At 44.1% G+C, this 116,597-nt stretch overlaps 2 protein-coding genes across 2 annotated transcripts; both read left to right on the top strand.

Annotated features, from left to right (window-relative positions):
* Positions 1-29,238: 29,238 nt before the first annotated feature.
* Dync1li1 (dynein cytoplasmic 1 light intermediate chain 1) lies at positions 29,239-73,594 on the top strand. Its single transcript, XM_048423367.3, has 13 exons — positions 29,239-29,472; positions 29,650-29,723; positions 48,347-48,463; positions 49,147-49,377; positions 51,859-52,028; positions 57,198-57,291; positions 65,420-65,555; positions 66,041-66,152; positions 68,337-68,396; positions 69,855-69,899; positions 70,538-70,658; positions 71,884-72,036; positions 73,316-73,594. The coding sequence occupies exons 1-13, from the start codon at positions 29,327-29,329 to the stop codon at positions 73,426-73,428; spliced, it is 1,572 nt and encodes a 523-aa protein (XP_048279324.1). The 5' UTR covers positions 29,239-29,326; the 3' UTR covers positions 73,429-73,594.
* A 10,435-nt stretch (positions 73,595-84,029) lies between these two features.
* Positions 84,030-110,032, top strand: Cmtm6 (CKLF like MARVEL transmembrane domain containing 6). The gene is made up of 4 exons (XM_048423381.3): positions 84,030-84,217; positions 94,659-94,835; positions 97,939-98,037; positions 107,025-110,032. The coding sequence occupies exons 1-4, from the start codon at positions 84,080-84,082 to the stop codon at positions 107,160-107,162; spliced, it is 552 nt and encodes a 183-aa protein (XP_048279338.1). The 5' UTR covers positions 84,030-84,079; the 3' UTR covers positions 107,163-110,032.
* The last annotated feature ends 6,565 nt before the right edge of the window (positions 110,033-116,597 follow it).

Here is a 116,597-nt window from a genome sequence, read left to right as displayed (position 1 = left end):
AAAACATAAAGCAAGCAAACAGAACCAGAGAAATGACTCAGTGAGTAAAAGTACTTGTTGTAAAACCTGCGCTAAACAACTGGATATTGAACAGCTGGATGCTGAGGCCTTTTTGCCTGTGAGGGCCCATTGGGGAAGGTTTGCCTGTGACTCAAGCAAACAGAGATGCAGGGAACTTAGTGCTTATGAAACTGGCATGTGTGTGTGTGTGCGTGTGTGTGTGTGCGCGTGTGTGTGCACGTGTGTGTGCGTGTGTGCGTATGTGTGTGTGCGTGTGTGTGCGTGTGTGTTCTGCATTGCACCCCAGGAACAACTCTTATAGCACCTTTGTCTCTTAGCCATCTTACTGGCCCCATACATCTTACCTTTTTTTTTAAGATTTATTTTATTTTTTAATAAAGTGTGTATGTGTAGCGAAGTGAGGGGTATAGGTATGTGCAAATGTGTACAGGTGCCTGTGGAGGCCAGAGGTGCTGGACCTCCATACATGCAGTTGTGAGCTGCCCAGTGTGGGTGCTAGGAACCAAACTTGGGTCCTCGGCAAAAGCAGTGCACTCTATGTCCAGCCCACCTTATTTATTTTTTCTTTTATTTTTGAGGCTGGTCTTTCAGTGAACAAGGAGCTTCCTGTTTTGACTAGACTGGCTGGCCAGCAAGCCCCAGGGGTCTTTCTAACACTACCCTCTTCAATTCTGGAGTGACAGATGCATGCCAGTGCACTCAGCTTTTAAGTGGGTGCTGGGGATTTGAATTCAGGTCTTCATGCTTGAATAATAACCTCCTTGTCCACTAAACCATCTCCCTAGACCCCAAGTGCTTGAATATTAAAGGAGCAATCAGTTCTATTCATACCTTGCTAGGCTGTAAATTCACCTCCCACCCTCTTTCTCTTTGACAACACACACACATACACACACGCGAGTATATAGTATTTATGTGCACCACATGTGTATAGGTGTCCTTATAAATTCAAGGGAGTTGGATCAGTTAGAGCTGGAGTTACAGGGCGGTTGTGAGTCATTAGCTGTAGTCCTGGGAACTGAACTCGGGTCCTCTGGAAGAATGGTATATGTTCTTTACCTTCCAGCCAGTTCTCAGTCCCTGGAAATCCCCGTTTAAGAAGCAAGGGTCAGGCACGATGGTGTGTGCCTGGAGCCCCAGTTATTCAGGAAGCTGAAGCAGTAGGGCAAGGGGAGGGTCACTTGAGTCAGGAGTTTAAGGACTTCCTGAGCCACAGAGGGAGATCCTGGTTCAAAAATTAACCAACCAACAAACCAAAACGACAACAAAGGCAAACGGCACCGATGGAAGAAGGAAACAGTTTAAATTTCATTTACTTACTAGTGTTTTTGGTAGCAGACATGGTTGGATACATATGTGGAGGTCAGAGGACAACCCGTGAGAGTCTGTGATCTCCAGGATCAAGATCATACTCAAGCTATGGGAGCATGAGGAAGCCTTTGGCAGTAAGGGTCACTTAGATTACTAGCCACCTCCGGTTCTTGTCAGAGCTTGACATGGCCTGGCCCAACTGATAACGCAGATCACCAGACTGTTAATCACCTCCAATTCCCAGCTTTTGGAAGGACAATGATTTGTTCTTAGCATCCCTGGTTTTTCTGGGTATCTGTGGGCACAGGACCTTCATGCTGTGACCCCAACATGTCATCCTGAAGATCCAGCAAGAGAGTTCTTTAAAGGTTTTTGCTGATGAGTATCCAGGCAGCCGCCTCACACCTGGGCAGTGCGCGGTAATGCTAAATATTAACATCTAAGAAGATTAGCACAGACTGTGGGAGGATTCTCACTGGGTTAGAGGCCAGTTGCTTACAAATCTCTTCAGTGCTGGGGAGGCTCTGTCCATGAGGAAGTGGGAGCTACATGAGGCAGGGGGCTAAGAGGAAGAGCTGCTCTTTCTATGAGAACTCTGTTTTCAGCTTCTGTGGCGATCTCTGAGGGCTGAAGCTGATTTCTGAAGTGGTTTCTTCTCTTGGGGGTCAGAATCAAACAAACTTAAAAAAAAAACACAGAATCAAATCTCTAATAGGGATTTAAAAAACCCTTTTATTTATCTTTTGGTGTGTGTGTGTGTGTGTGTGTGTGTGTGTGTGTGTGTGGTATATGTATGTGTGTGAGAAGATCTGTGCCTGTGTGTACATCTGGAGGCCTGAAGAGGATGTCAGGTGCCCTGCTCTATCACACTCTGCGTTGTTCCCAGAGACGGGAACCTGCAGCTGGACCGGCCACCAGAAAGCCCCCGTTGACCCCCGGCTCCAGTCCCCCCACCAGAAAGCCCCCATTGACCCCCGGCTCCAGTCCCCCCACAGAACAGGAGTCACAGGCAAGCACACTGAGCCTTTTCTTTAGGTTTTCCAGTATTTTATTTTATGTATATGGGTCTTTTGCCAGCATGTATATCTTTGTACCAAATGTGTGCTGTGTCCATGGAGGCCAGAAAGGGTGTTGGATCCCCTGAAACTTAAGTTACAGTGGTTGTGGGCCACCATGTCGGTGTTGGGATTGAAATCCGTGCCCTCTGGTGGAATAGTCAGTGCTCTTAACCGCTGAGCCATCTCTCCAGGCCCCGTTATACTGGGCTTTTAATGTGGGTGCTGAGATCCAGACTTGGGTCTTCATGCTTCGGCCACCAGTACTCTTATCAACTGAACTGTCTACCCAGCCCCAGAACTCCTTTTGATGTGGTTGCTATTGCTGTTCCTTTTGAGAAAGGTTTCCTGCGGCCCAGGCTGACCTCGTACTCATCACTACAGAGCTGAAGATGACCTCAAACCTCTGATCCTCCTGCCTCCACTTCTGTTTCCTAAGTGCTGGGATTGTAGGTGTTCACTACCATACCCTGCATGGCCTCTCCCCTAAGTGGGGTGGAGGGGCTGCTGCTTATGTAGGCACGACTTATTTAACCAGCATTTGGTTTATTCAGGAGCGGTTGGTACTTGGTTGTGAACTCCTGCTTCTTTTTCAGTGTGACTATTGCAGCCTGCCTCCTGCCTCCTACACCTGCTAAGTACACAACTTTTGAGAATTGTTTTAGTCAACTGAATGGACCAGGAGAGGTGTCTTTCAAATTCTAGAACCACCTTCTTTTCTTCTTCATCTTCTTCTTCTCCTTCTTCCCCTCTTCTTCTTCTTTGATTTGAGGTATGATTATTTGTTTGTTACTCTTTTTCATTTGTTTTTGAGATAAGGTTTCTCTGTATAACAGTCCTGGCAATCCTGGAACTTGCTCTGTAGACCAGGCTGGCCTGAAACTCACTGAGATCTGCCTGCCTCTGCCTCCCAAGTGCTGGGATTAAAGGCGTGCCCCACCACCACCCAGCTTATTTGATTATTACCCTTAAATGATTTCTTTTGGACTGGACTCAGACTTAGAAGTAGAAGCCCTCAGTGAGGACAGCCTATGCCTTCTGGAGATCTGTTCCTGTAGCTCCCGCCTGCTGGTACACGGAATAGTCCTACCATGAGACAGAAAAGCCTAGGTAGACTGCTGGCTTTAAGGAGTCATGTGGAGTGGCTGCCAGCTAATAGCCAGCTGTAAAACCTAGCCCATCCTGGTTCTGAAGCCAGTGACTCTGTCAGTAGATTGTACTTGCATAAGTAACTCCAAACGAGACTAGTCAGATCACATGGCTGAGTTCAGCTAGTCCATAAGTCCATGAGAAATAATAAGGCAGTGTGTGTGTGTGTGTGCACAAAGCCAGAAGAAGGCATCTAATATCCTCCTTCAGAAGTCTCCATCTGTTCATTTATCTATCTATCTATCTATCTATCTATCTATTTGAGATAGGATTTCTCTGTGTAACAGCTCTGACTGTCCTGGACCTCACTTGTAATCCAGGGTGGTCTCCATCTCTCAGAGATCTGCTTGCCTCTGCCTCTCTAGTGCTGGGGTTAAAAGCATGTGTCATTACCACCCTGCTTCCACTTATTCTTCTGAGACAAGGTCTCTCTCTGAACCTGGAGCTCATGTTTTCTCACTAGGCTAGAAGCGGGCAAGCCCCAGTGATCCTCCTTTCTCTGCCCCCTCAGACAAGTGCTAGAGGCACATGTGGGATGCTGGATTTCCTTCCTGGGTCCTGGGATCTGAACTTAGGGCTCAGAATTACCCAGCGAGCCTCTTCGGGCCCAGCTTTCTCTCCAGCCGGGACAGCACTGTTATTTTAGGCTGTAGCCCTTTGCAATGGCTTGCTGTGCAGTTGTGTGTGAGAGACTCGGCCTTCTCCAGTTTGCTTTTGTCTGGATTGCCGCCGTCCCACATGGGTGAGGGAGGGAGTAGAGACAAAAAGGGTGCGGAATTTTGAAAATAGAAATTCCTCTAACTCACTCGCTATCATCTTTTCAGGCCTCTGCACCAGATGTCTCCGCTGCCTGCATCTCTGGCGAGGCAGACCGCTGGCGACCTGACCCGACATTTTCTTTCCCTACTTAGCATCACCGCTCCGATTTTAGCAATATCCCCGACAAAAGCAGTCTATTTCTGAGCCTCTTTTGTAAGCAGGAGCTGCCGGATGAAAAAGTATAATGGGCTCTAAATGGAAGCAACCTGTGAGATTTGCCACAGAGACTCCCTAAGTGGAGCTAACTTTCAAAAAAGGTTTTGTCTTTGTTCGTCTGTCCTTCCTTCCTCCTGCCTAGAATGCCGATGCCTTGCCCCATGAGGTGACTAAGGATGAGACCAACATGCACCAGGGATAGTGGGTCATGAACGAGAAGACTGAGGGGGTGGAGAGTTGACTCAGTGGTTAAGAGCACTGACTGCTCTCCCAGCAGACCCAGGTTCAATTCCCAGCACCCACTTGGCAGCTCACAACTTTCTGTAATCCAGTTCCAGGGCATCTGACACCTTCATACCAAATGCACAGAAAATAAAGTTAAATAAAAAAAAAATTAAAAAAGAAGTAAATCACAACAAGCATAAAAAAATAAAAAAGAGAGAAGACTGAATCCCTGATGGCTCATTGGAGCAGCCAGTTAACTTTGCATTGCTACTTCCTTATTTCATGAATGGACTAAGACTGTTGAGCTTTGGCCGATGCTGTTGTTGGACTCTAGTGTCCAAACCGAGAAGGAGTCGCCCCCAGAGACCACTTCATACACCACAGCCGATGCAAAAGCATGAGGATTTTATTAATTCTGTCATGACAGGGTCCCCTAGCATTCGGGAAGCTGAGAGACCCCGACTAACTGGTACAGTCTACTTTTAAAGGAGAAGGCCCCATAGAAACAAGAGGGGTTGTTCCTTGACCATTATGATTGGCTTATTCGAAAAGGGCTAATACCAATAATTGACTGGAGAACTATTGTCAGATCAGATGAGGTAAGAGGTCATTTTGACCCCGTTTCCCAGGGGACTGAATCAAAACATACGTGTATGGGTAATTGTTCAGGAACTGAGTACGTGCATGTGTAGCTGTTAGGTCCTTGGTTCCCAGGGGAGGAGGGGAAGCACTGAGGCACAGAGGCCAAGAGGGTTTGGAATTGTCAGAAATGGCTTCAGAATTGTCTAAAATCTTACACTGTAAGCTTTAATGTTTATACCAGTTTGTGTTTCTGACGCTGGTTTCTTAGACAGGAGTAGGGGTTCCACAATTACTCTTCAAAGGCTACTACTGTGGTCTTCCGTGGTCTCCAGTTGGTGTACGGTCGGTTCATAAAATGTAGCCCATAAGCTCCTGGGTGGATCCTCAACGAAGGAAGTGGATCTCTGAGGGACTGGTCTTTAGGTATATGGCCCCGCCCCACTTCCTTTCCATCTCTGCCAGCTAGTCCTGGGGATGGGAACCAGTAGCTTGAGGCTCCCACAGGCACAGACTGGAGTGACTGCCACAGTTACAGATTCTGGTGCAAGGATTTGATGGGGACCAGTGAGGGAGGAGAGGAGTTCTGGGGAGCACTAGACATGAAGTGGGGGGAAGAAAAGAGCAAAGGTAGGATTGCTAAAGATCAGTCTCCTGCTTTAGACTCTTTATTATTTTAAACTATGTGTGTGTGTAGGGGTGGTTATGTGTACATCAGTGCAGGTACCTGGAGAGAGTGTCAGATCTACAGCTGAAGTAACGCATTGTTGTGTGAGTCACCTGATGCAGGTGTTGGCATCCGAACTCGGGTTCTGCCTTTAGAGTAGCACTCTTAACCACTGAGCCATCTCCCCAGTCCCACTTGTTTGGGTATGAGGACCCAGGTTCAATCCCCAGCATCTCCACCTGATGTTTGGGTGGAAGCCTCACCCCAGACCCTGGCATTCTTATACCCAACGAGTCTGGAATGTTTGGGTTCAGGCTTCACCCTAGCCCCTGGCATCCATATATCCAAAGAGTCTGGGATGTTCAGGTGAAAGTTCCATCCAAAGACCCCTTCCCTGAGAGTTGCCTCAGTCTAGACTCCACCCCTGAGATGAGAAAGCCCACCAAACGATGACCCCTCCCCAGAGATACTCAAGACCACTCCCACAGGGTATTTAAATTGTACCCCAGAGAGCAAGCACATGGTTATCTGGTCTTCCTTTCCTGGCTCCTCTTTGGAGGGCTGGGAAGCCATCCGGCAGCATTGATATCCATTAAACCTGAGTTTTTCCTAGTTCGGTTTGATTTGGTCTGATTTGGATGATTGCTCCAGGGAGAGGCTTATTGGGGGGCAGGAACTTTGCACCACTGACCTTTTCTTTGAGATAGGCTCTCTCACTGGCACGCTCAGACTGGCTGGCCAGCAGCTCCCAGGGATCTAGCAGTCTCGCCTCCCTGTGCTGGGATTACACATGTGTGTACTGCCACAGCCATATTTTGCCACATGGGTTTCAGGACTTGAACTTAGGTATTTGTGCTGAAAGCACTTTGCTGATGAAGCCGTCTCTAGCCCTGCTCTAGGTGTTATCACCTCTCCACCCAGCGGACTCTGCTCCTCCTGAACACTAACTTGGGCTCCCAGGCACTCCCTCCAAACCCTCTTGGTTCATCCCAATGTAGGAAGAGACAGTCTGTCTTACCAGGTGGGGTCAGCTGATGAGGAAGGAGGTCACTTTTGGGCTCCCGAGAACCAGAAGAACACTGCTGGTTGGCTGGTCGTCTGGCATGTCCCTTTTCTGTGTTATGATGCCATTGAGTTTCTAAAAACAACCCGAGCCTGGAGTCTGAGAGCCTGGCCAAATCTGGACCAACGACTCTGCTCTCAGAGAGGTTTATCCAGAGCTGACATATGTGTCCAGGACAAGTGGTGGAGAACTGCCAAAAATAACAAGTGACTTAATGCTTTTGCCATTCATTTTCTTTATCTGAAAACAAGGAGCGCATTATAGGGGCTGCCTAGGGCGTTTGCAAACTCAGGTATTCCGGGACTGAATGTTGCTGGCCTGCCCTGTACTCTCCAGCCAAGAAAAGTCATCTCCATGTGGCAGACTTCTTTTTTCTCTTTTTCAATATGTAGCTCAGGTTAGCCTCAAACTTGCTGTGTAGTCCAGGATGACATTGAACTCCTGATCTTCCCACTTCTACCTCCCAAATGCTGGGATTACAGACACATGTTGCTATGCCCAGACCATGTAGTGCTGGGGATCAAACCAAGGACTTTGTGCATGTTAGGTAAGTACTCTATCAGCTGAGCTACATCCCCAGCCCAGAGGTTCCAGATTTCTGGACTCACTCTCTTTTGTGTGTGTGTGTGTGTGTGTGTCTGTTTGTCTGTCTGTCTGTCTGTCTGTCTATATGCATATAGACATGCATGCGTTGCCTATGTGTATAGGGCACATATGCTCTGTGGAGTTGTGCAGAGTGACAAAAAGTCGATGTTGGAATGTGTTCCACAGTGGCTTCTTCACTTTATTTTTTTGGGGACAGAGTCTCTCACTGAATCCAGAGACAGACTAGCGAGTCAGCAAGGCCCCAGAAAACATCTGTCTTCACCTTCATTGTGCTGGGGTTACCGACACATGGGGCCACACCCAGCTCGTCAGTGGATAGTAGAGTGTCATACTCAGGTCTGAATGCTTGCCTAGCAAGCCCTTTGCCCACTGTGCTAGTTTTGTCAACCTGACACAAGCTGGAGTTATTTGCTATTTGCTACTTAATTGAGAGGATGTCACCTTCTGATTGGCCTGTCAGGAGTTTCTGGGTTGTTTTCTTTTCTTTATTAAATTACATTTGAAAGATTTATTTTATTTTTTTAAAATATTTATTTATTTATTTATTATGTATACAATATTCTGTCTGTGTGTATGCCTGCAGGCCAGAAGAGGGCACCAGACCTCATTACAGATGGCTGTGAGCCACCATGTGGTTGCTGGGAATTGAACTCAGGACCTTTGGAAGAGCAGGCAATGCTCTTAACCGCTGAGCCATCTCTCCAGCCCTCTGGGCTGTTTTCTTATAGTAGTTGATGTTAGAGGACCCAGCCTTTGTGGGCAGTTCCACCCCTGTACAGGTGATCCTAGGTTGTATAAGAAAGCTGAGCAAACCATGGGGAGCAAGCCAGTAAGCAGCATTCCTCCATGGTTTCTGCTCCAATGCCTGCCTTGACTTCCCTTCATAATGGACATGTGGTCAAATAAAGCTTTTCCTCCCAGCTTCCTTTTGGCAAATGTTTTATCACAGTAATAGCAACCAACCTGGAAGAGCCATTGAGCCACCCCGCCAGCCTGGATTCATCGTCTTTTGACCCTGTAATCTTAAAAGGGAACACTCAGGTGTCCAGTGACACACACAAAAAGCATTAGCCACAGTCAGACACTCAAAGAGGAGTGGCCAAATGATTTATAGTAAATCAGGTGTAGAACATAACTGCAATTGTAGAAATATTTCAAAGAATGTTTTCTTTGTGGCTCTAGGGACTCAAACCCATGTTAGACAAATACTCTATCACTGCACTTCATCCCCAGCCCAAAGAACTTACAGAGCCCTATAAACTATGTATGATCCATAGAAAACAGGAGATGAGGGGGCTGGAGAGATGGCTCAGTGGTTAAGAGCACTGGCTGCTCTTCCAGAGGACCCAGGTTCAATTCCCAGCACCCACATAGCACGCCACAGATCTCTGTAACTCCTGTTCCAGGGGATTCGATGTCCTCATACAGACACACACACAGGCAAAACACCAATGTAGATAAAATAAAAATAAATAAATTATTAGAAAAAAAGAAAACAGGACATGAAACCATTCATGTAGAAGAATTCTAGCTGGTTCCAATATATGATTATATTACAAAAGATCTGGAGCCAGGCATAGTAATTTTGTCACCCCAGAACTTGGGAGGTGTAGGCAGGAGGGTTAGAAGTTCAAGGTCATCCACAGCTATATACAGGTGACTTGGGTTACATAAGATCCTGTATCAAAAAAGAAAAAATTAAATTTGAAAAAGATTTGAAATTTATTTGTATATTTTATTTATTTATTTATTTATTTATTATGTATACAGTGTTCTGTCTGCATGGATGCTGCAGGCCAGAAGAGGGTGCCGGATTTCATTACAGATGGTTGTGAGCCATGATGTGGTTACAGGGAATTAAACTCAGGACCTCTGGAAGAGCCGCCAGTGCCCTTAACCTCTGAGCCATCTTTCCAGCCCTGTATATTTTATTTATATATTGCAAAAGCAAATGAAAATTTCTCCCTTCTATTTATTTATTTGTTTGTTTGTTTGGTTTTTTTCTTTATTTATTTATTAAAAATTTCCACCTCATCCCCGCCTCCCTTTTTCCTCCCCCTCCCCACCTCCCCCTCCTTGTTTGTTTGTTTTTGAAGCAGAATGTCCATGATATAGTCCTGGATGGTCTGGAACTTACTATGCAGACCAGGCTGACCTCACTCGCAAGAGTCTCACTGCTTCTGCCTACCAAGTGTATGAGCTATTGTGCCTGGCTTTTCATATTTCCTAAGTGTTCTATAGTTGCCAAAAAGACATACTGTTGTTTTCAGTCAAAGAAGGTAAGAAGAGTATTTTTGTCTCTTCAGAGGAGGCATGGAAGCAGTGTTTACTTGGGCCTCTTCTTTGTCTGCAAGAGCTTTGTGTGGGCACCCGGGACTGTACTGTCATCTCCGAGTCACTGGGTTTAATTGGCGTGGCCGGAGGGAGCCCCTTATTGCTTGCTGGGACACTGGAGTCAGAGCTCTTGCAAATGCTACCTTCTCAGTTTTCAGGGGAGTTTCCATGCTGTCGCCTGCCCAGACTTGCAGACTCTATAGAGAAAGAGTGACATCATTTATTCTTACTAGAATGGAGTTGGGGGATGGGAACCCTTAAGGAGAAGGTTACCATTTGTGGAGCTTTGAATAAGAATGGTCCTCAGAGACTTTTACAGTTGAATAGTTGGTGGAACTGTTTGGGAAGGATTAGGAGGTGTGGCCTTGTTGGAGGAGGAGGTTTGTCGCTAGGGGTGGGCTTGGAGGTTTCAAAAGACAGCATTTTTCCCAATTTGTTCTTTTCTGACTGCTGGATGAGTTTCAGGATGTGAGCTGGTTTTTGGTTTGTGTGTTTGTTTTGTTTTGTTTTTTTGAGACAGGGTTTCTCTGTAGCTTTGGAGCCTGTCCTGAAACTCACTTTGCAGACCAGGCTGGCCTCGAACTCATGAAAATCTGTTTGTCTCTGCCTCCTGAGTGCTGGGATTAAAGGCGTGCACTACCACTGCCCACCTAGGATGTGAGTTCTTAGCTATGGCTCAAGTGCCTGCCTGCCTGCCTGCCTGCCGATGGTCATGGACTCTAACCTATGAAACCCTAAACACATCCTTTTATAAGATACCTTAGTCATAGTATCTTATCAAAACAATAGAAAAATAACTAAGACGCCATTTCAAATTGCTTTTTTTCATGACCCACAGTAATAGCTATTTCCACTACTTAAAGTCAAATAGATCTCGCAAGGCAACAGTGGATTTCAAAAGATCCTACCTCAGGGGCTGGGAAGATTGCTCAGTGGTTAAGGGTGTTTGTCTCTGAGCACCTGAACTTATGGGCACACACTCAGAATTAAAAACAAAATATTCAAAAGTCCCTATCATATTATATATATATATATGTATATATATACACATATATACATATATATATATATAATATAAAATATTCAAAAGTATCTATCTATCTATCTATAGTATAAAAAAGGTAAAAAATAAGTCATGTATCCCTCAGTAAAAGTATACAGTATGGAAGCTAGGTGTGGTGGCATATACCTGTAAATAAGCATTTGGCAGGTTGTGGCAGGAGAATTGGCAAGCCTTGGTTACATGAGACTATCTCAGAACACCAAAAAAAAAAAAAAAAAAAAGACAGTGAGGTAACTCGGCAAGAAAAGGCACTTACCGACACACCTGTTGAAATGAGTTTGATTCATTCCTGGAACTGGCTCCCAAAAGTTGTCCTCTGACTACTTTGACATATGTGCTGTCATATTGGCGTGTGCACACATACACATGCATACACACACACACACACAGAGAGAGTTGAGAAGTGGCAGAGTGGGGCACATTTGTAATCTCAGTACTCACAGGGGAAGGCGGGAGGACCAGAAGTTCAAGGCTGCACTTAGTTACCTAGTGAGTGAGCCCAGTCTGGGATTCATAAAATATCCAAACAAAACAGAAAAGCTGTAGTAAAATTAGGGCTAATAATTTTATCTTTGCCAATAAAGGCTGTCAAGCAGGAAAACGCCCTAAACCCCAGTGGTTTAATGCTCTCAACACTTAAGACCATTAAGCACCAGTTAAAACCCGGTTCGAAGGGAGCAGTGAGCTGTCCCCTACTCTTATAGACAGACAACACACTCTGGCTACTAGCTAGAATATAAAAAATCCCTCATTTCTCTGAGGGGCTGAGGACACTCCCCTGCCTCCCTAGGCCAGTCTAGCAAGAGCTCTTTACATTTTTGTGCCTAAAAATAACACCCTCACTCCCAAGTGTCTTCTAAACCTAGATGGTAGGTTCTTCACGCCTGCCTCCGGAGCAGCCGATCAGGAGCCCCGGAGAGAAGGGATTACGCAATGATTTGCTGTCTTGCCTGGGCAAGGCAGGGCGTAGGCTTTCAGCACAGTGGCCCAGGATGGCTGAGGATGATGACGGGGACGAAAGAGAAGGGTGAAGGTGTGTGAGGGCTAAACAAAGGATTAGCAGCAGACGACACAGAATCCCTTGCCGGCCTGGGCTGTGGTGACGACAGGGCTCAAGCAGGGTAACAACAGAGAATGAGAATGGAGGGATGCAGGATGAGCAGATCATCTCATTATACAGTTAATGGGACTGTTGTACTGGCTGTGGTTTTGTTTATTTTATTCATTTATTTGTCAGCCCGACACAAGCTGGGATCATTTAGGAAGAGGGAATGCCAATTGAAAAAATGCCTTCATCAGATTGGTCTGTAGGGAAATTCTTGGGGTATTTTTTTTTTTTTTTTTTTTTTTTTTTTTACTAATGATTGACACAGGAGGGACCTGAACATTGAAGGGAGGGTCAACCCCTGGGCAGGTGGTCCTGAGTAATATACAAAAGCATGCCGAGCCAGCCATGGGGAGCAAGCCAGTAAGCAGTGTTCTTCCAAGATCTCTGCTGTCCCGACATTCCTCAGTGATGGACGGTGACTCAGGACATGGAAGCTAAATCAATCCTTCCCTCCACAGGTCGGTTCTGGTCAGTTATACTGCAGCAGCAGAAAGCAAACTAGAGCAATCATATTGTAAAGTCAGGTGAGATGGCTCAGGGGGTAAAAATGCTTGCTTGCTGCAAAACAGCCTGAGTTTGATCCCCGGAACCTAAGTTTAAGAAAAAGCAAAGCCAGATGCTGGAGGTGGAGCACCTGTAATCCCAGCACTCCTCTGGGGAGATGGGCGGAGGAGAGAGAAGCTCCTAGAAGCTTACGGTCCAGCATAGTTATCTAGGAAGTGACATAATTCTATCCCAGTTCCTTCTGTCATTGCTGGTCTAGTTCACAGAGAGATTATCTGAGTCTGAGGACTTCGAGAGATGATGCATGAAGCATGTCTTCTTCTCTGAGAGGCTTAAGGTACCCAGCATACAGTTGATTCCAAAAATATTCATTTCCTTTTGTTCTAGAGCCCAGGAAAAAAACATCTCTCTCTCTCTCTCTCTCTCTCGCTCTCTCGCTCTCTCGCTCTCTCGCTCTCTCGCTCTCTCGCTCTCTCGCTCTCTCTGTCTTGTTTTGCTTTGTTTTTTGAGACAGTATTTCTCTGTGTAGCTATGGAACCTGTCCCGGAACTCACTCTGTAGCTCAGGCTGGTCTGAACTCACAGAGATCCACCTGCCTCTGCCTCCTGAGTGCTGGGATTAAAGGTGTGCACCACACCGCCCAGTTTGAGTTCATCTCTTGAGTGATCTTGCCTTGAATGCAAACTGACCACTCAAGAGGAGTTATTCGAGGCTGCCACAGGAGGAGAGACTGAATCTACCGTTTGAATGGGGTATATGCGCAGCTCTGTGAAGGTGTTGGGGGAGGTAGGTCTTTAGGCACACTGTCAGGTATACACAATACACAGTCCACATAGGGACATACAAATCAGACCACTGTGCATGCAAACCCAAAGCATCATTTGGGAATTTCCTGTACTTAAAGTTTAGGAGAGACAATTTAACCCCGCTTCCTAAACCTGCACTTCCTCATGCTTGCTTGCCGGTTCGTCCCAGTGACAAGGAGGCTGCTTCAATTCTGTAATTGTCAGAGTCCATCGTTAACGGGACAGACTCCACCTGGGAGAAGGGGCTCTGGGCATGCCTGTGGGGGAGCATCTTGATCGCCTTCACTAAGTGGGAGGACCAACTGTCGGGGCAGTCATTCCCTGCCTGGGGTCCTGGGGATGCTGTCATTCCCTGGCTGGGATCCTGGATCATCTAGATGGAGAACCGAGATGAGCATCAGCATGCAGTCATCCCCCTCTGTTCCTGGCTGTGGACATGATGTGACCAGCTACTTCAAGGTCCTGCTCCTTTGGCCTTCCCACAGTGATGAACTGTGTCCTTGAACTGTGGGAACAAACACTTCTTCCCTTTAGCTGCTTCTGTTGGGTACCTTACCACAGTGACAGGTAACTGAGACAAGTGTTGTGGTTCCCTCAACCGTATGAACCATATTCATTGCAAGCTCCAGACCAGACCGGTAGCCAGGGCGACCCAGCGAGACCCTGTCTCGATAAATAATAATAATAATAATACAATATTGGGCTGGAGAGATGGCTCAGAGGTTAAGAGCATTGCTTGCTCTTCCAAAGGTCCTGAGTTCAATTCCCAGCAACCCCATGGTGGCTCACAACCATCTGTAATGGGATCTGGTGCCCTCTTCTGGCCTGCAGGCATACACACAGACAGAATATTGTATACATAATAAATAAATAAATATTAAAAAAATAATACAATAATAATATCATATAAAAAGAGAAAGAAAATGGTAAACTCAATAACCATACATGATTTCAGTTGGTGTGCAATCCCAGAGTTTCAAGGACTGAGGAGAGTTGCCAGGAGAGTTTAAGGCTACCTGGTAAGATACTGAATTCCCGGTCAGCCTGGGGCTATACAGTGAGATCCTGTAACCAAACCGACGCAAACCAACAAAGCCTGCTTCTTTCTACTGTAGAATGCCGACTTGTGGTCCAGCTATGGCTATCCATCAGAAAGCGTGCTAGAGATGGAAGCCCAATTGCTGTGCTACTGCAGGCCTTGTGAGTCAGAATTTGGGTTTTAAGGAGGTCCTGCGTGGTGTGGGAGAATTGTCTGTATTCTGTCAATCATATTTTAATAAAACGCTGATTGGCCAGGCAGGCAGTATAGGGGGGAAAGTCAGACAGGAAGTAGGGGTGGAGCAAAGAGACTGAGAGTATTCTGGGACACAGGAAGCTCCCTCCATCACTCCTGCGCAGACCACCGAAGAGGCAGCATATAAGCTGTCACACTGAGAAAGGTACCAAGCCATATGGCTAACGTAGATAAGGATAATGGGATAATATGTGTCATAAGAACTAATAAGTAGCCTGACCTAATGGGCCAAGCAGCTTTATAATCTTATGGAGTCCTGTGTGTGATTTTCTTTGGGCTTGCCGACTGTGGGGTACTGGGTGGGACAGAAACCCCAACAAGCCGGCCTGTCATGTTACATATGGCGCCCACGTGGATAACTACATCCACAGAAAGCCTGAGAAAGTTTGGGAAAGAATGAGTAAAGCATGTTTTATTGGTAGCAGCAATTTCTCGGGTCTGCTCTGCTTGCTAGATGCAAGCAAGCACTCTCATCTAAGAGAGGCTTCCTGACTCAGCTTTAGCTGCAAAATCCTGCAGCTCTTTTAAGAGGTCCTGCCATGAAATACTTAAACGTGTTGTATGAAAAGCTGAACGCATGCTTTTCGGTTTTCAGCTGTAGCAGGAAAAAAGCTGTGCTGTTTTAAAATGCCGTCTTTCTGGGCTGCCCTGCCAGGGCAATCTCTGACTGTTCAGGCAGGCAGTCCGACTTTGTGTGGTCTGTGAGCAGAATGCTGCAGCTTGCTTGACTTCAAAACTGAAGTCAAAAGGTATGATACTTTGGAGAAGAGATTTTGCTTTTGTTTCCACAGAAAATGAGAGGCTGTGGATTCATTCTGAGTTAAGAAAAATCAGGAAGGCCACCTGAGAAATCTCCGATAGGAACAGATGGCCCAGAAGACAGAATTCTACATCCAGAACAGATTCAAGACTGCCGCCTGAGATGATCGAGACTCACAGGATACTCCAGTCATGACTTGATTATAACTCTAAGTTTTCTTTAGGTCCCCATAAGACTATCAGCGCCCCCAACCAGCAGGAAGTAGCCTGAAATACTATGCCCACATTCCCAACAAATGGACTATGGGTATTTTCCTTTGTTTAAAAAAAAAAGGGGAAATGGTGTGGGAGAATTGTCTGTATTCTGTCAATCATGTATTTTAAGCAGGAAGTATAGGTGGGTCAACCAGACAGGAAGTGGAGGAAGGGCAATGAGAATAGGAGAAGGCTAGGGAGGAGGAAACTTCCTCAGCCATTCCTGTGCAGACCACCGAAGAGGCAACATGTAACTGCCCAGCTGAAAAAGGTACCAAGCCATATGCCTAATGTAGATAAGGATAATGGGGTAATATATGTTATAAGAGCTAATAAGTAGCCAGAGCTAAGGGCCAATCAGTTTATAATCTTATGGAGTCCTGTGTGTAATTTCCTTTGGGGCTTGCGGGTTGTGGGGTACCGGGTGGGACAGAAGCCCCAACAAGCCGGCCCCTCATGCTACAGATGGCTTACTAGCAAGCTCTTCATACTACACCTGCGGGTATTCATGTGTGTGAATTTGGGTTTTAAGGAGAGGTTCCGTGGGCATTCATGTATCAGAATTTGGGTTTTAAGGGGGTTCTGCGAATATTCATGTGTGTGAATCTGGGTTTTAAAGAAGTTCCACAGGTATTCGTGTGTGTGAATTTGGGTTTCAAGGCGGTCCCATGGGTGTTCAGGTATGTGCTGCTTAGTTTTCATTGTCAAGGTAACAATCTGGGAAGAAGGACCCTCAAGAGAGGAATTTCCCAGATAAGACTGGCTGGTGGCCACGTCTGTGAGGGATTATCTTGATTGCTAATTGACACGGGAGGGACCCAGCCCACTGTGGGCAGCACCATCCCTATGCAGGTGGTCCTGGGCTATACAAGAGATTAGCTGAGCCTGAGCCTGAGTGGTCCGTCGTATGAGCCAGTGAACAGTGTGTCTCTGTCTCCATGGTTCCTGCTTCAGTTCCTGACCCGACACTCTGAAGTGATGGACTGTGATCTGGAAGTGTACATTGAAATAAACCTTGTCCTCTCCTAAACTGCCTTTGGTCAGAATGGTTATCACAGCAACAGAGAAGCAAGCTAGAACAATCTTCCCACTTAAGCTATCCACACATTAAAAAACTGCTCTATGTCTGGCGGGGGTGGTGTATGCCTTTAAATCCCAGCATTTGGGAGGCAGAGGCAGGCAGATCTCTGAGTACAAGGCCAGCCTGGTATATAGAGCAAGTTCTAGGACATCCAGGGCTACACAGAGAAAAAAAATCCTGTCTTGGAAAGCAAAAATATAAAAACAAAAACAAAAAAACAAAACAAAAAAAAGAAAGAAAAAAAGAAAAGAAAAATGAAAATAAGCTGCCCTATAAAATAGTTTTATAAATATATCTCAAATAAGATTAAGAATAACCAGGGGCTGGAGATATAGCCTGTCTAGCCTGCAAGAAGCCCTTAGTTCTAACCCCAGTACAAAACAGTATAAAACAGGCATGTCAGGCTCTTTCTGTAATCTCAGCATTCTGAAAGTAAGAAGAAGAGAATAAGAAGTTCAGGTTTATTCTCTACTACATACTCAGTTTGAGGCTAGCCTGGGTTACATGAGACTCCATACAAAAAGAGTGAAAGACAGGAAGGAAGTCAGGAGGGAAGGAGGGAGTCACGGGAACAGAATAATCACAAGAGTGTTTGCTAACATGGAGTCCTCATAACATTCCAGATGTATTTCTCACAATAACCCTTAATAGGTTTTCTAACCCACCCCCATAATAGGTTTCTCTTCCAATGCAGTAAGCTGGATCAACTCTAAATGAAAAAGTATAACAACAGGTTTATTTGAGTAAAGCAACTCCCAGGAGGGTTCTCCAATCCCAGAGATCAAGGCCAGAGAAGCCACACACCCAGACTAAAGCAGGGAGGTTATATAGATTGTAGACAAGGGGTAACGACGTGTCCGCCATGGCTGGGTTTGTGCCCAAGTATGGTCCAAAGCTGAGGGCTTTAGGCAGGGATTTGGGCAGCTGACACCTTCAGGGCAGGAAGCTGCAGTAGCCGCCAAGAATGCAGAACTGGGCTTCTTGGTGCCTTCCCTTTGTTCAGAGACTCTCTGAGTAGGTGGGATTGAAGAAACAGGAATGGGGATTTCCAGCTCATGTAGGGGCAAGCTGGAGGTGCCAACCTAACAACTCTAGTAAGAGCCGAGGAAGCAGAACTAAGGCTACACTACTAGGAAGTGGCTCAGTTGAACTAAAGTGGGCTGATTTTGGATCTTGTACTGTAAGTCACTGTCTTATGTTCTTTACTATTTAAAAAAAAGATTTATTTTTGGTATTTTTAATTATGTGTATGTTCATGCCTATGTATGGGTGTGTACCCAAGTGCAGGTGCCCTTGGAGGCCAAAGGCATCAGGCCCCCTGGAGCTGGAGTTTCACAGGCAGTTGTGAGCCATCTGATGTGGGTGTTGCAAACCAAACTCAGGTCCTCTGATAGAGCAGTAAGTGTGCCTAATGATCTAGAACTTCGTCTGATGCCCTCTTCTGGCTTCCAGGGGCACTTCATGCATGCCATACACATACATATACATAGGCAAATGCTCATACACATAAAATTAAAAAAAATAAAAAAAAGAAAGATTGTCAGGCAGTGAAAATGCACGTCCTTAATCCCAGAGGCAGAGACAGGCAGATCTCTGTAAGTTTAAGACCAGCGTGGTCTATAGAGTGAGTTCTAGGACAGCCCGGGCTACACTGAGAAACCCTGTCTTGAAGCCCTCCCCGCTGCAAAAATGACTTAAAAAAAGTAAGATCAGAAGGATTAGGAAGAATAATTCTGCTTTATTTCTTGTTTGTTTTTTCCTGTTTTGAGGCAGAGTCTATGTGGTCTTGGTTGGCCTGTACTGCTTTTGACTCCATTTTCATTTTGTGTGCATGTGTAAGTTCATGGATGTGTGTATGTGTCTGTATGTAGGTACACGTGTGTGCAGCTCAGAGGCTTACGTGGGCCATTTTCCTCACTTTGCTCCTTTTGATTGTTCTGACTGTTCATTCAGTCTCTCGCTGAATGTAGCTTTGTAGGTAAGAATTCCCAACAAGGCAAATCTCTTATACTCTTCCCACGTGATGTCTTCATAGGCACGGGATATAACAGGTTATGATTCTAGGCTTGTTTCCTAAGAGTAAAAAGAAATCCTAACTAGCTTCGGACTAAAGTAAATTAGTATGAGTATGACATCACCCATGGCTACAAATGGTAGCACTTTGCTAAAAATAGGCATCTAACAGAACCTCTAAAGTTAAAAAGACATAATTACCTTTGTGTCCAAAGTCAGCTGACCTCCAGCTATAGAACCCTGAACAGAGATCTCTTCCTTTAGGAAGCAGAAATTGTAGCAGACTATTGACACCAGGAATCTAAAAAGTGCCATTAAAACATTGCCAGTAAGTGGGATGTGTCGCTCAGCTGTCAGAATGCTTGCCTAGTGTGCAGAAGGCACTGGGTTTCCAGAACCTAAGACCCAGTGGAATGGTTCTCCTTGAAATCATGGCCCTGGGGGACACTGAGGCGGGAAGACTTTTGTGCCATCTGAGGCCAGCTTGTACTACATAGTGAGTTCTAGGCCAACCAGAGCTACAGAGGGGGCTTCTATCTTAAAATATCACAACTAGTGTAGGTATGTGCTGGTTTCTACTGATTAGCAACCTGATAAAACACATTGTCACCTAGGAAAGGAGTCTTTGGGCTTGCCTCTAAAGTGCTCTCTAAATCAGGCTAGCCTCTGGGCGTAATTATGAAGGATTAGCTTTTTTTTTTCCTCTTGAGAAATAATCCCTTTATGTAATAGTCCTGACTGTCCTGGAAGCTGATATGTAGACCAGGTTGGCCTCAAACTCACAGAGCTCTGCCTGTTCCTGTCTCGTGAGTGGCGGGATTAAAGGTGTTTGTCAGGTCATGAAGAATTATCTTGATTACATTAGCTGAGGTGGAAGACTCACCCTAAAAGTGGACAGCGCTATCCTAGGTGGGGTCTGACTCGATACAAAGGAGGAAGGCTAAAAGGCAACACACGTCTCTCTTTGCTTCCTGATTGTCTCTCTCTGCTTCCTGATTGTCGCTGCAAGGCAACAAGCTGCCGCATGCTCCTGCTACCAGGGCTTTCCCGAGACAAAGGATTGTACCCTGGAGCTCAGAGCCAAAGTAAATCTTTTCTCTCTTAAGTTGTATATGCGAGGCTGTTTTAGCATAGCAGCAGGAGAGGAACTAGGGCAGGGAATTCCACTTTAAATACACTAATAGTGCAACTTCCTTTCTGGTGTTTATCACACACTTACACGTGTAAATGGAGACTGCTTGTTTGTTTCCTGGTCACTCAGACCTCAATAATCACACAAAATCACTATATTAATTACAACACTGCTTGACCTATTAGTTCAGGCTCCTTATTAACTAACTCTTACATCTTAAATTAACCCATTTCTATTAATCTGTGTATCACCATAAGGTTGTGGCCTACTGGTAAGGTTCTGGTGTCTGCTTCTTTCGGCAGCTACATGGCGTCTCCCTGACTCTGCCTACTCTTTCTCTATATCTTTGTTTGGATTTCCCGTCTGGCTTTATTCTGCCCTGCCATAGGCTGAAGCAGCTTCTTTATTAACCAAAGGTAATAAAACATTCACAGAATACAGAGGGGAATCCCACATCTCTCTCTCACAGACACATACAGAGAGAGAGAGAGAGAGAGAGAGAGAGAGAGACTCAGATGGATAGATAGATAGATAGATAGATAGATAGATAGATAGAGTCTCATGTAGCCCAGGCTGGCCTCTATCCTTTGGCACCCTCTGAGTGTTGGGATGTGTAGCACTGTATTTCTACTTTTTGACAGGCATTTCTACACTTCTTGGTACTGAGATTTGAAGTTGAATGATGGTTCACCTGACAAAAATCACTGAGGGGTTGAGGAGTTGAGGAGATGAGGAGATGCCTCAGTGGGTGGGGAAGTGTTTGCTCTGCAAGCATGAGAACCTCAGTTCCAATCACCAGCACTCAAGTAAAAAACTGGGCATAGCTGCATGTGCCTGCAATCTCTTCATTGCTGGGGTAGAGACAGACAGAAACCAACGTTTGCTGGCCAGCCGGTCCAACCCTATTAGTGATCTTCCTGTTTGGTGAGAGACCCCGTCTCAAAGGAGTAAGGCAGAGAGCAACGTCCTCCTCTAACCTCTGCATGGGTGCAGCTATGTGCACAGATACGCACTCATGTGCATTCGCCAGGATACCACGTACACAGACATACTTCTAGGTGAAGAAAGGAGAGGTGCTAGGTCTGTAATTAGAGAGAGCAAGATCAGAAAAATGAAGCAAATGCCCATCGTTTCCCTCATTCTAAAGAGGCACTTATAACAGGATAAGCGAAACAAGCACTTTGGGACTGCTGTCTCCTGGGGTAGCAGGCTGGGTCTTCTGGGGGAGGATTGCCACTCTGGCGTCACTGTATCTTCTCAAACATCAGAGACGTTAGATGTTGGGGGGAAGGATGGAGGGAGGAAGAGATCTCCCGTCTTGTGTAGATGACGAACTATTTAAATTCTAAGGCCCATTCCATATCCTCTTTGCCCACACAGTCAAACCGTAAGAGCCCTTTGCTTTCTTCTGTTTTTGGCTTTGTGACGCTTTAACATCGACTGTGACTTGCCAGCATTTGGCACAGTGGATGAGGCAAGCCTTATCTGGCAGCCTGTGAGAGCTGGTACAGCTTGAGCAGGGATGCTCTTGTCCCAGTTTCCAAACCCAGAGGGGGGAACCTCCTGCAGGGAGAGGACGTGGCTCTCTGTTCCCCTCCCAGGCGAATCAAATTTTGGCAGAGTCCTTGTGTCAAAACCCCCAACTGTGTCCTCAGGGAAGCCGGTGAGTAGGCAGAGGATGCTGACATAGATAGAAGGAAAGCAAGCAGAGGAGACTCCAGGCTCCTGGGAGACAGCTGAGAGAGGGCGTGCTCCAGCTGGAGGGAGCAGGCTCTGTCTCTCCTCTGGAGAGCATTCCACTTTCCTGGGCTTCAACTGAATTAGAAACCAAACCAAACCAAAAGAGCAGAGCCATCTGGGGTACATCTGAGATGATCCAGTAGAACCTGACTCTGATGAGCCTCAGGGAGCCCAGAGCTTTCCAAAGCAAATCTACATTTATATAACCCAGAATAGTAAGTGTGTAATGCATTCTTCAAGGATTTATAGTTTTAAGCTATTATCTTCTTTTTTTGAGACAGGGTCTCATTATGTAGCCCTGGCTGTCTTAGAACTTGCTATGTAGACCAGACTGGCCTTGAACTCCCAGAGATGTGGCTTTATCTTCTTCCCTAGTGGAAGAGCTTAGAACAAAAGCCTCAAAGCACAGAGACACATTTTCAAGGAACAGCAGCAGCGTTGACAAGGTTCAATAGGGGAAATCTAGGCAGTGAATGGCCAGGCAGAGGAGGTCAGATCCTGCATGGCCTTATAGATCATTAGAAGGTCTTTGACTTGTCCTCTGATTAAAATTAGGAGTTAAAGGGTAAGAAGATGACGCAGTCAGTACAGCGCTTGTCAAGCAAGCATGAAGACCTAAATTTGGATTCCCAGCACCCACAGTTAAAGTATGGCAGACAGTGAACACGTAATCTCAGCACTGGTACGTGGAGACTTGCTGACCGCTCACCCTAGTCAACTGGGAGGCTCGAGGTTCACTAAGAAGCCCATCTCAACAAATAGAGAACAGCTGAGCAAAAGACCAAACTTTGCTTTCTGGTTTCTATACATAGGTGCACACATGTGCACCACACATGCATACATCTGTGAACATGTCTGCATACATGCACACAAAATAAAAAATAAAAAGGAGTCATTGTAGTGTTTGGGACAAAAAAGTGATAATGTCTGTATAATGTCTGTATAATGTCTGTATAATGTCAAAAGATCACTTTACTGTGCTACTTTGAGCAAGGTCTCTGGTGCAGGCTGTCCTTGATCTTCTTATGTAACCGAGGATTATCTTGACCTTCTAATCATCCTGTATCCACCTATAGAGTGCAGGAATTACAGGTGAACAAGACCATGCCTGGCTGATGCAATGATGTGGGTCAAACCCAGGGCCTCCTGCATACTAGGCAAGCATTTTAACCAACTAAGCTACATCCCCATCCAAAGATACTTTAGATGCCAGAGAAGGCTGGTTATAGGAATTGAGACAAGAGATTAGAAGTGGTGGTCCATGCTTGTTACACAAATACCTGAGATGTAGAGTCAGATGACAGCAGGTCAAGGGTAGCCTTGGCTACCTTGTAAATGTACATAGTAAATGTAAAGCTAGCCTGTGCTACATGAGACCCTGTCTCAAAAACCATTGGCAATAAAACACCCCTCCACTCGTGCTCAATCAAGCAACTGTAAGTAAACTCAGAACTAGGAAACAAAACCAAGACAGGGAAGTGGGGTAGCAACTTGATGGGAAGAACATTTCAGCAGGAGAGTGAGTAAGGAGAATAAACAGGAGAAAGGTGAAAATGATGAAATCTCATTATATACATGTATGAGATCAAAGAGCTAAAAAGGGGATTACTGCTCACCCAAAGGGGTTCTCAGTAACGAGTGAGCAGAAGTTGTCTTGTGAGCCCAGCGGTAGTGACCCCCACCACTTTTATACCACTACTCAGGAGGAAGAGGCAGGCAGATCTCTGAGTCTGAGGCCAGCCTGGTCTACAAAGTGAGTTCCAAGACAGCCTAAGCTACACAGAGAAACCCTGTCTTGAAGAAACAAAACAAACAAGTTGCATTGTGGGACTGTTGAAAGGCTCAGGGATAAAAGTGCTTGCCGTACCAGCTCGTGGAAAAGTGGAAGGAAAAGACCAACTCCATTCACAAAGCACACACATGTGCACACACACATGCACACACACACACATGCGCAGGCACACAAAAGAAGTTGCATTGTGGGTATATGTTGAAGGTAGGTAGGCAGAGCAAGATTTCTAATAGTTTCAAGTTTCAGTTTGAGGTTTGAGAGAAATAGAGAAGTTACAAATGACTCAGGTTTTGGGCCCAGGCCACAAAGACTTGCTCTGTAATGGAGAAGTGGGGGTAATGAAGCTTTTATGGGAGAAGGCTCGTTTAGTTTGGGGTATGTTGAGTTTGAAATGCCTATTAAATATCTGAGTGGAGATATGAATTTGGCAGGTGGATATATTTATCTGAACTCCAGAGGAATCTCTAGGCTGGAGAAATGAATGTAGACTCCTGTATCATATGTAGGCATCTTTTGGTATCTGTATGGTGTGAGTGGGGATTTGTTCCAGCAGCCACTGTGAATGCCACCATCTGATGACGCCAAAGTCCCTGATATAGTGTCATATTTGCATCTAATCTCTGCATATGCTCTCATATACTTTTTTTTTTCTTTTAGACAGAGCCTTGTTTATGCTGGCCTTGGACTTTCAATTAGCCTGTTTTAGCCTTCCTAGGGCTCAGATTACAGAATGTGCCACTATATCCAGTCCATGTTTTTTAAAATCTCAGCTTCTTGTGGATTGTGATTCTACATAGGGTCTCATAACTGAATTGGGGTTATGAAAAATTTGGCAACATTAAAAGGGTTCTAACCAGGCAGTGATGGTGCATACCTTTAATCCCAGCACTTGGGAGGCAGAGGCAGGCAGATGTCTATGAGTTCAAGGCCAGCCTGGTCTACAAAGCGAGTTCCAGAACAGGTAGGACTGTTACATAGAGAAACCCTGTCCTGAAAAAAAAAATCAAAAAACAAAACAACAAAAAAAGGGTTCTGAACAGACAACTCCAAACTAATAAAGATCAAATGCACAATGAATCCAAGGTTGTTTCTAGCCCCATTCACCTGTGTTGCATCAAAGGATTGCACCACAGTCATGGTTCTGAGCACACATGGGGATTTTGCGTAGTGCACATTGTTACACTATGTAAAGTTAATGGAAGCTGCCTGAAACACCTCAACTTCAATTTAACACTATTTTATGTAACGAACGAAATTTTCTGCTTTATAGAAACATAATAATTACAGGAAAAAAAAACACTTTTTTTTTTTCTAGACAGGGTTTCTCTGTGTAGCCCTGGCTGTCCTGGAACTCCTTCTATAGACCAGACTGACCTTGAACTCACAGAGATCCACCTGCCTCTGCCTCCTGAGTGCTGGGATCAAAGGCGCGCGCCACCACCACCCAGTGAAAAAAAGACTATTTCCCTGCCATCATTCCTCAGCACAAAAGTACCAAATTACTTTACCTTTGGACAGTGCTGTGTTAGACTGTTTGATTTTTTTTTAAGTTGCTATATAAGTTACTAACTTAAGTTTCATTTAAAAAATCATTAACGCCAGGCAGTGATGGTACATGATTTAATCCCAGCACTCAGGAGGCAGAGGCAGGTGGATCTCTGTGAGTTCAAGACTAGCCTGGTCTATAGAGCAAGTTCCAGGGCAGCTAAAGCAACATAGATAAATCTTGTGTCAAGAAAAACAAAAACAAACAAATCATTAAATGGAAGCTGGAAAGATGGTTCAGTGGTTAAGAGCATAAACTGCTCTTGCAGAGAACCAACGTTTGGTTGCCAGTGCCCCTATGGCTACTCAAAGAGCCTGTGACTCCAGTTCCAGTGAACTGATGAAATCTTCTGGCCTCTAAATGCACACACACACACACACACACACACACACACACACACACACACTTTTAAAAAAACATTAAATGAAGGGCTGGAGAGATGACTCATCAGTTCATAACACTGGCTGCTCTTTCTTGGGAAGCCATGTTTAATTCCCAGCACCCATATGGTGGCTTATAACCATGTAACTCCAGTCTGAGGTGATCAAACGGCTTCTGGCTTCAGAGGCACCAGGTACTCATGTGGTACAGATACAAACATGTAGCCAACATTTATACACATAAAATTTAAAAAAATAAAATCTTAAAAACAAAGACAGAAAATCACATTACAAAGAATGCAGCCTGGTACATTATAGGTATTTATAAGCAATCATTTTAATCAGGCATCTTAATAGAAAAATGCTACATATCAATACTACAAAATCACAGGAATACAACTTCCCTTTTGTCTTTTTTCTTTTCTTTGTGAAAGTGGGGTCACATGCAGCTCAGGGTGCCCTTGAGTTGCCTGTGTATCTGAGGATGACCTTGAACTTACCATCTTCCTGCCTCCACCTCCCAAATGCTGGGATTATAGGCCTATACCACTACTCCTGGTGTATTCTGTGCTGGCGATAGAACTCAGGGCTTCATGCATGGGAGACTGGCAGTCTATCAACATCAACTGATCTACATCCGCAGCCCCATAGGAATACAACTTTGACCTCAGTTTAAGTCTTTAATTAGCCTTCTGCCATTGTTGTGAAAGTAAACACTTCTCAGACTAAGCAAATCTGGTAGGGAAACCATAATGCTGGGCATAAACACAATTGAGAAAATGCTCCAAGGAAAGATGACTGAAGCAACAAAGTAGAGCAGAATGCGAACCATCTCTCAGAGGGACCACAGCTCTATAGAGCTTTCCTTCGTGCCTGTGACTTGGGAGCCTCCAGGTTGTTTGGCATCATGGGAAACCTAGGATCCAACAGAGGGCTCTTCTAGTAGGAAGTTTCTGTCCTGTTCAGTCCCTCAGTCATTTAGTCATAACAAAACACACAGAGGCTCATATTAATTATAAACTTGTTGGCCTATTAGATCAGGCTTATTACTAACTAGCTCTTACAACTTAAACTAACCCATAATTCAGGTCTATGTTTAGCTACGTGACTTGGTGCCTTTTCTCAGTAAGGAATTCTCATCTTGCTTCCTCTGCATCTACCATTCCGCCTTTCCTCTTCCCAGAATTCTCCTAGTCTGGTTGCCCTGCCTTTACTTCCTGCCTGGCTACTGGCCAATCAACCTTTTACTAAACCAATATGAGTGACAAATCTTCACAGTGTACAAGAGCATCATCCCACAGCAGGCTCTGGTTCTTTCCCTAATCACAATGGCATGAATTTTAGCTCTAGGAATTCATTCAAGCCACCTTTATCAGGGCTTGGCAAGATATGATTTGAAAGGTTAAGAAAAGACAATAAGAATAATTAACTAGGTGAGGTGGTTTTCACCTGTAGTTCCAGCACTTGAGAGGTTGGAGGCAGGAAGATCAGTGGCTCATGGCCATCATCATTGACACAGGAGAGTCAAAGCCGGCAATAGCTAGGGAATACTGTCTCACACATCAGTAAAATGGGCTGCAGAGATGGCTCTCTGGGTGAAGTGCTTGCAGCTTGAGGGCTCAGTGAAGATGCCTAGAATTCACATAAAGTCAGATGAGCAGTGTTTCTACATCAAGTGGGAGGCAAAGGCAGATGAACGAATCTTTGGACGCTTTAGGGTCAACTAACTGGCAGATAGCACTGACAAACTACAAATAAACAAACCATGAGAAACCCTGTCTCAAGCAAGATGGAGGGTGGAGACTGACACTCAACTCACACACAGAGATTATTCAATAGGGTTGGAGAGATGGCTCAGCAGGTAAGAGCACTGGCTTATAAACGGACCCTGCTCGTTTGTTTCCTGGCCTCCCTGACCCAAATAATCACATAGAAACTACATTAATCACAACACTGTTTGGCCTATTAGCTCAGGCTTCTTATTAACTAACTCTTACATTTTAAATTAACCCATTTATATTAATTTATATTTTACCACGAGGCTCGTGGTTTGTTACCTTCTTGTGCAGCTACATCGCGTCTTTCTGACTCTGCCTTCTTTCTCTCTGTATCTCTTCCAGCCTGGCTATATTCTGCCCTGCCATAGGCCGAAGTAGCTTCTTTATTCATTAGCCAATTAAAACCAACACATATACAGAAGGATATCCCCTCACTGGCTCCTCATCCAGAGGACCGAGATTTGATTCCCAGCACGCACATGGCAGTTCACAACAGTCTGTAACTCCAATTCCAGGACATCCAATGTTCTCCTCTGGCCTCCACTGGCATCAGGCACAGGCATGTATGTGGTACAGAGAAATATATTCAGCATCCAGGCAAAATACACATAAAATAAAAATAAATACATCTTTTTTGATTTTTTGAGATAGGGTTTCTCTGTGTAGCCCTCCTGTCCTGGAACTCTGTAGATCAGGCTGGCATCAAACTCAGAGATCTGCCTGTCTCTGTCTCTCGAGTACTGGGATTAAAGGCATGCACCACCACTGCTCGGCCAAAAATAAATACATCTTTACAAAAAGGTTTAAAAATAAAAACAAAACAATAATTAACAAATATTGAGCACTTAGGATTTTCTAGGAAATATTTTAGCCCTTTACACGAACCATCTTATTTAGCCTTCCTTTTATCTCCACCTTACAGTAAAAGCCTGAGACTCAGAGAGGGTAAGTTGTGAGGTTACAAAGCCAATAAGCTGAACTCAGGTTAGTCTGCCCAGAGTCTAGTAAGTGCAAAGAGACCTGTAGCAAACAGTGCTTGGTGGTGGACTTTCTTGCTAGCCTAACAGCATTGTTCAAGTCACGTGAGCAAGCCCTCTTCAAATATGTAAAAACTGTACTATTTTCAGCAATTGTTCTTACAGGGTGCATGACAGAACCTTAAAGGGATGGCTCCCAGACGTTCCAATCTACTTAGCCAATAAAATTCTAACTGAGAATTATCTGGGTGCTAGCTTAGGGTCTCTGGGTTTGCTGTATTAACTACAGTGATGGAAAGACTTGTGTCGGGGCCAGAGGGTAGGGTGGGGTCTTCACAATCTCACGGGGGACATTTCAGACATCAAGATCAGAAGCAGGCATGGTGACGTTCACCCGAAAACCTCAGCACTTGGGACAAGCAGGAAGATCAGTTAAGAGTCCAGTTTGGATGACATGAGATTCCCCACCTGAAGTAAACAAACAAAACCAAAACACAAACCCATCAAGACCACTAATTTTACAAGTGCTGCCAACATTCATCTGTCATCAGTTGCATAGAAACTGGAAGAACCGGCTCCAGATGTGGGTCCAGTTTGAAGTACTCATCGCCCCTTGAAAATGCAGAGAGAAATCCAAAAATCCAGGACGATAGGACGACTCCAACCCCGGCGACGGGGACAGGGACAGCCGGTTTGTACCTGGGTTCAGTGAGGGCTGTCGACCCCGCTTGGACCGACTGAATGGTGGGCAGCGCAGGCTCCACGTCGGTCCTAGGTTTCCACCTGACACATCCTGCCCGCTCTACCGCTGCAGCCCGGGTGGCCGGTGATGCTCGCCGGGCAGTGTTTCAGGTTGGAAAAGCAGCATGACCACAGAGTAAGCAACTCATCAGACTGCGCATGCGCAGTCCCCCGGACTTGGTCTTCCGCGCAGGCGCAGCAGCGTTTCCCTACAGCTCCGCCCCAGACCCCGCCTTCAGGCTTGGTCCCCGCCCCCGCAGGCGCGGTCAGCTCCAGAGCCCCGAACGCCCATATCCGGGTTCCCTCCGCCGCCGCTGCCGCCGCCGCCTCGTTCTCTCAGCCCTGTCAGGAGTGGTGTGATTCCCGATCAAGATGGCGGCCGTGGGGCGAGTCGGCTCGTTCGGTTCATCTCCGCCCGGGCTAGCCTCGGCTTACGCCAGTGGGCCCCTAGCCAACGAGCTGGCGTCGGGCAGCGGCGGCCCCGCGGCGGGCGACGATGAGGACGGACAGAACCTCTGGTAACGACCGCACCCCTCTCTGGTTCCCCGCGGGTTATCTCCTCTCCGGGGCGGACGCCTTCGGGATCCCAGAGCCCCGCGGGAGCAGGGAGCCGGGCGGGGCCTCCCGGGAGCTGGGGCCGGCGGTTCCCGTCCTCGGCCGGGCCCGGCCTCAGCCTACGCCTTGCTCCCTGTTAGGTCCTGCATCCTCAGCGAGGTCTCCACACGCTCGCGCTCCAAGCTCCCGACCGGGAAGAACGTGCTGCTGCTGGGTAAGTGTTCTCTGCCGGGATCGGGGCTGCAGGCTCACCCCTCCGCTCGCCCACTCCCTTTGTGCGGACAGCGGAGCCCAGCCGCGCCCCGCCTCCCGGCCTGCGGCTGACAGCTGGGGGACAAGGCACCCGGGGTCCTCCCGGCTTGGTCCCTCCCGTCCTTTCTCCTCCCCGGGATGTGGGGTGGCTCTGTCATCTCCCTTGGGAGAGGCAGAATGAACGAACGTAACACCCAAGGGAATCCTAGTGGTCTGAGGTTCCACCTAGACGAACGGGGACAGTTTTCCCTTTCATAACAGAGATTGGTAGCAAGCAGGAGGGCTCCAGCGCAAATGCATGCCGTTAATATTTAATAGCTGACTCTTTTGTGTAATTGACAGGAGCCAGAGACTGGGTCGTGATGAGTGTTATTTGAATCAGCGTTCTCCCGTTTTCCTGGCGCTGTGATCAGGTTGCAGCTGCCTTTTTGACTGTCACCTAATAACTCTGAAATTTGTAAAGGGCAGTAGAACAGCGATCTCATTTAGTTCCTTCAGCCGAATGGCTAGAATAAGGAAGACATGTCTTTCCCCCTTCTCATAGGTATTTTTTTTTTTTTTTTTATCTCTACCGGCTGTGAAGTGGGGATAAAGGGTCGAAGGACAGCACACAATCCTAGCCTCGCATTTTTGCAAGTTTTTCCAGCTCCAGGAGAATCTCACTTTTTTTATTTTTTATTTTCTTTACATGCAAGATATTGGAGTGTGTAATAAGATGACAGTTATATTTTAAAACTTTGATGTGGGTGTCTCAAGACTTTAGACTCTTGAATTTTAGCCAAAAGGCTGGGAAGCTGTGCCTGAAGAGTTTTTGTCATGTGTGCCTAGGAATTGCTCCCTAAGAGGCTCCACAGTGACTGTCAATGGGTAGGTAGGAAGAGATGACTCATTTTCTGTGACCTCCTGTCGCTGCATGCAGGCGTCTTTGTGTTGTAGAAAGCTGTGGTCAAGCTAGATGGAAGATGAGCTTTGCATCACGTGTAGCCTGGATTAAATAAACAGAGTCCATAGGTGTCTGTAATCCTGGGGTCCTTCGTCTTTCTAATGCTAGCTGTGGGAATAACTGTGCCTGCCTGCTAGAATTGTGGGAGGATCAGATGGAACACCAGAAAGCCAGGACAGCAGACTATGTGATGGGCTGGACTGAATGGGAACCCATTCTGAGAAGTTTTTAACCAGTGACTTAGAGCCGCTGATGTGTCTGCTGCTCCCATTGCAGTGTTCCCAGTGTCTTCTTCCTTACAAACAAGACAGGGTCACTGCCTACATCAGTGATGTTGATAGGGCAGAGATAAAGTAGGGTTCCAAAGCAACACAACCAAACCAGTTCCAGAGAATGCTTTTAATTGCTAATGTGGACAGGTTACTAACTGCTACTGAGGACTTAAGACTATATGTCCCCCTCGAAATGGATTCTGTTTTACTTTGTTAAATAGATTCTTTTTGAGTCTCACCAATAAAGAGCAGCAGTCTTGTTCCTGTCTGGTGTTTTCTAGATCCTTCAGACACTGGGTCAGTCTATAAGCCTTGGTGTACTCGGAGCCCCACACTCCCTCAACTCCCCTCTACCTAAGCTAGTTTTCTTTCTTATGAACTTAATAGTCCAGAAAGCTCCATCTGGTGTCAAGTTGTATAAGCCTGAAATGTCATGTTTTTCTTTCATTACTATTAGGGTTTCCCTGAGAGCCCTTTTCAGCTAATCATTGATTTTAAAATACTGTTTGTGCAAAAATACAGACTTTTCCAAAATTCCTCCAAAGAGTTTTTAGAGGCATTTAATTATTAGGTATTATAGCAGTGTTCGGTCTGTGTTGGTAGAGAAAGGAAACACACAGGTGTCCTGTTGTCTTTGTTATTGAGTTTGAGGCTGTCAGGCCAGGCGGATAGGTGCTTGGCTCTAATATGTCACTCATGAGTGAGGATGCTGTTTTGGCATCTATGCTCAAAGAAACGAAGTCTGAGCCCATTAACAAGGCTTTGTATTTCAGAAATAGCCTGGTAAGGGGGATGATATAGGCCTTTGTCTGAATCCCTTGCATAGCTACACTGCATAGCCACACACCCCAGTTTAACCCATAACTTGCTACTTCACCTTTCCTTCAGTAGGATAAAGGAGCTGGAATTATGTGTCAAGGATTAATTATTATTTCAGTTGTGTGCAGTGGGTGAATGGGGGCTATATACGCATGAATGCAAGTGCCCTTAGAGGCCATAAGTATCAGATTCCCCTGGAGCTACCTGATGTGGATGCTGTGATTCGAACTCAGGTCCTCAGTAAGAGCAGTATGTGCTCTTAACCACTGAGCTATCTCTCAAAAACATTTTCATATATATCTCATACTGTTGTTAAGAGTCCTGTGTGGTGTGGTCCTGGTATAGCTTTCCAACTCTATTGAAGTCCCTTCAAGGAAGACAGTGCCATAACAAAACTTTTACTACTCAATGGTTATTTTTGATCCAAAATACCGGTAATTATTTAAAAGAAAAAAATCTGATCTTAATCCAGGAGGCTAAAGCATGAGAAACACAAATTCAGGGACTGTATACGGATGGACGTCTTATCTTTAAAAATAAGCTGAGTGATATGATGAGTTCCTGTTGTCCCAGTGTTTGGAGTTACAGACAGGAAGATCAGGAATATAAAGCCATTCCCAGTTACTTAGTAAGACAACAGCCAACAGCAGCAACAATAAACCAAAAACAAAACAAAACAAAAAAACAAAAAACAAACAAACAAAAAAAACCCAAGGGCAAGGGGCTGGAGAAATGGCTCAGCAATTAAGAACACTTGCTGATCTTGCAGAGGGCCCAGGACCACATGGTGACTCATAGTCATCTGTAATTCCAGGTCCAGGGACCTGACACCCTCTTCTGGCCTCCTTACCAGGCACACAAGTGGGGCACATGTAGAGACTAAATGCTCATAAACCTAAAACAAAATCTCAAAAGCCCAAATAAAAAATAACTCCTAAAAACAAAACAAGAGTAGATGAAAAATGATATTGCTGGATCTTGAGGTAGATTGAGTCCAAATTTTCCGAGAAATTGCCATACTGATATCCAAAGTGGCTGTACCAGTTTGCACCCCCACCAGCAATGCAGGAGTATTCCCCTTACTCCACATCCCCTCCAGCATAAGTTGTCATCAGTGTTTTTGATCTTGGCCATTCTTACAGTTGTATCTCAGAATTGTTTTGATTTGCATTTCTCTGATGGCTAAGGGTGTTGAACATTTCCTAAGTATCTTTTGGCTATTTGAGATTCCTCTGTTGAGAGTTCTCTGTTTAGGTCTGTACCCCATTTTTTTTTTATTGGATTATTTTTTTGATGTCTAGTTTCCTGAGTTCTTTGTATATTTTGGAAATCAGTCCTCTGTCAGATGTAGGATTGGTGAAGCTCCTTTCCCGTACTGTAGGCTGTCAGTACCACTTTTAGGCATATACCAAAGGGATGCTCAATCATACCACAAGGACATTTGTTCAACCATGTTCATAGGAACATTATTTGTGATAATCAAAACTTGGAAACAACCTAGATGCTCCTCAACTGAAGAATGGATAAGGAAAATGTGGTACATTTACATAGTGGAGTACTACTCAGCAGTAAAAAAATAATGACATCTTGAAATTTGCAGGCAAATGGACAGAACTAGGAGAAAACCATACTGATTGAGGTAACCCAGACCCAGAAAGACAAATATAATATGTACTTACTCATAAGTTGATTTTAGACATAAAGCAAAGAATAACCAGCCTACAGTCTGCCCCAGAGAGCCTAGACAACAAATAAGACCCTAAGGGAGAAATATATGGATCTGCCTAGGAAGGAGAAAAAGACAAGATCTTCTGAATAAATTGGGAGCATGGGGAGCAAGGGGAGGGGAGGAAGGAAGAGGAATGGGGAAAAAGTATAGCTCAATTAAAAACAATAAAGTATAAAATAAAAAAAAGAATAAGGGGAGACTATTATATAACAACAACAACAAAAAAAGATGAAGAAAATCCAAGTACTTATTGAGCTTAGGGATGTGACTTATTGATAGATATAACTGGCCATGACACTTATGAATAAGCAGCCATTTAATCTACCTGGACCTGACTCATAGTGAAGTCCAGAAAGGCTATGACAGTACTTAATCATTCTACCTATATCTGCATATTTCTCCTTTTTTAGTGGGGGGGGTCAGGTGGGTAGTAGGGCTTGAACCCTCAACCTCACATAACAGGCAGAAGATATTCTTACCACTGAGGTGATCCTAAGCCCCTAAACTCTTGTGGAGCAGGTATTAAAGATCACCAGAGTTCTGTAACTGTAGGAAACAGGTTTTTGTTAGTTATGTCGATGCTGTTTTCTGGTTTAGTAATTATGAGACTATGATGCCAGTGATAGATGATACAAAGAAAAGCGTCTCTCATATCCTGAGTTGAGGATTAGCATAAAATTATGTTGTTTAATATATGTTATTACTACAAATATACCAAATACAAAATGTTATGAGGATCAGATGGCATATTGTTATCTTAAAATAGTTAGGGCTGCTGGTTGGTGGTGGCGAATGCCTTTAATCCCAACACTCTAGATGCAGTGGCAGGTGGATCACTGAGTTCGAGGCCAGCCTGGTCTACAGGGTGAATTTCAGGACAACCAGGCTACACAGAGAAACTCTTTCTTGAGAAAAAAAAGCAAACACAAAGTCAGGACCAGCACAGTTTTTTGTAGAGAATCAGAATCTAAGTGATGTGCGCTTTGTAAGCTGTAAAGTCTCTTGCAGACTCCTCGGTTGTGCTCGTTAGTCCCCAAACAACCACAGATAGTAGATGAAAGAATGAAAAATAGCAGTGTTTCATAAAACTTTTATTTATAGAAACAAGCAACAGGCTAGTTTTGGTCTGTGGCCTGAAATTGATGAATTATGCCTTCCCGTAACCCCTTTGTTGTCATAAGTTTTATCCCTAAGCTAAGATGACAGTTAATGGAGGTTTTGTTGAATGAGTTACGGTATCTGGCATAGTAGATGCTCAGGGAGTATGTGTTGCATGAATGATGAATTAACTCTCAGTTTGATTGAGTAGAGATTTAAGAATTAAGAAGAGTAGAGCTATTTCCCCCAGTGCCACTGTCAAAAACAGAAAACAGAGCTGCAGGAGTGATAGATACCGACTGGTAGGATGGTTCTTCAGCTGGAGTGAAATCCACCAAAAGAGAATGCCAACCAAAGCACTTTGAATGTTCAGGAGAGTAGCAGAACGTGGGGGCACACACTCCCACTACTTAGGAGGTGGAGGCAAGAAAGAGGATTGGGAAGTCAGAGTCATCCTCATTACATATTGAGTTACAGTTCAGCTTGGACTACTTGAGACTCTTGTCTCAAAAAAATAAAAATAAAAATAAAAGCCAAACAGAAGAGCCCTGCATTGATGGGAAAGCCTGTCTTCTCTGGCTTAATAGATGCATTTCTTCAGCAGTTTTAGAATTACACTGTGCAGCATCATCTAAGGAAAACATGGCCTGAGACTCCCTTCTGCTCTCCAGAAGCCTTTAAAGTCCTACAAGGAGATGACAGAGTAGCAGGAGTCAGATGAAATGTCAGTGTGAAGCAGCTATGAGAAACTGGCTGGAAGTGCCCTGGGGAGGAGACTCTGGGTGAGGGACAGTGGGAAGGTGCGAATACTTGCTGAGAAAGGCTGAAGTACCTCAGGTGTGGTGGAAGGAGCCCACCTGGAGGCCAGGCAGCTGGGAGTAGACTGTTCTGTCTTTGGAAGCTGGAGCATTGTGGACATCTCCTCCTGAGGTATAAATTGAGATAATTTTATACTTCATGGTATTAAAAGAACCAAAAGACATTATTGTCTAAAAACCTTTAAAGTTGAAAGTCACTAATTTAAAAGTTGTGCATGTTTCATGCTAGAGAAAGAAAAATAAAGTGTTAAAAAGATGAAGTCAACTGCCAGGCACGGTGGCACACACCTTTAAATCCTAGCACTTGGGAGGTAGAGGCAGGCAGATCTCTGTGAGGTCGAGGCCAGCCTGGTCTACAGAGTGAGTTTCAGGGCAACATAGTGAGTTTTTTTTTAAAATATTTATTTACTTGTTTATTATGTATACAATATTCTGTTTACAGGCCAGAAGAGGGCACCAGGCCTTATTACAGATGGTTGTGAGCCACCATGTGGTTGCTGGGAATTGAACTCAGGACCTTTGGAAAAGCAGGCAATGCTCTTAACCGCTGAGCCATCTCTCCAGCCCTATAGTGAGGTTTTATTGGAAACAAAACAATTCCAAACAAACAAACAAAAAATCCAAAAGACCAGCTATATTTATGTCATACACATTATTTATATAAATGTATATTTAAATATGTGTTATGTATGCGGTGTGGAATGAGAACAACTTTGTTGAGCTACTTTTCTCTTCCACTTTTTTTTAGTTTGAAAATTGACCTTTTTATTATTAATTGTTAAAAGACAACCAAGTTTTGTGTTAACATATTTGTAATCTGAGCATTCTGTAGACTGAAGAATTTAGTTTGAGACCAGCCTATGCTATAAGAGAGTTCTGTGCCAGTTGGGCTACTTAATGACAAGACTTCCTCCTACAACAGCAGAAAGCAATGAGTAAAGAACTTAAAACAGTAAGAACAACAACGTAAGAAACAGATTATGGTATTTTAGGTTTTTTCTACAAAATATTTCCTAAACCAAATGGAAAGAGATATTTTTTCCAAATACTAGTCATTAAACAAAGCCTTCAAGTTGGTGTCTGCTAACTTTATTTGCACATCTTTATGACAGACAAAAAAAAGGTCTAGCAGAGTAATAGTGCACGAGCGTGTAAAATCAGTGTTAATAATAAAGCTGAAACTCCCAGAAATTCTGCAGAAGCCTACACATGGGAAACCCTTCCACCTTTATGTGGGATCCAGAGATCAAACTCAGGTTGTTGGCTTGCTTGGCAAGCATTTTATGTGCTGAGCCACCTCACCAGCCCAGCTTTATCTGTCCTTATTGAATAATAGTATACTTGGTTGTATTGTAATTATGGTTGATTATAGGTCATTATTGTCACATCTTATTTTCCATGTACCCAGTATTATCTTTGGGATAAATTCCTACTAGCGACATTGTTAAGTAATGCATATCGGCTACAAAGCTGCTGATAAAGAGCCTTTAGTTCAATGAGACTTTGACCTCTGGAGCAGAGGAGCTGGTGATAGCCATTGGGATCAACATTTACTGGCTTTAGTGCTTATTGAATTAAACTGGTTTTGATTCCCTTTTAATCAGTCTGTGAGAGTCAGAAAAAATAACTGATAATAAGTTCTGATGTTTTCATGTAATAGGAACTATCCTGTTATGCCAGTTACTCGTGCTGAGGTTTTCCCAAGTGAAGTGTTGTGAGTGTTTCTGCTATTTTACAGACAAGGGCTTTGTGTCTCAGGCTTCACAGTTTCACTAATATTCAAGGTCAGCTTTGTCTTTTTGCTTTGCATATACTCTTTGATGCTTCTGAACATTTAGTCTGAACAGCTGTGTGTACAAGTTTACTCATGGCAGCAAGTCCTGTAGCAGGCTAGCAGCCTAGTCCCACTCTACCCCACCAAAGAGGGAGATGCCCACTGAGAGATGAGAGTAGGTCAAAAGCCCCCCCCTCATCTCTCTGGAGCCTCCACATGACCTTAGGATGACTAAGTGGAAGATCTGAGCCAAAGGTAGTTGAATGAAGGTCCCTTGTGAGGCTGTGTGTGGTGGTCCCTTGTGAGGCTGTGAGTTCAAGGTCAGCCTAGTTATGTAGGCAATTCTAGGACAGTCAGGGCTCCATAGAGAGAGATGCTGTCTCAAAAAATAAAACAAAACAAAAAGAATGATCCCTCATAGCTTTTGTCACTAGAACTTTCAGATGAAACATGTTGCTTTATGTTTTGTCATGCAAGGTCAAATAAAGTTGCATCTTGTTTTTATAAGACAGGTTGGGGATTCCTTCTTGATGTGCACCTGATGTATCTATCTATCGGGTGTGGAGATGCCAGCCAAAGCTCTGCAGAGAAGGTGTGTGGCACCAAGCCTATGCTAAGCAGGAAGTAGTGTCTCAGCAGAAGAGAGGACAGAGAAAAGAATGCAGAGTGCTATTTGAGTGATGGGGACGGGGCTGATCTAGGCGCAATGTGGCAATGTGGCTTTGTGTTCATGAGCGCTGGGCGGGCTTAAGTTGCTTTGCAGTTTAGACAGTAGCACCCACTTTCTAGCCTTGTAGACATGATGTGCAGTAACTTCTGTGAAACCCTGGGAACAGTTGTGTGTGCCTTCTCACTTGCACCTGCTTCGTGCTTTCATGATGTTCTTTTTGTTTGTTTGTTTGTTTTGTTTGTTTTTGTTTTTTGGTGTGGGATGTTTCAAGATGGTTTCTCTGTGTAACCCTGGCTGTCCTGGATCTCACTCTGTATACCAGGCTGGCCTTGAGCTCAGAGATCTGCCTGCCTCTGCCTCCTAAGTGCTGGGATTAAAGGTGTGCACCACCACCGCCCAGCTCATGATACACTTTTTAAAGTACTGCTGGTGGACCTACAGGAGTTTCATTCTTACAATGTCACAGATCCAGTGAATAATAATAGGGACAGACTTTCAGGTCCCTGCTGTGTCTAGGGTCACCCAGCTGGTGAAGGGACTTCACAGAAGTCACATCCAAATCTTCACATTCTTCATCTGCAAATTGACGTTACAAAGTATCTTGATAGCCTGGTGAGATGGCTCAGTGGTAAAGGCTCCTGCTGCCAAACCTGATGACTGGGTTAGATCCCTGGCATCCATATGGTGGAAAGAGAGAACTGAGCCCCTCAGGTTATTCTCTGACACCACATGTGTGCCATGGTACATGCATTTCCCCCACCACTAAAGTAAGCAAACAAATATAAAAATGATTTTGGTATCACATCTCTTTGTTGAATTAGAGGTCATCTTTCAGGGACATACAGCACCACCAGCATACATCTGTCTGTATACACTTCCCAGTGATTTTGCAGATCTTGATTTTGTGATCACTTTTTTTTTTGTTTTTGTTTTGTTTTTTTTAAAAGATTTATTTATTACGTATGCAGTGTTCTGCCTGCATGTACACCTGCAGGCCAGAAGAAGGCACCAGAACTCACTCTAGATGGTTGTGAGCCACCATGTGATTGCAGGGAATTGAACTCGGGACCTCTGGAATAGCAGCCAGTGCTCCCAACCTCTGAGCTGTCTCTCCAGACTCCCACTTTCGTTTTTAAATTTGAACTGAGGAATAAGAATTGATAACTGTGGTTGCTTTGGAGAAAACTGAAGTCTGGTAAGTGCCAGATCTTGTGAGTGGCTTATGTGAGCAGAGTCTTGACAGATAGGATGGAGTGCAGGCTTACTCACGGTGGAGAGTCTGACTGTTGTCTGCAACCGTGATCAACAAGCCTTCTCGCCTTTGCTTATCCTTCTGTCAGACACGGCCCTTCCCTGTCCATGGACCCTTAAATGTCTCCACACTTGACTCGGACAAAGCAGTTCCCAGCTGACATTCAGGGATTGTTCCATGGTGATTTTAAATGGCCAACAAGCTAGGAATGACTTTTGTTTCTGTTTTTTAGGGGTTTGAAGAGCTACAGGGACAGTGAGATGGCTCAGTTTATAAAAGTGCTGGCGCTCTGAGTTTGGTCTTCAGGACCTGCAAGTGGAGGCAGAGAAGCAACCTCCCTGCAAATAGTTCTCTGACCTCCATGTGCTCTCGTGCACACGCACACACAGACTCTAAATGTAATTAGTTTTTTTTTAATGTTAGAGGCTATAAAAGACTATGTGAGAGACCTATGTGTCCTGTAGCTTAATTTTCTAGCCATTTACATTAAAAGCTTCCTAGTATCTGTATGTGGGCATGAAAAATAACTATTATAATAGTATCTGCCCAGGTGTGCTCTTATTTTCCCACCCCATCTTTTGAAGACAGAGTCTCCGTATGTATTTCAGTCTGACCTCAAACTTATGATCCTCCTGCTTCTGTCTCCAGAGGAATGACCCAGCTTTAGTCTGTTTTAAAAGTACTTTAAAATATGTCTCCTAGGACTAAGGGCGTAGCTCAGTGGTAGAGTGCTTGCCTTCTGATAGTATATGAGGTCCTATGGTTAGTTCCCAGTGCTAGAATAAAAGGAAAAGTGAAATTATGTTCTTTTTAAGAAAATCTAGTTTATAAAGATGCAAATTTAGATAAACTTATCTTAACATCATCACCTGCAGGGTTCTTGACTTTACAGGGCTTTCACCTTGGTTTGCTTACATAGCAACTCTATTATGTAAACCAGGCAGGCCTCACACTCAGAGAAATCCTTCTGCCTTTGCTGGGATGAAAAGAGTGTGCTTCCATGCCCAGCGTATAGCTTCAACTTCAAGTTTTCTAACCCTGAGTCACGAGCAGTTTTAGTAGACGTGGTGAAGGCCTGGGACAAGCAGGTCCGTAAGGCGCATTATGAACAGAGAGGGTGGGTGGTGGTGAGCAGTTGACATAGTTGCTGGTAAAAAGATCTTCAGTGCCTAAGGCATGGTTCTGTTTTGGTGAGCAAGTAGGTAGTCTGCCAGAGAAGAATGGGGTAATTTCTTGTCTGGGATCTCCTCAAAAGCAAGTCCTTAATGACCTGCATTTGGTTAAGAGCTCCTGCCTACAGAGGCTCTGTCTTCATTGTTTGAGACAAGGCAACCTAGGCTGGCTCACTATTGGAACTCACTATTAGTCCCCAAACCTGAGATCTCCTGCCTCACTTACCTTTCCAGTGCTGAATTGTGGTGCTGTGCACCACCGTGTACTACTTAAGCCATTAGATTTAATTACAGGGCCTGAGAGATGGCTCTGTGGGCACAGGTGATTGCCATCAAGTCTAATGACCTACGTTTGACCCTGGGACCACATGATAGAAGAGAACCAACTCCTGCAAGTTGTTCTCTGACTTCCACTTGTACACCTTTGCCTATAAATAAGTAAGTGTAAAAATACTTTTAAAAAAGATTGAACTACATTTGTTTTTCTTTCTGTTCCTGGAAATCAAACCCAGTGCAAGCTCTCTGCCAGTAAGCTATATTCCAAGTCTCTCTCTCTCTCTCTCTCTCTCTCTCTCTCTCTCTCTCTCTCTCTCTCTTTTGGTTTTTCAAGATAAAGTTTTTCTGTGAAACAGTCTTGATGGTCCTGGAACTCACTTTTTAGATCAGGCTGACTTCAAAGTCACAGAGATCCACTTGCCTCTGCCTCCTGAGTGCTGGGATTAAAGGTATGCTGATACCATCACATCTAACTTAAAATATTCTTTAAAATAGGAGAGGGGATTTGTGAAACTCACAAGAATCTGGGCTAGTACTGAGTTGATGGCACCGTTCAGTGGCCACTCTATGGAAGACTAGAGATGAATACTTTTGTTTTTGTTTTTGTTTTTGTTTTTGTTTTGTTTTTGTTTTTTTTTGAGACAGGGTTTCTCTGTAGCTTTGGAGCCTGTCCTGGAGCTAGGCTCTTGTAGATCAGGCTGTTCTCGAACTCACAGAGATCCACCTGCCTCTACCTCCTGAGTGCTGGGATTAAAAGCATGTGCCACCACTGCCCAGTGAATAGATACTTTTGTCACACTTCTAGGCAGTGGGGCAGTGAGCAAAACAGTCAAAATACTTGGCCTTCTGTAGCTTCCGGTTGGAGACTAAGCACATGTGTGCTAGTGAGTTCTATGGGGGAAAGTCAACAGGAGGCATGCTTTTTATTTTACTGATTATTACTGTGGTGGCTCAAGGGATAGAACACACTGCCAGGTTCGTGCTAGCTAAGTGCTCTGTCACAGAGCTATAGCCTCAGCCTTTTTTTTAACTAGTTAATTTATTTGTATGTGGGGGAGAGTGTGCATACATATATGTTCATCATGCCCAATTTACAGATTCAGTCCTTTTCCTTCCGCCTTGTGGGTCCCAGGGACTAAACTCAGGTTGTTGGACTTGGTGGCAAGTTTCTTTACTCCTGCTGGCAATCTCGATGATCATTTAGTTTTGTTTTTATTTTAGATAGGGTCTCATTATGTTGCCCAGGCTGATCTTGAACTCACTCTGTAATTAGGGCAGAACTTGAATTTGAACTATTCCTCCTAAGTAGCTATGGCTATAGACTTGGCCTATCCTAGACTTAATCTTTTTTTTTTTTTGTTTTTGTTTTGTGTGTTTGCTTGTTTGTTTGTTTTTTGAGACAGGGTTTCTCTGTAGCTTTGGAGCCTCTCCTGGAACTAGCTCTTGTATACCAGGTTGGCCTCGAACTCACAAAGATCTGCCTGCCTCTGCCTCCCGAGTGCTGGGATTAAAGGTGCCAGACTTAATCTTATATGAGTCTGGCTTCCTGCTTTTCCACATAATCTTTCTAAAATATCTAAACCGCTGGTGACTCCCCATCATCATAAGGACAGTTTTATTAGTTTTATTAATTTTCTTAGTCTGGCATGCTGGCCTCAAGCTTGCCCCCTTGATCTACTTTCTACATAGCCTAAGCTGGTCTCAAACTTGGGATCCTACCCCATTTCACACAGTGCTGGGACTATAGGCTGTACCACCATGCCAAGTGTTTATTTGTCCTTGTTAGAAGGGCACTTCCTTTGCCTGAATCTTTGCACTCGGTTTCTCTTTCTGAAATGATTAACTCCTGGTGGTTAATTAATCCTGCAAGGTTGACTGAAATGTTGCCTTAGTTCAAGGCTATCTGACTTCAGGCCTCACTAGGCTCCTTACTTCTTAGGACAGTGACAGGCGGGTGGAGTTCTGTATTTCTTTTCTCTTTTGTTTTTTTTTGAGACAGGGTTTCTCTGTGTAGCTCTGGCTGTCCTGGAACTCACTCTGTAGACCAGGCTGGCCTCAAACTCAGAGATCTGCCTGCCTCTGCCTCCTGAGTGCTGAGATTAAAGGTGTGCACCAACTTATTTTTTTGTATTTCTAGTTCAGGGTTTGTAGGCAGGCGCAGATCTCTTAAGCTTTCCCATAGCTCTTCTAACGTGGCAATTCAAATAATTTTTAGTGTGAGAATCCTCTCCAGCCTCCTGAGGTGATCGATAGAAATTCTCTTCCTTATTGCTCTCAAGCAATTACAAAGCTATAAGTTAAATTTCATAATACTATATAGAGCTAAGAGAATTCAAATCACAAGACCAATAGAGCAAACATTTTTTTTCCAACTGTCTGAAATTTATTAAATTATAAAAGTTTCCATTTCCGCCTCTCCTCCTAATACCCTCCCACTCCCCCCACACCCCTCCTCCTTCCTCTCCATCCCTAAGAGCAGTCAGGGTTTCCTGCCCTGTGGGAAGTTCAAGTTCCTCCCCCCTCCCTCCAGGTCCAGGAAGGTGAGTATCCAAACAGACTGGATCCCAAAAATCCAGTATATGCAGAGGAAACAAGTCATTGTCAATGGCTTTTCAGAAAGACTCCGGGCCAGCCACATTCAGAGAATCTGGTTGGATCACGTGCTTGTTCAGTCCCAGTCCAACTGGCCTTGGTGAACTCTCATTAGATCAGTCCCCTTGTATCAGTGAGTGATCGGCCCCCTCACGGTCCTGATTTCCTTTTTCATGTTCTTCCTCCTTCTTAGAGCAAACATTTTTGTCATATCCCACTTTGCAGCGGTTAGCTTTATTTCCAGCTTTTGAGCATGATGGTTTATCATGGTTTGCTGTTATTGTCAAAGATAATGCTGTTTTTAACCCAATCTGTTGTTTGATGACAAATTTAATAGTATACCATAAATGTAGCATGGAATACTCATTTAATTGCTACATTCTTTTTCTTAATAAAGTAAAATTATATATGCTTGCTGTGCACAACATACTATGGGGAATGTATGTACCCTGGGCAGTGGCTTGTCATGTCAAATGTGCCAGTCTTGTGATGAGAGGTCTCAGCCTGCTCCGGGCAGTCCCCACACACGCTACTGCAAGTCCTGGTGCTCACTGCAGTACAGGAGCACTCTGATATCACTTTTCTTTTCTCTGAGACTTTGTGATCTTTGTGATCTCTGCCTCACCAGTTCCCCGGACTCTGGAAACCAGCACTGCACATTCTGTCTGTGGGCACAGTCTCTAGCTCCCTCTAGAAGAGACAGTGCTGTGGTATTTGTCTTTTGTGTCTGGCTTATCTCACTTAACACTGTATCCTCTGAGTTCATTTTAAGTTTTCACAAATTCAGGATTTCTTTTATGACTTTGTAGCAATTTGCTGTGTATCTATATGTTTCTTTTTCTTTTTCTTTTTTTAAAATATTTATTTATTTATTTATTTATTATGTATACAATATTCTGTCTGTGTGTATGCCTGCAGGCCAGAAGAGGGCACCAGACCCCATTACAGATGGTTTTGAGCCACCATGTGGTTGCTGGGAATTGAACTCAGGACCCTTGGAAGAACAAGCAATGCTCTTAACCTCTGAGCCATCTCTCCAGCTCCCTCTTTTTATTTTTTGAGGCAGGGTCTCATGTAGCCTAAGCTGACTTCAAACTCATAAAGTTGAGACTGACTTTCAACTGATGATCCTCCTGTTTCCAAATCCTAAATACTGTGACTATAGATATGCATCATCGTGCCTGATTTTACTGAATTTTCTTTATCCATTCATCTTATGATGATGCTCAAGTTTTATATCTTGGCATTGTGGATAATGCTGCAATGAACAGTGGAGTGCAAATAACTTTTCAACATACCGATCTGATTTCATATATATGTATGCATATATTATATATGTATGCAATGTCAAACTTCTGATAGATATTTATGGTTATTTACTAACAATAAGGTGTTGGAAATGATTCATGAAAATAACCAGTCTTCAACCACAGATGAAATACTGTAGGGAATGTTGTGAGGTGCTTTTTTTTTTTTTTTTTTTTTTTTTTTTGCTTGTAGTATATACTGTCAAGTTTTGCATTAACTATGTATCCCAGGTTAGCCTGAAGCTCTCAATACATTGCCTCAGGCTACTAAGTACTGGGATTATAGGCATGTATCATTACTTCTGGTGTGTGTTGGTTAGTTTTTTTCTCTACTTGATACAAACTAGAGTCATCAGAGAAGAGGGAGCTTCAACTGAGAAAATGCCTCCAACAGCTTGGCCTATAGGCAAGTCTGTGGAACATTTTTTTTGTTTTTTGATTGATAATTGATGTGGGAAAGTCCAGCCTACCTTGGACCATGCTCTTCCTGGACAGATGGTCCTATGGTTATAAGAAAGCAAAGAGGGATGTAGAGATGACTCAAAAGTTAAAAGCACTAGCTGCTTTTGCTGATGATCAGGGTTCAATTCCCAACACCCATACAAGCTCACAGAAGCCTGTAACTCCTGTTCTAGGGGATCTGATGCCGTCTTCTGATTTTCACAGGGCAGTTCACACATGATGAACAGACATACATTCAGGCAAAACATTCATATGATAAAATAAAAGATATAAAATAAAAGGAAAGGAAGCAGAAAGAGCAAGCCAGTAAGCAATACTCATCCATGGTCCACGCTTCAGTTCCTGCTACCAGGTTCCTGCCTTGAGTTCCTTCCCTGACTTCCCTGCATGATGAACTGTAGGCTGTAAGCTGAACCCCCACACACCAAAGTTGTTTTTGGTCGTGGTCTTTTTTATAGCAATAGAAACTTAACTAAGACACTTGACATCTGGAATACTTTGCTTTTTAAAACTTTAATTAGGTTTTTTTTTTTTTAAATATTCTGTCTGTGTGTATGTCTGCAGGCTAGAAGAGGGCACCAGACCCCATTACAGATGGTTGTGAGCCACCATGTGGTTGCCGGGAATTGAACTCAGGACCTTTGGAAGAACAGGCAGTGCTCTTAACCACTGAGCCGTCTCTTCAGCCTCCCCTTTTTTTTAAAAAAAATACATATTTATTTATTATGTATACAATATTCTGTCTGTGTGTATGTTAGGTTTGTTTTAATTGTGTGTATATGTGTCTTTGTATGAGTTTGTGCTAGTGCCTGTTGGATCCCACTGGAGCTCCAGTTACTGATAGCTGTGAACTGCTTGATGTGGGTGCTGAGAACTAAGCTCAGGTACTCTTAACCACTGAGCCATCTCTCCAACCGCCAGGAACACTTTGTTTTGAGTTGGATGTGCCTGTGTGGCCATCTCTCCTGACATCAAGATTAGAAACACCAATGGGAGGCTGGAGAGATGACTCAGAGGTTAAGAGCACTGGTTGCTCTTTTAGAGATCCTGAGTTCAATTCCCAGTAACCATATGGTGGCTCACAACCATCTGTAATGAGATCTGGTGCCCTCTTCTGGTGTGCAGGCAGAACACTGTATACATAATAATTAAATCTTAAAAAAAAAAAGAGAGAGAGAGAAACACCAGTGGGCCAGACATGGTGATGCACACCTTGAATGCCAGCACTTGGGAGACAGAGGCAGGTGGATCTCTGAGTTTGAGGCTTGCTTGGTCTACAGTACGAGTTCCAGGGCAGCCAGGGCTACACTGAACCTCCCTCCCCCCCCAAAAAAAGAAAGAAAGAAAGAAAGAACAAACGAACAGTGGACAGGTGGCCACTGTGATCTTGTGGCAGCATTCAGATAATAGAGGTAGTCATTCAAATCTATGACATAGGTGGCCTCAGCTGCTGCTGCTTCATCATCTTCTTCCTCTTCTTTCTCCTTCTCCTTCTTTCTTCTTCTTCAACATGAAAATGAAAATAGGCTGGAAAGATGGCATAGCAGTTAAAAGCACTGGCTGCTATTCCAGGGGACCCCTGTTCAATTCCAGGACCTATATGGCAGCTCACAACCAACCATGTGTAAATCTAGTTCCAGGGGATCTGACAGCTTCTTCTCATCTCTACTAGCACCAGACATGAACCTTGTGCCCAGACATAGATGCAGGCAAAATACCTGTATACATAAAATAAAAATAAATGAAGAAAAATATTGAGACAAGGTTTTATGTAGCCTAGACTGGCTTCAGACTCAATTTGTAACTGAGGATAGCTTTGAACTCCTGAACCTTTTGCTCTACCTACTAAGTATAGAATTACAGACATGTATCATCTTACCATATTTATGTGATTGTCTTAGAGTTTCTATTGCTGTGAAGAGACGTTATGACCATGGCAACTCTTACAAAGGAAAACATTTAATTGGGTTACCTTACGGTTTCAGAGGTTTAGACTATTATCATCATGGTGGAACTTATTGATATGCAGGTAGACATGTTGCTGGAGAAGTAACTGAGAATCCTACATCTTGACCTGCAGGTAAAAGGAAGTAGTCTGAGTGTCACACTAAGGGTAGCTTGAGCATAGGAGACCTCAAAGACCAATCCCACAGTGACATGCCTCCTTTAACAAGGCCATACCTACTCTAACAAAGCCTCTCCCTATGAGCTTATGGCGAGCAATTCCATTCAAACTACTACAGTGGTGCTGGAAGGGAATCCAGGGATTTGTCTATGCTAGGCAAGACTCTATCAACTAAGTCACATCACAGTTCTTAAACTTTCTATATTTGCTAAGTTTAAATCATATACTTTCCTGTCATTAATATTTTTAAGGCTATTTCCTACTTTTGTCTGTTCTATCTTCCTTCTTTTCTTTTCTTTTCTTTTGCCCAACTTACTATCCCTTCTCTGTTCTTTCAACCCCTTGTCTCATGGTTAATAATTGAACCCAGCTCCCTGGTCTGACCTGTTGAATAAGCCAATGTGGGCATGATTCAGATCAGGCCACTCCCAGGTCAAGAGTGGTAGGATTCCTGTAGTCCCAGCTGAGACAGGCAAGCAGGTCTTGAGTTAGAGACCAACCTGGGCTATCCAGTGAGACGTTTTCTCGAAAAGAAGGGGTGGAGAGTACTGGAGGAATGGCTCATGGGCTTAGAGCATATCTACTCTTGCTGAGAATCTGTGTTTGTTTCCCAGTACCCAGTTGGGTGGTTCAACCATGTGTAGCTCCATGTCCAGGAAGAGCAGATTCTCTGGTCTCCAGACACCTGTACTCGTGAACATAGACCACACACGCGCGCACACACACACACACACACACACACACACACACACACACACACACATATTATTTTAATAATAAAAAATATTAAAGTAAATATTTTTTAAAAATCCAAACAAAGAGTGGTGGTTCTGTTACCATCATTGCCTCTGTAGTTTGTGGTGTACTTTGTAAACTTGCCTGTACTCTGGTCTTTAACCAAACAAAGAAGGTGTCTCTATGTAGCTGAGATTCTTCAGACTGAAGGCTAAGAGGGAGCCTTTGTTCCTTATAGATTAAAGTAGGCTGATATAAATGGCATTTCCCGAAGCCATGGCATCCCACCTTGTCACTCTGTCCCCCAGAAGACACTCTTTGTAGCAGGATGAAACACGAGTCAACAAGAGTTACAGCAGTAGTGAGAAGGAAGTCTGGTGTGGAGACTTTGTCTTTAATAGTGCCGTGCCTGTCTGTCTTCAGATTACTTTGTGCCTGATGCCACTTGAGCTGGCTTTTCACATGGTTCAGAAAGCGTCCTTGGTCCATATTAGAATGAAAACAGACTTTTTCTTTCTTTTTTAAAAATGTATCTATCTAGGTGAAGATGGAGCTGGAAAAACAAGCTTAATAAGAAAACTTCAGGGAATAGAGGAGTACAAGAAAGGAAGAGGACTGGAGTATTTGTACTTAAGTGTGCATGACGAAGACAGGGATGGTAAGTGTGGCTTGTCTGTGACACTGGCTTCATGAAGTCAACTTTGAGGGACCCTGCTGTTCTCTTCTTCAGTTGGCTCTTTTCCAGTTTGTCATTGCTCAGCAGATATCTGGGATGTCGCTTGGGTCAGTGAATAGTTATGTATAGCCATCTAATCATGTGAAGCTGGGTTTCAGATTTTGTGGTTCTAAGCATCTTACAGTGTTCTCATGTGGAATGTTAACCCTCTCACTATCCTCAAAAAAATCTCAGTTTTGAAGTTGTTTCTCCTGAAGTATGGTGATTATTTTGCCCACCTCTCTTCACCTTTTCCTCATTTTCCTGTAATAGTGTAATTGTCCCCACAGTTGTTCTCATTTGTTCAGCTTTCTCTTCTTCTATAGGGCACTGTCCTTTTTGTCTGTGTAATTTCCTGAGTCTGCACAGTTCTGTCTGCTGATGGTAAAATGTAAACGGTATTTCATGTCTTGGCCTTGATTAAGAAATAGGAAATAGAGAGGGAGTACTCTGCCCTATAGTCACCTCCTAGCATCATTTTAGGCCTTTCTGAATTGTCATTCTGAATTGTCATTCTTGACCCAGATAGTTAAACTTTAGCAATAATAACAGATATCTCTTGTGGATAATTAAGTGACGTGGCAGAGCTGCTAAAAGAAACTGTATGGGTTCTTTTGTCTTTGTAGATCAAACAAGATGTAACGTGTGGATCTTGGATGGAGATCTGTATCACAAAGGACTACTCAAGTTCTCCCTGGATGCCCTTTCTCTGAAGGACACTCTGGTTATACTGGCTGTAGATATGTCAAAGCCTTGGACTGCCTTGGATTCCTTACAGAAATGGGCAAGTGTGGTGAGAGAACACGTTGACAAGCTGAAAATACCTCCTGAAGAGATGAAAGAAATGGAGCAGAAGTGTGAGTGACAGGAAATACTAACGTGGGCTTCCGGTCGAGATATAAAAAATCATTCTGATGGTTTTTTTTTTTCTACAAACAAGATTCAATGAAGGAAATATAGTATGACTATCATTTTGAAATTCAACTTGAATGATGCATTAAGTTTTAATATTTAATAGACATAATAGTAAATTCTTTGGTAAGAAATGTGTTTTATTTTTGCCAAATGACTATGTGTATTCATTTTCAAAGATCATTTTTATATGTGAACCTTTCTTTAGTTGCTCTCTTACTTCCAGCGGTTTTGTGACTAGTAGTCTTACCAACTTTGTTAATGTGACAAGATGTTAACATAAATAAATAATAAGCTGGTTTTGTTATTTATAGAGTACATTAGAGTGTATGTGTGTCTTTTGCCTGTAGGTCATTTCCCCTTTGCTCCCTAGTTCATGCTTGTGCTAGAACCATTGATCTCTTCTTCTGGTTCACACTCTTATGTGCGTTATGTTTGAATTTTTATGTTATATGTTTGTTTGTTTGTTTTGTACAGTGTCTCCCTTTGTATCTTAGGCTGGACTCAAACTTGAAGTCTTCCTGACTGCCTTACAGGATTTTAAACTGCAGTTTTCTTTCATCGATGATCATTGTCTGTGGAATCGTTTCCCTCCCCACCCTAATCCAGTGTTTGCTTCTGGTTCACACTCTTGTGTGTTTTATGTATGAGTTTGTGTGGACATGTGTGTGTTGATCCCCTTTATTTTTAATTTCATTTATGTTTTGTAAGAAATGTACACATGGGCTGGAGAGATGGCTCAGTGGTTAAGAGCATTGCCTGCTCTTTCAAAGGTCCTGAGTTCAATTCCCAGCAACCACATGGTGGCTCACAACCATCTGTAATCAGGTCTGGTGCTCTCTTCTGGCCTGCAGACATACACACAGACAGAATATTGTATACATAATAAATAAATATAAAAAAAGCTTAAAAAAAAGAAAAGAAATGTACACATGTGAGTGCAGATCCTTACAAAGTCCAGGGGAAGACTTTGGATGCCCTGGAGCAGGAGTTACAACAGTATGAGCTGCCCATGGTGCTGAGAACCAGATTCTGAAAGAGCAGTATGTGCTCTTAGACGCTGAGCATCTCTCTAGCCTCTCCACCTTAGGTTTTGAGATAGGGTCCCTTGCTGAACCTTGAGCTCACGTCTTTAGCTTGACTAGCTGGCCACGACTGCTTGACTCTGCATTCCCAGTGCTTGGATTATAAGCATATACCACTGGGCCTAACTTTTAGTGGCAGAGATCTGAACTCAGGTCCTCATGCTTGCCCAACAAGTGTTTTTACAACTTAGACATCTCACTAGCTGCTGTTAGAAACTCCTAAGCAAGCAAGGAATTGTGGACATACTTGATTAAGGTCTGTATTCTTGCAGGGCATGGTTGCTCACCTATGATCCTGACACTCAGGAGGTTGAGGTGGATTCCAGACCAGTCTGAGCTACATAGGGAAAACCTCTTGCAAGGGAAAGAAGTACCCACCTGAATGTGGTGACTCACACCTGTAATTCCAGCGCTCTGTAGGCAGAAGCAGGATGATTTAAGGACAGTTTGAATTACCCCTGCCTCAGGTTATGCTAGAAAGACAGGTGTATTCTCCTATGCTCAGTAAGCACTGTTTTATTTATTTTATGTGTATGGGTGTTTTGCATGCATGCCTATCTTTGTACCATGTGCGGAATGCCCATGAAGACCAGAAGAGGGCCTTAGGTTCCCTGCAACCAAAGTTACAGATGACTGTTAGTCACCTTGTGGATGCTGAGAATTGAAACCAGGTCCTCCAGAAGAGCAGCCAGTGCTCTTAAGTGCTGAACCATCTCTCCAGCCCCAGCACTATGCTTAAGTTGTAGATTCTTTTTCTTCCATATTTAGTTTTCTCTAATTCTGCAGTATGCTTCCTTTAGAGAAGGCAGAGAGCCAAAGCTCTCTGGTGTGTGTGTGTGTGTCTGTATGTGCACACAATGCACGCATATGGATAGTGTATGCAGGATACACACTAAACACAATAAATTGTATTTTTTTTTTTTACTTGTGTGTGTGTGGATCCAGGTGCAACTGCATGTGGAGGTCAGAGAACAATTTCCTGGAGTTGGTTCTCTCCTTCCACTCCGTGGGGCCCAGGTATCAATTTCAGTCATCAGGCTTGGCCGCAGGTACCTTTACCACTGAGCCATCTCTCTGGCCACCCAAGTCTTATACAACTAACTAACCCTGCATGGAACCCCACTGTGTAGAGCCACCAGTGTGGAACTGTGCTGTAAAACCAGCAACGTGGGCTACTCTTTGTGTACTTTCTTTTGTATACATAGCTCTTCTAAAGTCATTTTTTGTTTCTGATCCTGTCTAAGATGGTATCTAAGCCTAGAAAATACAGATTTAGATTGTGGCAGAAATAGTGGAGGCTCACATACTCCATTCCTAAACTATGCTTACTTGGACTTGCAGTGATTAGAGACTTCCAAGAGTACGTGGAGCCAGGAGAAGACTTCCCAGCTTCCCCTCAACGAAGAGCCACAGCCACACAGGAGGACAGAGATGACAGTGTTGTCCTCCCCCTGGGTGCAGACACACTCACACACAACCTGGGCCTCCCGGTGCTCGTCGTCTGCACGAAGGTTAGTGTGCTTCCTGGGAGTCTTGCAAGCGTGCGGCTGTTTTGTTTATGGAGTGTTAGTTTTCTAGATGACTCTTTCCTTTTGAGACAGGGTCTTGTGTCAGATTCATTTTCCTCAGATCCTGGCCTCCAGGCAGTGGAACCATAAGTGAGTACTACTACGCTAATGAGGTGCTCGGAATCTGAAACAGGTTCTTTGAATGAAAATGGTATTTCAAATAGAGTGTTCATGATTGAACTTCATTTTCATAATTTCAGTTAGACCTCTCTGTACCATGAGTATTAGAAATACCTACAGGTGAGTGATATTATAATTAGTTTGTGTGTATGGGTGTTTTGTTTATATATATGTTTGTGCACCATGTGCGTGTAGTGTCCTCATAGGCCAGATACCATGTGCATGTAGTGTCCTCATAGGCCAGAAGAGGGTGTCAAGTCTCCTGGGACTGGAATTTAAGAAAATTGTGAGCTGTCATTGGGTGCTGAGATTGTCATTTGCTAGTCTGTCTCTCCTGTCTTGTGAGTACTGAGACTGTCATTTGCTGGACCATCTCTCCAGTCCCAATAGCTTAGCATTGTTATTTTTATTTTAAAGATTTATTTATTTATTTTGTGTATATGAATGCTGCATGTATGCCTTTTGCCAGAAGAAGGCATCAGATCCTACTATGTGGGTGCTGGGAATTGAACTTAGGACCTCTGGAAGAGCAACTAGTGTTCTCAACCACTGAACCAGCTCTCCAACCGGCTAATTTTTTTTAAAACTTTTTATTTTTATTTTATTTATTTATTTATTTATTTTGAGACAATGTTTCTCTGTAGCTTCGGAACCTGTCCAGGAACTAGCTCTTATAGACCAGGCTGTCCTCAAACTCACAGAACTTCGCCTGCCTCTGCCTCCCAAGTGCTAGGATTAAAGGTGTGCTCCACCACCACCTGGCTCTCTTATTGTTTTTATAAGTAAAATATCTTATCTTTCTGTTTGTTCTTTTTTTTTAATTTGGGGGTTTTTTGTTTTTTGATTTTGCGATGGAGTAACCGTAGCTCACTCTGCAACCTTGGCTGGCCTGGTACTCTGCTTGTTCTGTCTCCAGTGCTGGAATTAAAGGAGCGTACCACTATATGCAACTTAAATTATTTTTTAGTGTTACCTTTTATTATAGTATACTACTTCTTTTTTCTTTCTTTTTGTTTGTTTGTTTTATTAAGACGGTTTCTCTGTGTTGTCGTGACTGTCCTGGAACTTGCTTTGTAGACCAGGCTGGCCTTGAACTCACATATCCATCTACCTCTGCCTCCCGAGTACTAGGATTAAAGGCGTATGTCACCATTGTCTGGCTACAGCTGACTTTAAAGCTCCTTGTATCACCCTTTATGTAATGTTGATATGCTATTATTAAGAACTGTTATTTGTGTATTTATTAAAGGGTGCTGACAGAATCATGTTTTCAAAAATCTCTTGGCTTACTGGGCTTGGTTGCATATACTTGAATCCCAGCTTTTAGGAAGTGGGAAACTCATTAGTTTCAGACCAGCCTGTGTTACATAGCCAGGCCTTACCTATATATACAAAATAAACAAATAGTTCTGTAACTTAGTTCTTTCTACTGAATGTATTTTGTTATGAAAAGATACTTTGTTGTGCAAGATTTAGCTCTTTTGGCTTTTTTAGGGACCCACCACACAGCTCCCAAATAAAAATCACACACAGGGGCTTATTCTCTTAGTTAGAAATGCCCTGCCTTAGCTTGACTTGTTTCTTGCCATCTTATTTTTTTTAAATGATTTATTTAACTTTATTTTATGTGCATTGGTGTGAAGGTGTCAGATCTTATGGAACTGCATTTTCAGACAGTTGTGAGCTGCCATGTGGGTGCTGGAAATTGAGCCCGGGTCCTCTGGAAGAGCAGTCAGTGCTCTTAACCTCTGAGCCATCTCTCCAGCCCTTGCCATCTTTTCTTAAATTATCTGAACTACCTTTTGCCTCTGGGCTTTTTCCTTTTCTTACTTCTTTATATCTTACTCCATGGCTGGCTCTTGGATGTTCCCCGACATCCTCTTCTTCTTGTTCTCTCTTTGTTCCTCCTCTTCCTCAGTTCTTCTGTTTATACTTTCTGCCTGCCAGCCCCCACCCCCATCCTTGCTCCTGCCTCTCTATTTGCCGTTCAGCTCTTTATTAGATCAATCAGGTGTTTTAGTCAAACAAAGAATTGCAACTTTACAGAATTAAACAAATGCAGCATAAACAAAAATCACACACCTTAAAATAATATTCCCCAACAATACTTCTTTTGAAGCATAACTTAACTGCCAAGCCCATTTTCTCTCCACTTGTTCCTAAGTAATGTGTTTTTACTATTTGTCCATTATGGAATAGTTGAGAAAGTGTCAGGACGTAAACTGGCCTGTTCCATTCCATCAAAACATGGGGCCTTGTATATGCTAGGCAAATGTTCTGCCATTGAGCCCCACTCCTAGAACTAACATAATCCTAAAGGCCTAAAGTTATTTCTTCTTTTAGAAGAAGGGGGGGTGGTGGAGATAGGCTTTCTCTGTAGCTTTGGAGCCTGTCCTAGAGCTAGCTCTTGTAGACTAGGCTGACATTGAACTCACAGAGATCTGCCTGCCTCTGCCTGCTGAGTGCTGGGATGAAAGGTGTGCACCAACACCACCTGGCTTATTCCTGCTTTTTATTTTATGGAAAAGGTGCATGTAATGAGAATAAAGTGCAGAAATCTGCTCATTTTGGGATAAAAATGATTAAATGATTAAAAACAAAACAAGAAACCCCTAAAGATCTGACTTAAGTTTTATTTTAAATTTTACAAAAATTATCAGTAACTGAGGAGTAGGGCAGAAGTATTTAAGTGAGTTAAAGCCTGTGTCTTCTTTTCACATGGTGATTTTGGTGTAATACCTTGTTACATCCTTTTACATAACACTGAAATCTGTGTGTAGTTTGTGTTTGTTTGACAGCTTGTTATTGGCAAATACATCAGTGTTTTAGAACTACATACAACTTAGTTCATAAAAAAATATTTGTGTTTTATGTGTGAGTTTTTCTGTAGTGACCAAGTGGAGGTCAGAGGACAATTTGTGGGCAGCCTCTCTCTCCTTCCATTGTTTGGGACTTGGAATAGAATACCTGGTGTCAGGTTTACTGGCGAGTGCCACCTACTGAGCCACTTCTGCAGCCTCTGCATTGTCATTCTTTTTTTTTAAGATTTATTTATTTATTTATTTATTTATTATGTATACAACATTCTGCCTCCATGTATGCCCGCACGCCAGAAGAGGTCGCCAGATCTCATTACAGATGGTTGTGAGCCACCATATGGTTGCTGGGAATTGAACTCAGGATTTTTGGAAGAGCAGCCAGTGCTCTTAACCACTGAGCCATCTCTCCAGCCCCATGCATTGTCATTCTTTATGCTGATGCATTGAGGTACATTTCCATCCTGTTAAGGACATACACTCTTAGTGTTCTTTGTTTTCTTTCCTTCATACACATTTTTTAAAAAGTATTTGTTTATTTATTATGTATACAGTATTCTTTCTGCATGGATGCCTGAAGGCCAGAAGAGGGCACCAGACCTCATTACAGATGCTTGTGAGCCACCATGTGGTTTCTGGGAATTGAACTCAGGACCTTTGGAAGAACAGGCAATGCTCTTAACTGCTGAGCCATCTCTCTAGCCCTCCCTACACGTTTTTAAAGTTCATACACTAAGGCGTATGTCACCACTGTCTGGCCACAGCTGACTTTTAAGCTCCTTGTATCACCCTTTATGTAATGTTGATATGCTATTATTAAGAACTGTTATTTGTGTATCCCTGATGATGTCTTAAGATTTTATGAAGTACAGTGTACTACCATGCCAGGCTCAGTTAACCCTTTTTAAAGAGTGAGAGGATGCTGGGAGCCAAATCCAGGGTTTCACACATACTGTACCACTGAGCTGTATCTTCAATCCCTTGTTTAGGTTAAAAGCTATTTTCTAGGGCTGGAGAGATGGCTCAGAGGTTAAGAGCACTGACTGCTGCTGTTCCAGAGGTCCTGAGTTCAATTCCCAGCAACCACCTGGTGGCTCACAACCATTTGCAATGAGACCTAGTGCCCTCTTCTGGCCTGCAGGCATACATGGAGGCTGAACACTGTGTACATAATAAATAAATAAATCTTTAAAAAGAAAAAAAAGCTATTTACTAAACTGCCATACTTCACCAGTGTGTCAACAGTATAATAAAGTGTCTTTAATTATTTGAAATGTCACTCAGTAGTATATAAACTGGGCGAGCCGGTATTCATGATTAAATAGGAAGACTTCTGTAATGTATGTGTGTAATAAATCTATATATGAAATTTTGACTCCAGACTAATATTGCATATAACATATAATAATTAACAATATACAGTGTTTTTTTTTTTATACATTCTACATTTTCAGTTTGGAAGGGTTTCGGTGAAATTATTTGGATGTCGTGGTGTTTGAACATGCCTCTTTGTATTGTCCGTAGTGTTTTTCTACAGCAGTTATTTTTGTTAATTGCAGGCGGCAGTTTACAGCCAGGCTTGCTTTGTTATGGTGAGCCTGTGATGAGGTGATTGAAGCACCAGAAAAGAGATGAGGGGCCACAGGCGAAGGGAATACACAGCTGTGTTCTGTAGAACTCAGATAGGGTTAGATGAATCCATTCATTTTAAGAGATTGGTGGCTGAATGGCAAACGTGACCACTGGACACAAGTCTGTTGGTCTTCATTCTTTCGTGTACTGAAACTGCCTGGAGCATCCTGACCAGATGGATAACACAGAAGCCAGCACTGTTAAGGACATCTCTGTTGGTATTCCAGGTCCTGCTAGTCAGTTACCATAGGTATTGCTAACTTGTTATGTTTTCCTATCAAAAATTGAACCATTTGGTTTTTTAAATTATCCTATTGGATTTCAGTGTTTAAAGTTACTGCAATGTCCTCTTTTTTAAATTTATTTATTATGAATACAATATTCTGCAGACCAGAAGAAGGCACCTCATTACAGATGGTTGTGAGCCATCATGTGCTTGCCCGGAATTGAACTCAGGACCTTTGGAAGAGCAGGCAATGCTCTTAACCACTGAGCCATCTCTCGAGCCCTGCAATGTCATCTTATGATTGCTTTATCTCCACAGTGTGATGCCATTAGTGTACTGGAGAAAGAGCATGACTACCGAGACGAACACTTCGATTTTATCCAGTCCCACATCCGCAAGTTCTGTTTACAGTGTATCCTTTAGCAGTGCCCCACCAAGGAGAACAGTCATAAGGGCTTTAGAAAGTCTGTGAGTACAGCCCACCTGTCACTTGCCAGGTCACTTCCATGTGGGCATCCTATGTGGGTGCTGTTTATCTAGAGTATTAGGTTTGTGCTGCCCCCTCTCTGCTTTGTTGTGAAAACATTGAAGATGGAGATGAAAGTAAATGGGAGAAAACAGACTGATTAAAGACTGGTTCTGAGCAGGTTTGTTCTCAAGTCTCTATCTTGGGAGAAGGGCACAGAGATACAAAGGACTTTTATGGGACACAAAAGGTGTCCAGTGAGAGTGAACAAGACAACTGCAGACTGGGGTATAGGGAGCTGGCTGCTTTTCTCTGGAGTTTTGGTGTGTGTGTGTGTGTGTGTGGTGTGTGTGGAGGCAGACTGTATAGCCTAGCCTCGCAGAGAACTCAAGAGCCTCCTGCAGCAGCCTCTAAGTGTTGGAATTATGGCCTGTACCTCTACACTCAGCTCTTGGTGGAACCTTTTCAGAAAACACATGTCCTGGTGAAAACTATATGGGTCAGTACCTACAGTTTTGTTTGTTTTAAACAGACACATTGTTTTGCTAAAGTCAGTCCATGTGAGCTGAAGAAAAGAGGGTCATTACAGAAGCCTCATTTTGTTTATAGTAGCACACTAAAGAGATGGTTCATTAAAAAATTGGGGAAATGGTTGGGAAGAGGGATACAACTAATGGCTCTTGCCTGCTCTGTAACATGTGAAACCAGGAATTGAAATATGTGCCAGGCACACGCTTTTAATCCCAGCACTTGGGAGACAGGCAGGCAGATCTCTGTGAGTTCAAGGCCAACCTGGTCTACAGAGCGAGTTCCAGGACAGGCTCCAAAACTACAGAGAAAGCCTGTGTCAGTGAAAAGGAAATGAACAAAACAAAACAAAGACAAAAAATAAACCCTGAAATATGTAATATTAATTTGCCATATTTAAAAAATTGTGCTTAAGAAAAATAGTTAATCAGGTTGTAGTGGTTTGACTGAGACTGTCCCCCATAGGCTCATGTATTTTGAACTAACCCATTTCTATTATTCTGTGTATCTCTGCGGGGCTGTGGAGAACCAGGTAAGGTTCTGATATCTGTCTCCTTCAGCAGCTATATGGTATCTCTCTGACTCTGCCTATTCTCTCTATATGTCTCTGTTTGAATTTCCCGCCTAGCTTTACTCTGCTAAGCCATTGGCCAAAACAGCTTTATTCATTATCCAATAAAAGCAATACATGTATAGAATGGCATCCCATCTCTCTTCCCCCTATTTTTTATTAAATATTTATTTATTTATTTATTATTTATACAATATTCTGTCTGTGTGTATGCCTGAAGGCCAGAAGAGGGCACCAGACCTCATTACAGATGAGCCACCATGTGGTTGCTGGGAATTGAACTCAGGACCTTTGGAAGAGCAGGCAATGCTCTTAACCACTGAGCCATCTCTCCAGCCCCTCTTCCCCTTTTCTGTATAAATAAAAAGGAAGGTTTTAACTTTAACATAGCAAAATTACATATAACAAAATAGGTATTAAGCAAGAATTCCAAATACAATGTTTATGAGTCTAGAATTTCATATCTAATTTATATTTTATCATAACTAAGAAAAATAACTACATTTGTCTTCAACTCTTCAAAGACCCCAGAAAGATATAATATTACCTAAGTAAATGGAAAGTGCATTGTAAGCAACTTCCAAAATTCTAGAATTGACAGAGACATCTTGCTGCCTGGACAGTTACCCAAAGTTCTTCTGTAATGTTGGTGCATCCATCTTCAGTCTACTGGCTCATAGTGTCCAGTAAACTTTTCCATGAAGCAGGAAATATGAAGATCTGTTCTGCCTTGTAATGGTAAAGTTTATCAGTTGCTGTCTTCTGTGTCCTGCAGAATGTCTGTCAATTTCTTCTGTGAAACAGGAACCCTGAAGGACCATCCCATCTTTTGAGAATGTTCAGCAGTCACTTTTCTGTGGGTCCTGCATGTCCAGTTCATACAGTATACCATAAAGCAGTGCAGACACATTGAAGGCAAATTCCATAACAGTTTTCTTTGATGCCCATCAACTTCTCTGAAGTAATTGGTGCTCCCAGAAGCAGACAAGTCTCACTATTGAAAAAAGTCTAAATTCCTAAAATATTTTAAATGCCATATTCTGTAAGTCTTTGTTTTGAAGAATACTTACCCATTTGAAATATATCTCTGTACATCTAGAAAACTTAACTAACATGACTACAAGTTTGACTATTATAAATGACTATTTATTAATCTGTAATTTTTAATTATGTATTACATTTTTAGATTAGCTATATGAACATATAATACCTTAAACCAGAGGAGAAATATACATATAACAAAATTGACCTTAAATTAATATCAATAAGCCAAAGTCCATACCAGTGTAAAGAATTCATTGCTATATCATATACCTCTTTAAATGAATACAAACATTTATAAACAATCATTTTGGGATTTTGGGTGTTGTTTTCTCCAAACTGCTTTCTGCTGTTTGTTGAATTAAGTATTTTTAGGGTTCATGGAGACCTTTTGGGGGAATCTTGCTTCATCAAACCATATTAGCCTGGAAGGAATCCACAGGTCCTCATCTTCTGTGGAAATAAAAGCAGAATGTGTGTGTGTGTGTGTGTGTGTGTGTGTATATATATATATATCTGTCTGTCTGTCTGTCTGTATGTATGTATAGTGTTGGTTTAGCTTTGTAGCCTGTATAGTAAAATGTCTCTCTGTACTTAGCTCATTTTCAGTCAAAAAATTCAAAGAAAACACAATAATATATATAATACAAATTCGATGTGTATTTTCATCTTTATATGGCTTATTTTTTTTTACTCTGTTACTTTTTAATATTATTTTATTATCTTTACTCCTTTAATCTATGACTGTCTGTACTTCTGTCTATATTCTTTTTCTTTCTCTCCCAAGTCTATCTACATTTTTAAAACACATTGTGACCCATTCAGAGGTTTCTTTTTGTCTGTATCTGTCTTTATTGCCTAGCTGTAATCATTTTCTGACCAGGAGAGCCTTTTTTTCTTTTTAAATGTGAAGTGGTCGTGGCTAGGACCAACTCCAGGACCCTGTCTATTGCTTCTCCCACTCCAACATGGCAGAGGTATGTTCACTGCTTCTGTGAGCCATGCTCCTTGCCCCAACTCCAGGGTTGCAGTGGGTCTATGTTGACATTAAGCAACTCGTAACACTCTGCTCACATACCCCATTTAAGTGATCTGTAGCCGGAACTCCCAAAAGAGCCAGAGCCATTCATGCCAGTATGAACTAGGAAGCCATCTCTTAAAGAAGCTGTGCCTCTGCTTGCAGCCAGCAAACAGCCTAAATGAGAAAAAAAAATGTGGCAACCAAGAAGTTGTGCTTGGTTCCCATTTTTGTGAGTCTAGAAGCTCTCTCTCTCTCTCTTTTTTTCTTAAGCTTTTTTTAGGTCTTATGTGGATCCATGCCCCAGACGGTGGGCACCATTTTGTAACCGGAGACTGCACGTTTGGTTCCCAGATGCCCAGACCCAAAAAAATCACACAGAAACTATATTGATTACAACACTGATTGGCCAATGACTTAGGAGTATTTCTAGCTAGCTCTTACATATTGAATTAACCCATTTCTATTATTCTATGTATTGCCACGAGGCTGTGGCTTATCAGGTAAAGTTCTGGCATGTGTCTCCTTCGGCAGCTATGGCATCTCTCTGATTCCGCCTACTCTCTATATATATCTCTGTTCGGAAATCCTGCCTGACTTTACTCTTCTAAGCCATTGGCTAAAGTAGCTTTATTCATTAACCAATAAAAGCAACACATATATAGAAGGGAACCATAGTATTTTATGTTTACCTAAAATTATATATACCTATAAGTATGTGCCATAGATAGATTGATTTTAGCGTTAAAAGACTCACAGCCTTTCTCTCTACGTTGTGGTAGTGGTAAAGGATGTGAGCTCCTGACATTCTGCTCCATACCTGCTGCCATGCCTCCCTGCCATGACCGGCGGTTATCCCTCTGGAACTGTAAGCCGAATAAACTCCTCCGTCTATAAGTTGTCTTGCTTCTGGTGTTTTACCACAGCAGCAGAAAAGCAACTAATACACACATATATGTGGAAAATTCTAATGTGACAGTCTTGTCAATCTACATGATTAAAATCTGTGGCCGGCATGGTGGAGCATGCCTGTAATCCCAGCACCTAGCAGACTGAGACAATAGAATGGAGTTTGAGGCTAGCCTGGGCTATATAATGAGTTCATGGCCTATCTGGGCCACATCCTGAAACCCTGCAGCAAAACCCAAAAAAACTGTGTCCATTTATTCTATTCTTTCTATCTATATGTCTGTCTGTCTGCCTGCCTATCTTTTTTGGGGGGTGTTTTGTTTGGGGTTTTGTTTTTTTTTTTTTTTTTTTTTTGAGACAGGGTTTCTCTGTAGCTTTGGAGTCTGTCCTAAAACTAGCTCTTGTGGACCAGGCTGGCCTAGAACTCACAGAGATCCTCCTGCCTCTGCCTCCCAAGTGCTGGGATTAAAGGCGTGTGCCACCACCTCCCAGGTTATTTTGTTTTTTTTTGAGACAGGGTTTTTTTCTCTGTAGTCCTGGCTGTTCTGGAACTCATTTTCTGGACCAAATGGCCTCAAACTCACAGAGATCTGCCTCCCAAGTGCTGGGATTGACGTGTGCCATCACATTCAGCTATGCCCATTTATTAATGAGTGGTAGGGCAAGATCAGCCTGTCGGTTTGTTTTCATTTTTAACTTGTTCTGTATGTTACACAGAGCCTTTCTTAATGCTTTCAGAATCATCAGGCTATGTTTACCTAACTCTTAGATTCTAAGACCTCTTAGTTTGAAACATTCCAAGTCAGGGATGGAAAAATCTACTTTTAAAGCTTCAAGAGTGAGGTAGTGGGTAGGGGACTGGAGAGATAACTCAGCTGTTGAGATCACCCACTGGCTGCTCTTTCAGATTCCCAGCAACCACTTGGTGGTTCACAACCATCTATAGTGGGGTCTGATGCCCTCTTCTGGCATAAAGTCATACATGCAGATATAGCATTCATATACACAAAATAGATATACATTGAAAAACAAATAGACAACAATAAAAAACTTGCTGGGATCAGGTGTAGTGGCAAATGACTTTAATCCCACTACACAGGAGACTGGGGCAGGTGGATCTCGGTGAGTTTGAGATCAGTCTGGTCTGCATAGTGAGTTCCAGGACAGCCAGGGCTACATAAAAAACCAAACACCCCCAAATAAATAAAATAAATCTTTAAAAAAAGAAAAACACCTTGTGAATTATTTTTATGATCACACATTGGGAAGCATGTCATATAGAGTCTTTCTAATGTAGGTTGCAAAGATTAGGTGAGTCTGAGTGACCTTTACTAACCAAAGAGAAAATGAGGCTTGTGAGATTTTTAAGAGAACTTACAGGTGACAATTGAGTCCTGCACGGGTCTTATATAGACATCATGCTGAGTATGGACATTTAATTTAAAGGTCACATAGGAGAGCCTAGTTGAGTGAAATCTTTGGACACGGTCATTTTCTTCCGTGGTGCCCCTCTATGCACTCTTCTGTTTATGGCCTGTCTCCCCATGTCACCTAGTTGAATTGTGCTGAGGTGAAGGGCACTTCTGGATATTGCATCTTCAACGGGAAACAAAAAGGATGGAAGGGTGGCTGCAAGCACCTGTTGCTATGCAGAATCGTTTCCCATCATCTGTTATCTGATGGTGCACAGCTACCTGCAGCGCCCCCTGCCGGACTCCATAGACCACTGCATTCATGCACACAGACATGTCTGCACAGGCACATACATGATAAAGTACCTTTTTTTAGAAAGAAAGAAAGAAGGAAGGAAGGAAGGAAGGAAGGAAGGAAGGAAGCCCTCACACATGCAGGCAAAACACTAGTAAACATAAAATAAAAATTTTAAAAAGCTGGGTATACACACATATCTTTAATTTCAGCAGATTCTAGTGAGTTCCAGGCCAGCCTGGTCGGCAGCATAGTGAGACTGTTTAAAAAAAAAACAAATAATAAAATTATGGGCTGGATTCTTAGCACCCATGTGGCAGCTCACAACTGTCTGTAATTCCAAGGTCTGACACACACAGACAGACATACAGGCAAAAAAACCAATGCAAATTAAAAAAAAGTTATGATTGAAAATGTAAATGTTGTCTACAGCCTTCCCACCCCGACTGTGCCTGATCTTGTTACTCTCAGAAGCTAGGCAGAGCTGGCCTGGTTAACACATGGGTGGATACTGGGTGCTGTAAGCTTAGGAGGAAAAGACAAAAGTGTAAATGTAGAAATGTAATCAGGGAAGACGCTGTCCACTACCGTGGAGATTATAGCCAGCTGGTTCTCAGAGAGAACCACCTGTGAGAAGTCAAGATGGTGAAGTGTGTATTCATTAACAATAACAGTCTGAAGTCACCAACTGTTTTAGAGCTTTTAATTGAAGCTCAGGCTTTTCATTTATAAAAATCTTCTAAATTATTAAAAATCGGTTCATATTATGAACAAGATTATTCAGAATTCATACTAGTAAGTTTTATTTAAGATTAATATTTTGTTGGTGCCAAGTTATATTTGACAGTATTTGAAGTAAGGCTGAAGTCATGTCCTAAGACAATATGAATATCCCAGTTGGGAATGTTCTCATCATTCCATGTTGAACTTAGTTACTCTCCTTTTTCAGGAACACAGTGGCCTGTGCTAGATTGATCCTTCTAGGTGGTTGTAGAAGTTGGAATAGCCACTCTGACTAGATCACCTATCAGTGGTCACATGCTCTTTTCCTTAGACCTTTAATCCACCATGGCGCCTAGATAAAAGGTAGTAAGACAATTTACAAGAGTTGGTTCTTTCCTTCCACCATGGGGGTCCCAGGATTTGAACTCAGGTCTTCAGGCTTGGTGGCAAGAGCTTTAACCCACTGAGCCTTCTGTTTAAGTTCCCAAACATCTTTATTCATTGTTGTTTATTGTTTCTTTGGCTTGTGTGTGTGTGTGTTGGGAGGTATATGTGTTTGCCCATGCCATGTATGTGTGACAGATGGAGAACGCTGGGTGTCTTTCTTTATTGCTGTCCACCTTATCTTTTGAGACAAGGTTTCTTACTGAATCTGAAGATTACCGGTCCAGTTGGGCTGACCAGCCAGTAGGCTCCTGGGGTCCACCTGTCTCTGCTTCCCACTGCTGGGACTACATGTCCAACTTTTAAATTCAGATAGGTGCTGGATTTGAATCTGTGTCCTCTTGCTTTCCCGGAAGCACTCTTACCCATGATGCCATCTCTTCAACCCCCTACTCACATCCCATTCCCCTTTTAAGACGAGGCATCACTGTGTGGTCCAGGCTGGCTTCAAACTGATGATCCTTCTACCTCAGCCTCCTTGGTGCTGTGATTCCAGGTGTGTGCTGCCATGCCCAACATTTCATGTACTTTAAACATGGTAGTGGTATCAGTGTTGTTAAATTTGCTTATACTTCTTAGGCTTATGAAACATCTACTCTCCTAAACTGAATTTATTTTTCTTATTTATTTTTTCTTTAGTCTTTCAAGACAGGGTTTTTACTTTCTTTCTTCTGTGTAGCCCTGTCCTGGAACTAGCTCTTGTAGAGTTCAGGCTGGCCTTGAACTTACAGAGATCTACCTGCCTCTGCCTCCTGAGTGCTGGGATTAAAGGCGTGTGCCACCACCACCAAGCTTCTAACCTAAATTTTATAGAATTATTTTATTCTCCTTATAGCACATAAGTATTTTTTACTTTGGAAATTGTTATTATTTTTATTTTTTGAGGCAGTGTCTCACATATTGCTGACTGGCCTTAAACTCTGTATAGCTGAAGATGACTGTGAGCTTCTGACCCTCCTGCTTCTCCTTCCTGAGTGCTGCATAATTCAGAACTTCTTGCTAACTGTGTCATCATATTAGCTACCCTGGCTGCTTGCTCCTTGGCACTGTGCATACATGTGCATGTTAAGCTGAAAACATGGTTTGAGGCACCTTCGTGAATCTCACACTTTCTTCCTTAATGAGATGACCAGATGGTGCAGCGCTTATTTACACCTCAGTGAAAGAGAACAAGAACATAGACCTGGTTTATAAATACATCGTCCAGAAGCTCTATGGGTTCCCCTACAAGATCCCTGCGGTGGTGGTGGAAAAGGACGCAGTGTTTATGTAAGTGTGCGCAAAGTGCAGTTTCTCCTGTGCTGTCGCTCAGTCTCTGTGTTCTATTTTAGATGGGACTTGAGGCCTGTGTGACAAGTGGGTGAGGATAGTTTGTTAATAACCTGCTTGGACCTGTACCTCATTGCCCTTCAGTTTTACCCCGTCTCACAAGTTCTCTGCTGTTTTAGCTAAAATGTCTGTCAGGTGCCTTGTTGGTATATCAGCTTATTCAGCTGTTACGGTATATGATGCCCAAAATTTAGTGTGGACTTGGTTTTACATATTTTCGGGGAGGGGCTGGTAGAATGCTTCCCTAGCATGCTTGAAGTCCTGCAATTGGTCCATGGGGCTGTAGCTCAGTGGTAGAGAATGACACTGCATGCACGAAGCCACATGTTCAATCCTTAGTACTGTGCTCCCTCAACTCCCCAAAGTGTTCCATGGGTTAAGTGAAAAAAGTGATGATGTTATGTTTTGTGTGCATTTCTCCCCAGTCCAGCAGGATGGGATAATGATAAGAAAATAGGAATATTACATGAAAATTTTCAAACCTTGAAAATAGAAGATAATTTTGAAGACATCATAACCAAACCTCCTGTCCGAAAGGTAAGTTATGGAAATGATAAGCTGAGCGCTATCTCTGGCCTGCAGTGGTAAGGGCACAGAAGAAGAAGGTCTCCTTAGCTGTCATGGGAGTGACTGAGTGTGCTCTACCTGTGCACCTGTCCCAGCAAATGTCAGCTGACTACTCGGTTCCAGACAGGAGTCTTTTCATCTTTAGATTGCAGACACTAGCACTGAGTCTGTTTCTAACATACTGTGGAAGTCACGTGAGTGGACATGTGGATCTTGAGCACTTAGAGCACATGGAGACTGTGGACTTCAGAGGCTACCAGGCCAACACTGCAGGGCTTTCCTCCACTCTACCCATTGAGGATCTTGGGTCTTGACCTTAGTCACTGGTTGCCTGTATTGACTCATAGCTAGCTAAAACTTGCCATTTTGTTTTAGTCTTGGGTAAGGTTTTACTTTAGGATTGTTAAATCAGGTTCCAGAAGGTGTTTTTCTTATGTGTACATCTTGTATTAAGATGTTCCTAGAAGTGACATAAAATAAATATTTTTGTGTATGAATCCTCGTCAAAAATCTAATGCAGCATTTTAGGAAAAAATAATATTGGTGAGATACATGTCATGAACCTTATGGAACTGCAGTGTTCACAGTTTAGGTGTCTGTCTTCTGTGTGGGGGTTGTTAAGTAGTGACAAGAGCTCCCTCCTTCCCTCCCTCCCTCCCTCCCTCCCTCCCCCTCTCTTTCTCTCTCTTCCTTTTTTTCTCTGTGTAGTTTTGGAGCCTGTAGAAGGAGCAGTGGGCCGCTTCCTGCCGCCTGCCTCCCAGCTAGCTTTACCCCTGAAATAATTACATGGAAACTGTATTCTTTTAAACACTGCTTGGCCCATTATCTGTAGCCTCTTATTAGCTAACTCTTACATATTGATCTAACCCATTTCTAATAATCTGTGCAGCACCACTAGGTGGTGGCTTACCAGGAGGATTCTAACCTGCAGCTGTCTTGGAGAGGAGAGTCATGGCTACTACCTTATTGTCTTCTTCCCAGCATTCTGTTCTGTCTACTCCACCTATCTAAGCTGCTGTCCTACCAAAAGCCAAGGCAGTTTCTTTATTAACCAATGAAAGTAACACATAGACAGTTAACCCTCCTCCATCATTTCCCCCTTTTCTGTTTAAACAAAAAAGAAAGGCTTTAACTTTAACATAGTAAAATTGTATATAACAAAACAGTTATCAAGCAAGAATTACAGTTACAATATTTATATCTACTTTATCTTTTATCATAACTAAGGAAAACTATAACTAACCATTCTTCAACTTCATCAAAGACTTCAGAAGGATATAATATTACCTAATTAAACAAGAAATAAGCAACTTCAAACTCTAGAAATGACGGAGACATCTCGCTGTCTGGACAGTCACCCAAAGTTCTTTTGTACCGTTGGGGCATCCATCTTCAGCCTACAGGCCCGTAGTTTCCAGCAGACATTTCCATGAAGCAGGAAATTTCAAAGGCAGTTCAGTCACTATCTGCTGTGTCCTGCAGAATGTCTTGCAGACTTTTTCATGAATCAGGAACCCTGAAAGACCATCTCACCTTTAGTCCTCTCTCTGCGGGTTCTCTGTGTCCAGTTTATGCAACAGTCCAGGCAAGAGCAGTTTCTTGCCCAAATGGCTATCAAACTCCATAAGGAGCTTCTTTGATGCCCATCTTCCTCTTGAAGTAGATTGGTGCTACCAGGAGTAGACGTGTCTCATTGTCATGAAAAACCCTAAGTTCTTAAAACATTAAAATGCCATATTCTGTAGTCTTTGAAAGATATGAAGAATGCTTAACTAACTGAAATACATCTCTATATATCCAGAAAATCCAATAAGCGTGACTACAAGCTTGACTATTATTGATGATTATCCATAACAACCTAAGCCTGGTCCCACAGGAGCCTGTCCTAGAACTTGCTCTGTACACCAGGCTGGCCTCGAACTCCCAGAGATCCGCCTGTCTCTGCCTCCTGTGTGCTGGGATTACCACTGCCCAACCATGTGTAGCTTTTCAATATAAACATAACAAAATTACACAGCCATACTTGGGCGTCACTTATGTAAGCAGAGGCAAAGTTCAAGTTCTTGAACTGTCTTTCAGTCTAATTCACACAGTTTTTAGTGGTGTTAGCAAACTTATTCAACTTACTCATTTCTTTCGACTTACTCCTTTCAGTTTGTGCATGAGAAGGAGATCATGGCAGAAGATGATCAAGTGTTTCTTATGAAGTTACAGGTATGAAGTCACGTTCAAGGTGGTCTTTGTAGAATTAATTATGCAAAGATGATTTCATGTACCTTCAAGCCCTATGCATATCTGTATAACTATAACGTACTTAAAATTGTATTACATTATTTATTTATTTAATGTGTGTGAGTTGGGGTGAGGTGTACATGCATGCTGTTATTTCTGTGTTGTGAGAGGACAGCTTTTGGGGGTTGGTCCTCCTGGGTATATTGGTCATCATCTAGGTCATGAGGCAAATGTCTTTACCCTTTTAACCATCATGCACCATGCCAGAGATTTTTTTTTTTTTTTTTTTTAGTTTTGTGAGACAGGGTTTCTCTGTGTAGCCCTGGCCCTGGCTATCCTGGAACTCACTCTGTAGACCAGGCTAACCTTGAACTCACAAAGATCCGCCTGCCTCTTCCTCCCAAGTGGTGGGATTAAAGGCATGTGCCACTACTAGCTGCTTTTACTTTTTTAAAAAACTAAAGTATTTTAATTAAAGCAAATTTTCTATCTATGAATGTTTTGTTTGGGTGTACATCTGTGTGCCGTGTGCATGCTTAGCGCCCAAAGAGATTAGAAAAGAGCTGTAGGATCTCGTAGAGCTGGAGTTTGGATGGTTGTGAGCTACCATATGGGTGCTGGGAATTGAGCCTGGATCCTCTGGAAGAGTGACCAGTATTCCTAACAGCTGAACCATCTTTCCAGCACCTTATTTATTTATTTGTTTATTGACTTTTTGAGACAGGATTTCCCTGTGTAATAGCCCTAGCTGTCCTAGTTCAGGCTGGCGTTGAACTCAGAAAGATCTGCCTGCCTCTGCCTCCCCAGATTAAAGGCCAATTCCTGGCTAATTTATTTATTTTTGACCCAAGGTCTCACTTTGTAGCCCTGGCTGGCCTGACACTCATTATGTAGACCAGGCTGGCCTGGAAATTACAAGGATCCACCTAAGTCTTCCTCTTGAGTGCTGAAATTAAAGGTATACATTACTATGCCTGACACATGGTTACTTTTAAGGCTAATGTGCATACAGATGTATACACCAGGTGCTGGTGGTGCATGCCTTTAATCCCAGCACTTGGGAATCAGAGGCAAGCAGATCTCTGAGGTCAGCCTTGACTACAGAATTACAGGACAGCTAGGGCTACACAGAGAAACCTTGTCTTTAAAAGAATAAAAAGGGGCTGGCAAGATGGCTCAGCAGTTAAGAGCATTGGCTGCTCTTCCAGCGGTCCGGAGTTCAATTCTCAGCAACCACATGGTGGCTCACAGCCATCTGTAATGAGATTTGGTGCCCCCTTCTGGTGTGCAGGTGTACATGGAAGGAATGTTGTATACATAATAAATAAATAAACCTTTAAAAAATAAAATAAAAAAGCCTGTGTGTATGTATGTGTGTATGTATATATGACAGTAATGTAAGCTATGAATGTTTAAACTAGAATTCTTTTTTTCCCCCAGTCCCTTTTAGCAAAGCAACCACCAACTGCAGCTGGAAGGCCTGTGGTCAGTATTATTAACCTCGACAAAACTGTTAATGTTCAGCTCATGCTGTTGTAGTTCTCTTAAACACACACCCACACATGCACACACATACACACGCACACACACACAGTGCAGTATGCTTCAGTATAAACTTCAGTTGGTAATTCTTCTGCAATTGTGAGATGTTTTTAAAGAATCTATAGTTTTTAGTACATTGAAATGTAAATATCTCTTCAGTGTTTATTTTATACCTGTATGTCACTGTACACAAGCTGTGTGTGTACTTTTACAAACCCTCAATACATCCTTACAGAGGAGTCCTGTTACATAATAGTTCCACATTGTAGATGGGAGTGGAGACTAGGGAGGACACCATGACTTGTCTGATCATGCAGCTAGGAAACCAGCTCTGTCTCCCAAGCTTGTGCTCAGAGCTACACTTCACTATCCAGTACATTGCTCCCTTTCCACCAGTGCAGATCGCTGTCCTGAAATGTGGGCTGTGGTGCTCCCTAGTAATGAGGGCGGGGTTGTTAGCGTTTTTATCAATAAGTTGTAGTGTAATAGCTAGTAGAATAGGTGGGGACAGTAGTAGAATGTTTTTGAATATTGTGAAGACTTTAATTTTTTATATTTGTGCTTTTCCCATTTTTTCCTAGGATGCATCACCAAGAGTTCCTGGAGGCTCCCCTCGAACACCAAACAGATCTGTATCATCCAATGTTGCCAGTGTGTCCCCCATCCCTGCTGGGTCAAAAAAAATTGATCCGAACATGAAAGGTATAACTCCGTCTCTTGAAAGAAGCAGTGCAGTATGTTTTATAATGAGCGTGCGTGTCTGGGATCTACTGGAATGCTTTCCTTTGCTGATCCATACTCTCTAAGCTTTGTTTGGTAGCTAGGAGCTCATAAACGGGCTGTAAACACCACAGTGTCGTCTCACTGTCTCACTGTGCTTGTGGCGAAAGCTTCAGTTATTCTCCTCTGGGAGACCGTTGGAGAAATTAATTTTGATAGTTAATAGGTAATCCAGGGTTGGCAAAATGGTTAGTGGTAAAGTCACTTGCCTGACAACCTGAGTTCAATCCCTAGAACTACCCACATAGTAGAAGGAGAGAACCAGTTCTGCATATTGTCCTGTAACCTACACACACATACACACACACACACACACACACACACAAAGAATAAATGTGAAAAAAAAAGATTATAAAACTCTTTTAAAAGGAACAGGTAGCTGGGTGGTGATGACACACGCCTTTAATCCCAGCATTCTGGATGCAGAGGCAGGTGGATCTCTGAGTTTGTGGCCAGCCTGGTCTACAGAGCAAGTTCCAGGACTACACAAAGAAACCCTGTTTTGAAAAATGAAATTTAAAAAGGGGGGAGGTATATTAGCATCTAATATGAATGCTTAAATTACTTTTGGCCCAAGGCTGTGCAGATACTTCAGTGGTTAAGAGTACTGGCTGCTTTTGCAGAGGATCTAGGTGCAGTTCCCTGCACCCACATGACTGCTCAGCCGTATATAACTGCAAGTCCAGGGGATCTGACGCCTCTTCTGACCTCTTTGGACCCCTACACACCTGTGGTTCATATGCACACACCTACGCACATACATATTATTATACAATAATATAAATAAAATAAAAAATATTCTTGGCCTTTTAAAATACTACTCTTGGACTGGTAAGATGGCTTAGCAAGTTTAATACTTGCTGTCCAAGCCCAATCACCTGAGTACAGGCCCCGAACACGTGAATGTGAGGGAGAGAAATCGGCTCCTCAGGTTGTCTCTGGCCTCCACATGTACAGTGTGGAGCCACATCCACCACCACCCACCCACACACACAGATCGGACATGAAGACAACAATAATGAATAAAATTAAGACTAAAAACCTATCCTTGCAATTACTTTGTGTGTGAGCAGATGAAAGTCTAAGTAGTTTGTAATAATATGGGAAAATGGAATCTGTTCTAAAACATTGTTTGTTTGTTTTAAAGCTGGAGCGACGAGCGAAGGCGTCCTGGCAAACTTCTTCAACAGTCTGTTGAGTAAGAAGACTGGCTCCCCTGGAGGCCCCGGGGTCGGGGGCAGTCCTGGAGGAGGCGCCACAGGGGGAAGCCCCGGCTTGCCGCCCTCCGCCAAAAAGTCAGGTAGAGCCTTCTGAGCAGGGGGCATTGTTGTTGGAGTGCAGCCTCACTGGGTGTGACACAGATGAAGTCGCTTGTGGCTTTAGAAACTGTCACAGTCTAATTTCAGATCATCTTCATCTCTCAAAGAAAAGTCAAACTTTCTATGCCTTTCAGTGTCTGGACCGCCGGTACTGGTCTTGTCTGGGGCTGCCTGGCTGGCCTTCATGCAACTGCAATCGTAGCAGTGTGTCTTCTTTTCTGTGTTCTCAGGCTCTTTCATGTAACCTGTGTTAGAGCTTCCTTTCTTTTCAGGGCTCAGTTACACACCCTATGTGGAAAAGTTATATTTCATTTGGTTATTTCTTTCTCTCTCTCTCTCCTCCTCTCTCTCTCTCTCTCTCTTTCTCTCTCTCTTTCTCTCTTCCTTCCTTTTCTTTTTTTCTCTCTCTCTTTCGTCTTGGCCATTTTGAATAATGCTGCTATGAATGTTAATTTTTATGTGATCTTACATTTTTAATTATTTGGGACATTATTTGAGATTGGAATTCCTGGGTCATGTCATGATTCTATGTCAAATTTGTGTGGGGAGGTCAGAAGACAACTTTCTGGTTTCAGTTTTCTTCTACCATGTGGGTCCCCGAGATCAAACTCAGGTCATCAGGCTTGGTGGCAAGTGCCTTTACCTGCTGAGCCGTCACATCAACCCCTACATTTAAAGATTGGAGAATGGCTGGTGTTTCAGAGAGTTAGACATGTCACCCCTCGGCTGGTTAGGAGGACTCTGGCCCCTGACCTTTATATGCTGCTCATTTTGAGGCAGTTCTTGCTCATCTCTCCAGATCCAGCTCTGCTGTTTGCTGGACTGTTCACTGCCTTGTGCCCTAAAAATAGAAACAACAAAGCTCACATATGAGGTTAATTGGTAGGTACTGGTGCACTGCCCCTCAGTTTAAAATGAGGACCTGTATTTTTAAGGATCTTTATACAATATAAGGCTACATAAAGTTTTTTGTTGTTATTGTTGTGGTTGTTTTTAAAGATAGGGCCTCAAACTCAGGTCCTATCTTAGCCCAGGTTAGCTATGATGTTATAGCGGTCCACCTTTCTCAGCTTCCGGAGTGCTGGGACTGCAGGCGTGGTCACCTGCCACCCCGACCCCCAAGCCAGGGCTTGGTGTGTAGCCTTGAGCTCAGCAGTCTCCCTTAGCCACCACAGCAGCCTTAGGAGGGAGTGTAAAGTCAGTGAAAGCATTGACCAGTTTTAAGTAGAAGACTATGTCTAACTCTTGTTCTTTCTGTAGGCCAGAAGCCTGTGCTCTCAGACGTTCATGCAGAGCTAGACAGAATCACACGGAAACCTGCTTCTGTTTCTCCTACAACACCTACATCTCCTACGGAAGGAGAAGCCTCCTGAAGATACCAAACAAAGCCATTTGTTCATTCTTCTGGGGAAAGCAGCTCGCCTCTGTCTGCCTTTTCCTTCCAAGTTGGAATTAGGGGGCTGGGAGCTTTTACAACAGACAGACAAAGTTTATGTCCCTTTTTTTTTTTTTTTGTGGCTGCCCATTTTTATAAGAGGAGCTACACAGAAGAAAGACAATTTTACATTATGTAGAATAACTGTTTGCATTGCCATTCTGCATAAAGAAGCAATTTTGGATTTTGAAAAAACTGTCAAACTATATAAGACTGCAATAGAACCAGGTTATCCTGTGTTCTAGGCTATATAAGCCTAGAAAATAATGCTCCGTACAGGAGCATTTAGGGAAGGGCATTGATTAACTCAGAAGTCTAAACTTGTGTTAGGTAAGACTATTGAAATCCTTTTTAAAATCCCATGTTTTTCTGAAGAACGCTGATCAGTCGTCTGATTTCACAGCAACCAGAGTGTAGTCACACCTGAGGCACAGTCGTCTCACCCCGTGATGCTGTACATTACCACCAGAAGGACTAGAACCATTGGCCAAGATGCTCCTCTGATCAAGAAAGCAAGCACACCTGAGTGTGAGAGATGTCGAAGTTATGAACATGTAAAGAGAACCGGCTTTGCAGTTGTCTATACATACATATATATATGTATATGTATATATATATGGCTCTGCCTTAATATACTCCTTTTTTGTTCGTGACTTTCAACTGTAATCAGTTAATAAAGTATTTATTCTCTGCATTCAGGGTCAAATAATGTGTTGCCTTTTCTTATTTGACAAATCAAATTCCAGTTTGATTTGTCAGCTAAGGAATGAAATTTGTTAGTAATTTGAAATGTTTGACTTAATAGGATTATTCCATGTATCTCATGCTAACTTGTAACTCACTATGTAGTTTAATTTTTCCCTACCCACTTTGGTGTTTTTTTTTTTTGAGGCAGAGTCTCATGTAGCCAAGGTTGGCCTTGAACTCCTGATCCTTCTGCCTCTGCTTCCCTAGTGTTGGGATTATAGATTTGTGCCATTGTGCCTTTTTTTTCTGTGGCACTAAAAATTATGTAGGGCCCAGCAGCACAAATCTACAGACATAAATATAAGTACTTCAATGGCAGTTGGACAATAGTTTTGCAGACAATAGTGGATTCCCACTACAGCATGACTTCCAAGGGCTTTTGGTCAGCTTTACAGAACCAGGTTTGGATATCCTTTTGTGGAGTGGGGCCTCTTAGTCAGTCAGAAACTGGTTGGTTACTCCCGTAACAGCCATGACACTGTTGCCATAGTTGGTACATCTTGCCTAACATTGAAACCATATCCTACTATGTACCTCATCCTGGCCTAGAATTTGGGATTGTCTTGCCTATGCCTTCCAAATGTTGGGATTACAAACATGCACCTCCTCAAATTAGAAGCTATTTTTAAAACTTGGCAATTGCACCAGAGCAGCGAATAGGTAGAAGACAAGTGTGACCAGTTCTGCCTTTTTAATGAGCTCAGTTTTTAGTGCTTGTTTTAGAATGCCTTTAATAAGGTGTTGTTTTTACTGAAATTCAGCTAAGAAAAGACATCTACATTTGACCTATTATGGACTTGTTATCTTTATTGTTATGATTTAAATTTGAAATATCCCCATAGGCTCATTATTTAAATACTTGGTCTCCCTGGTAGTGCAATTATAGGGGCAGGGATGCTATTGATTCCTTAGAAGATGATTCCTGTTTGGAGGAAGTAGGTCATTGGAAATGTACCTTTGAGAGGTCATCTTGTCCCCAGGCTCCTCTCATTGGCCTCCTTGTCTACCATGCATTACCTGCCACAGTGTTTTGCCTCACCGTGCTTAAGTCCATAAGCCAGCAATGAAGCAAAGGACTTCATTGCCAGCAATGAAGGCAAAGGAAGCAATGAAGGCAAAGGACAAGTGATCATGACCTAAAATAAATCCTCACGCTATGGCGCCAGTGAGATGACTCAGCAGGTAAAGATGTTTGCTTGCTCCAAGCCTGAGGACCAGAGTAGAGGGAGAAAACAGACATTCACAAGTTGTCCTCTGATCTCCACACTGATGTAGTATGTGAACTCCTAGTATATAGAATTTTTAAAATTTAGTAAAATGATAAATGTTTATGCTCTTTTCGAAAGTATTTTGTCTTAGTGATAGAACATGACATCGGTCTTTTTTCTGCTTTATATACTCAAAGATTTGTTTGAGACAGTGTCTCTAACTCAAGTTGCTGTCCTAGGACTGTGGGACACAGGCTAGCCTTAAATCTCAGTGGTTCTTCTGCCTTCGCCTCTCCAGTGCTAGGATAGCAGGCATGAGTCACCATATCTGGCTTTTATATTCCAAAGACATTTTCCAAATAAATAATTATTGGTGTTGGTGGCACACACCTTTAATATCAGCACACAGGAGGCAGAGGCAACTGGATCTCTGAGTTCAAGACCAGCCTGGTCTACAGATTGAGTTCCAGGACAGCCAGAGCTATTACACAAGGAAACCCTGTCTTGAAAAACCAACCAAACAAAACCCAAAAACAGCAAACAAAAACTAAACATCTATGATGTAACATTATCTTTTCACTAAAACTTTAAAATCTAGACTGTATGTGCTATAGTCCTACCACTTGGAAGATTGAAGCAATCAGATATCTGAGTTTGAGGTCAGTCTGATCTAGCAAGTTCCAGGCTAGCCAAGACTATATAGTAATATTTTGTCTCAAACAAAACCAAACAAAAAACTTCTTTAAACTCTTGTAGTTTTAAATTAAAATGTCATTTTACAGTGCTATTTGACACCCTGTAATTTGATGTAACTGCTAAAGATACATAAATACACAAGAGACTAATAATTTGTTTCTACATGGGGAAAATTTTCTGGGTATAGGAAAAAATGGAAGACGTTCTTATTTGCTCTAAAAGAGAAAAGCTCTTGAAGCTGGGTGTCGTGCACATCGGTCATCCCAGCTGCTGGGGAGACTCAGGCGGAAGATGGGGTGCGTAAGGCCTGTCTAGGCACTTTAGTGAGACTCACCTTAAAGTAAATGGGCTGGGGATATTCAGCTCAGGGGGAACATGTGTGGCATATGGATTAAATGCTCAGTATTGCATTGGGGTGGGAGTCATTGATAAAATCTAGACCAGAGAGGTTGGAGAGATGGCTCAGCGGTTAAGAGCACTGACTGCTCTTCCAGAGGTCCTGAGTTCAATTCCCAGCAACCACGTGGTGACTCACAACCACCTATAATCAGATCTAGTGCCCTTTTCTGGCCTACAAGCAGGATACTGTACAAATAAATAAATAAATTTTTTTAAAAAAAATATAGACCAGAAAAGATTCTGCAATTTTAGCAATATAGGGGTTTAAAATTTTTATTATAGTTCTCATTGTGAGGGCAGATATTTGAGTGACACAACATGTATGGAGGCCAGAGGACAACATTCAGGGTTTGGTTCTTTACTGGGGGATCTGGGGCTCAAACTCAGGTAGTCAGGTTGGCCTGGCAAATGCTTTTATCCATAGAGCCATCCCATTGGCCCTAGAATTTTGCTTTAAAACAATTGTTTCTGGTTTGGGGTTTTGTTGTTGAGACAAGTTTTCATGTAGCCCAGGCTGCTCTCTACAACCGGCAGGAGCCAAGAGTGAACTCCTGATCCTCCTGCCTCTGCTTCCAAGGGCTGGGTTTGCAGACGTGTGCCATCACACTCAGCTAATTTTATTCTTGTTTCTTTCAGCAGATTGGTGAAGTGTACAAACACAGAAAAGTGCATATTACAATTATGATATGAAATATCACAAACAGACCACATGTAAACAGCACAGAAACTTCTAATGCACTTCTCAGCCCACGTGTGTGCTCACACCAATGAACACACATTTCTGTATCTGTCTCTTTCTATTAGAGAAACACAAGAAAGATATCTGGGGAGTGGTGGCTCAGCAGTTATGAACATCTACTGTTCTTACAGAGGACCTTATTTTGGTTCCCAGAACCCTCATCGGGCAGTTCGCAACTGCCCCTAACTCCAGTTCCAGAGACCTGATGCTCTCTACTGGCTTCTGTGGGTATATGCATGCACATGATTTACATAAACTCACACATATATGATATGGGATGTCCTTCTGTATAAGTGTTGCTTTTATTAGTTAATGAATAAAGCTGTTTTGGCCAATAGCTTAGCAGAGTAAAACCAGGCAGGAAATAGAGAGTCAGGGAGTCACCATGTAGCTGCCAAAGGAAGATGCCAGAACCTTACGGGTAAACCACGAACCTCGTGGTAAAATATAAAGTAATAGAAATGGGTTAATTTAAGATATAAGAGTTAGTTAATAAGAACCCAGAGCTAATAAACCAAACAATGTTGTAATTAGCATAGTTTCTGTGTGATTATTTGGGTCTGGGCAGCCGGGAAATGAACACGCAGTCTCTGTTTATATAATGGTGCCCAGTTTGGAGTCCAAACCCATGACTCTGGGATTAAGACCCCAGCTAGCTCAGTCAGTAGAGCATGAGACTCTTAATGTCAGGGTCGTAGGTTCAAGCCCTACGTTGGGTGCCAGTTTGTAGTCATACCAAAGAGTTCCACAATAGCCCAGAATGGAGTATAACAAAGGCTTATTTATTTGGGGATAAATTCTCAGTATGGGTAGTTATCTTCAGTCCTCTGCATGGCTGGAAACTGGAACCAAATCAAGAGACAGTGCTCTTACCATTGAATCATCTCTCTTGCCCCTAAGAACTGAAATGTAACCAGAGGGGAAAGAACGGAAAGAGAACAAACAAACCTCCCTAAGATTTCTAGCTACCTGGGGTAGCACTTTGTTCGATTCAAGGCCTACCATTAATAGTTAGACAATAGTGCCCAAGACTGGAGAGATGGCTCAGAGGTTAAGAGTGCAGGCTGTTCTTCTAGAGGTCCTGAGTTCAATTCCCAGCAACCCCATGGTGACTCACAACCATCTATAATGAGATCTGGGTGCTCTCTTCTGATGTGTAGGGATACATGCAGGCAGAACACTATATATGTAATAAATAGTAAAGATAAATACTTTTAAAAAAGAAAATAGTGCCCAAGCTCCCTCTATCCAAACTCCAGACTGAATCCCACCCTCTCTCATCCCCAGGTAACTAGACGTTTACTATCTGCTGCCCTCCCAGGTGATCAAAGTGTTTTGCATTAAAGTTCTCACAGGAGGTAGCTGAACCCTCAACCTTTTTTCTCTAAGAGCGCTCTGTTCTTCACCATGCTTAGTGATGAACACACCAGCCAGCAGGCCTCCTTAGCAGGCCTTTGTTTTTGTCGCCCTCTGCTGGTGGAAATGGAACATGCAGATTGGGAATGTAGCTCGAGCTTCCCTAACTGCCAATGTCTGTCTGATCAGTTTAAACAACTCCAAAATTCATTCTAGGGACTTCGTTTGCCTTTCCTAACATTGTTTCTTATATTCTTTCTCAATTCCTTTAAGCATTTATGTATTTATTAGTCTGTGTATATGCCTGTCCTTTGGTTATCTCCCATTCTGAAGTGTAAACCTGAGGGCCTCCCCACACATGGGGTCTCGTTCAACACTAACACTGTGGTGTTCAGAGACACCTTTCCCCACCACCCATTTATGAAGGGACCCTTCATCTGTAAGTGTGTGTTTTTCACTGCATCACCAGTACAGGGTCCCTGTGAACCCACCATAAATTTGAAATATCAAACTTTTTTCTTTTTTTAATTGATTTTATTGAGCGCTACATTTTTCTCTGCTCCCCTCCTTGCCTCTCCTCTCCCCTTCAACCCTCCCCCAAGGTCCTCATGCTCCCAATTTACTCAGGATATCTTTTCGTTTTCTATTTCCCATATAGATTAGATCTATGTAAGTCTCTCTTAGAGTCCTCATAGGTTCTCTGGGATTGTGATTTTCTTTGCTTTATGTTTAAAAACCACTTATAAGTGAGTACCTGTGATAATTGTCTTTCTGTGTCTGAAATATCGAACTTTATTTTTTAATATTTATTTATTTATTTATTTATTTATTTATTTATTTATTATGTATACAATACTCTGTCTGTGTGTATGTCTGCAGGCCAGAAGAGGGCACCAGACCTCATTGCAGATGGTTGTGAGCCACCATGTGGTTGCCGGGAATTGAACTCAGGACCTTTGGAAGAGCAGGCAATGCTCTTAACCACTGAGCCATCTCTCCAGCCCCCAATATCGAACTTTTAAATGGAAATTTATTCTTATGAGTGTGTGCACGGGTATGGGTGTATACACGACACACTGTGCATATGGAGGACTGTCGTGGGACTTTTCCAGTGGGACTATTGTCTCCCTAATAATGTCACATGGGCTTATTATAAATATGAAAGTTTGGCCAATGGCTTTGCCTTGTTTCTAACTAGCTCTTATAGCTTCACCTGTTTGTATTAATTTCCTTTCTGCCTCTTGACTTTATTACCTTATCTCCATAGTACCCATCCTGCTTGCTCTGTGTCTCCTGGCATCTCATCCTTCTTTCCAGTATCCTCTCTGCCCAGAAATCCTGCCTAGCTATTGGCCATTCAGATTTTTGTTACACCAGTCAGAGTGACACATCTTCACAGTGTACAAAAAGCTTATTTCACAACGAAGGACAACTTTCAGGAGTCTGCTCTCTCCTTCCACTTGTGAGATAAACACTTTTACTGCCTGAGCCATCTTGCTGGACTAAATTAATTGTTTTGAGACAAAGTCTCATGTAGTCCAGACTGTCCTCAAACTCAGTTGCTGTGTAGCCCAAAGGTAACCTTGAACTTCTGGTCCACCCGCCTCCACGTCCAGGGTGTTGGGATTAGTGTGTGTGCCATCAACTATGTGTCGTTGGGGTTGCAACCCAGGACTTCATGCGTTCTAGGCGAGTCCTCCACCAACTGACCTGCATCTCCAGCCCGATCTTCATATTTTAGGTCAGCATAGAATGCGTGGTTTTCGCTGTGGTATTTCATCTGTGTTTTACTGTTCTTGGGCGTCATTTGTTTCCCTCCCCTTCAGCGGGCGCCCTCTCTTCCCTCAGTCTGTAGTTCTGTTTCCTGCCCTCTGTTGTCCTCCCTCCCATCTCTCTCAGCATCTCCTTCCCGCTCTTTTATTTATTTGTTTAGTTATTGAGACAAGGCTTCTCTTTGTAGCCCTAACTGCCCCGGAATTAGCTCTGTAGACCAGGCTGGTCTTGAACTCACAGAGATCCGCCTGCCTCTGCCTCCTGAGTGCTGTCATGAGCCCTTTTTTAGTTTCATGATCTACAAATACACCTATGCAAACACACACACATTCACAAATTTAAATTAGATTAAAAAATTATTCTGAGACTGGAAAGATGGCTCAGTGGTTAAAGGGCACTTGTTGTTCTTGCAAAGGACCCAAGATTGATTCACAACACCTACATGGCAGTTCACAGCTACCTGTGACCCTAGTTCCAGGGACTCTGATGCCCTCCTCTGACCTCTGCAGGCAGCGGCATGTCCATAGTATACAAATATACAGGACACATGAAGGCGTACACAATTAGTTAAATTTTATTTTATTTTAAAAAAATTTTTAAAAATATTTATTTATTTATTATATATACAATACTCTGTGTGTATGTCTGCAGGCCAGAAGAGGGCACCAGACCTCATTACAGATGGTTGTGAGTCACCATGTGGTTGCTGGGAATTGAACTCAGGACCTTTGGAAGAACAGGCAGTGCTCTTAACCACTGAGCCATCTCTCCAGCCCTTAAATTTTATTTTTTAAACCTTTTTTTTTTTGTATTTCTCTCTCTCTCTTGCTCTCTTTCTCTTTATGTGTTTGTGTGTGTATGTGTGTTTGTGTGTATATGTCAGGGGAGGACAAAAAAGGACACTGGATCCCCTGGAACTGGAGTAGTGGGTTGCTTGTGAGTTACTCTATGTGGGTGCTGGAAACTGAACTCAGGTCCCATAAAAGAGCAGAAATTGCTCTTAACCAGCAAATCATCTCCCAGTCCCATACATATCATTTTAAACCTAGGATCTGCATGTCAGAGACCATTTTGAGTTTGCCTTATTTCACCTAACAGTAACACTCAGTTGTATTCCTTTTCCTGCATAGGTCATGATTTCACTGAAAAAAGCAAAACAAAACAAAAAAACTGTTGAAAGAATTTCCCTGTGTATACGTACTGTATTTTCTTGGCCCGTTCCTCTGTTGGTGGACATCCAGGCTGGCTCCAGTTCCTGGTTATTGGGAACACGCTGCTAGAAACATGTGCAAGGATCTCTAGGGTACATCGACCCAAGAGCTTTTGTGTAAATACGCAGGAATGGCATAGTGGTGGAACGGCAGTTCTGTTTTCAGTGGTTTGAGGAACCCCGCACTGATTTCCATGGTGGACACACAAGTGGGCACTCTCACAGTAGAGAGCAGAGGTCTGTCTTTGTGACTTTCGCTCCTTCTGCCTGGGGTGAGCCCGTTCTCACAGCAGCCTTGGTTTGCATTTTGCTGAAGTTAAGGAAGCTGAACTCTTTACGTTCTCATTGGCCATTTATCTTTCTTTTGAGAACTGTCTGGTCAGTTCAGCAGTCTGTTGATTGGTAGAACAATTCGTTTCATAAAAATTATGAACAGTTGCAAATGTGTTTAACCCTGTTAAATAGAGTATATTTGTTTAGCCTTCCCTAAACATAGTTACATTAGCCCATATTTGGTAAAAAATTTTAAAATAATAAACCTAATTTTACAAAATAATAGTTGACTATCTCACATCATTTATTGAAAAGAGCCAATTTCCAGGTCAAAAAGTGGTTTCTGCTGAATATGGATGGATTCTATACTATCATTAAGTTAAAAAAAATCTAAAATTGAAAAATCATAGGTTGGCATGGTCAGTATCTTCCTTCATGTCATTTATCAATATCTAATATTCTGATTAATCTGTTTATTAATTGTCCTTTAGAACTTTCATTACTCTGCCTAGTGTCCTGCTGGGAATGGTTTTGTGTCTTTGGTTGGCACACGGCAGTAAACTTAATACCCAGATCTGGTTTTCAGTTGTACTACAGACATCCCGACAATACTGAAAAATAAGAGTTGGAAGACAGCTTTGTGACAACGTGCTTGTCGGCATTGACGGCATGAGCTCAGTTCCTAGAACCCACGTGAAAAAGCCAGGTATGGTGGTTTTTGAACTGTTCTGGGGCCACGGAGACAGGCACACCTCTGAGCCTTCAGAGCCATTTTATTCTAGCCTACCTGATGAGCTGGGTTCAGTGAGAGATCCTGCCTGGGGACAATGCCCAAGGCTGACTTGAGATCTCCACATTCACACGTGTGAGCCTGCACCTTCATACACGTGTGCACCATCCGCACGGAAGAAAAGATGATGATCTGAAAAATGGATCAGCCAGTTGGCAAATAATGACAGGGAGACTTCTTACTAATTATGAAAGCTCGGCCTAAACATTTATTATCTATTTAGTTTGTCTGCATGCACACCTTCATGCCAGAAGAGGGCACCAGACCTCCTTACGGATTACCATGTGGTTGTTGAAACTTGAACTCAGGACCTCTGGAAGAACAGTCAGTGTTCTTAACCTCTGAGCCATCTCTCCAGCCCCCGCTTTGGCTGTTTTTAACTATCTCTTTTAACTTATATTAACCCATTTCTATTAATCTATGTTCTGTCACTTACTGCCCACCCTACTTCTTCTACATCTCCTGGCATCTCTTGTGGGCCTACAGTCTCTTCTGCTTTCTTTCTGTCCCCGGACATCCCATCTATACTTCCTGCCTAGCTATTGGCCGGTCAGCTTTTTATTACACCAATCGCAGCAAGTACATCTTCACACAGCGTGCAAATATCCCACGATAGTGGGAAGTGAAAAATAAATCAGAACTCCACAGGAGGAGGTTGCGGGTACAACTCAACAGGGGTGTGTGGGTTTTAGCATGCCGAAGGCCCTGAGTTCCATCCCGGACACCTTTTAAAAACAAAACAGGCTGAACATGGAGGAGTGCATGCCTGTAACCCCAGCACTTTAGAGGTCAAGGCTGGAGGATTGGCACTAATTCCAGGAGCTACTACTGAGTTCTGGGTTAGTCTGCATGGTGAGATCTTGTTCAAAAAAAAAAAAAAAAATCAGATCGAAACCATACTTAAAGCCTGGGCGGAGTGATGGCTCTGTGGGTAAAGACACCAGCCGCCACTCCTAAAGATGATTCAGTTCTCAGGATCCACACGAAGGGATAGGAGAACTGACTCCCCGAATAGTTTCTCGATCTCCACACAGTGCCCCTAGATAGCTAGATTAAAAAATACATGTAATGGAAAAAAAAAAAACAAAAACCACCCCCAAACCAAAAAAAAAAAAAAAAAGCCAGAAGTCCACAGAAAGCGTGGAACTCAATTACCAGCATTTCAAGAGTTAACAGGAGAGCCGGAAAGGTGGAGGGGGCGTGGCGAACTGGGGGTGCGGCGAAGCTGGGAGGAGTGGCAAGGGGCGTGGCGAACCGAGGGACTTTCTACGGGCCGGGACGCGGCGATTGAGTGGGCGTGGTGAGGGCGGAGCTGACCGGAAGCGGGGGCGGAGTCTCAGGAAGTGACGCCCCCTGCTGCGCCGCGGAGACTTTTGCTGGGCGAGGACTTTAGCAGCGATGGAGAACGGAGCAGTGTACAGTCCCACCACCGAGGCGGCCCCGGGCGCGGGCCGGAGTGCGCGCAGCGGCCTAGCCGCCTACTTCTTCCTGGGCCGGCTGCCGTGGCTTCGGCGCATTCTCAAAGGCTTGCAGCTGGTGAGGCCAGCGGCGGTGGTGGAGGAGCGGGCGCTGGGTCGGGGGTCGGGCCAGGGTCAGGGCTGGGGACCTGAGGGCTGGGGAGCTGTGGGCTCGAGGCCGCCGCTGCTCGGCCTCCTCGTTCGGGAAGCCGCGGTTTCCACGCCCCAGTTCCTTCCCTTTCCACTAAGGAAGGGGGCGTTGCCGTCCGTCCGCCTCCTTCCCGTAGCCCCGCGGTAGCTCCTCTCCCTCAGCCACCGAAACCTCCTTTCCCTTCTTTCTGCGAACACTCTTTCATTATTGCTCTGAGTGCTTGGTGTTTTAGACAGCGAAGTACTTTCTGTTTATCGTTTCTGGCTTTTGCGGTTTTCCGGGTGCTAGCCCAGTTCAACTTGTCGGACAATTTGTGTATGGGTTGAGCTTGCACAGTGGTTTCCAGGTAGAGTCAAAAGAACATCTTTCTGGTTCGTGTGTGCTGGTGAGCGAACTAGAGCACGGCATGCTTTTTATTTTTGGCAGTTAAGTGCCATAAGCTTAGGCGCGAAAATGTAGACATCTTTGATATTTATATTATGATCTAATTGATACGCGTGTTGCGTTTCAGGCTCCTGACTCGGCTGTCAGTGGGTATTTCTTTTTTCAAGAAGACAATTTTAAGAAAAAACAGACTGTTTGTGGTTTTTGCTTTGTTTTGTGAACCATTTTTGCTAAAAACAGCCCATGGTGTTCCTTGGGAAGGTTTAAAATTCTTAAAACTCCGATAACCAGAACTAACATTCTTGGAACTCAGCTGACCTACTTTCCTGGGGTAGAAAAACAGCAGTTAGGCACTGCTTTTAGTTGCTACAGCGATGGAAGCTGGGGATGAAGAAGTCATTTGGAGACAAGTTAGATAAAGTGATGTGTACGACCCTAGAGAATCTGGTCCTGGGTGTCCCTCCCTCCACACCCTCCTAGAATGTCCACAGTGGGCAGTTTCAGGTTCTTAGCACCGGGCTTCCATCCTGTCATTGCTTTTTACAGAACCAGTTCCTTTTACACGGAAGGGTGTGGGTTTGCCCCTCCCCCACCCCCTTCCCGCCTCTCTTCATTCTCCTTCTCCCCTCTCTTTTCCCCCTGCTCTCTCTCTTCCTCTTCTTTCCCTCTTCCCACTCTATTTCTCCCACTGTTTCTTCACAGACTCTTAGTAGTCCAGATTACCTTCAAATTCATTACTACGTTGTGGAGGATGACCTTGAACTTCTGATCCTACCTCAGTGCTGGGATTACTGGTGTGCCCCACCATGCCGTTTACATGGTGCTGAGACTTGAACCCAGGGCCTTGTGTGTGCTAGGCAAGCACTCTACCAACTGAGCTATACCTATAGATCCAAATTCTCTTTCTCTCCCTCTCCCCTCTCCCCTCCTCTCCCCTCCTCTCCCCTCCTCTCCCCTCCTCTCCCCTCTCCCCTCTGGCTGATCCTGGAACTCTCTGTACATCAGGCTGGTCTCGAACTCATAGAGGTCCACCTGCCTCTGCCTCCCGAGTGCTTGTGCCACCGAGGCCCAGCCAGATTGACTTTTCTTTTGTTCTTCCTCTCCTTTGTCTGCACATATTTCCTAGATACCTGCTGTGCTTCCTTTTTGAACAGAGAGAAATCACTGTACAACCAAAGCATTCTTGCAGCTCCAAGGAAATTGTCCCTCCTGATCTCCTGACCATTAAATCTATTATTTTCAGTTGTTTTTATTTTCTAATAAGTAATGCAAAGCCAAAGTTATAATTCTCATTACTGGGGCTGGAGAGATGGCTCAGTGGTTAAGAGCAGCGGCTGTTTTTCCAGAGGTCCTGAGTTTAATTCCCAATAAGCATATGGTGGCTCACTACTACCCATGATGAGATCTGGTGCCCTCTTCTGGCCTGCAGGCAGACATACAGGAAGAACACTGTATACATCATAAATATTTTTTAAAAGTTCTCATTACTATTATAACTCAGCAGGCCTTAGAAGAGAACCAACCAGAAGTTTTGCTGGTATTGACAGTTGGATCCCAGGGCTCAGTGTGCTTTGAAAAGCTTGTTAGCTGTTCTGTGTATTTGCCCTCAGTCCTAAGGAGAAGTGGGAAAGGCACGAAACACTGCCTCCGAGGAATGCCTTCGTTGTGGGTAACTTGTAATGTTACAGGCTTGCTTTCTTTAACACGGAATTTTAAACACTCTTTCATTTCTATGGTTGCCCTTTTGTTCCTACTTTTTCTGTTTTAATAATGTCTTACCTATTAACGATAAAAATATACTATGGAGTGATTTTTAAAAAGTCCCAAGAAAGTTATAGATGAGATCTATAAAAAATTCATCCAGGATGAGCGCTATAGGCAAGACTTTCTTCGCCTTATAGTCTGCCATTCTCGGTGTCTTTAGCTGATCTGAAGTCTAATAGAGTTACAGAGCTCTGATAAGGAAACAGGGTGTGGAGCCATCACAATCAGAAGAGGAGGCGCAGTGTGTTAACAGGGAACCTCCAAACCAAACCCTGAGATAAGTATTCAGAGCGTTTGTGTGTGATTTGTTATTCTGGGTCCATAAATCTTAACCAATTCTGAAAGACTCCAAAGAGAAAAGAAGCATGCTGTGAAACAGTAGACTTGGAATTCTTCCAGCAGAGCCCGGTGGGGCTGGGCCACCTCTAGGTTCTTTCCACCCGTAGATCTCCCAGGCTGCTCCCGACTTGGTTACCAAGCTGATTTACCAAGGCACACAGGGCGAGCCTGCGAGCACAGATTATCACGGAAGTGCAAACAAAGTCTGTCTGGTTCTTGGAATTCTGCTGCTGTGTTTGTCACTTGGTCTAACCTGCATCTTGTCAAAGACTTGTGGAAAATGTAAAGGCTGGAAACATAATCTCTTTGTTGATTATACATATGATTGAAAAATATTTAATGTTGGCTAGCATAATTCTATGAAATTAAATTGCTACACAAAATGAATTCATTTTTTTAGAATTTATATTTAATTTTGTGTGTATTGGTACTTTTCCTGCATGTGTATCTATGTGTCTTGTGCATGCCTGATGTTTCCCGAAGTAAAAAGAGTCGGTATTTGATCCTCTGGAACTAGAGTTACAGGTTGTGGTGAGCTGCATGAACTATATTGGTTTGTGTGTGTGCCCACGTGTGCTGTGTATGTGGAGGGCAGAGGTACTGCCTCAAGGCTGGCTTGTTTCCACCTCCCCAGTGCTCTGGCCCGTGGGTGCTGCTGCTGCACTGCACCCTTCTCTCTCTCTGTCTTTGTCTCTGTCTCTCTCTTTTTTTTTTATTCCTGACCGGCCTTGAATTTCCCATGTAACTAGGAGACAGACTGAAATTCTGCCTCTGCCTTCTGAGTGGTAGCATTATAGTTATGCACATTCAGCTTCCAGCTTTTTTTCGTTTTTATGCCAGGCTTTTTTTCTTTGTTCTTTTTATTAATGTAGGTTCTAGGGAATCAAACTCGGAACTTTGTAATTGTGCAACCTTTATGGTCATGTAGCCCTGTTTAAGTGATTGACCTTAATTCAGAAAGTAGCTGAAGGTGTCCCTGAACTCAGGATCCTTCTTCCTCTACTTCCCTGGGAGGTAGGTGCTGGGGTTGTCGGCTGTACCACCATGCCCCAGTTTTTGTTTGAGAGAGGGTGTCATAGTGTAACCCAGGCTAGCCTGAGACTTGCTGTGTAGCTCAGGCTCACAGTGTCCTCCCGCTTTGGCCTTCTGAGTGCTGGGATTATAGGCATGTCCGCTGTGGCTTCAGTGCTATGGTCTTAAGCCTCTTTTTTTTTTTTTTTTTGAATCTGTTCTCTCTTTCTCCTTCTCTGTGTGTGTCTGTGTGTCTTTTGTGAGGCTATGTATATGAGTGCAGGTACCTGCAGAAGCCAGGGGTGTCAGATCCTCTGAGGCTGGAGTTGCAGGTGCTTGTAGGCCACCCTGCATGGATGCTGGGAACTGAACTCGGATCCTTTGCAAGTAAGTGCTCTTAACCACTGAATCATCTTTCCAGCTTATTAAAACTGTTTTTAATAATGTACTCTTCTCTGAGTGCATGTAATTTTATAGAAGATAATGCCTTCTAACTAATGCCAGTTTTTTTTTTATATTTATTTATTTATTATGTATACAATATTCTGTGTGAATGTCTGCAGGCCAGAAGAGGGCACCAGACCTCATTACAGATGGTTGTGAGCCACCATGTGGTTGCCGGGAATTGAACTCAGGACCTTTGAAAGAGCAGGCAGTGCTCTTAACCACTGAGCCATCTCTCCAGCCCCCTAATGCCAATTTTTTAAAATTGTTTTTATTGAGCTATATATTTTTCTCTGCTCCCCTCCCTTCTTTTCTCTTCCGCTCCTACCCTCTCCCATGGTACCCATGTTCCCAATTTACTCAGGAGATCTTGTCTTTTTCTATTTCCATGTAGATCAGCTCCATGTATATCTCTCTTAGGATCTTCATTGTTGTCTAGGTTCTCTGGGATTGTGAATTGTAGGATGCTTTTTTTTCTTTATGTCTGAAAGCCACTTATGAGTGAGTATGTATGATATTTGTATTTCTGGGTCTGGGTTACCTCAGTCAATTTGATGCTTTCTAGATCCATCCATTTGCCCACAAATTTCAAGATGTCATTATTTTTTTTCTGCTGTGTAGTACTCTATTGTGTAAATGTACCACATTTTCCTTATCCGTGCTTCAGTCAAGGGTCATTTAGGTTGTTTCCAGGTTCTGGCTATGACAAATAATGCTGCTATGAACATAGTTGAGCACATGTCCTTGTGGCACGATTGAGCATCCTTTGGGTATATACCCAAAAGTGGTATTGCTGGGTCTTGAGGTAGGTTGTTTTCTAATTTTCTGAGAAATTGCCATACTGAAATCCAAAGTAGTGGAGCTGGAGCGATGGCTCAGAGGTTAAGAGCACTGACTGTTCTTCCAGAGGTCCTGAGTTCAATTCCCAGCAACCACATGGTGGTTCACAACCATCTGTAATGAGATCTGGTAACCTCTTTTGGTCTGTAGGCATACATACAGGCAGAACACTGTATACATAATAAATAAATAAATTTAAAAAAAGAAAGAAAAAGAAAAAAAGAAATCCAAAGCAGCTGCCCCAGTTTGCATTCCCACCACAATGGAGGAGTGTCCCCTTTACCCCAGTCCTCTCTGCCAGTCAGTTTTTAAGGTGTGAGTACTAGCTCAGGTTCATCTTAAACTCAGATGGGAAATCTGATGTTCTCCAGATGATCCCCGCTCTGAATGCTCTCTTTCCTCTAGTGATGCCCAGGTAGATACACCCAGAGAGCTGGCTGCATCGGGCACTTAGCTGTGTGCTGGCTGTGCAGTCTCTAGCATGATAAGTTCTTGCTCTTAATAATGGATGTGTTTACTAAGAAAACAGCGAGGAGCCTTTTATCAAATTTGTTTCTTTGTTGTGTGTGGGACTTTTGCTTCCTGCCCTTGACCACTTGTGAAATGCTGGTGACCGCTGTTTCTTGAAATTCTTCCTTCTCTTATTGAGCACATTCTTTTTCTTTACTTAATACAGAAAGTATCTGTTTACTAAAACTACTAAAATATGATTAAAACACCCCCATCTGACTCATTCCTAGGTATCACTGTTGGATAAATTGTTTGGAGTATTTTTACTTGCTTTAAAAGTTTCCCTTTTTATTTGAAAAGAAAAGAAAAGCAATATATCCTGACTTACTTATTCCGTTCTCTTCAGCTCGTTACACCCCGCACCCCCTCTGGTTCTTCCAGAGAGTTCTCTATGTATCAACCCTGGCTGTCTCGGACTCTCTTTGTAGACTAGGCTGGCCTTGAACTCCCCTGCTTCTTTCTGCCTCTGCTGGGACTGAAGATGTGTACCACCACCACCCACTTTACCTCCTACTCTTGAACTGGGGAACTTCCTTAATCCCCAGACTCCTGCGTTCCCCATCACATAGCCACGCCCATTCCTTTTGAATTTCTTACCATTCCCATCCAGTTAGGTCAGTACCCTTTGAACTCACCGGGCAGGTTCTTGCCCTCCTGAGTCTGTCCTTGCTCCCTCGACTGGGAATGTCCTCTCCTGCCCATGTGTCCATCCACCCTTCTCTGGCTACTCTGGGCGTTCCCCTGATATTTTCTCCACTTCACGAGGACTGCCCAGCTGTGTGGTGTGAAGCTCTGCTGCTCATTGTTTCCTGTGCATCGCTCGTGTTGCTCCATCTTGACATGCTCATACACACCCATTGTTGCCTGATCTTAAAGCCCACTCCGCGCTGGAGCGGGCATCATGCCGAGGGTGATTATAAAAGAACCGTTGAGGGAGGAACAAGCTTTACATTGACAGTAGTGTGTGATGCAAAGATCTTGGCCTTTAAAACCTAGAGATCAGAACTAAGTGTTCAGCCTGAACACCCCTTTCTTCTGCTAGGATGGCCAGGTAGAGCCTGCCTCTTGATAGGTACGAATGACTCTTGTTAATACATAGAGCAGGGCTACTGGTGGCCTGGGACCCTCTGCTTCTGGGGAGCAGTCCTGCCCTTCTTCCCAGACAGGCAGTCAGTGTCTGCTGCAGGCCAGGCGGCACTGTCTACAGGTCTCACAGGAGGGGTCAGGAGCAGTCAGACAGAATCCTCAGTTGAGAGTTTTCTCACAGTCATCTGGGACCGCTAACCAGGAATTGCCTTGAACTCTTGATCTTTTTGCCTCTGCTTCTCAGGTGCTGGGATTACAGGAGTGCCCGCCACAGCTGACTTCAACCGACTTTCATACACATAGGTGTATTTTTATTTTATGTATATGAGGTTTTTGTCTGCATATGTGTCTGTACTTTATGCATGCTTGGTACCCAGGGCCACCAGAAAGGAGTGTTGAATCCCCGGACCTGGAGTTACAGATAGTTGTGAGCTGCCGTGTAGTTGCTGGGAATTGAACCTGGAACCTCTGAAAGAGCAGTCAGATGGCTCTTAACTGCTGAGCTATCTTTCCAGTCCCATGTAGCTATGTTTTTCAGACATTTCCTAGACTCTTAAATTTGGATAAACTTTAACATGTAATTATACAGCAAGTAGACCCTTATACGTTTAGAATTCACATTGGACTCTCATCCTAAAAGTTCATACTGTTGCTACCCACACAGGAGGTGAAGGAAACAGTTTTGTGTCATTTGTGTCTGTGTGTCAGTCCTTATCCTGTGATGTAATGGCAGGGGTGCCTCCATTGACGTTCAGGATGGGGGTCTACTTTATGTCTGGTTAACTTCACAGGAAACAGGTCTACTTTTGTTCTGGCATAAAACCTTTCTAGTCGTGAGGTGGGAAGTTTCCCTGGAACAGTGGTTCTCAACCTGTGGCCTGTAGCCCCTTTTGGGGATTGAATGACCCTTTCACAGGGGTAGCCTGAGACTATCAGAAAACACAGATATTACATTATGATTCAGAACAGTAGCAAAATCACAGTTTTGAAGTAGCAATGAAAATAACTTTATGGTTGGTCATTACATACATGAGGAACTGTATTAAAGGGTCACAGCATTAGGGGGGTTGAGAACCACCGCCTTAGAAGATTATATACTACTTTGTATTTGACTGGACTGTTTTTTTCTGTTTACCTTTTATTTTTATTTATTATTTTAATTTTTTTTTTTTTTTTTTTTTTTTTTTTTTTTTTTTTTTTTAGAAACAGGGTTTCTCTGTGTAGGCCTGGTTGTCCTGGAACTCACTTTGTAGACCAGGTTGGTCTCCCAAATGCTGGGATTAGAGGCTTGCACTACCACCACCTGGCCTTTTTTTTTTATTTATTTTTTTTTTTTGATATGACTTGTTTTTTGAGACAGAATCTCTTATAGGCCAAAGCTGTCCTTGAACTCTTGATTCTTGACCTCCAAAGGCTGAGATTACTCCGTGTGTGTGTGTGTGTGTGTGTGTGTGTGTGTGTGTGTAGGAGTGTATGCCATGGTGCACATGTGAAAGTCAGAGGATAGCTCTTGAGTATTGGTTCTCTTCTACTCTTTGAGTTCTGAGATTGAGCGCTGACCATCAGGCTTGCCCAGGACTGGCAGAGCCATCTCTCCAGGCTCCTAGCTATAACCTTTTAAGGTTGAGTCAATTAAATTAATGAAGCACGATTAATAAAAATTCAGAGAGTGAAATTGTGGTTCAACTTGAAGCTACAAAAAGCAAAGCAGCCAGCCACTAATTCTTACCTTGACATCAGTCCGAAATGGCGAATCTGCCTCAAGGAATCTCAGAATGAGACTGTGTCTGAGAGCTGTCTCTGCCCGTTTTATATTCCTCTCTAGGGTTGGGATTAAAGGCATGCACCTCCTGGTGTCGATGGCAAATTAGTGTGGCTACTGGGATTAAAGGTGTGTGTCACCTTTCCCTGGTCTGTAAAGCTGACCAGTGGGACTGTTTTACTCTCTGATCTTTAGGCAAACTTTATTTATTAAAATACAAATGGAATGCCACTACAAATTAACTAATTAATTTGCTAGTGTTGGGTAGTGAACGAAGGGCTTCACACTTGGTAGGTGTGCACTCTGCCAACCGAGCTATAGCCTCTCCCAGCTGCTGAGATTGAATTTTTATACTTTGTACAGTTATCTGGAGATTGATCTAAGCTGGACATTTTGTACCTCAGCTTCCTTTAGCTGATGAAGGCACCTGCATTGTGTCTAGTTTGGGGCCATATGAATAAAGTTGCTGATGTTCCTATACTTGCTTTATCTTAAGGTACTACCTTAAGGAGTACCCAGGATGCTTAGCTTTGAAGAAGCTGCTAGTTTCCCTAGTGCTGGTCTGTTGACATGGCTAAGAAAGTGTGGGTGAGCAGCTGGGCAGTGGTGGCGCACGCCTTTAATCCCAGCACTCGGGAGACAGAGGTAGGTGGATATCTGTGAGTTCGAGGCCAGCCTGGGCTACAGAGCAAGTTCCAGGACAACCAGAGCTACAGGGAAATCTTGTGCCAAAAAGAAAAAAAGAAAACAAGTGTGGATGAGCCGTTCACTGTCCACTGTGAGATGTAGCTCTTGATTTTTATTTTTATTGTATTTTCCAAGCTTCCCTGTTTCTTGTCTGTTTTTTTTTTTTTTTTCCAGGGCTGGGAATTGTACCCACAGCCTCCTGAATGCCAGACATGCATTCTACCACTCAGCTACATTCCTAGCTCCTAGGTGATTTTTTGAGACAAGGTCTCACATTGTAGCCCAGGCTGGCCCTGAACTCCAGTGGATCCTGAGTGCTGGATTTATAGGTGTGTACCAGCACTCTGGTCTGCTTTGTTGATTTTTTTTTTTTTGTAGCAGTGTGTGTTACTCCTGTGTCTGTTTCTCCTGCTCTCCCTGGGGTGAGGTGGAATTCCCCTTGGCTTTTCACTTTGGGTCATCAGTCCTTTTGATGGTTTGGGCACTCAGAAGATCATTCCCCAAGCTTTCTCAAAATCTGCTCGTGAGCAGTCAGCCTTCTTCCACTTCTGAAGAGTTAACCCCTGAGCGCCTGCTCCTCCCGCACTGAGCTGCGCCCTGCCTGTCTCCAGGCCCTCCCAGCACATGGTTTCTGTAAGGCAGTTAAAAGTGCTTAGTGTTTTCATCTTGAACTTCCCTTCCTGTGCCCTCGTCCCCTGCACCCTGACTTGACTCTGCTTTTCTAGTCTACTGTCCTATCTCCCCACCCACAAGTACAGAGTTATCTGACTTCTCTGCCAGGCGAGAGAGCTTTCTTGCCAACTGTCAGTGATATAGCCGTTGGTCAGCGCTCTTTTGTGCGGCTAATGCAGGTTCTTGCCCTCTGCAAACCAGTAGAATGCTCGCCACCTGCTGGGCATGCTTGCTCTCAGCTCAGAACCCATGGGCTGCTGTTTCTCACAGCTCTTGCTGGGTTCTGTGCTTTGCACTCTTCACAGTTGCCGTGCAGGAAGACTGCCCCCTCTCCTGGAGATCTCTCAGACCTCTTGCTTGGCTGCCTCCCACAGTCTGTATGCAGGCACACTTCCCCTGCGCGCTAGACTGCCTCACCATTTGCCTCCAACTATGCCTCTGCCTACCTCTCTCCCTGATTCCTTTGTTACAGCACATTAAAAAAAAAGTTTGCTGTGCATTGTGGCTCTCAGCTTTCTCTCCTTCTGGAAGTCCTTTTTTTTGGGGGGGGGCTGTTATCATTGAGTCTGTCTGACACACAGTAGTTAATTGGGTATCCCTTTAAGGCAAGCAGACTGTCAGTTCTGTTAATCAAGTTTGTTTGCTAATCTTGTTTGCCCCAGTCTCTACTTTATAAATATTTGAATAAACAAATAGTGGGTTTAATTTTTCTTAGGAGGGGTGGTCTCACAGCCTTGAACTTTGGATCCTCCTGCGTCACCCTCCCACAGGTCTGGGTTTATGGGCCCATGCCACCAGGCACAGCCTGCGTGTAGTTTTGAGTGTCATGGGTTCTCTGAATCACTGAGGTCAGTTGGTTTCCTTTTGTAGCTGCTGTCTTTGCTGGCCTTCATCTGTGAAGAGGTTGTGTCCGAATGCACGTTGTGCGGAGGCTTGTACTTCTTTGAGTTTGTGAGCTGCAGCGCCTTTCTCCTGAGCCTCGTCCTGCTGATCGTGTACTGCACACCAGTGCATGACAGAGTGGATGCTGGGAAAGTCAAGTCGTCGGTAAGTGGGGAAGACAGTCCGAGTCAGGGTGCACGTCTGGCAGGCGTCCTGGGTTATTGGTACAGCGGTGATGCTTTCAGAGCAAAGTACCGGGAAGAGTGATGTCCATGTTCTAGCTCTCTGCATCCTAGCAACGCGGGCGCCACTTCACTGAGGGAGACAGGAAATGAGTCCAGAATGAGAGGGAGAGGCTTCACCTAATTCACAGTAGACATTTCAGTGTTGTTTGCTTTAACACAGGGTCTTACAACCCAGACTGGCCTTGAACCTGTGATTCTCCTGCCTCAGCTTCTGAGTGCTGGCATTGTAGACTTGGGCCACCATGCCTTATTTAAACATTTTTTAAGAGGTTTGGTTTTGCCACTTTTTGTTTCTTACATTTTAGAGTGTCATTTATTGGCTGTGTAGTTAGGAATTGTGTGCCTGTACCCTGCCAGACACTGTGTACTGGACACACAGTGGTAGATAGCATGAACACTACAGCTAAGCAAAGCAGCATGGGATTCTGTCAGTATTTGACTTTCATTTTATTTAAAATAAAATAAAATAAAATAGAAGTTGTCTTTAGGTGAATAAGGAATGTATTTGTTGGTTCACTGGTAAGATGCTTACCAGGCCAGGCACGGTGGCGCACGCCATTAATCCCAGCACTCGGGAGGCAGAGGATCTCTGTGAGTTCAAGACCAGTCTGGTCAACAGAGTGAGTTCCAGGACAGCTATATGGAAAGACTCTGTCTAATGCAAGCAAGCAAGCAAGCAAGCAAACAAAACAAGACAAAAAAAAAAAAAAAGACAAAGAAAAGAAAAAAGAAACAAAGCATGTTTCCTTATAGTGCTGGGAAAGCTTCATTTTCACATGAGAGGTGCTTGGCTTGCTGTACTCTGCTGACCCATGGTATTTTCAGAGAGTTTAGATTTGAGGGCTAACAGATGAATAATTCATTTATCCCCTTAATTTAGGGAACACTTGGCACAGTTGACTTCTTAGGTAGCATTTGGGTTGTCAGTAGTGACTTGTGGAGAATGTGTTGTCAGTAGTGACATAATTAAAGAATTAACATCTGCAAGGGAAGGATAAAAAAGTTCAGTACATTTTTAATCATTAATAAGAGAGAGCAGTGTAAAAAGAAAGCCATATGATTCTTGTATTTTAAATTGATGGGATGTTGACATAAGGTCAGGAATTGATCACATTCTTAATATACTTTTTTCTGTCTTTGGCGCTGGAGAACTATTTAAACTGTATTCCTTTTTGTACCTCACAAATTTTATGCTATAGGAATCTGTTATCTTAAAAAGGTCGGGGAAGGGGGCTGGGAAGATGGCTCGGCAGGAATTTGGGTCCTTCACACCTAACACATGGCCACACCTTTTATTTCAGTACTGGATGCTGGATCCCCAGTGCTGGAGGCAGAGACTGGACCAGCTAAGCCAGTGAGCTCTGTGTCCAGTGAGAGATGCTGTCTTGACAATAGGTGGAGGATACCTGGGAAAGATGCCGACATCCACCTCCACCTCAACATATGCACACAGACACATGCAAAACAACAACAGCAAAAAACCTGCCCCAAACTAACTGGGATATAATTCATTTGGTAGAATACTTACTTGGTTTGCACTGAAGCCTGAATTCTATGAATTGGTGTGGTCTTACATGTCTGTAATCCCAGCACTCAGATGCGAGAGAGAATTTACCCTACAAGGTTGTCTGCCCTCTGTTCTCCACACACAGGCAATGGCACTTGCATGTTCCCCTCACAGCCCCCTAACACTAATCATAAGAAACAAACAAGAAGCTGGCAGTAGTGGCACATGTCTTTAATCCCAGCACTTGGGAGGCAGAGGTGGGTGGATTTTTGTGAGTTCGAGGCCAGCCTGGTCTACAGAGCTAGTTCTAGGACAGCCAGGGCTATATAGAAAAGCCCTGTCTTGAAAAACAACAGCAAAAACTGAACAAAAAAGAAACAAACAAGAAGTTACATGATTAGAAAGTGGTATAGCTTGGATTTGAACTGAAGTTGTCTGACTTTAGAAGCTATGTTTATAGAATACTGCATCTTTCTTTTTAAAAAAAAATTTGAGGCTGGAGAGATGGCTCAGTGGTTAAGAGCACTGGCTGCTCTTCCAAAGAACCTGGGTTCAATTCCCAGCACCCATATGGCAGCTCACACCTGTTTGTAATTCCAGTTCTAGAGGATCTGACATCCTTATACAGACATACATGTTGGCAAAACACCAATGCACATAAAATAAATAAATCTTTAAAAATATTTATTTTGTGTATATATTTGTCTGCATGTATGTCTATATACTCTGTGCATACCTGGTACCCGTGGAGGTCAGAAGAGGGTGACAGATTCCCTGGAACTGGACTTACAGATGATTTTAAGCCCCCATGGGTGTGCTGGGACCTGAACAAACAAGGGTCCTCTGGGAGAGCAGCCGGTCCTTTTAACTTGAGACTTCTCCCCAGCCCCGGTAGTGCATTTTTCTATCTCAAGATGTTGTTCTAGATACACATAGTAATCCCAGCACTTAGAAGGTGGAGGCAGGAGGATCAGTTCTTGGCTGTTCTGGCCTACATGAGAACTTATGAGAAATAAGCATAAAACTACCAGACAGAAGTTGAGCTCAGTAGTAGTGTTTGCTGAGCATTCACAAGGCCATAGGCTCACTCCCCAGTAATACCAAAAAAAAAAAAAAAAAAAAACAAAACCACCAAAAAAAAGGAAAAAGAAAAACCAGTTCAAAACTGAAAATGAGTTAGTTATGGTGGCACATGCACCTAGTGCTAAGGAAGCAGAGGCAAGTGATTAGATCTCTGTGAGTTCAAGGCCAGCCTGTTTCCCACATTGAGTACAGACCACCCAGGGATACATGGTGAGACCCTGTCTCAAAAAATATTTTGTAATACACAATTATGTTCAACTTAAAGTTGATAGTGTTTGCATATAGACTTGTTGAAAAGGTACCAGGCTGGCATGTTTAAATTTGGGTTGCACCAAGAGCATGTAAGTCATTCAAGGGTTTTTGAAATTCAAAATGTTAAACTTTGTGTCCGCTTTTCTAACCTATTGTCTTCTTGTTTTCTCTGTACGTGTAGGATTTTTATATCACCCTGGGAACGGGGTGTGTGTTTCTTTTGGCCTCTATCATTTTTGTTTCTACCCACGCTGGGACCTCAGCTGAAATTGCTGCAATCGTGAGTACTTTGCATTTTTAACCTTCCTTATTTTTGTGTCCTCAGATATAGAGGATTTAGGGGCTGGAGAGATGACTCCATAGTTAAGAGCACTGGCTGCTCTTCCAGAAAACCCAGGTTCAATTCCCAGCACCCACATGGCAGCTCACAACTGTCTGTAATTCCAGCTCCAGGAGATTCAACAACTTCATACAGATATACATGCAGACAAAATACTAATGCACATAAAATAAAAATAAATACATCATTAAAAAAGAAATAGAGAATTTAGAGAGTTCTTGATAAGATATAAGATATATACTTATATAAGATATATATATATATAAGAGTATAAGATATATATACTCTTGATATAAGAGTAATAATTATTACTTTTTTATATTCATGATGCGTGTGTTTGTCTGTGGTGGGCACCTGTGTGCCATGATCTATGTGGAGGTAAGGGATGATCTTCAGGTTGGTCCTGTCTTTTCTCCTTGAGACAGTCTTTTCACTGCTGTATAGCCAGGCCAACCAGCCCACTAGTTCCCACCCCTCCTTTTTGAGATAGGGTCTCACTGTGTAGCCCTGGCTGGCCTAGAACTCCAAGATCTGAGTGCTGGGATCAGGGGCATGAGTCATCTCACCTGGCCCCATTAGCTTCTTGGAATGTTCAGTTTCCACTTTCCATTTCCTGTAGGTGTTCTGGGATCTGCTTTTAATACTGTGTCTGACTTTAACATGAATTCTGGGATCTGAACTCGGACCTTCAGGCTTGTGTGCCAAGCACTTTACCCCACTGAGCCATCTCCCCAGCCTGAGAGTAGTTTTTCTCCTACTTTTGAATGTAACATTGAATAGAAAACCTAAAAGTAAACAAATACGGTAGTCTTAAGAACCTAGGAACCTGCCTGGAATTTGACTGAATTTTGTTATCAAAGTTTTCTTTATCCTACATATAAACAAGTGTCTGGTAATGCAAGTGGCAAGAGCCTTTGTTATGCAGGTTTTTTTTCCTGCCCTTTAGTACTGCTTTAGTGCAGAGGCACTCCGGAGAAAAGGCTTGCAGGGTTAGCCAGGCAAGTTGTGACAGAGTGTTTGAGTGAACCAACAGAAGCAGATCTGTTCTTCAGTTTCCTTTGAGTACTTATTTTACCTTTTGTTTTTCTTTTCTTTTCTTTTTGTCTTTCTTTATCTTCTTCTTCTTGTTTGCTGCAATACTAGGGATTGAATTTAGGGCCTCATACATGCTAGGCAAGTATTCTTTTTTTTTTCTTTCTTTTTTTTAAAGATTTATTTATTTATTTTTTTAAAAAAATATTTATTTATTATGTATACAATATTCTGTCTATGTGTATGCCTGCATGCCAGAAGAGGGCACCAGACCTCATTACAGATGGTTGTGAGCCACCATGTGGTTGCTGGGAATTGAACTCAGGACCTTTGGAAGAGCAGGCAATGCTCTTAACCTCTGAGCCATCTCTCCAGCCCCCTAAAGATTTATTTATTATGTATACAATATTCTGCCTCCATGTATGCTCACACACCAAAAGAGGGCACCAGACCTCATTACAGATGGTTGTGAGCCACCATTTGGTTGCTGGGAATTGAACTCACGACCTCTGGAAGAGCAGCCAGTGCTCTTACCCACTGAGCCATCTTTTCAGCCCCCCCCCCCCCCCGAGACAGAGTTTCTTTGTAGCTTTGGAGCCTGTTCTGGAACTTGCTCTGTCGACCAGACTGGCCTCGAACTCAGAGGTCTGCCTGCCTCTGCCTCCTGAGTGCTGGGATTAAAGGTGTGCACCACCACCACTGCTGGACATTATCAACCATTCTTAAAACTAGTACTGTGGAGCCGGGCAGTGCTGTGGCACACGCTTTTAATCCCAGCAGGCGGATCTCTGTGAGTTCTAGGCCAGCCTGGTCTACAAGAGCTGGTTCCAGGGCAGGCTCCAAAGCTGCAGAAAACCCTGTCTTGAAAAACCAAACTGGTACCGTGACGGGTTCTCTCTGGAGTCTGACCAGCTCTAACATTCTCTGTCACGGCGCTGCCAGTCACCTCATCCCGCTCTAACAACTCGCCTGTCCCAAACTTGCTTCCGTGTGACACTTGGAGTTTAAAACCCTTTGAGACAACAAAGGGTAGTTCAGTGAAGAGCTAGTTATTTGAATCCTTTGGGCCAAGGGTTGGGGGTTTTGTTGTTTTTTGGAGACTGTGTAGTCCTGGCTGTTCTGGAACTCACTCTGTAGACCAGGCTGGCCTCAAACTCAGAGATGTGCCAGCCTCTACCTCCTGAGTGCTGGAATTAGAGGCATGTGCTACTACACCTGGCTCCAAGTTTGTGGGTTTTTTTTTTTAATTTGTATTATTCTAGATTTTAGAAAGGTAATCTTTGTATGCCCGTATTATCCAACACTTTTCAAAAGCCTGGGGTAGCACCCTATGATCCAGTCTGAGTATTTATGAGGGGAGACACACGAACCTCTATAGGTGAAGACTAAATAGCTTGTGTGTGAATTTTGAGCCAAGGAAAACTGCGTTTTGTAGCTTTATGGGTCAGAATTGTGAAGGAAGGGCAGTGGGTGGTACTGACTGGTAGCAGTGTGGGGAACGTGAATGGCTGAGCACAGGCTGGCAGGTCTTCCTGCAAGTCAGCAGGTGCCAGTGCCTTGTGAACAAGGGGAAGTTCAGCCAGTAGAGCTGCCAGCTAGTACCACATTAGGAAGCCTTGGGGTGTAGTGTGTGTGAGTTTGTGTGTGTGTGTGTGGAATCAGGACAACATGGGTAGTCTTTTTAATATTTAAACAATGGTAAGACTGTGTGTGGGTATGTGCATGTGTGTGCAGATGCCCTCAGGTCAGAGGTGTCTGATCCCCTGAGAGTCAGAGTTACAGGAGGTTGTCAGCCTCACAGCATGGGAGCGGAGACCTGAGCTTGGGTCTTCTGCAGAAGCAGTGGATCTTCTTACCTGCTGAGCCTTCTCTCTAGTTCGCAACCTTGGATTTTGAGACAGCCTCTTACTGGCCTGGGAATTGGCCAAGTAGGCTATGCTGGCCAGTCAGTAAGTTCTGGGGATCTTTCTATACTCCCTCAGTACTAGGATTGCAAATACATATCACAACATCTAGCTTTTGAAATTTGTGTATAGTGACATTTTATTTGTGTTTTAATAAGTAAAGCTTGCCTGAAGATCAGAGTGCAGAGCTAAACCACTAGTTAAGAACTAAGCCACTAGTTAGCCACACATCTATAAGCCACTAGTTAGTTATAGAGGACAGGCAGTGGTGGCCACACCTGTAATCCCAGCACTCTGTGAGTTCAAGGCTACCCTGGACTACGTGAGAGTGGCTCAGTCTAAAAGACTGTGCTCACACCTCTGATCCCAGCACTTGGGATGACATGTCTTTAATCCCAGCATTAGAGAGGAATTCAAGGCAGGAGTTCAGTGTGGTCTCCATGCAGTCTGAGGTTTGATAGAGAGCATTGTAGTTATAGTCACATAGGACAGGATCGCCCTTTTGTTTGAGCCTTGGTAGAGGTAAGAGCTCTCTAGTGACTTGGCTGCTTTGCTTTTCTAATCTTCAACTTGAACTCCAATGTCTGTCTCTGGGTTTTTATTAGTCATGCGACGTGTGTGTGTGTGTATGTGTGCCATAACATGCATGTAGTGGTCAGAAGACTTTTGGGAGTCAGTTCTCTCCTTCCATCTTTATGTGGCTCGTGCTGAAGTCGTCAGGCTTAGAGCAGCAAGCACCTTTACCCATGAAGCCGTCTTTTTGGCCCCTTTTTTTCATTTTCATATTTATTTATTTATTTTTGGGTTTTCGAGACAAGGCTTTTCTGTGTAGCTCTGGCTCTCCTAGAGGTTGCTCTGTAGCCCAAGCTGGCCTTGAACTCAGAGATCTGCCTGCTTCTGCTTCCTAAGTGCCAGGATTAAAGGCATGTGCCACCAGGCAATGGCCTCCTTTTTAAAATGTGGGTTTGAGGAGCTTGAATTCAGGTGCTCATGCTTGCAAGGCAAGAATTTAACTGATGAAGCTATCACCTTAGCCCTGAAACTACATTTTAAGATAGAACAATACAAAAGGTGTTCAGCGTGCTGAATGATGGCTCAGCACGGAGCATTTGCTGCTTCTGCTGAAGACCCAGCTTCAGTGTCCAGTGCTCACATGGTAGCTCAAAACTATCCATGATTCCGGGGGATCCGACTCCCTGTAGCACCAGGCACCCATACAGGCAAAATACTCAGACACAGAAAAAAAAAAAAAGAAGTAAAATCTTTAAAAAGAAAGCCTTGAGAGAATTGCAGAAGTCGCCCTGCCAGCCTGGTTTGTAAGGGGATGGACAGATACAGTCAGGCCTCCAAAGGGGAACGGGCTGCGTTTGGTAGAGTTTATAAATTAGTTTGTGTGGGCTGTGCTGGTCACATCCAGGAAATGAATGGTGCAGAGCCCAGTTTACCGTGTGTGTTCTCCGGGGTAGAGGAGGGGTTGAGGAACCCAAGTCAGAGACTCTGAGAGATGACCAATCATCATGGAAATGTGAGCCAGGTGTGGAATTGCCTTCAGTCCTAGCATCCTGGAAACAGGCTGAAGATTGAGTTTGAGACCAGCTACCTAGGAAGCCAACACTCCCCCTGCCTCCCCTCCCCCAATTCAGCACAAAGTCATGGAGGAGGCTGGAGTTGCAAGAGATTTGATGCTGTTTGCTTCCTGTTTTGTCTCCACTTCCTCAAGGCTTTTGCTAGTGAGGAAGCTAAATTTGAAGCATGGTCTTTTGTCTCTTGACAGAATTCTCGGAATGTTTGGTCCTAGTTAGAATAATACAATGAGGAAGTGATTTAGGGAAGAGGAAGTAGGTGGTGACGTCATGTCCCGTGTTACTAAGTGTGACAAGTAACTGGAAAATGGATTTTAGGTCATTTAACCCAGTAGTGTTTAAAAAATGGGGTTTTTGTTTTGATATGAATAGCCTCATCGGTCTCCACCTAACCTGAGTTGCAAATCATGTTTCCCTTATCACATCTTTGGGTCAGTGAAGCCATTGGTAATAATCATGTGTTTGATACCATTTTGTGGAATTTCATTTATCTACTGAACTGAGTCTCATTGATCGACAGTCCACACAGCCTCCTGCATACATGTTAGGTATAGCAGAAGCTGAGACGTTTCAGCTGGTAATGCTGGCCACCACCACAGGGACTTGACCTTGAATCCATTGAAAAGGCAGGAAAGGGGTTACCTTCCTTTTAAAGTTTTGGGGTGAGGTGCTCTAAGGTAAAATATGGCTCTACTGGAGGAATGTGGAGATTTGTAGGACATAGATAAGTAAGTAAGTAGCTGCTTCAAGGCCAGTTTGGGCTGGCAGGCTGCAGGGTGGTGTGTCTAGATCCCTTCCATGCTACTTTGACTCCTAACGTGGCCAGGTCTTAAAGAAGCAGGTCTAAGTTTTGCCTTTTCAGACTGAGGTGGAGGGGAGAGGCCCAGGGGATTGAGATGTTGTCTGGGGTCCTGCTGCTGTCACGTCTAGAGAATAAGAAATGTTAGTGTCTGTGGATAGTAGGATAAAGGGGGGGGAAATCGTGTGTGTGTGTGTGTGTGTATGTGTCTGTGGATAGTAGGGTAAAGGGGGGAAATCGTGTGTGTGTGTGTGTGTGTGTGTGTGTGTGTATAGTAGGGTAAAGGGGGGAAATCGTGTGTGTGTGTGTGTGTGTGTGTGTGTGTGTATAGTAGGGTAAAGGGGGGAAATCGTGTGTGTGTGTGTGTGTGTGTGTGTGTGTGCGTGTGTGTGGTTTTGTTTTGTTTTGTTTTGTTTTTTAGACAGGGTTTCTTTGGTAGCCCAAGCAGCCCAACTCTGTAGAACAGACTGGTCTCAAACTCATGGAGATCCACCTGCCTCTGCCTACCAAGTGCTGGGATTGAAGGCATGTACCACCACCATCGGGCAAGGGGGGGGCCCTTCTTAATGGCTAGAAGGATTTTTCATCTTGAGGCAGCCATAGAAAGAGAAAGCTGTGTGGCTTTAGGCATCCCTGTCAGTATGGTGACTTGCTAGCCCCTGAGTCAGGAGGTAGACATTCAGCCCAGTGTCGGGGGTGGGATGGGGAGACTGGGTCAAAGGACTGTTGTAGCGCGAATTCTAATTGGTCTTAATAATAAAAACCCAGAGCCAGATTTCGGGGTAAATGCTGAAAGATTAGAGAAGTAAAGGAGCCAGCCACTAGAGAGACCTTTTACCTCTACCAAATCCTCAGACCACAGGGGTAAGATCCTGTCTCCACGAATCCTCAGGCTGAATGTAATGCACTCCTGCTCCTCCTGCTTACATTCCTCTCTCCTCCCAGCCATACCACCTTCTCTACCTTCCCAGTGGTGGAACTAAAGGTGTGTGCCACCACTGCCTGGCCTCTATGGTTAACTAGTGGCTTAGCTCCGCACTCTGATCTTCAGGCAGGCTTTATTTGTTAAACCACAAACAAAATATTACTGTTTTACTTGCAGCCGGCGAAATGTAAGCTTGCAGGGTGAGGGATCTAGATGTCCTGCCGTGGTGCCCCCTTAAGAGTCTTGTCTGGTAAAGCAGAGGGCTACATGGGCCACCAAAGAAGTATTGTGGTAGATGTACCTGACAATGGGCATTCTTGAGTTGTAAGCTTGGAAAATTGGGACATATTCTGGATATAGGTATCCTGTAAGTCTAAGGCCTCTGTCAGAATGGCAGTGTCTAGAACCAGAGTGAGTCTGCAGACGAGCACCAGGACAGGAGGAAGAGGAGCACCTCTCTAATGGAGACACACGGGCACGGGCGCTGAAAGGGTAAAGGAAGGGGAGGAGCTCGTTGCTGTGAGAGTGGGTCAAGGTTCCAGGGATAAATAGAGAACAGTTTCATCTAGAAAGTTCATAGAGCTCCTTTGTAATCAGCAGTCAGCTATGCCAGGGACAGCAACGACATCATTATGGTGTGGCTAGTCACCAGCGCTCAGTGAGGAGAGTTTGAAGGAATTCTTTCCCTTGTTAGAGAGGCAGGTAGGGCTGTGGGAAGAAATGGCCTCATCCGGTTGATTTTTGAATATGAGTTTGAGGTCCTTCAGGAGGTCAGAGGGCTAGCTGTGGGGTGGCGGTGGGGTAGCTGTGAGGGCTACCCCTCAGGGGTGGTGTCTGGTTTTAACATAGGGTGTTTGGTTTGTACTCTGTGAGCCTGCTTTAACCTAGAAAAATGAATTCAAAAGCTAAGACCCAATAATTCAGCAGCAGATGGGGTGAGAAGGGCCTAGAGGGTTAGTGGGGCTTAGAGGTAAGGATTTTAAAGTAGAATTTGTTCCCCAGGAGGGTGGGGAGAGGTGGTGAGTCAGAGGGAGGCTTCGGTAGACCGTTGTTAGCAGTGTGCATTAGAATGTCAGGTGTGTGAGAGAGCGGCTGTGTGGGGAAGGGAGCAGCACCTAACACCAGAGCCTCTGTACCAGTCAGAAAGGACTTAGGCTGCGTGGAGCTCGGGGCTGCTCCAGGCATTCACCTTTGCTGGTTAGTTCAGTGCTTCTGCGCACTACTTGACAGTGGAGGTCTGTATAGCACCTGTGACTTCCAGGTCACATGGCGGGCTTTGCAGGCTCCCGCTCTGACTTTAGATGTGTGTGCAGGGCCATCGTCAATTTGTATGGGGGCGGGGGGACCACATTTGGGTACTGCTTTAAGGTATCCATTACTACGTCAGCTGCCTTGGATGTGTGATGGGGAGTTTCGACCCATTCAGAAGGGCCAGGACCAGTACATGTGTGGTCTTTTAATGGATGCCATATGAGCAACAACCTGCCAGTCTGGGCCAGAGGTTTGTTCTCTTGGAGCCCCACCCCCTACTTTCCCATCCTCAAGGTCACACAGCTCTCCCGTTCCTTTCCCCCACCCCCACACAAGAGTCAGGGACAACTTGACTCTGAGCATATACCATGGACTGTTGTTCACCCACATGGCAGAGGACTGACTTCTGAAACCTGTAGGAGACCCCCACACTCTGCCTTGTAGAACTCCACTCTTCTCAGAGCCCCCGTCTTTCTATGGTATTCGTGTCTCCTCGGACCCCAATGTCTGAGACCTGTCAGGTGGGCCCTTCTTGGCAGCTGTTCCTTTTCTTCAGGAGAGGCCTTAAAAGACAGCAGCTAGGAAGGGAAAGGGGTGTGTAGCTTGAAGTTCAGCCTTCATGCCAGCCTCGTGTGTCCTAGGCTAATAGGAATTCTTAGTATCCCTTGTGGTGGAGGGTAGCTGCTAGATGAGATGTGCTTGGTGGTGTCGGGTAGAGGTTTGGTTGGGGACTTCTGCAGTACCTCGGAGAGAGAGGAGAGAGAGGAGCGGTTTGTCCTGGGCTGCCGTCTCTTCCAGTGGAGACACGGTCTGTCCTGGGCTGCCGTCTCCCCCAGTGGAGACGCGGTCTGTCCTGGGCTGCCGTCTCCCCCAGTGGAGACTCGGTCTGTCCTGGGCTGCCGTCTCTTCCAATGGCAGCTCCTAAGCTCGGAACCGGGTCTGCAACTCCGGTAGCGTGCTTGCTGAGCTTGCAGCAGCACTGGGTTCCGTGCCTGGCACCACACAACAGAAAAGCTATGTTGTTACCTTGTGGGACTCTGAGTAGTACCTGTTACTCTGGACGTTTTTCTTTTGTCACTTCGTTTCCTCGTTCAATGACTTTTAAATTCTGTTAAAGAATACTAAGTATGGGGCGAGAAGGATGGCTTAACAGCTCAAACCCTCACTGCTCCTCCAGAGGACCAAAGTTTGTCCCTAGCACCCATATCAGTGGCGCTATCCCATCTCCAAGGGACCCTGCGTTCTCTTTAGGACTCCAAAAGAACCCACACACATGTGGCATTCGCTCCCACAGACAAATACATACACAGAGTAAAAATGAACATTTCTTTTGAAAAGTAATTAGAGGGTAGAACGGATATGAACTTTCGGGCTGAGTAGGACACGTGGTTACAACCCGCACTTCCTCATGTAACTCTGCTTTTCCTCCATAGGTGTTTGGCTTTTTGGCAAGTCTGGTGTTCCTAACTGACTTTGTCGTCATGCTGTGTGAGAGACGGCAGGAGAGCCAGCTGAGAAAACCTGAGAACAACGCCAGGGCTGAAGCCCTCACCGAGCCGCTGAATGCTTAAAGATGGAGCAGGTGTTGCGGACCAGAAGAGAGCGCCTCCATGTGACCTGTGTCCCATGTGCTCCTCTTTTGGAGAGAAGGGAAAGGGCAGGAGGGCAGCTTCTCAGTGCTGGACTGAGTGACAGCCCCGCCAGTTAGCTCAGAGGGTTTTTAATAACGTTTGGAACGCGTTTCAAATGGAGGAGGCTTGTTACTTGTTTATTTTTAAAGACGAGGACTGCTGTCTTTGAATTGCATGTCTGTCATTTGCCACAGGACAGCCTCACCAGGCCTGGCTTCCAGACCCTGTATTCTCCGTCCTTTCAGGAACTCTTGCATTTTAAAATCATTTGCTTTGCTGTTAGTTTTTGATAGTTAAGTTCTGTTCTGATGTTGGAGATTTAATTTGTATTTAAGTTGTTGGTGTGGGCGTCTTTCCTTAATATATGATCCTTGTATTTACTGTATCTTGTTCAACTATACGTTATGTGCTAACCTTTAAAGGCAATTATTCTTAATTCTTTCTGATCCATGCATTGCCTAACAGAAAACGCGCAGGCTGCTGGTGTTTTATGTGTAGAAAAGCAACAGTGTTAAAGCCTTGTGCTTTTTAGATTGCACTCTGGTTGTTGAGATTAAGTTTAAAAGAAAAAAAAAGATTGTCATGAATTGCAGAAAAGCTGAAGAAATTGATACTACATCTAGAGACCAAAGATAGAGTAGACTCTTTGTCCTGTACCGTGGATATGACTGTACAGACAGGCTGGACCACTGGGCAGAGATGTGAAGGGTCATGCTGTGCACACGGAAACAGTTGGTGGTGTTCACTCTGTGAGCTGGAGACTGGGTCCTTCCTGGCAGATGTCATTTCTTCTCAGTGAGCACCGCTCCACAGGCTTCTCTTTAGAGTCCTGGGCTGGTTTGCTCACCCACCCGAGATGCCTTTTCTGACCTTCTGGACGGTCCCTGTGCTGCGCCACGTCTGCCATGGGAGCCGTCACTCTTGCCCTTTTCCTTCTCACTCAGATTCGTGGTCAACTATCTCCAGGCCGTGCGGACTCTTGTGCCCTATTATCACCAAAAGTCCGAGGTAGGAAAGTCAGGTTCTTGTTCCCACAGGCCTCTGCTTGAGTTTCCCTCTGGGGCTGGTGGAGGGGTGTCTTGAGGGAGCAAATCCTAGAACCCCTGCTGGTGAATACTGTTGGTGATGTTGTAAGCCACAGACTGCTCCTGACACTTTGGAAGGATTGCTTGTTGCTGTAGGGGTATCTTAGAGCCAAAAGGGACCTTTCTTATCTTCCTTCTGGGGTTTGACTGAGACTCAGTATGTCAAGGCTTTCTGTGCCCTGGTGGAGGTTTCCTAGGCTGGGGTTTCTCCCTGAAGACATGTGATCATGTTTCCAGGGATTTACTGTAAAGTTCCCCTCCTTTTTGGTCTGCCACTGTGTGTGTTAGATGATTTGGTTACAAGAGTACAGTTGTAGTTCTCAGACGGGGATTTATCCCAGCACACAGCTTCTGCTCTCTCTTACTCGCTGCCTGATCTGCTGGCATCATACCTTATTGATCATGAAACCAATCATGGATGTTGACCTGCCATCTAAGGGAAGGGAAAGTAGGCTCTTGAAACCAAGAATAGAATAATTCTAAAGAAACCAGTTTATAGCAGACAGTTTTAGAGTTTCACATCAGGTTATACCGTCCAGACCTACGGAGAACTAACAGCAAATCAAGGCAGCCTTAGTGTTACAGACTGTTAGTCAGCTGTCTGCTACTGTAACAAAATACCTGAGACAGTCAACTTAAAAGGAAGTCTTGGGGTTGGAGAGAGATGGCTCAGAGGTTAAGAGTGCTTCTTACTTCTCTGCAGAGGACAGGAGTTCTCTCCAGCACTCACATGGGATGGCTCATGAGTGCCTGATACTGCCAGGGGATCCAGTGTCTTTGGTCTCTGGCACCCAGACATGCATGGCATACATCCACATATACATACATAAATTAAAGTAAATACTAAAAGTTAAAAAAAAAAAAAAGAAAAAGGAGAGTTATCTTGGTTTGTGGTTTTGTAGGCTTCAGCCCGGGGTCAGTCTGTTGTCTTAGACGGCAGCGTATCATGGTGGGGGTTTGTGGTAGAGCATACAGAAAGCAAGGAAAGAGTGAGTGTGTCTTGTGATCCTGTGTTCCCTTTGGGGTATGCCCCCACTGACCCAGGACCTCACAGTAGGCCCCACCCCTAAAGATTTCTGACACCTTTCGACAGTGCCATCCCGGAGAACTGGCCTCTGATCCCCAGGCCCTGGGGACAGCTCACCTCATCAGTGCCCCTCTCTGCCCGTGTTTGGCTTCTTCAGGAGGGACAGACAGGCACTCTGGCCTGGCTCCACACATGTAGCAATTTAGCATCCAGTTGTTTACCATGGGTTTGCTTTGTGCCACGGCTGAGGGCTTCCTCGGCTACTCCTTTTTTTCCTTTTAAGATAATTTGGTCACTTGTATCTGTTGTCACTCTTGGAACTTTCTCTTTTGGGGGACCTGTGACTGGTTGGCTTCTGCCTTCCCTGGGGGGAGATGGGGTTAAAGACTGTGGCTGAGGGACCAGAGGTCACCAGGCAGAAAAGATATCTTCATTAACAGCTGTGGCAAATTTGATTTGCTCTATTTTATACAAATTGTTTGGAATGGTTTTTAAGACTTAGAGGGGAAATATACTTACAGCACAAGACTTTTATAATTACTATACTTAAATTATGCTTTATGTGGGGACCAGGAAATGTATTTTTATATTACTTATATCCAATCACTTTTGTATTTGTTGATTTAAGCCTGTGGGTCTTTTTTATCACTATTAATATCAACTTTTATAATCTTTTAAAATAAATCCTTTTAATTTCAGTGCTGATTCCTTCACAGTTGTTCGGTGCATATGCTTGTTTATAAGCCTTTATTTGAGGGGTTAGCCGTCCCCTGTGGGTGTGTGGTTGGTAGAGTCTGGAGGAACAAACCTGCTCCCTATCCGTGGGCCACCCTCGAGAGAGGTGGTGGGCATATTCAAACAGCATGTTTGTCGGCCGGGCCAGCATGGGGGGCCTCTAGCACCAGCACTTGGGGTTGAGGCAAGAGGATCACCAACTTCAGGCTAACCTGGCCTACAGGGCAGTGAAAATGTTCTTAGGACCAGCTGTGGTGGAGATCTCTTTAAGTTCAAGGCCAATGTGGGTTACGTGGTGAGTTCCAAGTGAGCCTAATAAACAAATGAAAATAAAAATATACATGGGATGACTGAATGGCTTTAAATTCTTTTTGCCTCCTCTTTCTCCTTTCTATTCCCTTCCCCTCTCTTTTCTTTTTGTTTTGTTTTGGTTTGGTTTTGGTTTCTTGTTGTTATTGTTGTTTTTTGAGATAGGGTCTCATGTAGCCCAGCTGGCTTCAAACCCACTATGCAGATGAGAGTGACTTTGAACTCCTGACCCTTCTGTCTTCACTTCCCAAATTCTGGTATTATAGATGTGTGCTACTCCACCTAAGTAATCTGAAAGAAGCAAGTTTGGACTCTGTTTCACATTCTAGATGTGACTCCGGTGCTCTAGACAGATAGATGTATCTGTTTGGGACAGCTGGTAACCAGAAAGTGTGAAGCAGAACCGGGAGATTCTGCTGAGCCCGAAACTATCTGTGGAGTCTGTAGAATGCCTGCCTCCAGTCCCTTGAGAATAACAGGATCTTTATAGTCCTCAGGAACTCACTGGAATTTGTACATTCTTCAGGCTTCTTTGTTCTGTGTGGATAAATAACACTGTATCAATATGGAGCCAGCGGCAAAGAGCAGAAAGCCCATTGCTGCGTCCCCGACAGTCAGGGAAACTTACTTCAGGGTAGGTCTGGGGAAGGTACCATGCCCGGTGGCCTGTGTCTGTAGTCCGCGCATGTGTGAGGCTGAGGCAGGGGATCACTTGGGCCCAGGGGTCAGAAGCCAGCCTGGGAAATGCAGTGGCTTCATAATATCGTCCCAGCCTAACTTGTGCCCTGGGTTTTCTGCCCATCCAGTTTCTGCTGTGAGTTTTGTCCCCAGAGTTGGGTCTTTATGTGGCGACCTAGACACCACCCACGTAAGAACTATCCAAAGGTGAGAAGGGGTTGTTGATGCTTCTGCCTCCAGATGTTCCTTTCCCTTGAGCCCTCAGTGGGCCTGAGTCACGTCACTGATGAATCAAGGTTATGGTGGCCATGATGAATGCATTGTGACTGCATTAACATACCGCCCCCAGCATGGTGTGAAAATATTGCCTTCAAAGCTTAGCTGCCAAAATCGTCCTGCTAGCAGAGGGAGGGAGGATCATGTTAGAGTGTGGGGGGGGGTGCACTGATGAGAAACCGGACCCCCAGTTTATAAAGCACGTGTTAAGGGCTGGGGCTTCTGACCCGTGTAGCCTGCATGGTGATATCCAGGGCGAAGAGAAAAGGTGGACGCGTCCTAAGGAACGCTGGTGTCCTCTGGTCTGTACACCCATACCCGTGTGCATATATGCATGCTCATACATGTGAACTGCACACTTATGCATGTGTGTGAGCACGCATTTGTAGTACTGACCGCTCTAAGAGGTCCATTATTTTTTTAGGCTAAATTACAATTCTACCAGTAATGTGCATCATAAATTTTTAAAAAAGATTTATTTATTTTATTTATATGAGTACTCTATTGACTTTATGCCAGAAGAAAGCAACAGATTCTACTATAGATGGTCGTGAGCCACCATGTAGGTGCTGGGAATTGAACTCAGGACCTCTGGAAGAGCAGCCAGTGCTCTTAACCATTGATCCATCTCTCTCTCTCTCTCTCTCTCTCTTTCTTTCTTTGAGGCAGGGTCTCATGTATCCCAGGCTAGCCTGGAGTGAGCACATTAAATAGCAGAATTAACTTCATTCTCCTGCCTCCACCTCCCCAGAGATGGGGTGACACACATGCCATCACCTACGTTCACAATTGCCTATCACTCTAGTTCCAGGCCATTTAACTTCCTGTTCTGGCCCCTGCAGGCACCATGCATGCATGTCCACACACATATATGCAAGCAAAACACTCATATACATAAAATAAAAAAAATCTTTTAAAACTAAGAGATGGGAGAAGGAGCCCCCAGCTGGTACTGTACACTTAAAATCCCAGAATCTGAAGGGTTGAGACAGGAGGATCATTAAGAGTTCAAGACGAGCATCCAGTGACATAAAGAGTTCCAGGACGGCCTCACCCTGTAGTGAGACCCTATCTTTTTTCTCGAGACAGGGTTTCTATAGCTCTGGCTATACTGGGAATCACTATGTAGACCAGGCTGCTCTCAAACTCACAGAGATCCACCTGCCGGCTGAGACCCTATCTTTAAAAAAACATTAAGTGTGTGGGAGAGAAGGTGTGTGGTGTCAGGCTAGTAGGATGAAAAAAAATGTATGTTGTGTAATGACAGGTGAATAAGGTCACCAAGGGTTGCACAGTGGGGTCCCCGCTGACAAATGAACTCACGGCTCACGCACTTTCAGAGTGCAATACAGCCACGGTGGAACCAGCGTAAGAAAAACAGCTGTGGGAGCAGAGAAGAATGTACAGGGTAATAAAAACAATAAATAAAAAACAAACGAAAAGCAACTGTGTGGTGATTGGTTCTGGATGGGATGGAGGGAAGGGAAAGATGGGTGTGAGGCAGAATGTGATGGCTAATTGTGGCTGTCAGCTCCGCTGTATCATCTAAAACCCCAGTACCTGAGAACTATGACTGATCCATAAGAATGCTTTACATCTGAACCTCGGCCACTCCTCGGGCGGGCCAGGGCGGCAGTGCGTTCCTATGGCCGCCAGGGGGCGCGCGCTGCACGAGTGGGCCCAAGGCCTTGGCTTCCACCACCCCGGTGGAGTTTCGTTTCTGCAACTGGGATGCAGAGTGCTGCTGGGAGGAGAGGCTACTGCAAACATGCACAGTTGCGGCAGGGGACACGGGGTCCCACGGGAGGCCTCCACCCTGCGCGGCTGCGAGAGGAAACAGCTGGCAGCCCTGCGGGCCTTGACCTGTCTTCCCCCACTTTACTCCTGAACTGCCTGGACTCCTGCGCAATCACTTGCCGGTGGACGAGCCGGCAGCATCTGTCCCCAGACAGGTTTTGTTTGGTCTCAGCTGTATTTCTAGATGGTTTCTTTGGCAATGTTTCCAAATCGGGAGATGCTTAGCTAGAAAGCCCAGATTTCCAATTTTCTGGGTCACTGGGGCAGCTGGCAGCAGTGAACAACTGGCAGGTGGCAGCCCTGGGCCAGCTGCCACCCCCAGAGCAAAGCGTCCAGCAGGCAGGGTCTGCCGGGGCTTAGAGAACCTTGACTAATTCAGACAGCGCTCCTCCTCTGGTTCCTTTTTTTGTGTGTAAGTGTATGTGGAGAGTATTTTTAATTTTTGCTAGTTTTAATTAGTCTAGTTTTTCTAGACCTATAGGAAGGAACCCACCGGTTGACCCAGCTTCCCAGGAGGCAGTGAGTATTTTCTGGTGGCCATCCTTGCCGTCCACCTGGTGCTCAGTGTAAGTCTAGCAACAATCTTTCATCCTGTAGGCTTTCAATCTTGAAAAAATGTTTAATTTTTTTTTTTTTACCTTTTCATTCTTTATTTTCTCACTACGTAGCTCATGCTGGCCTCAAACTTCTCATTCCTGCTTCAGCATCCTGAGTGTAGGAGTTACAGCACATCTGCCTACCTTGGCTTTTGTTTTTGCTAAGGGTGCACCTATCCCCACCTGACATTGATTGAACTCCTGATCCTGCTGCCTCCACTTCCGCCTTACTAGGATTATAGGCATGCGCCACCATGTCTCGTTCATGCACAGTGTTTTTTGCTGGTTGATGAGAACAGAGGGAGATGTGGTTCACACTTGTAACCCCAGCATCTGGAACACGGAGGCAGGAAGATCAGCAGTTCAAGGGCATCCTTGGGTGTATATGGAGTTCCGGGCTAGCCTGGGCTATAGAGGCCCTATCTCAATAGAAAAAGAGAAGAGGAAAGCGCAGGGCTCTGCCTGAGGAGCTGTCTTGTGCAGGGAGGGGCTGCAGATGTGTATCTGTGCTGGGTTGGTCTATAGGCGCCTGGGAAGGAGCGGAGGATTTCCACAGTCGTGTGTCGCGATGGTACATGGAGGCCAGCATCCCTCAAAGCCTGGAGAGGGAGGGATGCCCATGAAGAAGTTTGCACCATCGGTGTTTGCTACCAGTGGCTGGCCTATGTGAACTGTAAGGTGATAATACCACCTTTTTCTTTGGTTAAATTTACTTTTATTTTATGTGTGAGTGTTTGCCTGCATGTTTGTCTGTACCATATTCATGCAGTGTCTAATGAGGCCAGAGGAAGGCATCGGATTCCCTGGAAGAAACGGGAGCCACCATGAGCATGCTGGGAATGGAACCAGGTCTTCTGCAAGAGCAGTCAGTGCTCTGAAGCACTGAGCTGTCTCTATAGTCCTAGGTAACACATACTTCATACATGCCCCACATGTCTACAGCCCTGCAGTGCCCTTCAGGTTAACAGGACATGACTCAGCCACCAGAAGAGGAGGGTGGTAGTGTTGAGCAGGGCCCTAATGACCTGCCTTGGGCCTCCAGTGTGAGCAGACTCTGGGGCTCTGTTTCCCACCTTTGGCCAACTGCTCATGAAGAAGCGGATAGACTCTGCTGTCCCGTCTGGGCTCAGGACACAGCCAAGCTTGGTGTCAAGTTCCAACACTGTTGTTAATCCCATATCCTGGCTTCCTTCCTGGGCTCTGCAGGCCTTACTGCTAGTCTGTCCAGGGTTGGCGCCTTCCTTGAAGGGTCTCAAAGACGACCAGTTTCCAGAACTTTCTGAGCAGCACAGAACTCCTATCTGTAGCAGAGGCTCGCCATCGACAGCCTCTCCCTACTTTATTTCCCCTTCCAGGGCCCAGTCAGGCCTAGAGGCTGCTGACTACAGTGGAGGATAGAGGCAGCCCAGCGATGACTTCATCTTCTGGACCCTGGGGCTGCTGGGAAAGACTGGGCAGGCTGCAGCTTCCCTACTCTCCCCTGTGAACCCCACTTTCTTTCCTTTCCCCTCTTATATGAACACTTGGCCCTACCCAGCTGTGGGCTAGGCAGTAGTTTGACAGTGAACCAAAAGGAGACAGGGGAATGCTTTCTTTGTTTATTGTTTTGTAGCCACAGTTCTGCTGGAAGCGCTGTGTAGACCAGGCTGGCCTTGAACTCAGAGATCCCCCCCCCCCACCTCTGCCTCACAAATTCTGAGATTAGAGCCATGTGCCACCTCTCCTGCCTCTTGTTTTGTTGCTCTGTTATTTTGTTATTTTTGTATTTTGTTTGTTTATCTTTTAAATTGAGGCGGGAGCTCACTTGATAGGCAGTGATAACCTTGATTGTGATCCTCCTGCCTCTACCCTCCTCAGTGCTGGGATTACAGGTGTGGGCTGCGGATGTAGGGAGGTAGCCTGGGATCCCGTGATGGCCAACAGACCACTTCAGAAAGCTGCTGCTTGACCACACCCTCAGCTCCTCCTCCCCTGGTGATGGCCTCCTTAGACCCGTACCCAGAAAAAGCTCTTCCAGCCCAGCCGTGCTTCCTAGATGCAGAAGAGAATAGCTTGGTGTCGGGGTGCCCGGGGCATGGGTTCCCACATTCTGAGCAGCCCCTGTGCCTGCACAGCCATGTCACCTTCTGGACAAGGTTTAGAAGATTCTTCCCTTGTGACACATCTCTGCTTTCTTGGATGGAGTTGGTTAGTGCACCCAGGGCACCTTGGTGGATCAAGGGCTGGGTTCCAGTGTTGTCCCTCTGCATTAGCCTGCCGGCCCACAGCACAGTGGCCACTACAACCTACTCAGCCTACCCTGTCACTACCAACTCCTCTCAGCTTCCATCGGTGGCCCTGCCACATGCAATGGATGCTTCCCGATAACTCATCAGACTTTTTGACACAGGGTTTCTTTGCATAGCCCTGGCTGTCCTAGAACTCTGTAGACCAGGCTGGACTCAAACTCACAGAGGTCCGACTACCTCTGCCTCCTGAGTGTTGGGATCAAAGGCGTGTGCCACCACTGCCCAGCATCCCCATATAAGGATTCTGTCCTGTGTTCGCGCGGTCCCAGTGTATTCCTGAAAGTGACACCAGACCCCACATCCTAACTAGAAGAGAATTTAAGGTGCAGGAAGCGAAAGTCAAAGCTGGACGCAGTGGTGCACAGCGAGGATCCAGTGCTCGGGAGACGGAGACTGGAGCATCAGGAGTTCAAAGGTCACCTTTGCCCGCAAAGCAAGTTCAAAGCCAAAACTATGTAAAATTTTGCCAAAAATGGACAGGGTGTGTGTGGCTGGGCATGTAACTCAGTTAGTAATGTGGTTGCTGAATGTGCACGGAGCCCTGGGTTCCATCCCCAGCACCACATAAAGCTGGGTATCCTGGC

Source organism: Myodes glareolus, chromosome 4 (assembly GCF_982192425.1).
Source record: "Myodes glareolus chromosome 4, mMyoGla1.1, whole genome shotgun sequence".
NCBI lineage: Eukaryota > Metazoa > Chordata > Mammalia > Rodentia > Cricetidae > Myodes > Myodes glareolus.
This window is presented reverse-complemented; position numbering and strand designations above follow the sequence as displayed.

Coding starts and splice junctions, on each gene's coding strand:
- Dync1li1 (XM_048423367.3), top strand. CDS start 29,327: ATGGCGGCCGTGGGGCGAGTCGGCTCGTTCGGTTCATCTCCGCCCGGG. Junction 52,029..57,197: donor TGCTCGTCGTCTGCACGAAG/GTTAGTGTGCTT, acceptor TTATCTCCACAG/TGTGATGCCATTAGTGTACT. Junction 66,153..68,336: donor CCAAACCTCCTGTCCGAAAG/GTAAGTTATGGA, acceptor TACTCCTTTCAG/TTTGTGCATGAGAAGGAGAT.
- Cmtm6 (XM_048423381.3), top strand. CDS start 84,080: ATGGAGAACGGAGCAGTGTACAGTCCCACCACCGAGGCGGCCCCGGGC. Junction 84,218..94,658: donor TTCTCAAAGGCTTGCAGCTG/GTGAGGCCAGCG, acceptor TTCCTTTTGTAG/CTGCTGTCTTTGCTGGCCTT. Junction 94,836..97,938: donor CTGGGAAAGTCAAGTCGTCG/GTAAGTGGGGAA, acceptor CTGTACGTGTAG/GATTTTTATATCACCCTGGG.